Source organism: Oreochromis aureus, linkage group 6 (assembly GCF_013358895.1).
Source record: "Oreochromis aureus strain Israel breed Guangdong linkage group 6, ZZ_aureus, whole genome shotgun sequence".
NCBI lineage: Eukaryota > Metazoa > Chordata > Actinopteri > Cichliformes > Cichlidae > Oreochromis > Oreochromis aureus.
In genome coordinates, this window is record NC_052947.1 from 30,133,881 (window position 1) to 30,278,059 (window position 144,179).

Below are 144,179 nucleotides of genomic sequence, written 5' to 3' on the forward strand. Positions count from 1 at the left end.
GAATCACGCAGCAACAGCAAATGAGCACAAACACACCTCAAAGTTACACAAGAACTGCATGAAGAGCAAAGATGGCTAATTGCTGACTTTTGTGGACTTTTCCTTGCAGCACCTGACCTTAGCTACACTGAACAGCTCAAACTGGGTTGCCAGATTTTCCACAAAGTCTTGGAATCCTGTCTGCACCACTTCATATTTGGAGCAGACCCAAAACAAAGATGCCCTCACATTTTTGAGATACTAATAATTTTAATTTGTATTTTTTTTTTTTTTTAAAGTTCTATGAAAGCTGATGGCCTTTGTTGTATTTTTTGCTTTATAATTCACTCAGTATTTTCAATGGCTGCCTGGTCTGGACTGCAGACAGGCCAGATTAGCACTAGGACTCTTTTTTTTTCCCACTGAGACATGCTGTAGTGTTTCTGGATCTTGTTTATATCTGTTTTTTTTTTCTTTGAATCGTAAAGTTTTACAAGGTTTTTCTATAGAAACACATCTGGGTTTAATGCAGTGCTGCCCGAGGGCTTGAAGATGAGTGCCATTCGATACTGTTTTTGGGCCTCATCTCGATTGGATTCATTTAACAATATTATGTACTGTAGATATGAAATTCCCATGTCCCTACCTGGATGGTATTATTATTATTAAGATAGACTGCAGAAGCCCCAACTTTTGTTTCTTTGTCTCTTTATTTAGGCAGGGAACCTTACAACATGAGCCTTATAGAAACTTATCTGTATTAGTTTTGTTAGGAAAAGGTCAGTTTACTTCAGCCCTGTGGTTGTATGTCTGTATGTGGTTGTAGGCCTCAGTAACTGTTCAAATAGATATTTTACAAATAAGCCATCCATTAATAAAACCACAAAACTAAGAGTAAAGATAGCTGGATTTGATTTTTGGTCTTCTGTATACTGGCACACTGTGACACTGTCATAACTGAATGGGATAAATGAATGATACAAAGCCATTATTAGTCTGTGGAGTGAAATATGCTATTATAATATCAGAATGTAAAGTAATAATGTATTTTTTATGTCTATCATATTATGTATTACATTAGTTCCCATTTAATCACTTATTTGACTCCTTAATTCAGGTACTGTGCATTCATGTGACATTTGGTTGCATCATGTGTTTTTGTTAAAGTTTGTTTATTAACACCTTTGCCTTAAATTCACTTGAGGTTTAATGTGATATCAGACATGACTACGAGGTGTAAACTTGTCCCTCTGGCACACAACACACCCGACAACTTTGACGTGTGTTTTTCTTTGTTGGAGCCGATGAGGAAACAATGGCTTGTGTCTCATACATAAAGGGAAAAATACAGTTTCATGTACTTTTGATACTCTCCTAGTACTAATTTCTAAAATATGTCTAACGTCGTATCAAATACTTAAATTAAATAACTTACCATATTGAACCTTTCACTGCTGCAGACTCGTTTATTTTTTGTAGCCATCATAGTTTACAGTGAAAGTGCATTTATGGATGTTTAAGCAAGATTCTTGTCACAGGTTGTTTTCATTACTATTTTAGTGTTTACATACACTGACACTTCTATTATTGCATTTCTTCTCTGTCTAATACATCCTTTAAATACATAATCCTTTAAAGAAAGTCTGTCTTAAAAGACAGATGAGAAAAACAATGTTTTCTTATTATGCACCTTGGACATGGAATAAATTATAGAACCTAGATTTAAACATCTATCTATTGGTCAATTTGAAAGCATCATAAGGAATGCAGTGAAAGAGTGAATGTTTTTCTTGAGAAACCACAAATGCTTAATATTATGGTTATGTGTGTATAGTGTATTATGTTGTACATCTTATATTTTAGGGCAGCATGGTGGTGCAGTGGTTAGCACTGTTGCCTCACAGGACAATGCTCCTAAGTTTAAATCCAGGGCCTTTCTGTGTAGATGTTCTCCCTCTGTTTGCGTGGGTTCTCTGCAGATTCTCTCTGGTTCCTCCGGGTTCCTCCCACAGTCCAAAGACATGCAGTTAGTGGGGATAGGTTAACTGGTGGTTTTGCCCATAGGTATAAATGTGAGCGTGAATGATGGTTTTCTGTCTCTCTGTGATGGCCCTGCATCAGCCTGGTGACCTGTCCAGGTTGTCTCGCCCTATGGTAGCTGGGATAGGCTCCTGCCGGGGGTGTCAGCAGCTAAATCGCTTTAACATACCATTAAAAATGTCATGTTATGCTAATTATGGGGTTACAGGACTTTTAAAGAGCTTTGCAGGGGACAAGAGATTAGAAAGAATCTACTGACCTGGTTCATTTTTGAGTTGATCAATGAGCTGTCCCTGTAAATTAAAATAAATTAAAAGCACACATTTTGGGGGATAAATTTACGCTAAGTTTCATGTTTTCAGTAAACATGATTAGACATTAAACATGTGCCTTATATGACTGTTTTAAAGCACACTGAGTGACTGCATATGGTTTTAAGAACTCTCAATAAAGTTGTGCTTTGCCTAACAGCACCAAGCCTTTGCTTAGAAATGATTAATTTGCTGTTACAGCTTTTATGAATTTTCCACATCTGCATGAAAACTGAAAATGGTTCAAACAACATAAGGCGAACTGTAATTGAATTTGTTTTACTTCTTTAGACTTTAGCCTTCTTTGATCTCATTTGAAACAGTAAGTGAGTTATTATCTGATTCAACAACATTTTATCAGACTGACATAGAGCTGTGATGTCTTGAAAAAAAAAAGTACCTCGATGCCCCAGTGCTTTGAAAAATATTTCCGTTGTTAAAAACTAGTGTGTTCTCACAAAGAAGTATATTCTTAAATGGTCAGTTCAGCCTAAAGAAATATGCGGTTTAATTAATAACTTAAAATTTTACAGAAGAATAGCTTAAAAGGACAGCTATGATGTGCATCATTTTTTAAAAGTCTGGTAAAATAAAGTAAATCTGTAAGATTAATTTGAGGATGATAAATTGTTGTTCAAAAGTGAACAACTGCTGTATGAACTATTGTTCCAAAAGAGATTTTACATCTTGCTGAATTTTACAGTTTAGAGCAAAGACTTCGGTTCCATCAGTCAGATCATTTCTGTCACTGAAGTGATGCTGCCATCTGTTGATAATGAACACTAACTGTCTCAGTAATACATCATACTGTACTTACTGAGTGGTTAAACTGCTGGGGCTCATTTTGTTTGATTTATCGATGCTTAAAAAAAAAAAGAACAAACAGTCTTTGTCTCATTGGTCTTTGCCTCTACTTTACTGTGAGGTGACGACTCTGTCACTAGATGGCCCTGTTGGTAAATGATCTGTAACCAAACTGCTCTGATCTATTAACTTAACAGTTTACTGCACTGTCCTTCCCGAGATTACTTCTTGCAAATCATACTGAACATACTTTTTTTTTCTCTTGTAAGAACATAAAATGTAAACTAAGTTGTAGTAATGTCATTATTGGTCAGTTTGACAACTTAGACAACCTAATAAACTTTTTCCTGAAATATTTCCCCTAAAATCTTCTTAAACATGCACATATCTGTTGGAAGAACAGAAAACATGATGTTGGTCTTACTAGCTTTTATACGTTTGCACGATTGCATTTTAAATCATGGCACTTTTTTGTTGTTCTTTTGTTTTCGCTCCCTCTTTTTTACAATATATTACAATATATTATTATTATATATCCTGAGAATAGGTTTGCAGTATCTCCTGATCATAGACTATTAAACTATTTGTTATTATTTTATAATAACCTTTTGAATATGGAAATAATTACATTTATAGTCTGTTCATGGAAAAAAAGGGTAAAAAATAAAATATTTGAAAATATTTAAAAAAAATATTTTCACTCACAAATTATTTATTTATCATTAATTTTTCCTGTATCAACAATACTGACACTCTAAACAGATTACACTTTCTATTTCAATATAACAAAATGTCTTAAATGTGAAATGTCTTCTTTTCTAAACAATGATAAAGAAGCACCAACTTAACAGTCCTGTTACTGTTGTTTAGGCATTTAACTAACACTGTTATTCATAGTTATGTGTTGGCTGTTACAAAAGTCCCCATCTCCATCTAAAAGTAACACTAGCTTATGGTGCAGTGAAGTAAGTAAGATTTTGCTACAGGACAGGAAGTGACTGCAGAGGAGGAACCATAGTTTAAGCAGTAGAGAGACAGATTGGCTATTTTAAGACAGCAAGGACAGATTTAACGGTTCTGTGGGAAGGCAGCGATGTCTCTTTCGGAAGGTGAGTTTTCAGTGAAGGGCGGACATCAGCAGTCAGGGTGGAGAAAACTAAAGTGTGCATAGCACTGAAAATTGTGTCTGCATGTTAATAATTAAAAATTTATATATACCGATATACATGCTGCGTGCAGTTTTAATGGCTGTGAGAATTCATTGGAAAAAGAAACACTGGTGAACACCAACATCACTACTTTTTAAAATTCCAACCATCAGTAATAAGTTTGCCAACTTATTGCGCTTTCTTTCCCAATATTTTTTTTCTTAGTTTCCTCTTAAAAATCTTTATATGCCTGCCGAATGTAAGGATTTACTAATGATTCATTTTAACTTTTGTATTTCTTCTTGTTACGCTTGATTTTTGTTTGTATTGTTTTTGTTTGTTTTTGCACCTCAGCCAAATTTGACAGTTTAAAACTCAGCATCCAGTTCCAGTTCTAAAAGTCAGAAACTCCTGCTAACATTATGTGAAAACTTGCATGATTAGTATTAATTCTAGTTTTTGTTATCCACTCTAGTTGTAAAACAGACTTAATTTTAAAGTAGGATATATTGCTGATTTTCAACTTAAGATTTGTTATAATAAAAACTAACAAATGAAAACTACTGATTTTGCTACATTGTAAAATTTCTTTTTTATTGAAATTCTTTGATCATTTACATCAACTAAGTCATACAATTTTATTTTGTTTGATATTGTCTCTTCTTCTCTCTTTGAACTACAAATGTTAAATCAGTTTGCCAGCTGGAGCCACTTTAAATCTGATCACTTGTGTCAATGGAGAACTATAGAATTTTTTTTACTACTTTTAAAAAAATTAAATTTCTACACACCAATGACTGTATACAAACAGAGCCACATTAACATGCCTGGTTTGTCACATTTTTCCTCCATACACTTTATCCTAATTGATTCTCATTTTAATTATGTTGACCCAGACTCTGTGAATCTTCTACACTGACAACAAAACCAGCGTAGGCCGGCAGTCTGCCTCTCACACTGTGAGGATGACACCTCCGTCTCCTCATAGAGGAACTAGTCCAGGATCCACTTTGATGTCCCTCTGCCTGAAAGGAAAGGTCAAAATAATAAATGTAGACCCAATTGATGGGTTGGCAGGGGGGCATGGGGGTTCAGCACTCATTTTTGGACGAGTGCTCCCTTTAAGAGGTAATGAATTCATACAGTCAGACATAGCCAAAGAAGAAAACAGCATGGGTCCCCTTTCCATGAAAAGGTTGATCTAAATTTTCAGACAAGCATGGCTTCTTCTTCCCACTAATATATTACTTTCTTATTTCGCTCTCATCACATGCACATGTATGATTAAATACTTTTAATATCTCTTTTACTTCCCCTCAACACAAACCTCTGCATAAATTTCACCTTTTTTTCCGCTTAACTTTACTGAGAGTTACTGACAGAATTAAACTAGGTGACCAAGCACCAATCAAAAAAAACAAAAAACAAAACTCAGTAAGCACCTCTAAATGACTCTCCCTCACGGTAATACACATTTGATTCAAGAGTTTATAAAAAGAAATTAACAACAAAAAAAGAAAAGAAAAAGAAATAAGCTAAAGCTTAAATATGCCTTTGAAGACTCGGCAGGTCACCTGGGTCATGGGATATGTGTTAGTAGGTCAGAGACAACTGGGCTATGTCTGCAGGTCTTTAACCTTTTGCCCATCATTACTAAGTTATGTTTTCAAGACCTTTACTTCCAATTCTTTTGAAGATCAAAGATGCTATAAAGTTTAGGCCCAGTTACAGGTATGTAGATGAAATAATACATTTAGCTAAACATATACCTCAGTTTAAAAATACTCACATGAAAGTAAAATCACTCAATTAATATGGAGGTAAAATGTACTAAAATATCAACAATAAAACTGGTTTTGCACAATGTTCCCTTTTACAGTTCGTATTTTAAATATGAACTGCTTTATAGGGTTCTTTTTAAATGTGTAATTATATTTAAGTTGGTTTAAGTAGGTTTTTTTTCCAGTGTAAAATCTTAATCTGTCTGAATCCCACTATGTAGCACTTTATAAGCACTTAGTTTGAAACAAACTTATTTAAGTTGTGAGAAGATGTAAGGCGTATTAATGTCTTTATCAGCAATTCTAACTCCTCTAGTGGACACCTCACATAGCACGTGTCAGCTTGTAAAGCACTTTACACTTATTAAAAATGCTAAATAACGAGACTTGAAGTAAAGCACACCTTAAACGGAAATTATAGGTGTCAAGTAGCTTAAATGTAGTCAAGTAAAAAGTGCAAGATCCTTCAAAAGGAGCACAAAACTGCACTGAGGTCCAACACTTGTGTTAATGTACGCAAACCTGGAAACCAAGATGAAGTAATGGTCTCTCCGTCTTTCCATTCAGAGACAAACCAGACGCTTTCGATCACAAACACTCTCATATGAATATGTGGCTCACACACGTACATCAGCTGAAGTCCTCGTGAGCCGCGCTCAGACGCGCATTGAACTGCCAGTTTCTGCTGGAGGACGGAGCCGCTCCAGGCTGAATTACATGCGCAGTCCTGCCGAGAATCTCACATCACCACGGCAACCTGCGTTCACACCGAGTCCCCCTCAGCATCGGTGAGCTCCGATCCCATCCACAGGCAACCGGAGAGCCCGCAAGACCACCGTAAGTTTTTATTCCTCCTTCTGCTTCAGTGTTTCTGACGGTGCAGCGGCTTATTTGTGTTTATTAGACGGACGTGAATGCGGTTTAAGAACAGCCTGATCGGCTGCGGGTTATGTAGCTGGGGGATGATTATTTAATATCGATTAGATATGCGTTGCCCAATTAAGTGATTTAGTGCAGGTAGCTTATATTGGGGGGTTTCATCCTCTTTGGGGAATGAATGGACAACAATAAAACCTTGATTTCAGTGCTCCATGGGACTGTATGTGTTACTGACATGCGTTGCAATTTTCCCTATACCTCCATATTATATAAGAGGCTGCACTTAAATTCTGTGATTGTCCTCGTCTCCTATGGGTATTAATTAAGTCTGCAGTTCATTAAAAACAATAATGTAGAAAATAAACAGTGGAAGAACGATATATAAGAATATAAGTTTGCAATATTTGTTTAAATAGTCCAATAATTCAAAACACAACTGCACAGAAATGTGTTTTATCAATCCATATTTCTGGTCTCTGATTATTGCATACACAGCCTGTGTATCTTGCAGCAGCAGTCTTCAATGCAGTAAGTTTAGATATGCATGACCAGTGAACCCTGAAGAACTTGACAGGCGCAGGTAGCAAACACTCTGCTACCTATTCATAGCACAGCATGTATTCACCTTTAGACAGCTTCAAGTCTCCTTCAGTGTGTCAGATATGGATGATGGATAGAACTGTGAAGCAATTATTAATCTTTTACAGTATAATTGTATGTATGATTGAAACGAGTCGTGCTTGTGAATTTGTAGGATGTCATTTGCAGCTCCTTCAATTTCTGGACTCCTTTCCTGTCAGGGTGTGGGAACACTGAATGTTTGACAGCAGCACTCGACTCATTTGTTAATCACAGATTCAGGATGAATCATCGCACCCGCACTTCACTCCAACCATGGGGAGGAAAAATGGCGGTCAGCGCAGATGACCACATTATAACCACCCACTCATCAAGAAATATGTGTTGTAGTCTTGAGTAATACCCTAGAGTCAGTCAAGATCTTACCTAAAAAGGGATTTTAAATGTCCAAATGTTTTTTGTTTTGTTTTCAAAAATACTGAGAATGTTTAGTAGAAGACTATCACATAGTTAAAAATATTTTCACATGCATTTTCCACTTGATGACGGACTAGAGGCTTTAGTAAATGATCCTCCATCCCCTTCATCAAAAACACATTTCCTGAGCACCGGGGATTTCTCCAGCAGCATACAAACTCTAGCTCTTTGCCTCCTGGTGTGTATCATCATTGTGAGTCACTGGCATCAGTGGGCCAGTGGCGTCCTTTGCTGGGGGAAGGTGTTGTGTTGCAATGCGTGAATGAGATAAGTGGCTCTTCACCTCTTCCCTCCACATTTAGCTCATCGTCAGAGGAGAAAAAGAAATCAGACAGTTATCTGAGCAGAGTAGCACTGAGAGAATAAAGTTTGTATATGTTGGCTATAAACATTAAAAGTGAGAGGCTGGAGGAAGAGATGGATAGATAGTAGATTCATAGATACAGAGTAATAATGAAATATGTTTACTCCAGACTGTTGGGCTGGATAAACAGGAAACAGAGTCGGTTTCTCTGAGTTACTTAAATACTGTATGTCCTCGAGCTATTACCGCACTGATCAGCCCCAACATTCAAACCTAATATTGTGTCTAGCACCAGGACATTAGCAGCAGATCCTTTGGGTCCCATGAGTTACTGAGTGTGACTTCCGTTGATGAGGTTTATTTTGGCACACCCCGCAGGTGCTTTGACGAGATTGTGAGACTTATGAGTCTTTGATGAGTTTCTCATCAAAGACTCAAACTGAGCAGATTTTACAGTGTGGCATGCTGGGGAAGGTTGCTGCCATTGGGGAGTGTGCTTTATCTACAACAATGCGTTGGTGGGTGGTATGTGCCAAAGTAACATGCCCATAAATGCCAGGAACTAAGGTTTCCATGCAACAATGGACTGTAACAATATGATCAAAGTCATTCGTGTCGTGTGTCGACAGTTTTAAAAGGCAGTTAGTCAAGAAATAGCCTGAAATCTGCTAAATTGCTTTCTGTTAAGTGTTATAATATGATTCCAGGACTATACTATGAACATTTAGTTAAGTAGACAGCTGGGTAGCTTAGCGTAAAGAGTAAAAATGTCTAGACTGTTCCCCGCCAAGAAATAGTCATTTAAAACATTTAATACATGTATACATAGTGTTAGCCAGAATAACTTCTAAACAAACACTGGTTGTTAGTCTGTGCATGTCAGAAACCTATGCTCACAATAACAGTGTTTTTAAAATTTATCAAATGCATTATTCACTGTTTTAGCAAGAATTTAGCATGCATTTAATATTAAACACAAAGTGCAGCTTTGCATTATGGCAATATCATTGATTTTGTTAGTTTTTAATTTAGTCATAAAACTTAGAAGTGGCCTGAACGTGGCCACTTCAAATTAAAGATCTCGCCAAAGATTACATGTTTTTATGAGGCAGATGTGATGGCAGTGCATCCGATAGCTGTTTTGACAAAGTCAGTGGGATATATTATGTTTATATTTATAAAATAATGTCACTCGGTACAGTCATTGTTGCTGTAATTTGCTTTGAGCAAAAGTGGTAGACCAATACACATTTCCTTATCTTCAGCTGTGCTGCTAAAATGACTCAAAACTAATTTTCATGCTTGTTTCTTCTTTTGATGCAGCGTATATTTCTCTTATCCTGGCCCATTAATCCTCATCAGACTGTTATCTTCTCACTTCCTCTTGTGTCCTGGCAGGTTCCTCAAGCAGCTCTATCACATTTGGTTACAAAAACACTCAGTCTGACTAAATCTGTCCCTGATTCCGAGATCCGTCCGGTCATTTTCAGACAGACGAGCAGCTATGGTGAAGCTGGGCAGCAATCTGTCCGATAAGCTGGAGAAGCAGCCATCTGCGGACGATGGCTTTGATAACATCCCCCTCATCACACCCCTGGAGGTCAACCAGCTCCAGCAGCCTTTTGCAGAAAAGGTAAATTTGTACTCCTCCTTGTTCTTTTTCTGTGCCTGCCCACTTCTGTTTTCTAAAATACTGTTTCCAAGTTAAACACTGGGTGCAACAGAACTATGCATTACAGCATTACACAAATACCCAACAGATTACGACAAACAATATTTAAATTCATGTGGGCATACTTACACGTCCTCACTTAAACCCCAACACCGAGAGTGCTGTATTTACCTCTCCTTGCCTACCATCCCAGGTTAAAACCTTGGCACCAGCCCACGCATTGCAAGCGCCTCTTTGAATACATAACACAAGAAGAAAGCTCTCAGAATCATATTTTGTTCGATAATGCTCTTAGCAGCACAGGATGTTCTACAGGCTCAGTAGACGGTGGTGAAACATTAACATAAAAACACTTTGTAGTTCCCAAATGTGTTTTTAACGTATCATTAAAACGATCTGCTTTTGCAAATGATGCTTTTATTTTTTACACAACCATCATGGTGTTCAGTGGTAGCAGCATTGCCGAACCTGTGCTGAAAACTGAGGGCATCCTCGATCAACCATAATGGATTAATAGGAATTCCGAGCTTTTTCCAGGAAACTCGCAGTGACAGTGCATTCCCTCTGCTGCAGGTCATTGTGAAAACGTCAACACAGTACCAGCTGCAGCAGAAGAAGAAGAACAAGCTGTATTTTCCCAACATTAAGAAGCTGAATATCAACCTTTACAGTGATGTCTCTGAGAAGGCCAAGGTAAAGGGTGAAAATCTTCACACATGTATATTCACTATAAATCTGTGTTGTGTTTCTGTTAAGTTCAGCGCGTAGTGCTTGATGGACTTTGCATTTGTTTTAATAAACACTAGCACTGTTTTGAATCCATCTCATGTGCAATGGCCTGCTCCTGGAAATCCTCATTAGAGCATTTCATGTGTATTAATGCCTGGCTGAAAGTAGTCCCCAGCAAATGCACTGTATTGATTGCTAAAAAGCGTAGAGCCGAGCTCTGTAATTAAGCTGTTCATTCTATTTGAAACGGCTCAAGAACTCCATAACAGATTGTAATATGTTGCCTCATTCATTTAATATGAAAGTTGCTCGTGGTGTTTTCTCAAAGAAAAGTTAAATAATCATATCGCTAATCATATCAACAACCTATTATATCATGAAAACAGGAGTTGTAAGGCTCGTCTGGCTCCTCTGCTTTCAGAAATGTTTGAATAGGAAACTGTGAAAGAATGACTTTAATTATCGTTTGATTTATTGCCAAAATAATGTGTTCATGTTCTCAGTAACTAATTTAGAGTGTTTTTCAATGCAGCATGATGTTTCTTTTGGAAATTATATTTACAATAAGCAGGATTTACTATTCTTCCAATTGATAGGTCGCAGCTGTATGATCATGCATAGCATCCTCGAGTTCTCAATTAGATCCACTCCTTTGCTCATCATGTTCGGTTATAAAAAAACAAAAAACTAAATGGCAATGGTAAAAATGCTGAAGTGAAGGCTTCAACATGGTAGTCCAATAGATAATTTCTCAGTGGGAGCTGTCACCATCTTCACATATAGCCTGTGTCAGGAGCTAAAGCACCTGGTGGCTAAAGGCCATAGACATAGGAGGAATCCAATTTGACGCTATATAAATAAAATTGAATTGAAGTGAAAAGTATTGTCTTACATTCTGTATAACTGTGTGTTTTCCCTCAGATCACAGGTCTGATCCTCATTACTCTGGCCTTTCTGACCAGCCTGCTCCTTCTGCTCATGTACAAAGCCATGTGGTACGACCAACTTACCTGCCCAGAGGGTTTCATCTTGAAGGTGGGCAGCGTATCCATGTGTGCACAGCGAGCTTCTTTATTTTACAAACACCACGCTTAGCATAAACATATGTCTCGTAACCATGTGTCTGCACACATGCCCACACAAAGTCAGATCCTTCCACTGATTTACATTCATTTTCTAACTATGACTAAATTTTAAATTATAGCTTCAACCTACAAAGTAAAAATTTACGTTATGAAATATTTTAAAACTTTCATTTCTCAGAAGGTTGGCAGGTCCTCATGACATGACTGTTTAAACAGATTTATGTCCCCACAACATAAGTAATACTGTCTCACACAAACACACAGATGTAAAAATACTGATTTTTTTTTTTATATGATTCAAGGAAACACAGGAAAGCAAATTATCGGAGATAGTCTATTATCTTCTTGCAGCATAGCAGAGATCAGCTGAAGAAGGTCATAGTCTCATCTTTCTATATCACAAACTTATTACTGTCTTAGTAGTCTGTGTGGAGTACTTCGACAGTCTACAGTGCAGCTTGTCTGGTGTTTTCTTCTCCACACACTCTCATTTCAGTCACTTCAGGACTAACACAAACTCATTGTCTGAAAACGACACCTTGGAGGCATCGTGCACCAAATCAGCACAACCGCGAATGTTAGTTAAAGGGCCTGTCTCCCAGTGGAAAATGAGAGAGTGGGGTAGATAGAGAGAGAGTGGGGGAAGGAAGGGAAGGGAGTGACAGCCTACTTTCTGGTCAGGCAGAGATTGGGATGCCCGCTTGTGAATTCTAGGGGTCTTTAATTAGAGCTGAGCGTGACTAAACTGTGATTAAAGGCTTAACGGTGAGGGGGGGAAGCAAGGAAGGGAAGGGGGGGATGGGAGGAGGACCTTCCGGCAAGGCTTTTGAAGTTTTTGCCGGTTACAGTTGCTTTTAGCATTTTTTTCCCCTGCTAATGTGTTGTTAGAGACATAAAAAGAGGATGGAAGGTGGAGGGTGGTGTAGTCACTGCTGTGCTTTTCAGAGGCTTGACTCCTTGCTTTTAGGGAAGGTCAGGTAGTGGATCCTCCTTAAGGGAAAGACTTGCAAGGTCAGGGCTACTTACATGGGCCCTTTTCAAAACACAACCATAATAGGACGGGCATTCAGTGTCTTGTTTTAATTCACCCACATAATTTCATATGTATCTTTAATTCTATTAGGTAAACGTGAGTTTAAGGATGTTCTGAAGGATGCTTTAGCCTCAAGTGAAGGCTTATTGGGGATATGAATCTTTAATTATGTTTGTGCACCAAGCATTTAAACACCCTCAACTGTATTACATTTCTGTCTGTAAAATTTCTTCACACTCTGATGCTTCCTTGTATGTTTAAGAGCCTCAATTATCCTCTGGAGTACCTTTTACGTATATTGTTTTCTTAGCCTCTGAAACAGCATTTGAAAATAATCTGAATGTGGTTTATAGCATGTGGATGTAATACAACTTCCTGAACAGGACTGAAACATGGTTTTACACTTTAACTCTTTCCAGCCCCACCTAATGTATGTGAAATGCAAATGTTCCACTCAGCAGTTTGATGTGCATTGCGTGTGAAAACAGGCAACATTCGACCCAGTTATTAGTTAGTTAGTTAGTCTTAGTTATTGTCTCAAGCTTCAGAAGCTTCTTCCAAAAGTGCAAAGGCAAACAGCAACCTATGACAGTAGCTGCTGGTTTACGTTTTTCAATACATTTTTGTAAGTTGTTCTTGTAGACAACCAGAATACTCAAAGCAGCTGCACGCATGATTGAAAATGAAACAACAAGGTGAAACATTCAGAAGAGCACGGATATAAATCAGAATACAATTAAACATTATTTTAGTTAAACACCTCTATAACAGACACAGAAAACTATCAGTCATAATTGTATATTTAATATCTAACTAATATGATGCAAATGAATGGTTGCCTTCATCTCCATGGACTGTACTTTCCTAGTCATAAAACAGATTGCTTCCTATTGGACCAGGTGGAGGAAATCTGCAGTTTATCTTGTTCTATGATGATGATGTCAAATCAGTGTGTGAGTAATACTGAAAACACCAAAGCTGTTTGTATACTTCTGTCTAACAGCAGAAGCACTGCACCCCTGCAGCTCTGGAGATGTACTACACAGAGCAGCAGGAGCAGGAGCCAGGTGTGCACGGCGGCACCAACGCCGGACTGTACGCTGCTCTCAGCCACCTAAACCAGGTCAAGAGGAGCGGACCTGAGCTGCCATCGCCATGGTTACCAGTCATCAGCGCTCTGAAGGAGGCTGAGGTGACCAAACCAGGCAGCGAACCGCTGAAAGGAGTGCTGGAAGCAGATGAGTGAAGAATGTGTTAGGGGAGAAAATGACGATGAGGGGCATGGTGGATGTTATCTTACTTTATTTTTCGTCTGTGTGTGCGCGTTTGGATTTTTTTTTTCTTCCCTCAGACAGCTCACTGAATCACTCGCTTATACTGGTGCTCCAATGTAAAGGCATGCGTGCGTGTGGTGAGTTCTTGTGGTTAAAGGCAGGAATGTGCATGACTTTTACAGCGTTACTGAGTCATGACTAAAGTCTGGATCCGGCGTGTGTGTCCGCACTCATGTAAATACTGTTCACTGTTCATGCTTACATTAGTATGAGCCCATGTGTGCATGTTTGCATTCATGTGCGGTGTATGTATGCATATACTGGGTTATATGTGTACTCATCTGAGTGAGTTGGAGGTGAGAGAAGAGAAGCAAGGCGAGAACTTGCAGTGAGAAGTGAGGATAAGTTTTTAATGAGTTTCCCCTCATCGCGCTGCCTTGTTATCTTGCCTCGTCTTCTGATTTAGTCTTAGAGCAGAATGTATGAAGTCATTATTGAATGTGCACATAATTTGACTATTAAGACATTTTCCATTTTACTGAATTTAGCTGACCCCACATCTTATTATGTCTAGACTTTTAATTCCAGTTGTGTAAGGTTAAAGCCAAATTCAGATTTTGGGAAACAGTTTTGTCATAATGGGTTATTGGCTTTGTAATTAATTTCCAGAAAAGTTAACTTAATCAGTATTAATTAAATACAAAACACAATTAAGTATGCATCACTTAAACACGCTTGAGTATTTTATGAATCCACTCCTCATTTGATGACTCCTGTTATGTCACATTATGATGTGAGCTACTTTCTGTAATGATAGATACAGCTTAAGAGCCTTTAATGTATTATTACAAACAAAACCTGTACTGTATGTTCATGTAGCTACGCTTATTGTGAACAGTAGCCAATTACATTCTGTTCTGTTTTTGTTCTTGTTTAACTTATGTTGCTATAAGTATTATGTAAAAGCCTTTATGGTGAACACAGGGTTAACTTATCATGATCCTGATGTATGAATAAGCTGCTCTAATCATACAGTAGATATAATAAGTGCTAATTATGTGTTAAAAGCTTCTATGTTTTTTAAATGTATTTAATTAACAAATAATATATCTGTACAGTATTTAATGTGTCTTGACTCAAAGGTTTAGTTTGGAAAATTGCCGATGTCAGAAGTATGAAGAATTTCTCTTGACTTTTCTTTTTGTCTCATTCGTTTTTTTTCCCTTTTTTTTCAAATGGCATTAATCTTATTTTGGAACAGAACTTTTCATGTGAGTCGGATGAATGTGAGATCACAGCACAGCTTGTTTCCAGTGGTTTAACTGCCAAACATTTACATCAGGCACATCTGTTCTGATGTCACCGACTGAACAGAAATAAATGTCTGAAGTGTTGAGTTCTCTCACTCAGAACCGGCAATGATGATTTAGAGTCATTGCTACTAATGACCTGAATTAATAACTTGCCATCACTGATGATATTTTAATCATTAGGTGTTTCTGTCCTCCGCAGTAAAAGTTGTCCTTGTCAGAGCTTTCAAACATCGTCTTCCCTTATGGTTAATTTAATTATCTAATTCTGTATAAAACAGTTTTACCAACAATAAGTTAACATGCACTCACTGGCCACATTCTTACGTACACCTGTTCAACTGCTCGTTAGCACAAATATTTAATCAGTCAATCACGTGGCAGCAAAGCATGTAGACATGTAGACATGCTCCAGACGACCTGCCAAAGTTCAAACTGAGCTTCAGAATGGGGAAGAAAGTTAGATTATTTTAAACATGGCATGTTTGGCTGGTCTGAGTATTTCAGAAACTGTTGATCTACTGGGATTTTCCCACATAACCATCTCAAGGTTTTATGGTTGGAAAAAAGAGAAATATCCAACGAGCATCAGTTCTCTGGGTAAAAATGACTTGTTGATGCTACAGCAACTCAAATATCCACTTGTTGCAAATGAAATATGCAGACGAGCATCTCTGAATGTACAACACATCAAAACATGAAGCAGATGGGCTTCACCAGCAGAAGAGCACACTGGGTGCCATTCCTATCAGCTAAGAACAGGAAACTGAGGTTGCAGTTCATGCTGACTCACCAAACTTGGACAACAGAAGAAAAATGTTGCCGTTGATGAGTCTAAATTTTGGCTGTGACATTTGGTTGGTAGGGTCAGAATTTGATGAGAACAACATGAAAGCATGGATCCATCCTGCCTTATATCAGTGGTCAGTGTAATGATGTGAATACTTTAGGTCACTTAGTAGCGACTGTGGATTGTTTAAATGTGGAGTAACTGTGTGACACAATCATGTCTATAATATCTCTAATGAATGTTTCCACTGTACTATGTACAGGTGTGCATAGTACAGTGGCTGGTGAGTGTATTTCAGTGGATGTAATGCAATCATTTTAGTGCACAAAACCAAAGATAGTAATTAGGCGCTATTAAGATATCAGATTTATTTTGGAAATGGTAATTGGTTTTTTTTTCCGTTTCTCCTTTAATTTTATGCTTTGGTAGCCACACACTGTGGTGTTGACTAGTAACCTATAATTACTTTCTTTTTTTTTACTACTAGTATTTTTTCATCCACATATTGTATAAAGTGTAACACAGTTACTGGATTATTTTTCATATTTTATTATTAACATGAAATCAATATGATATTCTATCTCACTTATTAACACAAGGATGTCCAAACAGAACTTGCAGTAGGCCAGCAACTTCAAACTTAGTTAAATGTACGGTTACGCTGTAACCTTGGTTCTCCGAGTTAGAGACCATCTCTCCTCTCTGTTACATATGTAACGAAGTAAGTCTCCATGCGATGGAAAACTTTATTGACTGGAAAACATCAAACATTTTTCATGTCACACAATGACAGGATAATTTAGTTCTACTAGATATTTGAGGGACTATATTATACTTGATATATGCCTCTTTAAAAAAAGGTATTATTTTTTTGTTATTGAGTACAAAACTTTTGATCTTTTAAAATATGTATGTTAAATATATGACACCTCTGGAGCTCACCTAGTAACCGCAGTATAAGGTCTGCTCCTGCAGCATGTGAGCCCCACTCTCTTTGTGGTGTCATTCCCCGTCTCGCTCCACATTCCTTATGGCATATATATGAAACTGAAAATATAATGAAAAAAATATATATATCAAGTATATGATGACAATAGAATACACAGAATCTTACCAGATGTGATAGTCAGCAGAAGTTTCTCACTGACTTTCACTAGTACAAACTAGATAAATAAAACAGGGCCTCAAGTGACACAAATGTTATAAATATTCTTTAAGTAATCATTTTTTTTTTTTTTTTTAATTTTGCTTCATTTTATCAAGCTAATGAATCACTAAACAGGTTTTATAGTGAGTTTGTTTCTGAAAATAAATCAGAGACAGCTTGTAATTGTTCCTTCAGTTATTCTTGACTAACTTTTGTGACACATTTTACTTATAAAACATGCATATAGCCAAGTATATTTTAAATACAGAACTGCTCTTTGTGATTAACTATTTCTGCAAAGACACTTTAAGTGCTTTCCACACATTCCTGCTTTTTGAGCTACATAGGAAAAAGGGGTCAGTGCATATTTTTTAATAGAAAAAAAAAATCTAATCTTGAATTACCGGCAGAAAAAAAATGTTCGGCTCCGTTTACACTCTGTTGCTCAAAGATGATCAGTATGCATAGAATTCAAAATATGACTCTTTCCATCTCCTCAAACTTTAGTTTAGCAATTCAAAGCCAAGCCACATCCTCTTATTCTCTCTCTTTGCTGGGTTCACTGCTGTGAGCCTGTCTGCATCTCATTTACACTCACATATTTTCACACCATTGCTGTAAACCCAGGGATGTGTGGCTCAGAGACTTGAAGGTGTGTGTGTGTGTGTGTGTGTGTGTGTGTGTGTGTGTGTGAATATGAAACCATTAACCTAAAGTTATGTGTTTGATAAAGTTTATGTGTGACTTGTGTCTGTTAGAGTATGTTTAAGCCTTCATGTATTGTGTGTGTGTGTGTGTGTGTGTGTGTGTGTGTGTGTGTGTGTGAGAGAGAGAGAGAGAGAGACGCTGTGCCTAGGTTGTTAATTAAATCTACATTACACCCTGTTTAGCCTTTAGGGTCCTTTTTTTTCTCCTCCTCACTGTTGTTGTTGAGTGACATACTTTGAGATGCTGTTGGCCCAAAGCATGGAATTAAATAAAGTGCTAAAAAATATTTATTGGTGCATTTACAGGTCCCATGCTTGGTCAAGGCATAGCATGTTGTGCCAAAAGGGCTTAGATTCAGGGCCCGAGGAAAATCACGTAAAATCAGCCGAGTAGTCACGTAAAGGCGGCCAAGCCCATTTTTCCTGCTTTACAGCATCAACAGATCTGAACAGTAAAATAGCAGGTTGGCTTTTTAATTTGTTCTGACCGCTTGGAGTCCCCCCACCCTTCCCCTGCGTTCCCAATGAAGATCGTGAGGGAGGCTATGCCAAGAGTTATTTAGCTGTTAGCGTCGCACCAGAACTGCATTTCTCTGAGTTCTGATGTCACTGATGTAAGTACTTTCTTCCTTGTTTGTGTGCCTCTCAGGCTGCAGTGTCAGCTTTTCAAGAAGAAAGAGTAAACAAAGGTAGGTGTGGCTCCAAAAGACACAGAGAAGGAGTAACATCTACTGATCAGTCATTACTTAAAAACCTGTTATTGTTGTTGGTCCTCCTCGTGTTGCTATAATACCACCAATCAATCTGGGCATGGATATGGGAAATCTGGCAACCCATCCAACAAGATAGGGGCTATACACAGACAGACAGGGCCCATTTGGGTCACTCCACTGCATCCAGAGGATGATCGATCAGATTTGGATCTGGGGCGTTTCAAAACAACACCTTGTTTTCCTCAAGCCGACCCTGAGCAGTTCTGTGTTTTTGTGCATGTCTTAGGGTGCATTATCCCTCTCAAGGGAAAGGCATGTGGACTGGCAATTTTCTAGTTTTATTGAGCACTCAAAGCACTTTACACCACAAGCCACACTCACCCATTTACACACACATTCATGAAGGGGGCATCCCAGGGCAACAGCAATGTTAAGACAGAAACGTATGGAAAAGTAAAATCCCCACCAGGACCTAAGGATTCCCAGCAGAGCTTTGCTTAATAAAGAGATGATCAGTATTATTTATGTAACCTATCAATTTTACCTGTTGTGTCTCGATGTACACTGAGCAGCAATACTTTAGTTGTCAGTTTTTTGATAACATGATGCAGGTACAGGTGAGGTTCTGCTGTGACCTTGAGTTTTCGCCAAGGCAGCCAGCGGAGATTCAGAAGGAGTCCAAGTGAAAAAAAGAGCCTTGCTCTGCTTCAAAGGTGCTGATTGGTTGATTTGGTTCATTCAGACATCATGTTTTTAGCTCACTCTTCATGTTAAGCAACGCCAACCAGTTGTTTACTATATACATGCACAAATCTGCCAATCTTTTGCTTTATGAAAAGAAACTATTAATCTGATTTCAAACTGATTAAGTGCTCTTAAATATGAGCAATCATGGTCTCTTAATAGAAATAGACATCAGCAGGAAGCATAAAGAATTTCAGACATGTGGATATAGAAATACTTCAAGCAAACTGTAAGTTTTAGTTGGGAAAATTGTGGTTTTGTCTACATTTTTCATTTCATGTAAATGTTTAATGGCATGCAACTTGTAAAAAAACAACAACAAAAAACTAGTGCTGTCAGCGTTAATCTCGTTAAAATTACGTTAATGCCATAACCGCATTAACGCGGCAAATCTCTGTTAGCGAGTTACCGCACATCGCCCCGCGCGTGGGGCTGCAGGGCGTCAACATGTTAACGAGCTAACCGCGTTAACAAACATGTTCTGATTTTGTTTTGTTTGAACTGTTCTTATGCTGCTTCTTATACGTTATTTAATATATTCTGTCTGCTAACAACATACTTTCATTCCTCCATTATTTATACATGCAATAAATACATACAATAAGTAAAAATATTTCAGTCTATTGTTGATTTCCCATTTTATTTTAATCAATAATAAATAAGATAAAATAAAGCTGACTGTGGCTCAGGCGGTAGCGCAGTTCATCTACCAGCAGGAAGTTGTTGGTTTACATACCAAAGTATTCTTGGGCAAGATACTGAACTCCAATTTGCTCCTGATGTGTTCACTGGAGTGTGAATGTTAGATACAAAGCATTAGAAGTGCATGGTTGAATGTTTGTGTCTGAATGGGTGAATGAGGCTGGTTGTATAAAGTGCTCTGAGTGCTCAAGCAGTAGTAGAGTAGAAAAGCGCTATTTAAGAACCAGTTCATTTACCATTTAACAAAACACATCAAAAGGGAAATCCTTGTCTCTACCTGCTCAAACACGTGACTAATCATGTGACCACTTTTGTATGTTTTGTTGCAAGTGGAGTGTCTCTCTTCCTGTTCACAGTCAGCAAAGAACTTATTTTGTCCATTAGCTGGCTCCTTAAAGCATTTTAACTCTTAGAAGTTGGACGACGGGGCAAATGAGGATGACAAAACAAGACAGCAAAGAAAATGAAGGACAAATAGAAGAAAAGAGAAAGAGCAGATGAGAGGCGGCCAGGCCTGGGAAGTGTAGGTGGGGGGTGAGGGTTTGAGCAGAAGAAGAGGAGGCGGTAGAGGCCAAGAGGCATGGAGGAGGTAGTGGTGGAGGAGGAGGGTGAATCCAAGCTGACCCCTGTGTCTGTGTGTGTTGTTGTGTGTCTCAGTGGGTTTCCTCTGCCCTGGCGCCAGCTGGAAATGCCTCCACTAAGCAGAGGCAGTACACACATCATCCTCCATTCACCCCCATTCAGCCCCCTTTGATGAGAGTAACACTATACATGCTCAGCGAGCCTCACAGATCCTATCAAGCTGCTGTTTAAAGGGCATGAGCTAGAGCCGAGGCAGCTGATCATAACTTATCGAGCGCTCGAATGCACTGTCATCCAGTTTCGTTGTCCCGCAGAGATAATAAAAGCAAGGACGATTGAGTAGGTTTTGTAATTGGAGTGATGTACTTACAGTGGTAGAGGTTTCATGAGGTACGCTGCCACCTAGGGGTCATCTCCCATTGTTGCAAGGAGGGATGTTCTTTCTGCGTATTTTGAACCACTAGCTTGATAAGCAGAATCAAGATGGTTTATGTTTGCCTAAAAGTGTTTGAAATCACAAAAAAAAGATGTTTTATTGCCCTTCTTTGTTTTTCACTTTACAAGTGTAATTATGCCTTTTGAACCATAACTTGAATACCTGCTATCAGATTAGGAACAGTTGCCCTTTTAAAGTTAATCCTCATGATGGTCTTTTTAAAATGACTCAATAGCCATGAAATTAGTCATTAGTTTTGTTTTCCTGCCGTGATGTTGCCCTCATGCAATGAAGACCTCGCCAGTAAACAATTATCCGACCTACACAGCGAGGTAAAGGCCCAAAGCTGCAGCCCAGACATGCCGTGAGGAAGAAAAACAACCGGCTTTGCTTAACTTAGCTTTAGTTTGCTTTGTTCTGGCCATTAAGGAGCTGAAATATTGTCATTACTCATAGACCAAATCATTTTACGACATCCTGTAATTAAGCTTTAAGCTAATAGGTTAATGAGACAAACGAAGTTTGAATGCTTAAAGTTGGTTTCTATTAGTGATGCCATTGCAGGGTGAAGCACAATGCTGCATGCTTTGCACACTCACACACGCGCACACATACATACACATGCATGCAACACAAACAGAGAACAGGCTGGTTTGATTTAGGTTTTGTGGTCCCCTCCTGGTTTAGCCTCAGACAGGACCAGAGACCAGTGAACTCCAGTTCAGCCTGAGCCTGGCCGTCTCTGCTAAGCTTCAAGTTGAAACCCTCCAAATTGGGTTTAATCTGTGTTTTGCTTTGCCAATTATCGACCCGCAGAGTTGCATGGCAAATGGGGATGAATGAGCTTTAGATGGGCCTGGTTGAGAGGAAGGTCACAATGTGATTAATGGTGATCTGTTGAATGCATGACTCGGCCCGCTAGCTCTCGTACAGGATGAGTTATCGGCAAACGAACATCTGCAGGACAAATGTAAAGTGTGATGAGGCAGAAATATCATTTGAGTCTTACAGAAATGTGTAGAAAACTGTTCCTAAAAGCCAGAGTGTCTTTACATTTGTTTTTCAATCAAGGTATGCAGACAAGATCTGGTTTCATCTATTACCAGAGCTGTGCCATCAGTTTTATGAAGATTTATATGCTGTCTGTGTTTGCTATTTATTATAATCAACGGTATTCATGTCACGTTCAAATCATAGTAAGACACTCAGAAAAGCAACATGACATCATTTGCACAACTCTGGATACTTTGAATCATTTTTACTATTGCTCCCAATGGGCATCCACAGATTTTGCAGGTGGAAACAGTCTTATTTTGGCGTAAGACTTCAACATAAAGTCTAAATTACACACTTGAGCCTGATGTACTACAACACCGATAGAAGAGTCGAACATCTGCAGACTGAAAACCCATCTGATCCTTGTGGCTCTTTTGTGTCTGTACTTGAGTGGTTTTAATGTCTCTGTGTCACCCGATCTTTGTTTTATGTGTGTTCCTGAATAATGGTCGGCTATCCTGACATGACTGAGCAGGAAAATCTCCATAGTGGGCTGTTTTTATTATCTACATTTCTTGATTGTTAGAAGAAAAAAAAAATACAAATTCTCCTCTGTTAGGTCACATCACAGGATTTTTATTACTTTAATTGAGGAACCAACTGAATTTATTCTCAATTGATTCTAACTTGAGTGAAAAGCGGAAATGTCATTATTCCTTCAAACCAATTTTATGTCCAGTGTTATCCTTGTAAAGACACCAGAGAGGACATTAAATGTAAATTGTAGTGCTGTAAATGTAATTCTACAAATAAAGATTATGTCACATTATTGAGGCAGTAAAGTTATTCTAGCAGTTGCTGATTAACTGTTTGTGGTGCACTAATTAGTTTTACTTTAAGAGGCTTGCCTTTTTTTCTTCTTTTGCCTTTGTGATGTTATGAGTAACAAACACTTCCATCTCAGTCTGTTACTGCTGTCTTAGTTTGCGGTATTCCTGTCTGTCTGTCTGTGGGATTCTCCAATTCTTTATTCCAGGATGTTCTCACTGACCTTTCTCTCCCTCTGGGTGTCTTCATCTTTTTTCTCTGCTGGTGTCAGTGTTGACACACAAAGCATATTTGGGATTCCATCATTTAATTAAAGGAACACAAAGTTCATATTGAATTACTCATTGCACTTCACCGTGCCAGAACTCTCAGTGTTGATTCTTTTTTGTTTGTCCTTTAAAGCACACAAAACAGTTAATAAAATAGAAATAGCATTTTTCCCTGTAACTTTGTGCAGTACTTACTTTCTGCCTTGAGTGTCCACAGTGTCAGTGTGAAATCTCTTCAGTGTGTAGTGCCCTCTGGCAAAAAATGACTTTGGGACTCGTAGAAATTGTATCAATATGCCTGTTTGTGCTGGAGAAAAGCGATCCCTGAGATTTTAGTGTGCATGCTGTTATCATTTAGGAGCAAGTGAATAACAACATGATTTTGGATCCAGTGTCACTTATTCTGCTTTGTCATCACTTCACTGTCATGTTTTAAAGCTCTGCCCACAAAGGGAAAACAACTGGTTTCCCACAATCCTTCTTCAATGCAAAACTGTTGTGTTAGATTAAATAGTCACTGACAAATAATGTAAAATCAATACAGTATGAATAAATTAGTACTTTGATGAGAGATGAAACTGCCACCAATGCCCTTTCTTGCAACTTTAAGAACAGCCTCTTCCCTCTGTTTCATATGCCTCTCCACTGCCTTTCACCACATGCAGCTTGGTAATTTTTATGTTATCCTGCTCGCAGGCACAACCAAACAATCAAAAACAAAACCTGTGCAAGTCAAGATATTCATAAGCAAACTGAATTACAGCTCACTGTTGCTGTTGTTCTCCCATCAACTAATTTCCAAGGGTTTTTCTTCATGACCCTAAAACCAAGAGTAGTTTTGAAAGACAGAATATTGTTTGCCAGGTCCAGACCACTGAACAGGGGTGTGGCTACATATTCTGGGACCCCTGACAACATCTCACAACCCCCAACAAGTTTCTAATCCCTGACATGTTCCAGGGAGCCGGTCCAGCCTCTGGGTTTCCCGAAAAGGGTGTCACAGCCCAAGAACCATCGCTTATCCTCCCAAACCAAATGAATTTATTCAACATTTTTGTATCAATGTTTGAGCAGCCACTAAGAAACATCTCTGTTCTGCTTAGGAATGTCAAATATTTTAATTTTTTGTGGGGTAGAAACGCACAAGACAGTAATCTGTCCTGATGTGTTAGTGGGATATCAGAATTTACCGCAAGCTGAGCTTTGTCCAAAATCACCCACTGCAAAGTATTTTCATCAACATGTGAGAAGCAGTCCTCATCTTTAAAATTATGTCATTTTCTCCAATGAATTTTAAGCCTCTGAAAATGGGGAACTGTGTATAAAAATGGCTGTAATTTTTAAGCAGTTGATGCAAAAGTTTGTTAAAATCCCTCAAACTAAAGCTGAAAGTCATCACTTTAATTTGATTTAAAACCTTTGTGGTTGTGCACAGAGGCAAAAATACAAAATTGTGCCATTGCCCAACAAATAAGGTCCTAACTGTTTGCAAGTAAATTAACAAAAAGAGTGCAGTGTTGTGCAGATTATACTCACTGCATTTGCAATTTGACCTCTGCTGTGGTTCACTGCAACAAACGCTCTACTAGGAGGGATGTGTGTCCTCCAATATATTTCATGATTATGGTAATTGGTAAATTGCTAAATGGTAATTAGCAAAAAAAAGAAAGAAAAAAAGCTTTTGGTGTACTTGTTGCACGGGGAATTCTTCACTTTACTGCAATAATGTTCATTTATTTGTTGTCTAATTCTATTTTCATAATCCTCTAATTACTTAGGTCACTGTAGTGTTGGGTGTGTACCAGTTGTATGAGACATAAAGGTCTTTTCAACGGCGGTGTGGCAGGTGGATCCACTGCACTACTCCCAAATTCAAAGGTACAACCAAACCTCAGTGACGCAGCATCTGCACTTCTGCTCTACAATGTCATAATCATTTAGGGCCTCAGTTAACAGGCAGCAATGACATGGATTTTTACAGGATTAGCTTTGATTGTCACTGATGACAGATTCCCCAAAATCCCTCAGTGGGGCAACTCAGGGCCACTTACACAGTGGTTCAACTGTCAGCAAACCCCACTGAGATCCACTTAAAGCTGATACAGAGCTCACTCACACTGCACAACACAATCCTGCTTTTTTGTTGTTAGGCAACCACGGTTTCACCAGAGGCTTATCTCGCTGCCTGTGGATGATGTATCATTATTGTCCCTTATAAAGGGAATGGAAATGTCACTGTCAATTTGAGGTGATGTTTCAGGCTCCTGTTACATGGTTTACTATGGAAGCCAAATGTGAGACAATTAAACGTTGAAAAACCTTATTGATATTTACTGAGTAGGATTTTTAGAGCAAAGGGGTTATTAAAAGAATCTCCCTGTAACCTCATTATGTTTAAAAAAAAAAAAAAAAAGATGTCATGTCATGTGCTCATTGCCTCACAGTGGCCTAATTCTTGACATGTTTTCACCCCTCACTTCATTTGACAGTGGTCATAACTGCAGAGAAAACAAAGAAATACTTTGAGGAAACACCATAAATTTGGAAAGGATGATGAACAACTGTCAACAAATAATGACAGTCGCTATTAAAAACCGAAGCGACCCTCTCGCCACAAGCCTCTCTGGAGGGGGACGAGGAAGCCAAGAATAAATTGCCTGTCTGTAGTCATTTGAATGCAACATTTAGCTGTGATTTATGTGAAGGCAGAAAGGCATTATGAGAAAACATTTTCCAAGTGCAACAGCTTGCAGCAATTTACATTATATGGGGGGAAAACCGCTGAAACAAATATTTGACTGGCCTCCTATAATGAAATGGATATATTTATACACACTGAATTGAGTCAAAGGCTCTGTAACGAACGCACGGCTTCACCAAAGGACCTCTCTGCGTTCTTGTAGTAAACATTTTACTGATGCTTCAGGGGCCTCCAATGAAAGTTATTAGAGCCATAATTCTTCCAGCGGGCCAAGAGATACAACGATAATCCACATGAAGAGAGAGAAGATATGCTAGAGGGACTCTATTTGTATCAGGGACAGAAAGAGATTCAGAGATTTACAAATTCAATTTAAATGACCTTTAAGCTGAAATACATTTTCTTTGCTCTTCCAGTTACTGCACTGACTGTGCAACTCTTTGATGGCCCACATTTCCTCTTCTGCAAACAGAAACGTTTGTTTATTTGCAGCCTGCTCAACTTCAATAAAATCTTTTGCATACAATTAAAGCCATGATACATAAATGTGACGGGTAAATTAAACGCTGATCCTGGTAGTGTGTTTAAAGCTGAGTTAGTCAACTTTTTATATTAACTTTGTAACAAATAAAAGGTAATGAACCAATAGAAACGGAGCACTCAGCTTTGAGCTTCCCCTTATGTTTCAGAGCATTTTAGTATCTTTTAGTGCATTGTTTTGGTTTTGTGACTTGCAGCTTTGAGTTTTTCTGTTTAAACAACACAAGCAAGCATCTATTTTCAAGATAAAAGTTCATTATTATTATCATATCTGAAATGATCAATGTAATGGTCTCTGAATTCACATGTAGGTGGATTGGAGGAGCAGAAAAGCACAGGACTTTTGATTAAGCCACTGGAATTGGGCAGTCTTGTGGGACAGCTGTTTATTTTTTGCTTTTGCTTGCGGTTTACTTTCAGTTTATTCACTGTTTGGTTAGGTTCTGGCATTTAAAAAAAAAAGCCTTGGTTAGAGTTAGAAAAAGTCAGGATTTATGTTAAACGAACACATTAGAGAGCTCCACTTTCATGGTTGCTCCACCACCCAAAAGCAACAACACCAGTGCACATTTTGCATGCACTTGTGTTCCCTATAGGTTGCATTAACACTGAGTTTTCTGAGGGAGGAGCACCTAGAAAAAAACATTTATATGTCCTACCTGCCCTGCATCAAACACCAGACAATATAATCAGAACGTTTTGGAGTAGATAGAGGACAGAGAGTCAGTATCCTACTGAAACTCGCTGGGACTTTTGCATATAATACTACTCATCAACACATTATGACGGGACTGAAAGTGGACAATTTCATCTTGTTGTGTTTGGAGCATGTTATGCTTTCCTCCGAAATCCAGTAAAAGCTACAAAAATCTCCTAATTCACCTTTAAAGTTGATTACTTGGCATGGGACTTGTTTTTCCCTCATATTAAAAGGAAGAGTTAAAAAAAAAGAGTCTTTAAAGGTGGAGAATAAAATTTATAGGACATGCATTTTAACTAATTAGTGTTAAACTAAAATAGGAACAATTAAATAATTAAACATTATTTCTTGGGCATGTTCAACATTTTTCTCTCTAAATTATTCCTGCTGCCTCCCTGTTTCAGAGCAAGAAAGTAAACCACAGTAAGTGTTACCAGTAAACTTGTGTCATTTTTTTTAAATTGGCGAGATGATGTGTTACAGATGGTTAAGACTGATAAACAACTATCTTGTCTGTACAGCATGAATGAAGCCACACACACACACATACTTGAAACACATTTGTTTGCAAGCATGCAGAACCTCAACACTCCTCGTGCACAGGCGAGAAGACGAACAGAACACTCTAATTAATATGTCACACAAAAAATATTTTAATGACTTACAAATGGGGGTGACTGCACGCTGCCCTGTGCCATTTATTTACAGTGAGGCTGAGACTTACTGGCATGAGGCAGCACATACAGCAAATTCTTAGACGTCTAAATTAGAGGGGGCCTGAAGTGTCGCGGCTTCAGATACATGTGTGTAACCCCTGTGGTCTCCAAGCCCCCTCCTTCCAATCTGTGTCTTCCCTAATCAGTGCCAAATGGAGACTTCTTTTTTTCCTCTCTTACCCTGCTTGCAAGACTGAAGCAGCCATACAGAGAGGGGAAGGAAGTCATTGAATTCAATGAGAGCCTTCCATTTTTAGTTTTTACCGTCCTCCCCCTCACCTTCCACATAAATGCAGCAACTCTCACAATTACCAACGCTTTCATGTGTCTCAGTGAGCAGTTAGTGGGGAAGGAGGACCGTCTCCTTATAACTGAGTGGCATTTGTTTAGGAGCTGTGGGGTGCTAAATTCTGAATGCAGCAAAAAACAAGACGCTCTATGTTTTCTTGTTTTTCCTAATAAAGTGATTATTAAAAAAAAAGGAACTTCAAAAGTAAACTAGACTAGTACACCTTTGCCCATATCAGGGGCAAAAGGCTCTTAGGTGCTCTTTAAAGTGAACATGTTGAACGGATGGACCGAGCAGCCATTACTGTACTTTTAATCTCATTTGCACCTAATGCCACAGTAAAAGAATTCCACACTTCACCCAGCATATGCTAGTGATTATTAATTAGTGTTTTGCCTGAATTTTAATAAGAGGGAGAACCAGTAAAAACCCTCACCCTCATACCCAAGGCAAATGCCTACAATTAAAGTTTACTATGTGTTTGTTTTTCAATAGTTTTTTTTCCTTCCTTTTTTTATGCTCGGCTGATGCAACAGTTTGGCAGACATACGCGCGGAGCAGCTAAAGTTTCTCACAGAGCTGCAACGAGCCCGAACAGAGAAGAGTGATGTTCAAAGGAGCATGTGAGTCGGTCGAGGTGAAGAGGAGGATGTGACAGGCATGTCAGCACGTGGCAAATGTTATCTTAAATTGCAGCCAAAAACATGAGTTCGACAACAACAAAACAGCAGCAACAAATAATTTGCTTCAGATTTAAACTAATAAATCTCATGGAAGCACAAATATCTTAAGTAATCCATCCATCTGTTCATGTGTTTATGATATACTGTATAAATTATAGCACAATTTTAAGTGCAATGTGTTAAAAGATATCTTTTTAAGGAAAGACAAGTGCTTATTTTGGATCATAAATTGCTTCTTTAAAACCTTTTTTAGTGTGACCCTTCAAGGTTACCTACATGATAGAATCCATATAGTAAAACTACTAAAGTCTAACTTATTGTCATCATCACATATTGACTGTGTAGCTAAAGCTGTCATAGAGCTTTATTTTCCTGAATCTGTTTAAAAACATCATTGTTCAATCTTTCCTAATTACAGTTAACGCACACAGACTATAGTTTACCTTAATCCCTTTGACTTAATCCCACACACCATCTTACTGCCACAGATACTCACTAGAGCATTAAATGTGTATTCATCCACAGCTGAAATAAGTCCCCTCCCCCAAGTTTAACCTGTGAATAAAGTTTGATTAAAACAGTTAAAGAAATTATTAAAGACAGAACATTTGCATTGGTCACAAGTTCTAGTTTAACTGATATTAAGAAGAATTTGCTGCTACATGTTAGTTATTTGTATTTTGTATGTTGATTGTTGTTGTGAGGCACTTTGTGATGCTTATTTAAAAAGGTACTATATACGTTTATTTATTTTGCCAAAATTTTACCTCTCAGGCCCAATATTTGCATATGTTTCTGTTTACCCTGTCGAGGAGAGTCCTGCTGGAAACACTGAAGCTTTTGTTGTGTTGCGGTCTCATCCTGGTTGATAGAGCAAACAGGGGGGTACCTCCTTTCATCTCCAGGGGAAATGCAGTCATTCAGCTGATCAACAGAAAGATGTGTAACTCTCCAAAGCGACACTCTGCTCACCCGTATGGTGTCTATGTGCATGCGTGACTTTGTGTGTGTGCATGTGTGATAGCGTGTGGGGGTATTACTACCATGGCACTGTCATTTGGCCCTGCTGACATGGCAGAAACCTGTCTGGGTCACAGAGTCAGCTGGCACCAGCGCTAATGGGCCTGGCCTCTGTGTGCATGTGTGTGTGAATGTGGACACATGAAGGTCTTGTGTGCGTGCATGCATGTGTGTGTGTGTGTGTCCCAAACTCTGCTCTCCATCGACAATGAGCCGCGTTCTGAAACATGGAGCCGCGTGATGACAGGCCGATCGGCAGGAGACAATGCGCTGTAATTTGTGAGGGGCCTTGCCGCGAGAGGAATGATGGGTAATTAAGAGGAAGACACTGAGAGACACGGTGGGGGCTCGGTTACAGGCAACAGGCCATTGGCTGTGTGTACTGACAAGCCAACAAACCCATCTCTGGTTCTCCAATAACACGCTGGTCTCCAGCTCTGTTTCACACACACACACTGGTCTGCTTACCCTGCTGCCCCAACTACAAACCACATAGTGATAATTTTGTTGTGAGAACATTGTGTCTTTAAAAAAACCCGACATGTTAACTAGTTCAATGTTGTTGCCACAATATTCTCATATTTTTCATGTTTTGATGCATGCTCAATCCAAGTTAGGAAATTCCAGAAAGTTGATTGTGTTCATCTGGACGTTTCAGTAGGAGAAACGTTACATCACTCATCCAAGTGACTTCTACAGTCTCAGAGACTGATGAGTGACGAAACGATTGAAACGTCCAGATGAACACAATCAACTTTTTGGAATATTTTTTCATTATCAGTTATGTTACTTTCTGGCATTTTGAAGCTGTAAGGTTAGAATTATTGACATGTTTATTTATTTTTTTATTTTTGTTTTTCCAGCCATATTTAGAAGAGAGTAAGAGGGGCATCCCATGCAGCTCAGTTAGCAGGTTGGTATCTAGTTTGCTAATTTGTGCTAATGGGCCGTACCTCACAGCGGACCATATTTGTCAGATATTGTTGGATAAAAAAGTGACTTGCATTGGTGGAGCCTCGACAAAATCCAAATGAGTGAGTTATTTAAAAAAATCACCACCTTTATAGTTATTATAAATGAGGAAATTATCTATAGATAACTAAACTATTTGCTGGAGAAGGCTGTAAATTTGTTATTTTGTTTGCTGAGATTTTAATACCTTTGCTATGTCCACATTTTAACATAAAGACCAGGTAGGAAAAGTAAAGCTTCGCTTGTTGTAATGGCAAGCAGAGAGCAGCTCCTCTGGCTGCAAAAAGACTTTCAGTTGTATATAAGTCCTCTGCTCCTCACCTCTGTGACCTCAGTAAACACTTTACTGAGTTTATGGGATCAGCCACTTAGTTTCAGGTCATACAAAACAAAACTTGAAGATCATTTCGTAAATTATGGTCGGAAAGGATGATAAACCATTTTGTCAGTCATGAGTCATTAAGCCACTGACTGCAGTATCTTCTTCTTGTGCAGTCATATCTACCCCACACTCATGAACAACGTTAATTTTGACGGTAAATTTGGATTTAGTCTTAGTCATACTGGGAAAAAAAAATGTTTTTTAGCTGTAGTCATAAAGAGAGTTGCTCCACACAGTTTACGGTCTTATTTTCCTTGATGTCAAATGTGAAAGGTGTCAATATTTCTACTCCCAAGCCTTCAGTCTCATCTTCATGAGAAACAGGGAACATGGGAGATCTTGCTCCTGTTTGTCAGGGGAAGATGAAACGTGTATCTAACTTTACTGCACAAGGAAATTAACCTCTCAATAGGTAACTTCCAAACTCATCCCGCATTTAACACAACTTAATTAGTCCTGATCGGATCTGATCTTCCCAGAACATTTTCATCTTGTTTTTATTTGTTGATGAAAGTGTCAGTACATAGTGTTCTTCATAGTGTTCGTCCTTTAGGTTTTATTTAGTTATTATCTTGTTTTCGTTAAAAAACAACAACAAAATTATCAGTCCACCAATTAACACTGCTCATGATGTTTGGCTTCAAAAAGCTAAGATCACGTTGGTGGGGCTTCACAATGGGATGTCACATAACAATGGGTGATGTCATGTCATTCATCTTTATATATAGTCTTTGCTTTATGGTCAACCTCAATCAGCCACTGGAGTAACATATGATATGACAAGATAAAATAAGCCAAATTGTAGGCTCTGGAATAGATGCTGCTTCCAAAAATAAAAGTGCAATTTATTTTATAACTGTTGAAAATAGATTTAAATATTTTTTCATATTCAAGTTTCTTTATCTGCATCAGTTTTTGTTCGAACTGAACTGTATTATTTTCTCTTAGATTGCTTTATTAATTTTCCCCACTCTTTAAAGCTGCAAGGTATATTTAATGTTTTCTTTTCAAACTGTGAATAAACTTGAACCCTAATTAGCTGAATTTACTGTACTTATGTGCAAAAAACTACACATTTTCTTCTTTCTTTAAAATGAGGCTTTTGTGAGGAATTTGATGAAGATGATAACAGCAGAGGCACTCATGTGCATGCGCTCTATGTTTGTAACATAAAAAGACAAACAGCAACATTTCTACATTTACTGGCTACTTTATTAAGTATACCTTGTCATATATCTAATCTAACAATCACACGGCAGCAGCTCATTGCGCTTGCATAAAGATTGCTCAAGACATCCTCCAGAAGTACAAAGTGAGCAATAGGAATGGGAAAGAAAGGTGGCTTAAGTGACTTTGAAGGTGGCATGGTTGTTGGTGCCAAATGGGCTGTGTATTTCCGAAACTGCTGATCTACTAGGAATTTGCCCCACAATGATCTCTAGAGTGTACAGAGAAAATAACCAATTCCCCTTCTGAAAATGTGTTATTGATGCCAGAGGTCTGAGGAGAAAGGCCAGACTTCATCAAGCTGGTATGAACAAGAGAGTAACTCGAATTGGTGGGTACAGCAGCAGAAGACCACCAGGTGCATTTACTGCCAGCTGAAAATATGAAACTGAGGCAACAAATTACATGGGCTCACCAACTGATTGAGACTAATGAAGTGAAAAAACAGTATAGAAGGTGTGTTTAGAAACTCACCATTTAATCAGAAACCCAGTTTACCTAAAACCATGCAGAAGAAACAAAATATTAATGAAAATCAAATAAGGGAGTCATTTTTGCTATACTGATTTATCATTATTATCTTAAATTACGCCCCTTTCTGTTGTAGGAAATAGACATTACAGTTTTTCTCAAATGCTAAAACACATTTCACAAACGTTCCCACCATGTTCCCCAATGTCTAAACACAACACCCTTTTCTAAAGCTACATAAACACAACCACACCTTCCCACTGCAAAACTCAAACTTTCACACCAAAAGAGCAGCTCGAAGCTTTCAAAAATGTAAACACTATACACATCATTACACACTACAGCAAAATAATTGAAAACACAATGCTCAATTTGTGAGAAGGTTCTTTGTTTCATAACTGCCAATGCATATTTTTCGAAACTATACGGTAACGGATCGTCGTAGATCTCTGCAGAGGATTAGGCATTTAGATTTGTGAGTTTCATATGAAGAGTATAAATCTATAGAAAATCCTGCATGTACGTACACTACTGTAACACAACTCAATGCAAAAACAGAATCTATTGCACACAACAGTACTCTTGAAAACATGATCAGGGTGTGAAGTTTTTTCATTTACTTTATTCACACCACACACACACTACAATCACTGTGCGGCATCATGTCGCTGAGCTGCATCGGGCCACATCACCTCATCCACATCGCAGGCTATATTGTCTCTCGCCAGGCACCGCGGAAAACGCCCCTGGAATGGCGAATCCATCCTTGGAAGGCCTCCGCTGGGATGTCAACACAGGCCAGCTCCATTGCCCTTAGGAGGTTCTCTCTTGTGTATGGTTGTCTGTCATAAACCTTCCATCTCCACGATGAGAAGAACTCCTCTATAGGGTTCAGGAAAGGGGAGTGGGGTGGCAGACAGATGTTTAAAAAGTGGTCACTGTTGGTGGTGAAGCACTCTCTGACTTGGTTTGTTCTGTGGAAGCGGACATTGTCCCAAATGATCACATAAAGGTGATGTGCGGGCCCAGGATGGTGTTGTTGGTGGTCCAGGAGGATGTCTTTTAGCTCCTCTAGGAAGGTGAGGAGATGTTGGGTGTTGTGAGACCCAAGGACAGCATGCCGGTGGACAAGCCCCTCCAAACCCATGGCCGCACAAAGAGTAATATTACCCCCCCCGTTGGCCAGGGACCTCAGTGATGGCTCTTTGGCCAATGATGTTACGGCCTCCTTGCCTTCGTTTCTGCAGGTTGAAGCCAGCCTCATCCAGGAAGAGGTACTCATGAGGTCTGGCCATCGCGTCCAACTGTAATATCCTCTGTGAAAATGTGAAAGTGCACAGGTGTTCAGAACAACAGTCAATCAGGTAGCACAGTATTGTCCAGAAGTAATGTAGGCCACTGAGCAACACAGTATGTCCACTAACTGTACTGTGAACATGGATGTATACTTACTTGCACATACTCGTAACGTAGGTCTTTGTGTCGCGCAGAGTTGCGCTCAAAGGGAACCCTATAGACCTGTTTCATCCGCGTCTTTTGGCGCCGGAGAACTCGGTCTATTGTGGCCAAGCTGACATCGTCAATGCTCTCAAAGTTGACATTATCGGCAATGACTTTGTCTCTGATCTCCCGGAGTCTGATGAGGTTGTTCCCACAAACCATATCCACAATGAGGGTTTCTTGTGCCGCTGTAAATATGGCAACCCTCCCACCTCTATGTGGCATTCTTTCAACTCTAAAGAAAGAAACATGTGTTGTCAATTGATATGTGTTACAATACAGTCACAACTGATTTGAAACCAATAGACTACTTTCACAGGTTTGTAAAACTGTATTGTGACAAAGAAAGCAATAGAGTACAATACCTGTTGTGTTGTCTGAATGCCCTGATAATGGTGGCCATGGTGAACCTACTCAGGTTTGGACGGACTCTTAGTCCTGCTTCAGCCATTGTCATGCCATGGACAATGACATGGTCAATGACTGTTACTCACATCTCGTCCGTAATGATGGTGCGAGGTTGTCTTGCTCTCCCTCCTGGACCTTCTCCTCTCCCATGTTGGCCTCCTCCTCTTCCTCGTTGACCTGCTCCTCTTCCTCCTCTCATTTGAACTCCTCTTCCTCGTTGGCCTGCTTCTCTTCTTCCAGGGCCAGCTCTTCTCCCTCCTCTGCATCGAATTCCTCTTCCCCTGACTCTGCCTTCATCCATTGTGTTTGTTTGGAATCTTCAGCAAACCGTGCACTCTGAACTTGCTTTTATACATATGGTCACAGCATTAGCAACAAGTGTCTTCAATTTTGAGTCGTTGTGTGTAATGAATGACGCCAGGTGTGTTCATTGTGTTCAAATATTGCTGACTGTGGCAAGCATGTTGCATCACATGAGCTTTCATTTGAGAATATGAGCAGAGTTCTTTTGCAACTTGTGTTTTAGCAAGGCAAAATGTGGTTAGATTTATGACAACGGAGGATTGTGTTCTGTGAATTGTGTCTTCATGTGACATGTGTTTATGATATTGGTAAATGATGGCTAGATTTAGTAAATGTGTTTAGACAACTGGTCATTTGGTTTAGAGGTTTGACGTTTGTGTTTTAGCATTTGAGAAAAACTGTAATAAGGACTGTCTTTCACTAGATGAAATTTTCTCAAAATCATGAAAAAGCAGTCTGAAACTTCAAAAGATGACCAGAATGATTTGTGACAACCCTCAGCTCTGCAGTGTTGTGGGCCTAAATCAAAGAACATTGTTTCTGTGTAAGATCTACTGCAACTTAAGTAGAAAGAAACTTAACACCATAATGACATACAAAATTATATCATTGCAAGCCTTTTTTTTAACATTGTCAGTGACAGCAACAGTCAAAAGTGCATTTTCCTTTGAAAGCAAACATCTTAAATCAAATATACATTTTTACCTTCTGCTTTTTATCTTAAAGTATCTCCAAAACATATCTCAAGACTGCAGCTCTTGCAGAATAAAAGACTGTGGTTGAAATCCAATACATATGAAAAGAAGCATTTAGCTGTCCAGAAAATCTCAAACATTTTCTCTTTCCTTCGCATTTCTTCTCTTCCTCTGCAAACCTTTTCATCTCATGGAGGTTTCACCGCATTACTACAGAGACCTTAAACCGCAAGACCAAATCCTCAAGGTACACATTGCATAGACTCTGTTCCCACAGACCTTAAAGACCCATATCAGCACATGTCTGCACATCTCTCCCTTACATCTCCCTTGCAGCCTGTAAATCACCGCTCTTGGCCCCATTAAATAAATGTGCTGGAGTCGCTAACTAATTGATAGCGTTACAATCTGAACTTGTTCATAGTGGCACTAAATTGAAAACACAAGGGGAGGAAGACAGGGGGATGCTGGTAGTAAAGGGAGGGAGGAAAGGCTTGTGAGGAGAGAGAAAAGAGTACAGCGGAAATATCAACAAGGGACAGAAAGGGTTTATATGAGGAGAAGAAAGAAAATAGGCGGTTAACAAATATGTTGAAGGCAGAACGGTAGGGAGGAAGAAGACATGAAAGAGAGAGAAGAAAAGATGAATAGCTATAGAGATGGAGGACAAGAGAAAGACATCAGGAAGATATGTGGAAAATATTTATAGGTGGTTTAGATTATGTCCATGTTAAGCTGTTGAAATCAGACAAAGCAGGAACTTAGTTTCATGTCATCTATCCATTACATTATAAACAACACTGGGTAAGGACTCAGCAGTAAAGGTTGCTAAGTTTTTATCTCTTAATCTCTGCATCATTGTTCTGTTATTTTAATTATGAGGCTTTTGCTTGTCATGTCATCCCATTTCTTTCAAATTGTTTGTTACTTTCTTAATTGGAGCTACGCGTAAAAAGATTAAGTGAGGGATTGTATGTCTGACGCTATTAGCCGTTTCTGGGTCCAAACTCCTCTTCAGTTTCCAAACTCAAACACTGTGGCTTCACTGAGACTAAAACATTGTCTAAATTCTTTCATCTTAAATAAAATGAAAGTGTGGCTGCACTACCAGGTGTAAGAATAAAGTTTAACATCCAGGCATCAATGAAAAACAGGATTTATTAGGTTTAACAGAGTTAAAAGTTAGCAGGGAGTTAGCTCGCTAGTTTCCACCTAAAGATGATACCTTGTTCTGACTGAGGGATTTCTGAAAAAGTAAAATATACAGCTCCATCACTTTGGACATAAATGATAATAGAAAACTAAGCAGCAGCAATGTTTGTAGGGTTACTGAAGTTGGGCTAGCTGGTATATAATGGTGTGCTATGTGGTGGCTAGCTACAAAACTACAGTTAGGATAATATAAACACATTAGCAAAGTGAAGCTGGAGGATAGACGCTAACTTTTTTCCCCTCAATAAAAGTTAACGTGAGTGTCCCTGATGGGCAGAAACAAATGCATTCGTATGGCAGGAAAAAGATGCTGAAAATTTACCAAACTTAGGTCAGCAGAACAACTGAGATAATCTGTCTACAATACGAGGTTAGTCATTACCTATACTGCTGCATGGTTTGGATTACTCGCTATTAAAAATTCCTTATCCTCAGCTTAATGTACCGATTCAAATCTTTGTTAGCCTCAAAATGATTCTTTTTCAAATATTTGGTGTTTTTCAAATATTTGGTGTCTGGAAACTGCTGTACTTACATCGTAAGGTTTTTAAAACTGGGCTTTAAAACGTGCATAGTGAATAGTGAACGTGAATAGTGCTAAAAATCCAGAGAGGCCGAAAGTGATCACTGATTATTTTTAGGGGCTTGTTCAGATTAAATAGAACTAAACACAGCAGGCTTATAACGCAGTGTAATTAGGACCTGGAAGCAGGGTTCATACGTTATCGCTTAACAATCGCAAACAACTGACAAGTATTTGAGTTAAAAATGCGTTGTGAAACTGAGTGTAGTTTAAGATTACACTCAGTGTTTTTGATTGAAAATATATAATCAACTATTATTACTGTTGTTGTTATTATTTGTATTATTATTTAGAAAATCGTGCTGTTACATAGTAAATAGAAGTAGTACAGTAAAAGTGTTTTCTGTTTTAGGGAGATGCGTTTGTCTTCAGCAGCTCAGATGTTGATTCTGGGATTTTTGTTTTATAAATCAATAAAAAATGCTAAATGTTGGCTGAACTGCAATAAAAATGTCTGGGACGTCTGACACAAGGATGTCAAATCACTATAAATTCAGTATAATCTGAATTTATATTGAAAAAATATTCATCTTGATGATACAAACACAGAAAATAACATTATAAAGTTCAGCAGTTAGACAGAAAACCTCAACCTGTTTAAAGCCTGAATTTCCGAGTTCAGTCAGAATGTTTTTTGCTTCCTCAAGTCAGACTTTCAACTCAGAAAGCTGGAGCGGCTCCACCAACCCTACAGTGCATCTAAACATGAGCAAAACTGTAAAATTTATCATCTCTACTGCCACTGTTGTGTATTTAAAAAAGAGAACTACACAGAGCATTGACCAGGCTCTGCATGTGAATGTGCTGCAGCAGTGCTTTTGAGTCCAAATCCTGTTTTTCCTTACTTTCCTGAGTTAAAAACTAGAACGCACTCAAGTCAGGAATGACGTCACTCACGCGTTCCGACATCCGACTTCCAAGGTATCTGGAATGTGGCATATGTCCGCCTTTTATAGTTCATAAACATGTTAATTTCTGGGCTTTTTAACATGGGGGTCCATGGGGATTTCCTTTCCAGATAGCAAAGTGGCTCAGGACCGGATCCACCCTGGATATACTACTGGCTCCATAACAGATTCGCAAACTGGGTTCAGTCTACTTGCATGGTAAAATGGATCAGGAATGAATTAGGATCACAGATCTGGGAAAGATCAGGACTGGATCCGATTTGGATAGCTGACAATAACAACAGCAGCAGCTGGTTATAAGCTAACATTCTGTGTGCTAATGCTAGGTTTGAGCAGCCTAAATATCGCACTCTCCCTCTGATAAGCAGTTTGATTACATTCCAATATTTAATGATAATTTATTCACTAAGTGTCTGTCCAATAATGATAGATCCACTTAAAAGAAAGTTCTACTGATAGAAGCGAACAGCAGTAATACAGCAGTGCCTGCTGGCAGAAATGTTCAGGATATCTTCAACACCTCACCTCTATATCGCTGTCATCAGACAGAAGTGAGCTTCACTGACTCATCTACTCAAATCGGACTCCTTTCACAACATTTTTTTGTATAACTGTCACAGTCATTCATGATTGTGATGATCATGTGATCATGTGGCGGTGGTGTTTGGTAACCACACAAACTACATGTAGCTGGCGTTCTAGACCAAAAAACAAGAAAACACCAACATTAATTAGTTTTCTTTATTTACTATTGATTTATTTCCTTCATAGCAGAGGTTCATTGCTGTTCTAGTTCATTGGCCTGCACCCAAATTTCAGATCCTACTGAATGAAAAATGGATAAAACATAGATATCTCATTTTGGGTTATCTTTAATTGTTTAAACTTTAAAAGCTGGACAATATTTTAGAGGACACAGTGAGAAAAGGAGAGAAAGACAGAGTTGGATGTGAAGAAGCAGAGGGAGCAAAGGTAGTCAGGAGGAGGGGGTGTTGTCTTTGATCTCAGTGCATGTCTGCCATGCTATTTTCCTTCAAGGCTTCCTGGTAAGTTTCAGTAGACACCAGCGGGTCCACTCTCAGGAATCGGACACTAATGGATCAGTTAAAGGGGCCTATGCTTTATGGCCAGGCTAAGTGTTATCATCTGGGGTTAAAGACACTGACCACAGAGCAAACTTCTGCCTGATAGCCACTCCTCTGGGGGATTACAGTAGGCTCTTTGCCAGAGTAAAGGTCTAACTGAGAGAAAGTGCTTCTCATTCTTGTTTTGTTTTGGTTTATTTATCTCACTTGGATCTCTCCCTTCATCTCATTCTCTTACCACTCTCCTCCTCTTGTTTCTTTTTACTTTTAGCTTGTTCTTTCCGCAGACACACATCAGGGAATACCTCTGTAAAGCCCCCTGAATGCTATTTGAAACCATTTGTCAGCTGTGCAAGACAGAAAGCTGACGATGGATTCCAGAGGTTGAGGTGACCCCTCTCATACAGCAGTTTATCCGTGGGACCTGTCAGGGCCGACTGGTTCAAATATGATCCAGGGCTCGTCAGATAAGGATCACAAAGACGGAGACATGCCTCCTAAAGTGATCATTCTCCGCCTGTGTTTTTGTTTAGTGATCGAGCCAAGAGGTGGATTGACAGTCGATACACTCGCTCTAATTGAATGTGATAGCTTCAGTCATTAAGTTAATTGGCAGCTGGTTTTGATCACGACCTGTCACACTCACTGAAAGATTTTATGGCTTAATTTTTGTAGCCAATTGGAAAAGTTCAATCTTGCAACAAATACCACATCCACCAGGGAAGACCATACCTTTCACTTGGGTCTTTTCATCATTTAGTGTTAATAGCATGTGTTGTGCCAAAGTGTCACTACCAAAGCAAAGGTGAAGACGATTTCAAATTTTTATTAACTGCTGAAATTTTCAGATATATTCCATATGTTGCACTGGTTAACTGTTTCTAAATAAAATGCAGTTAATGCTTTTTTTTAAATCAAAAATATTACAAGACAGTGCAAAACCCTGTACTCAGCAGGTCTGATGACATTTGTCTCATTGTCAGTAAGCACCATGAAAAACCAAAGCCGTGAATGAAGTGGTTTTTATAGTCGCCTTTCTCATATATCTTAGGCATCCTTTTGATATAGAAAAGGATGATAGAAAGATAGAATATAGAAAGAATGAGTAGGAGCATTTTTAACAATGAAAAACAAAATATGCCATTCTTAACATGCAACCTTTAAGTGAGCGAGCTGCATCATTTATGACCGCAGTCATATATTTATATGCGCTACTGTGACATTTTTAATCATAAAAATGTTTCCTACTATTAATTTGTCAAACTACTTCTTCAAGATTTGGCCCATTGGTGCGCCAACGATAATGGAAAGTTATATAGGGTCATTTATTACCCCAGAAATATGTGTGTGCTTTTATTAAAATGAGGCTTTGATTTTTTATTTATTTATTTTTTTTGCAGTTTCACACTTCTAATCACTACATTGTAAAATTCTGCAGTATACCATGGCTAACATGATAAATATTGTACATACTGCTGATGCTGATTTCTGAGAACAGTTGGTAGCTTTAAGAAAGAGGTACAGTTTTGGGCAATACATGGCTGAAACTGTCCAAATTGCCCTTATTGCATGAAAATTAATTAAAAAAAAATGTATTTGATTATAGAATATCTGTCATAGATAAAGGGACAACACAGGTATGATATACACAGTTTTATCTGTGCTTGATTATGGTGACATTATTTATACGCTGTATCTCACTGCACCACAGGCGATTGTTTTCTTACTCACCACTTTATCACCATTGTCCTCCTTAGCTAACAGAAGAGAGCAGCATTGTATGCTCTTCATTTTCAAGGCTCTACCTCAAAGACTGCCTGCTTATCTCTTCTCTTTTACTCAATTTAAACACAGTACTTACAATATAAGGTCATAGGACTTTTTAACAATACCTGTTAAAGGAATGGTAATTATATAGAGCTTTTATGCTCTGAGCACTCTTTTTACTACAAGCCTCATTCACCCTCTTCATTACACGGACATTCACTCAAGGATGTTTTTCTGTATCTAAACACTTTTTTTAACATTCACTCACACACTCAGACTCTGATGGATGCACTGGGGGCAACTCGGGATTCAGTATCTTGCCAAGGATGCTTTGGCATGCAGACTAGAATTGCCGGGGAGTCGATCCGTCAACCCTGCGATGGGTTGACGACTCGCTCTACCTCCTAGTTTCCCCCTAGATTCAAATACTTAGTTTCTTAAAATGGAACAAAATACAAAAACTACTACTAGTAACTACTATCTGTAATTACTCTTGTACATAATTTTCTTAATTTATGAACATGTATAATGTGTCCTTATGTGTCTATCCGAATGTTTGTTTACACAGGTCTCTATTGAAAAAGATTTTTTTTTATTGTTTAAATAAAGGATTAAATAAAAATAATATAGTTATTTGAAAAATAGCATGCATATCATAAACATAAACATCCCAGTCATTTATTTTGATCACTAAAATAGCTTTGTCACGCGAGGGTTAATAAAGGAGCAAGGCAATGGTTTCCCTCATTACACTCAAAGGTCTCCTACAGTGGTTTACTCATACATGGTTTACGACTGAAGTAAACACATACGAAAGATGCAAAAGGGGCCAGTTTCATGAGCAAATCTGTTAGATCATGTCTTTCAAGACCTACAGCAGCCCTTAAATGAAACATACGTATTTTTTTTTTTTTTATATACACAGTTTCTTAAATAAGGCTTGTTTTGTACTTTAAAACTTATTAACAGTCAACTTCAACTAATTCTTCAGGAAAACAATCTGATAGATGTTTATAGAAAAAGAAAACAATAGACAGAATTTAATTTTGCAGTGGTGGGAGCATAACCAGCTAAATTTCATTACCTTCTGTTGCACAAAGGTGACAGAAGAAAGCTCAACAAGACAAAACTTGGACAATCTCGACAGTTTCATACGGCACCACAAGAGGTAAGTAAAAAAACACAACAACAAAAAAAACCAAGCTCATATGCACACTGTCATTTTGGTGAACCAACCAAAGTGAGTTTTCCCAAGATTTTTCTGAGGTGAGATACAGTAACACTTATGCTGGCTTGACTCTACCACCGTTTCTGTCGAGTCTGTCAGTCAAAGAGTGACAGACTCGACATGAAAAGGTCCTGTGCATACATCAAAACATCCAAGTCAAGGAGAAGTGGGGACCCGTTGTAAAATAGCCAATAACACATGTTTCAAATTGGCCATTGGTTATAGATTGGTTTACAAGGCTGGCTGGTTATCGGCCCAGTGGCGTTTCCCTGTGTTGATAAAGCACCAGGGAGTTGTGGGTCAATTAGTTTGCCAAAGCAGAAATTCCTGCAGAAAGCCAATTAAAGTTGTTGGCCTGTAGTCATGAAGCACACTCTTCCTGTTGACGACTCACACAGTTATTCTGAGCCCCTGGCAGCTCCACGCTCTGCCAGTGTAAAACTTTATACTAAGTCCAGTACCATTAAGACAGCGCTTCAGGAGATCTCTATAGTTAGCTGAAATTACTTTGATAAAGTTAAAGCATGTGTGTTTGCAAGAGACTTCCATACAATGCAAATGAGTGATTGAGTTGTTTTATTCTGTTCCTTTAAGTCACTGGAAGGGTATACATAAAGATAAACACAGCATATAAAGAAATAAACAAAATCAAATAGGGTTACAAGAAGTTCAGCTGTTCAAAGGAGCATTTTGTAGACAGATGATTGGAGTGGAGGCCAAAGTGCTGCAAAGGATGACAGGAGATGATTGCAGGGAATCAGTTTTCCACTCTGCTCAGTCTGTCTTTGTCACAATCTCCTCTGAGAGCAAACCTATCTTCTGCAATGAGGAGGATAAACTTTTTAATCTTCTTCCCTTTGCTTCTGAGTGAAAAAGTGCTCTCTGTCACAAGCTTTTAATATGAAGTCTTTTGTTCGCATACAGGCTGTTGTTTTGGTGACGTGACGCAAGTGGAGCATAACCGTAAACACTGGTTCGTTGTCGGTGGAGGTTTGGAGATCACCAAAGCCTCCACTGATGGAGCGTCTCTGTGAAGGGCAGGAAGGTCATCGGCTGAGTCATAAGCTGAGTGAAACTGAGAGAGGATATTACTAAGTAGCGCCGAGCTCTTGTTCTGTAATTCTTCTTTTATTACTAACAAAAGCATGCAAAAAAAACCCCCAACCAACACCTGTATAGCTGCTTTTGTTTACTGTGAGGTCCACATTAAATCAGAAAGTGTAAAACTTCAAAGGTGAATCATATAATTGGATCAGATTTAGTCACGCACCTATGAGGGGGATGTCAGTCTGTGTGTCTTATGTGGGCCCAACATAAAAGAGAGTTGGGTCCTAGGATTTCTATCATCCCTGCAGCTACATACATAACCAATTTATGATTACTTATAAAAAGTCTATAGACATCAGCTGATCCACGCCGACAGGCACAAGAAGTGGCAACCCGGGAGAATACCCCTTTAAAACCCAATTATCCCGTGGAGCCGGTGTCGTTTCAAAGGCCAACAGTAGAAGATTCTGGCCCCCGATAAGGGACACATGTGTTCCATCACACTTAATTGAAGCAGGGTTTCCTGAAAAAGAAACAACCCTGGAGCAATATGACAAAACAAACAGATTTAAGGACATAACAACTGTATTTGTAATAGGAACGTTTTTCATGGTGCATGGAAATTGCTGTTGTGGGGGATATTTCTTTTTCAGAAAGACATTTTCTCATAGTCTAGCATAGCATGTTGAATGTGTGCGAGAGCTTTTCTTTTCTTTTCTTTTTTTTTCTTTCACTGGACATCATTCTGTCTTGGAGAGCACACCATGACGATAGGTTTCCAAACCTTCCCAAATTTGATTACAGGTCTGCAAAAACCTCAAACAATGCCGTGGCAAGCATGTCACTTACGGTCACAAGCCAAAGTCCTTCTCTGTTTTATTTTTCCTTCTCTTTCCCTTCTTTTCATCCTTATGATCTGAAGTTAAGAATAAAGGCACAAGTCATGTGTTTTAACAGGAAACACGCACAACAAATTTACGGTAAAGAAAAAAAACTGCATTGGAAAAAAAACTTGGATTCTGATTTATGTGTAGTGTGCATTGGAAACGCAGAATATGGTGGCTTTCATTTTGGAATGAAATTGTTAAAGTACCATTAGCACGTCTTGATTTGGAAATTTTAATCATTTTTTCATCTTAAAAGTTGGTCAAACTCTTCAAAGTCTGTTGCTCCCGGTGTATTCACATCATCTCTAGGATGTACTTTGCATTTACAATTTCTCATTTACAGGAATAATATTTCCTCTCTGGCACTGGCCTCATTTTTGGAATCTGTCCCTTTACGTTTAAATCATGTGAACATTAAAGTCTTTCCTTGACTTACAAGACATGACATCTCTGGAAACATACAACCTAGGTCAAAGATGGAGCTCATTAAAAGATTGCACACGACCACAAATTCACTGAGAGAAAAGGGGACGAAGAGAAAAAAAAATGTTTAGTTAAGTCAGACTTCAGTCATTGGGGGGGGGGCTGCTGTAACTGGCTGCTGGAGATGAGAGACAAAGACAGTTTTGTGCAGACCGCTCATTGAGGCTCTCCTGTCTTACTCAGTTTATCACAGAAAAATTGTGTTTGTTATCGACAATGGCTTTTAACAAGCACCACAAGCAATGAGGGGATATGACTATGAGGAGATAAAACCTCACAATAATGCACACTGTACTTTCCTCCCTCTGATGTTAAATTGAGACCACATTTTTAAAAAGGTCACATATAATTAAAAGCTGGTGGAGCTATTTGATCATAAACTGTTTTTCCCCTGTTCTCATTTTTTAATCAGCAAATCATTCTTTTCCCCTCATGGCTCAGGTATTTGTACTCAACCTTCAATTACTATTAAACAAACTAATCTAAACCACTCATAATACACGCAATTCAGCAAATGAGCAGCACCTACAGAGTACAAAGAAATCTCAAATTGAGTTGCTCAGTCTTCAGAGCATCTATAGCCAACACTCAGCCGGGCATAATTACAGCTAACTATTTGTCTCATTAACTGCAGTTTGTATCCCATTAAACCAAGCCAGGGAGACACTTAATGACCCCACAGACAAGCAAATTACAGAGTTATTATTGCAAACTTTAATTAGTCTTTACTAGCTGCCTTCAGATTTAGATTTTGTTATTTTTAAGTCGTACTTTTCCAAAGAAATCCATTAGACAGAGGTATAGCTTCACGAGACAATTTTACACATCCCATAACTGCTCAATAATCCCGTTCACTTCATTTGGAGAGCTTTTAGACCTCTGCTGAATTGCCCAACATCATGATGCAATTTGGGGTTTTTAATCGCCGTTTTAGCAGTTACAGCGTGGCTGTCCGATTTCCTGCAACAAAAGTGTGTAGTGCCATTAGTGCGAGTAATTCCACACAGCAGGCTTCCAGTTGTGGATGTGATCGGACCTGAAGAAAACAACATGCTTCACAATGGAAAACCTGAGCTAATGTCTTCGATCGTCCCAACTTTATTGTGTTTTTTCTGGGGCAATTACACTTTTTAGACATTACGAGGGAGAAGTACCCACAGATGGGATATAATCCATTGGCTCTGTTGTTCAGTATGTTTATGCAAACTTGCTCTGTTTTCAGGTGTGTTTAGTGTTACACCATGTCATACTGAATACCGTGTCCCTTAAGATTTTCTAAATGGGGCTGGTAGAGCGCTGGAAAGTTATTGCAAGGTCAGTGGTGAGTCATGGACCTGATGGCAGGCCACTGGGGAGTGTGGTGTAGTGCTGGGATGGTTTGCTACTGTGTCATTGTTACATTAAGAGATGTCAGGGTCAGACTTTTTAAGTACTTCCACAAAGAATCCCCTTTTCTCTCTGGGCCGGCCAGCACAAGTCATCTTGTGGGCAACCACGCACCTATAGTTAAGTGTATTTTTACATATACCAAGTGCCATATGTCTGACGACATGGAGGCTAACCTCTCCATTGCGGCCCACTCCAAAATGTCAGTCCAGTGCAGAAGTCAAACAAGCAAAGCCACGCAGCAGGTCAGATATTGAAAATTGTGCACTTATAGAGGGAAAAGCAAAACAGAGAGACTCCTTGTACTGTTTAAAACTTTGTCTTATATAAACGCAGCCAGAGCTGGGGTGATATCTGATAAAATAGATCAAAATTACATTATTGGCTTTTATAGCCCACTGAAAACATAGCCCAAAGGTATGCTATTTGGCAGAGAGCAGCTCGTAATATGTCTAAGAATTGTTACCATCTGGCTTGACTGCAGGGAATGCTTCTCTCTTAAAAACCTCAAAGTCAAAATGATACAAGTAAAACGCAGCATTCATAACCAGGTTGGCTTTTTATGGATGCCTGTCCACATTGATTTGGCTCCACACTGTCTTGAAGATAACTTGCGCTATTTAGAAGTAATCATTTTTCTTTCTAAAAGTAGGCCTCGTCATATCGCTATAACGGTACAGAGTCCAGATAGAGTGTAAGATTTGAAACATGCAATTCCTGCATTAAAGAGGGATTGTTCTTTGTGAAATTTGTTATTTTTGTGCTAAAAAGTGATTGCCAGTAATCCTTTTAGTTACAGCCTGCATGGATGATAAGGAAGAAAACAGAGCACCATTATCAGTTTTGGGTCTGTCTTCATCGGTGAAACCTCGTGAAAAACACAAACTTGGAGTACTATATGCCTCCGCCTGGGCAGGAAATGTTGTCCTCTGACATTTTAACCCTTTTTTTCTGAACTACACCCTTCTAATTGCACTCCTGTACACAGTTTCAGTCCTCCCATTACCTTATTATGAGATTACAATGTCAATGTGGTCAGAACTGTGACAATTACAGTAAGTGGTGGAGTAATTTTCAGCGTTAAATGGGGTCTTTGTACTGCGTTGCCGCATATTCCCGCGGCCTATCGTGGGTTGAAAGGAGGCGAGTCAAATACATTCTCATGTCTACAATGAGGTGAGCAGGTACACAGATGCATGTGTATGAGCACAGGGTCATATAGGTTATTGATTTATATTAGCAAATGCACATGCACTCACAAGCTTCTGTGGACCAGGAATGTGTGTATATGTGTGTGTGTGCGCGTGAGGCCAGTGGCATATGAAACATGAATCCCTGTTTAGCAGTGTGAGCCATGGGGGAGACTGAAGGGGGAGGCTGTTTTCTCAATGCCTCCTTGACCTGTCACTAGTGATGATGTGTGTATGTATATGCATGTGCATGTGAGTGTGTGAGAATCCAGCAGACATCTACAGGGGACAGCCACCCCTTCCACCCCCTCCATCTCCTCCCCCGCTGCCGATATCCTCTCATGCCGCCACCACCACCACCACCACCCCTCCCTCCCCACCTCTCTGCCTCCTCTCCTCCCCTCTCCTGGCGCCCTGGTATGAGAGAGAAAGCTGTTGTTAATAAAAAGTTTTCAAAGAATGGGATGAAAAGGGAGGTGAAATTGAGCGGCCCAGGCCGTATTATTTCTTCTCCGTATGGGAGCTGGCCTCTCGCGGTCTCTTCGACGCTCTCGGACCAGGAGGGGGTCGCTAGCTCGGTGACCATTACTGCCCCGGGGCCAAAGCAAATGATTTGCCTCTTTGAGGCTTCAAAGGGGAGCAATTACACTTAAGTAACCAAATGAATAGATAGCCCAGCTTGGCAGCAGTTTGGAGGAAACAGTGGAGCCCTTTGAGGGAAGAGGCACCACACCTTAGGAGTAATATGTAACAGCTCGCATCTCAGGGAGAAAAAAGAGAAGAGGAAAATAAACAAGTGAATATTCTGCCACTGAAATCTGAAGAAAAAAGGTGCTGAAACCTGCCCAAACCAAAACAACAACATCATTTAGAGTGGTTCACCAATCCAGCCGATAGCTCTTAAAGTAATTGTTGCCTTACAGAAATAGAGACCCAACCACTGGCCACTTTGGCTAGCATATCACATAAACACATACTGTATGCAGCATCATAATGTGGCAAATTTGGGAGAAATTAGATACAAAATTGTTATTTTTTCCTTCAAATATGCTGCGCTGCATTTCCATTCATTTGTTTTAGAGCGTTGTTTATCTGAAGTAAGCCTCAGAAAAAGGTCCACTCTCTGTGCCACCAAAACAGCGTTTGTTTGCGTGATGCTTATGTTTGTTTTTTTCTTGGATGTTGTAATTGCCATTTACAGAAAATTTCAAAAAGACCTACGTCCAAATGTGCTTGAGAAGACGATACTAAAACAAGATATAAATCACCCTGGCGTTACACAATGAGCAACATTAATTGCAATCTTGAGAACCATGAATTGCAGTTATGTGAGGGGCACACACATAAAGTCAGCCTCTCCCCACTGATAAAAGGCTTGAAAAAGGCCCTATTGAGTGAAGTGGAGACTGGGAGTTTGGTAGGGGAGCTCACCTGTGGAGAGGAGTCTATAGCTGCATAGAAGGCCCAACAGCTGCCAGGGTTGTAAGTCTAGGCACCTAGCAGAGCTGCAGAATGGGAAATGCAAGAAGCTCTTTCAATCCACTGCCACTTAGTAACAGAAGGCATGTGCCAAACTTGCAGAATGAGAATGAAAACTCCCCCTTCGGAGTTCACTAAATATCAGCAGCGACTCTCTTTTTATCCCCTCCCCTTCTCTCCCCCTCCTTTCTTTTTCTTTTCTCCTTCTACTTTAGTCTATTATAATTCCTCCATAAAAGAACAATGGTTGACTGAAAGACCCCAAACCACAGAGATATACCAACAATCGGCAGGGAGAAGGAAAAAGGGGGGACTCGGCTGAAGTGTGGAAGCCATCAATTACTGAGGGCCTAAAGTTAACATCCCAGCAGGATATGTGCATTAGAATGCAGCTACGGGCAGCAGATGCCTAGCGGAGCGGTCAAAAGAGCATCTCGAGCTCATAAGAGGACATATGCAATGTGAGAGACTCGCCTCTGCTGCCTTGCCTTGGAATCTACAAAAGAATAGAAAATTAAATTGAATGATGATTGTAGTAGTGGCTCAAAAGGAGCCATTGTGAAGAACTAAATGGAATTATAGGTTTGAAATGTGACGAACAACTGACATCTCACATAATAGATGCCATTACACATGGCTGTGGTGCAGTCTCAATAAATCTCACAGATCGGCAGTGAGATTGTATGTGATTGCATTTGAGATTCACAACTGCGGGATTCAACAAGTGGCCCTGTGAGCTCCAGTTGGGTCAAAAACGCACTGTGATTCCTCCATATGCACTGCCCTAACAGGATTTTCCCCTCTCACCACATCTCTCCATTCTGGCTACTCAGCAAGACTCAGCCCTCCAGGCTTCCTTGCACTGCTAATTTACACTAGCCTGCAGGCTACCTTCACAGCCAGGACAGTGCAATTGTATTTTCAGGCTCATTAAGCAATAGCACAAAAAGGGGGAGCGCTTACCCCCCCATCTACTTTCTCGTCCATGGTCTGTTCAGCGGGTGAAAAGGGGGTGAACAGAAGTGATAAAAGGTGGGATAAAGAAATGACCGGGGCAGTTAATTATAGTTGTGAGACTCTATCAGGTTTACTGATGTTTACTACATGAGTGCGTTTGGGAGTTAAGTGGAGGAGGATGAGAAGAAGAAGGAGAGCGTGCACAGTTGCTGCTCTCAGTCTTCTGAGAACCAATCCGGCTGCTGGGTAGCAGCCCTATTCACGACCGAGGCATGCTTATTTATTTGAAAGAGACCCCGCTTTTTAAACTTCCCACCCTCTCCTTTGTTCGACTTCTCATGGGGAGGACTTTGAAATTGTAATCGCAGGATATTCAAACACACATATTTGTTCTGACCTTTGGTGCCTGCAATAACATTATTACTATGAAACAAGCCTTGCCAGCTTGGATCTACAGTGCATGAAACCGCTTTTGACTGCAAAATCTTTGACTTACAATTAGATTAAAAGCAAGATTAGCTAGTAAAGAAAAGCTAGTGATAGACATTTTAAATAAAATAATGAATGGGGGCATTTTTAAATCAGCTACATTTACATGAATTTCACATCAATTATGGGGGATGGTTCATTTAAAAACATACACTGACAGGGGAAAAAAATCTAAAGATTCTCACCTGGAAGCAATTGTCAAAAAGAAAATGTGACTGTGATTTAGCTTTGTGAGAAAAAAAAATGTCATCCTTTTTGACATGAATTGTTTTGAACACTTACTGTTTTATTGCTGTGATTATGATTATTTTCCAGTTCAACGAAATGTTATACATACAAATTGTTCCTAATTTACTATAATTGGACCATATGAGTACTGTAAATGTACCTGCATTCAGCCATAAGGATTGAATAATCCTCTCAGTTACACTTCGTGGAAATAATTTGAAAGGAATTATTGATATTTCATCTTGCCCCGCTTAAATATCAGCCGAAGCTTTTTTATTACGTAAAACAGAAAATATAATATCTACCAAATTGCTGTAATTTATACAATAGTTACTGGTTTTGGCCTCTCTGGGATTTGAAGCCAGCAGTAAAAGAGAAAATTGATGCTGCTGCCTTAGTTTTTTTTCTTCTTCTTCTTCAGATATACTGCATCACAGCTTTGGCTGCTAAGAGCATATGAGATTGTGGTGACATTCTTCGGTTTGTGAATGAGACCGCAGAGTAGCCACACAAAGTTCCTCGTCCCCAGTGCTCAACCTAACTCGCCCACTTGCATTGTCTCTAGACTTTCCTCAAGAATGTGGATTTCTATGGCCGATGGAAAGCCAGACGAAATTGCCAATTGCATTGTCACCTCTTGAGGTTTTTCTCCTTAACAATCTCTATTGGCAAGAGAGCTCAGGAGGAACCCTCTCAAAGAACACAACTGTTTTTGAAGACACTCGAGCGAGTGGTAAGCAGTGCTAGAGATGCTGCTTAAAAATCTAGCCTGTATCAGCTCATGAGCAAGCATTAATTTAAACGCTGAGTTCAAAATGCAAAATCCCATACCCACTGATGTATGAAATAAACCCTGCTGTTATTTGGTTTGAGTCAAAAAGAGCAGCTATAACACCGCAGGGCACTCCGTCCCCTGATTGCTTTTTTACAGTCCAAAAAAGAAGCCATGATGGAGGCAATTTGCTTCCTTTCCTTTAGCACGGCAAGAATATTTCTCTCATTACCCGACATTCAAACACAGGGCACTCTGATGCCACAAAAGGAAGTGGCTTTGGCAGAAAATGTCAAACTAGCGTTTAAGTGCAGGATTGAAGCCAGTCTGATGTGGACTGGATCAACTTGTTAAGTCAAATTAAAGGTCAAAGATATTTTCCGCAGCACGGAGCAACACAAATAACTGCTTTTTAAACTGCTGTTAAACAGAGAGTGCTGTGCTGGTTGCCGTATGTGAGGAAGCTGAACGGATTAAAGTGTTTGCAGAGGTAGAAATTTTTAAATAATAAATAGTTACCTCTTGGTTTCATGGAGAAATGATGACTACATCATTACGAAGAATGTTCCGTTTGATTACATGAAGAGGGTGGCTTTGTTAAACTTCGGCTCAGTATTCCGGTTTTCTTCAGCTAATTTCAGACAAGAAAAGCCAGAGAAAGCAAGATTGACGTGTTGGGATGTTGCTGAGAGTAACATGCTCCCATGTCTCCATCTGCTCCACACGCTGTCATGTCAGCAAAGTGTCCATCTCGCTGAGGCCTGTAGCTACAGGTCTTTGTGCCACTGTTGACACATCTCACAAGGATTGGGTTCCACGGCTCGCTCGCTCCTCATAAATGATCTGTTTGTTAGAAGGCCTCGCTACAGTGGGGAATAGACATATTATTGATGGAAGACAGATATCAACTCAACAGGAATAACACAGAATCTGAGTCCATAGGTTTTTGCACACTTCGATGTGTCTGCATATGTAAAAAAAAGATGTTGAAAAAAAAGAAAAAGAAAACTGGTTTATTGGGCTCTATGATTAAAAAAAAAGAAAGTTTGACATGAGAGTGACCTTAAAGGTCTACAGCCTTAAACTGTTTTCTCACATAGTTCATTGTGCCACCACCACTTTATGAACTGGATAAATGGTTTCATCTACGCATGAGAGTGTTGGAAACGGCCCCCCTGCACATACATGTGAAAAAGTATTCATTTCTGGTGCCAGTTGAGGGGAAAGTGCTTCCCATCGTGCTCGCATCGACCTTGAAGAACAGATCTGCTTTCAAACTCACTAACACCTTCTGACACAGTTCACTCGCCTGCATGCTGTTACAGAAATGTCTTTTGAGGTAGGGGAGAGGGGGCCCGAAGCTAAATACACTGCACCAAACACCAGGGGAGGAGAGGTAAGTGTACTTCTCGTGTAGATTTATCTTTGGATGTACCTGTATCAGATGAATCAGCCTGTGCACTCCACGGCCCAACTCTCATCCCCTTCTTGCACGACAGTATGGAGATGAGACAGAGGGAAGGGGTACACATTTAAACACAAACCAGCTGGGTGACAAGAGGCCACGGTGTGTGAGGAGACAGAGGACTAGTTTTGTCAGATAGGAAATGAAGGAGCAGACTCGACATCAGGATTTACTCAAGTTGAATGATCAAGCAGGAGTTGTGCCTCTTACCTGTAGAGAGGTAAATTCTTACACCTGAGGGTGTTCAGGGGGTCAGCCATCAGTGATCTCAATCAAGATTTTTGTCAATCGAATAATGGTTCTCCGTTGACTTTTTAAAGAAATGGCTGCTAATCCTGTGAATTGTAGTTAAAGTCAGATGCTGAATCCTATGTGAGCTTCAGCTGTGATACACGGATATGTACAGGGCAGGTCAAGTCGGTTTACATACCACTGTCATCCAGTTAAGCAACTAGCCTCGGAGGGGGGCTATTAAAGTAATTTGGGGGAGTAAAAGAGGATGGGGAAGTGGAGGGCTTAAGTTCTTGGACTGACCACTAGCTCAGTCCATCTTCACACTAATCCTCTTCTTGTGTATTTGATAGCATTGCTGACTGTGTGAGTTCTCAGTGGGGTCTTGTGTTGGCTTGGAGGCCGCAGTGTGCTGCTGACATGTTTAATGTGACATCAGCTTGGACATGTCAGCGGAGAAGAATTTAGATGTTAATCTTTATTAAATTTAAGGGATTTATACTGTAGTTATTGTTGTGAGCGACAAATCAAACCATGAGGTGTCACGCTTCAAGTATTTCCATATTTATTCAGCTTCTACCTCACTACACATTTACTGTGCTTTTTAATCTATTTATTTATTCTATTTTATTCTATTTAAAGCACCCCACTCAAAAAAGGATTTATGACAAAACAGTTATAAACTCTGTGATGAACAGAATTAACTTTATCAACTACAACGGTAAAAACTTCCAAGCTAAGAATACTCATTCAGTATCATGGGTATGTTTCTCATTTTATGAACATTTTCACATTAATAATAGTTTCAAAAGGTTTCTTTCTTTTTTAATTTATTTTTTGCTGTAGATTTTTTTTCTCATAACAAAATATGTCCAGATGACTGGAAAAATGAACCCAGACGTGAAACAGTTAACTGTCAGCGCCTGTTTCCACCCAGCTCCATGCACTGGACTATGAAATATTCGGAGGACAATTGGTTAAGTGGAGTTAACCGTTGCCTTTTCTCCCCGAGGTATCTTCCTTTTTGATCCTGCCGAGTCTGGCGCCTTGCAAAACACAACTTGTCTGGCTTATTAAATAGTATGACCTGGAGAAAGAAAACGCCTGTTGCTTCTCAACCGAGGCTATTGTTAAGGAGAAGAGCTCCTGACAGGCCTTAAATTGCTGCAATGCTGTGTGACCAACACTCATACCTAATCAATTTCTATCCTGGCTCCGCACTCTTCCTGATTGGAATTTCTTTTAAGCTGCTTCACTTATTTTTATTTCTATAATGTACATTTATACGGGCAGGTTATTCATTGACAAATGGATTTGCTTTTATGATATTTAATTTTGGACGCGAAATATATTTTAATGTCTTTGATAAAAGTATGACTTTTATCGACACGTAACTCATTAGCCCCTGCTCAGCTTTACAGTAAGAGAGTAATTAAATTAACACTACCGATGGAAGTGCTCTGCTAATGGATGTAAATGGTCAAGAGAGTCCTCCCCACTGGTTAATTGCACTAAAATTGGTCTAAGCTACTTTGTGAGAGCCATCAATAGTCCCGCACCGCATGGGGTCTGTATGATTAACGTCTCCTTCCTTTCAAAGCCTTCTTGATGTTCTCTTGGAAGGCTACAGGCCAATCAAAACCACACTCTGAGACGTCACGAGGCCAACTTGACGAGATGATTGGTGGAAGCAGGGAGGGGGGACAGCCCCTGTCCTTTTATAGACGACCCCGTCCAGCGCGTAAAAAGCTACTGGGCACCGCTGACAGCGAAAAGACGCACATTGGACACCGTACCCCTCAGCCACGTAATTCCTCTAAACGGGCCGCACGGAGGTGCATGGCCCCATCCCCTTGTATCATGATGAATCCTGTGCAGGGGTCGCCGTCCCAAGATGCCAAACAGCTTCATCAAAAAGAGGAGACGGATACAGAGAGCGAGGAACTGCAACCCAAAGACATGACAACCGAGAAAGGATACAAACTCCAGCGGAGCAGCCTCCCGTTTAGCGTTGAGTCATTGATTTCCAAGAAGACCACCTGTCGGACTTCTTACTCGTCCTCAGATTTAGCTCTGGTCCTTCCGAAGCCCGTGGCTGGGCAAGGCGAACATCTATCTCCAAGGACTTTTTACGCGGAGAGGAAGATATCGGCTGAGAGCTCGCAGGGTGTTTCCAGTAGCTCCAGCGAAGACAGTCCACAGTTTTGTGAGAAAGATCAGAGCACTTGGTTCCAGACGTCCTCCTTTTCTACACCTCCCCGTAAGTCCGTCCCTCCACTGTTATCAGAAACAAAAATAAACTGCATTTATCCACCTCTCTATAGGAGCTGCATAACAAGTTTAACTGTGAGACGCCTTTTTGTTTCCTAGACACGCATGATGCGTAAATACTCTTTTTATTTGGTCATTTATTAGGTAAATAAATGCATAACAATGCAAATATGTTTTGCATCTGAGCTCATGAAACACTCGCTTCTCTGCTGCACTGACCCTTTACCATTTTATGCCATATATGTCTTGTTATCTGTAACATAAATAAATAAATAAAACAACTTTTAAACATTTAAAAAGTCATAAATGAAAGCAGAAAATCTGAGTATGTGTGTGAGTATAAGCCTTTGATTCCACAGAGGTGTGACAGTGTGATGCAGGTTATTTTGTCAACAACAATATACTGCAGTGTATTTATCAGTGTGTGTGTGTAAGCTGCGTTATGCTGGTGTTTGTATCCAGTGGCGAGGGCTCTTACGTTAACCTGCTGTGACAATCCCGCTTCAGTTAAACTCTGATTTAATCTAACCTCAGCTTTTTCTCTTTGCAATTTCTTTGTGACAGGAAGCTCAAGTCCAACTCAGTGTACTTTAAGGAAGCATAAAAACAACAGGAAACCTCGCACGCCCTTTACTACCTCCCAGCTCCTGGCGCTGGAGCGCAAGTTTCGCCAGAAGCAGTACCTCTCCATCGCAGAGCGAGCCGAGTTCTCCAACTCTCTCAACCTGACGGAGACTCAGGTCAAAATCTGGTTTCAGAACAGGAGGGCCAAAGCCAAGAGACTTCAGGAGGCCGAGCTGGAAAAGTTTAAGTTAGCCTCCAAGCCCGTCCTGCCCGCATTCGCGCTGCCTTTCCCCCTCGGAGCGCAAATGAGCTCTCCATCCTGGGGCCCTTCAAACGCCTTCCCGAGGCCCAGTCTGCCTGTGCCAGGACTGTTCAGTGGACCCGTCACTTATGGGATGTACTATTTGTCTTAATATTCCTGTCTGTGCGTAAGATGTGTGTGTGCGCGCGCGTTTGTCCGCTCTTGGCCACGGCACACTTAAAAATGAGCCCACATCTCGGATAAGCATTGTTTTACTATTCGCAATTTGGAGTTTAGACTATTTTTTTTTCCAAACTCCAAAACCGAAGAAAAATACAACGTGTGGCGAATATCGGTGTATAAACGTGTGCGTAATCGTTCCGAGTGCGCTCACTTGCTCTCATTTTGTGTCCACTTCTGAGAACCGTGGATTCTCGGCCTTAATTTTCTTAAGCAAAACTCCATAAGCAGATGTAATCTACTCACACCGTAGATGACATGCCTTAAATATCTCATTCCAGCCTGTCCTCCGTGCTCTCCAGTAGCAACTGGGCAATTAAATGTGTCCGGATCTAAAGGCAATAATCCTCTAAAGCTGGGGGACATTATTAAAAGCAACAGAAAAGTACTTAATTGGTGTCAGTGCCTTAAGACCCCGAAGTGTACTCTCTTTATCATCACTTGAATTCCTCATTCAAGATATGAATATTTTTTCTGTTATCGGGTAGCGTTGTCCATTTTTGCTGTGTTAATATCTGTATTTCTTGTCACGATTTCTATCATTCTTTTAAAGAACGGAGACAGAATTATATTTTAGGAAAAAAATACATGTATTAGTTTTTTTAACCTTCACAACGTGGCCTTTATGGGAGTGATATTAGATTTACTTTGATGAATTTTTGCTGTAAATGTATATAAAATTTGTAGTGTTCTTAAAAGTCCTGCAGTCTCGCTTAATGGGCAGGAGAAGTGGTATTTATTGAATATCTTTGTATCTGTACTGTGTACATACATGAGTCTATCTAAATGTGCAGTAACTTGTAAAAACTGATTTTTAGTAAATAAACATTATCCAAGAATTGAAAGTGCTTGACTCACGTTTTTTTTCTGTTAATATCGCCATTAACCTCTGGAGCCTCCGAGTGTTCTGCGGATTTTTGCTGTGCAGTACCGCGGAAAAGCTTTGTTAGTTAAACGTTTTTCAAATTTGATTTAGATATTCTATTATGTGACTTAAAAGTGTGCAAAACGTTTACCTGACAACCTCATCGCATTCACACGCATTCAGTTATCTGATTTGGGAATTACCACAGAACTGTTTGATTTTCAGTGCAGATCCACTTACTTTTACTGTGCTACATTGTGCACCTTTCGTAATTTATAAATAAAGAGCATAGCGTATTGTTTTGTTTTGTTTTATTTCCTTATTTACATTTTAAAGCGAAAACAGTTTGGTCTGTAAATCCTAAAAAGATTATTTAAATCTCAGTTTGTCGTGATGATACAGTTTATTGGAGATAGTACACTTTTATTTTACTTTTAAATATAAAAAACACGTTTTTTCCCCAAGACCGCAAATGATGCGGTATCACGGTGAGTATGTAAACGTGCCAAAGTCACACGATTCGCATACTTCAAGTTTTTAAGTGGATTTTTAAGTATAAAGGAAACTTTTCATCTTTGCTGCGCACATAAAGTAACCAAGTGACATTCATCTGTCTATGATAGAAACCTACAGGTTGCACCAATTGCGCCACGTTTCTGGGAAAATCTCACATTTTTAATGATGGCTTTGGTTTTGGAATTGATGCATTTTATTGTTTCCATTTATTGCCTGGTTACACTTGTGGGACACTGGTAAACTCTTAAGGCCAATATAATTACCTAGAATAAAGAGTTAATAGACACATTTCCCCTATAATTGATTCAAACCCTCAAAAGTTCCCGTTTTTCTTCAGTTTTTAATTTGTTCTTGTTAATCTGCCTCCAATTAAATTAGCTAGACCCTCCTTTTTTCTTTTTTCTTTTCTTTTTTTTTTTTACAAAAAAGAAAAAGAAACAAGAGACTTAGAGTTAGTGAGATTTAGGGTTTATTTATTTAATAATTGCTCACTGTTAAAGCCCACAGTCCCAAAGTTGGCTTACAGAAGCTGGATCGCATAATTGCGAAAGTTTTCAAAGGAAAAAAAAGGAAAGAAAAAGGAACGCGTGAACGCAGGCTGTGATTTCTCAGCCTGTCCAGCAGAGGGCGGTGACGCCAATTTGCGGCTCAAGGCGCTGATGAAGAAGGCTCTTCCGTTGGTCCGTCCTGTCACAGACAACACTGCAGCGAGGTGAGTACAGAGCAGGGGTGACTGATTGAAAGAATATCTGATAATAATTTCTTAAATAATGGTTAGTTGGGATCATGCATGTGTCGGTGGATGGAAGATGGAAAAGTAGCCTGACCGGCCACATTCGTATTTTGTCAAAGTCCCGGCGTCATAGACGGAGTCCTCTGACCTTGGCTAGCAAGCTAACAGAGTTAGCTACCTTTGGCCGGTTTACAGGGTTTAAATTGAGCAAAATGTCACAGACGGTGCCACTGCAACTATCTTTAAAAAATATAAAACGCGCTACGAATAACTTGGGTGTATTTCATCAAGACACAACAATTATTTAGCTTCAACAGGCTTCATATTGTCTGACCGTGACCCAGAGGTCCAGGAGAAACTCTGGACCTCTGGGTCCAGCGAAATGAGGACATTGAGTTGAAGTACTTTATTTACATCTCGGCGTACATAAACTTGAAAGTGAACATGTAATATATATTTACTGTGTCTGAAAGTTATTTCATTTAACAACGAAGGATACTCCTCATCTTTCAGTTTCATGTAAAAGCAGATGTCTTTCCATATGCTGCAATCACTAGACAGTCAATTTTATATTTTACATTTTCCATTCAATCGGCTTTTATTCACTGAATGCCACGCACAGTATGCAAGCATAAATTAAGGAAACATGAAAATAATTGTATACCGGTTCGCTCCTTAATCATATACATTCATACTTTATTTTTTGAGCGACGAATATGCCTTTCACTTGTCCTTATGTTTAACCTACGTGATGCAAATGTATCTGAAAATTTTAGGCTTACATATTTAAGTTTATTCTGACTTTAGTCTAACGAATTAGTGAATCTTAAATACCTGGGGTCAACCAACCAAAGCAACAGACAGTGTGCAGGGTTGGTGGTAATGTTTGACAGAAGGAGTGAAAGGCAAGGTTCTCAGATGATTTTTCTGTATGATGCTTGCGTAAGTTTTGAAATCCAGTAGTAAAATAAAAGTAGTCTTCTCATTGTGGTGCCTCAAACCATTCATGAAGGTATCCTCCTCATCAACAGATGATTTTACTGTTTTCTGTTTGTTTCTCAACACCAAACTAAATATTGACCAAAACACATGTTGACAAGATTTGTCTAGATGATTGTCGACATTTTAATTCAATACTTAAAAAAATAATAATAATAATAAAATAATATGTGTTAATAAATGTGTCCTTTCTGATTTCAGACAGTCAAGATGGCAGGCCGTCGTGTAGCCCTGAAGGCCATTGACTGGGTGGCATTTGCCGAGCGAGTTCCACCCAACCAGCGTGGCATGTTCAATGCACTGAAGACTCGCAGTGATGGCATCTCTGCCAAGTATGATATACACCTCTCATTATGTTATACATCATCATCTCCAGTGTGTGGAAATTAGGGCTGCAGCTATCAATTATTTTAGTAATCGACTGATCTGTCGATTACCCAATCAAGTAAACTCTCGATAATCAGATTAAGTTAACAGGTCATCTGTATGTTTTAATTCAACTTCTGGAGGATTACTGGAGATTTTTCCCAGTGTAAAACAAACGTATGTGGATTAGAGCTGCCACGATTAGTCGACTAGTCACGATTACGTCGACTATCAAAATCGTCGACGACTGATTTAATAGTCGACGCGTCGTTTGAAGCTTTGTAAGATCACAAAAGACGCAGGAATAAGTAGTAGGATTTAAAAGTGTAATAACGGACTGAAACAGAAGATGGCAGCAGTGCATGTAAAGGATGCCAGCTGCCGTTAAACCCCGAAGAAGAAGAAGCTGTGTCCCAGAATTCATAGTGCGGCCCAGCGCAGTTGTCAACAATGGCGGCAGCTAGTTAGTTTTAATATTACTCTTATTATTCTTTCTGGGTCACAAAATAAACGTTTAACATATTTTCAAGCTGTACGTTTTACGTCCAATCGATGCATGATCTGATTAGTCGACTAATCGCAAAAATAATCGGTGACTAGTCGACTATCAAAATAATCGTTTGTGGCAGCCCTAATGTGGATGGAGCTTTTCTTCACATCAGAGTGTGTTGATCACATGCTTTGATGAAGCACTCCTGCTAGGTTTTCCCGGTAAAGGATTTAAGGGTGATTACAGGAACTGGGCAGATCTTTTGGATGTTATAAAACATGTTTTCTTTCACTAAACCTGAGCTCACCGTGATGGTAACAGCTCCGCCTCTTTGTGGTGCGTAAACACACTCTGGCTCCACGTTAAACTGGGCCAGCATCGTCATCACTGCTGCCATTGTGTTATCAGTGTTTTTGTTTAAAACTGGGCTTAATGTTGTCAAACCTTTTATTCACATGCTGCTTCTGAATATGTTTTTAGTGGCAAATGTGCATCACTTTTCCATGGCGACAGTAGCGCGCTACAGAGTGTTAAACGAAGCATCGAATGTTTGTCGAGAAAGTTTTATAATTGAATCAATCAATCGTTGTAGCCTTAGTAGAAATAAATTTGTTAGCTTTGGTCAAAGTCAGTGCTTTATTGTGGGAAGATATTTTCTGCTTTCAAAAGAACGCAGCAAATGGTGCAAATGGTAGATATTTATCTTAATTATTGCTGCTTGAAGGGCTCATCTTGTAAACATTGTACGCTACTGATGCTGCAAGGATCAGTAGTACAAAACAACTGACTGTAGTACACTAGGAGGTATTATTTAAACTGCAATGTTTCCTGCATAATTACATTCTATTTGTGGTAGTAGAGAGGGCCAAGTGTGTGTTTGTGGGAGGCTTAAGGAGTTGGAATGTGTTGGAACAAGAAACTCTTTTTAAGACATGGCTTAATGATATGGAGAACAGCAATAACAGTGACTGGGTCACCCAGCCAGTGGAAAACAGATTGATCAAGTTGAATCTGCCCATTATAAGACATGTCATCTTGTATAACCTGCAGACTAAGGCCTGGGTAAATAATTTAGTTTTAATCTCAGTTATTATTTTGGTTTCCAGTGATTATAAAAACATCAGAGAAAAAGAAAGCATCGCCTTAGTAACTGCATGACGTCAAGTTAATGAATAAATTTATGTTAGAGATTTAATAGAAAATTATGCGGCTGTCACATTATTCTTTGCAGACTTTAATTTATCCCATCGTTATCATAATGAATTTATCCCATGTTATCATAATTAAAGTGTGCGGTTGCATTAATTTGTCTCCTAGAAGCATCATCACTGAATTTTACATTTGTATCAACTTGTGAACAGTTCTGTTGTCCATTTTATTTGCTCTTTGCATCTTAAATATCATCTACTTGGTTTTCTCTTTTGCTTTTCTCCTCCCTACCAGGCTAGCCTCCCTGCCAGAAAAGCCTGTGGCTATTGACTGGAACTTCTACAGGAGTGCAGTGGCCAAAGCCGGGATGGTTGATGAGTTTGAGAAAAAGGTGAGCTTTTCTCAGCAGGTTATTAGTCAAATAGAGCATGTGTGGAATGCCATTTTAAAAAATGTTGTTAGTGGCATTTTTAATGTTGTGTCTAGCAGTTCTGAAAATTTTCCACATAATTAAAATTGTGTTTTCATTTTATGAAAGAATGTACAGTGGCTGTACAATCAAATTAGTTTTCACACAACTCCATGTATCCCTGTGAAAAATTAAGTACACCCTTACAACTTCCATTGAAATTAAGAGAGTAATTGGCAGTCAGGTGCTGCTAATTCAAAATTCAAGATTTACTTTCACTCAGCATTACCTCAAATTCAATTCAATTCAGTTTTATTTATATAGCGCCAAATCATAACAACAGTCGCCTCAAGGCGCTTTAACCTCAAAGACACAATGCAGAACAAAATTACGTAGCACCAACTCACATAAAGACATAAAAAAACATCAGCACAAAGTTTAAAAAGAGGCAAGTATAATAAATAAATAAATAAATATAAAGTCAGTGGTACATATTTAAAAACAATAATAAAATAAATATTCAGTTATTGCACAGGAGAAATTTTGATTGTACTGAAAATATTTTGTTGACAAATTTATAGAGTATAATCAAATGCGCTTGATTAACCAATCATTAACAAGTGTGAACACCTCTATTGAGATTTCTCATACATCATGCGCAGTCATTTTCCCAGTGACAGCAGTCAACTTCCAGCAACCACTTATACCTGGTAGGGCACTGGTGCTTGCCAAATGGTCAGCAGACCAGTCTTTAGATCTGTGTGATTGGAGCCTTATTTACTGGACTCTGCATTGTCACAAGTTAAGTCACATGGTTGGTGGCCACATATCTCCAAAACCTCAATAAAAGCAGAAGTTTGAACAGTTTTAAAACTTCAGTGTCATATTAACACAATCATACTATCTTCCCAGGAGTGGACCAGGAAATTCACTCTATGTTCAGACTGTGCAGTGCTTAGAGAAACCGCAAAAAGCCCAACAGCTACATGTCAGACTCTACAGGCCTCAGTTAGCATGTTTACATGTTAAAGTTCATGACAGTACAGTTAGAAAAAGACCAAAAAACTATGGTTTATTTGGAAAGGCTGCCAGGAGAAAAACTCTTCTCTCTGAAAAGAACAGCTCAGTTTGGAAAGTTGCATCGTAACAAACCACATGACTCCTGTCTTTACACAGAGGAAACCAAAGTGGAGATGTTTGGCCATAATTTACAGTTCCACATTTACCAAAAACAAAACACAGCACATCAACACAAATGCCTCATACCAACTGTGGAGGGCTAATGATATGGACTTGCTTTGGTGCCACAGGATCTGGATGTCTTACAGTCATCGAGTGTTTACCAAAGTATTCTGGAGTCAAACATGAGGCCATGTGAAAAAAATCAAGGCTTTGGAGTGACCCAGTCAAAGTACAGACCTCAAAATGATCAAAATGCTGTCAGTGGGACATTAAGAGAATTGTGCATTAACAAATGTAAAATGATTACTTCAGCTTATTACTAATAAGGTGGCTCTACAGGCTATTCAATCAATAGTGTACTTAGTTTTTCACAGCATAGAGTATTTTGAAAACTTTCTTTTACATAAAACTGAGTTAACAGATCACGAAAACGAGTCAGGACCCACTACTTTTAGAAAGTGTTTTTTTGTTTTGTTTTGTTTTGTGTGTTATTAAATTCTGTCTTTTACATCTCAGTGGTGACACTTTTATTCTTCCTTCACACAGTTTAAAGCGCTGCAGATTCCTGAGCCCACTGACACACAGACAAGCACCATCAATGCGCAGGAGGCTGAGGCTGTAAGTGGCTGCATCAAACAAATTAATGTATTTGCATGTTTAGCTTGAAAGTAAGAACATTTTTATCTTGAAACTGTAATGATGAAACAAGAATTGGCAGCCATACCATGTGTATATCTTTTAATAATAAGAATTGTAAATGTGCAAAGAATTTTCGAAAGGTCACAAAATTGTTTAAACACAAATTGACATTTAAAACAGAGGGAGCTGCATCCCAAATCTCTTCTTCTTTTTGCTCTTTCAAATTCATAATTTCACTCATCTCTAACAGAACAAAAGTGCACAAGCCTACACTGAAGGATCCAAGGCCCGCATTGCTCAGTATGAAGAAGAGGTGAGACAGTAGTTGGCTTATTTGCTGAAATGCACCATGAGTGTGTTATGGTGTTTAAAAACTTCTTTTCTGCTTTGTGTGTTTTCAGTTGGCTAAATTTAAGAACATGATCCCCTTCGATCAGATGACCATCGAGGACCTCAACAGTGTCTTCCCCGAGACAAAGTTGGACAAGGTCAAACACCCGTACTGGCCCCATAAGCCCATTGCAGAACTGTAATTTCATTACTTGACACTGACCTCACAATAAAGATTATGTATTCTAAGGAAGAACCTTTGCTGTCTTCATTGTTTTATTAGTGTGTGGAAAAAAGATGTGAATTTTGTCTCTCTTAAAGTAGCACTTTGTTAAATTGCAGGTACTTCCCACGAGGGGGCAACATTGCTTCAGTTTTACTTGCAGTACAAGGTATTGGGTGAAAATAACTGCCGTCTTGTTTCGACATGAGGTACTATATTGTAATGTCAAAACAGAGAGCGATTTCCCGAAAATGACATATGGCTGATGACAGATTTAAACGTAATGGAAGTGACGTGGACATGTGAGGAACTAATTGAGGTTTGATTGTTTTATTAACACTTGTATCATTCTTAACGGTGTAGCGGTATCCCGCGGTAAAGGCCAGTGATCGTTAACTTATTGTCAATCACTCCAAATATTATCCAATCACGGGTCTCCTGGTTAGTTATTCTAAATTCTCATTGGACACAGAATTTCTATTTACATAAATGTGGGCGGGAGATCTGGGACAGCGCCCAGTCTTGTATTTTAATTGGGCCGACTTGACAACATCTCCAATCTTGATTGGTCGGAGGTCTAGTGGACGTAAAAGAGGAGGGGCTACGTTGAGGATGATTTCCGTTGTGTTTCACTTGACTGTACGTGACGATTGACCGGAGTGTATCAGCTTAGGTAAATCCTTTTATACTTATATTATTTAAAGAGATGAGTTTGGTATATGTATTAGTAGACGACTGTATAATTTTACTTAATGATAGTAGTGAAAACCAGAGATAGCTCTTCAACTGTGTCAGTAATGTTAACATTATAGCTCTGTCTCATTGCTCTTTTGGAGGTCAGAAAAAGACGAACTGTAAATCCAAGCCCGTTATCGTATTTACGGTGGTTAGAAGTTATTGCACCCCCAAGTCATTAATGATGGCCGGAGAAAACCAGCAACGACAGCTAGCTAACATTATCCCGTGACAATAATCTGTCAGGTGCCCTCTGCCTTGAAGGTAGCAAAGATTTTTCTACTTTCAGCTTATTGGCTGTGTCCTAATACTTAGCAATATCATAATAAACGTTTCTCCAAGTTGAAAGAACTAAATGAGGCCTAACTATAATCTAATCTGTGTAGCCACTGTCGTCTTCGGGATTGGTTTCATGCTTCATGTGAATGTTTGCTAGCTAACGGTACACTACTGCGACAAAAAAATAAAATAAAAACACCATCTTCTGGTGTGTACTAGCTACCTAAATGTCGTACAAGCTTACTGTAAAAACTCCACTTTTTTGTAATGTACTGAAGGTGAATCCTCACCACCATGGTCTGTTTACAACGCAACCAAACAACCAGAGTCAGCAAACCAGCGCCGCTTCGGGCGCAAATTATGGAGAGCAGTTTTAGCTGGATGGAAACACGAGCTAATGTCATCCTCACACAGTGGGCAGTGATGTAGTCAGAAGACGCCCCCTGAAGAGCAGGAGTGTAATTTAATATCATATTGATGTTTACAGGCTCTGGACAGAGCACAATAAGGCTAATGTGAACATAAAGCCGCGCAGCTGATGAACAGTTTTTGAACAAAATTCACAGTCACGTGTAACTTTCCTGCACCTGGTTAGCATGTCCACAGTTTAACAGAAAACCTCCTAATTATATTAAATACAATTTAACCATTAAGATACATAGTGATAGTGCAGTCCATTTTGGAATCTTTTTATCATGTGTCAGAGTTTCCAACCATACACATCACAAGACCTTGAAAGCCCAAACTCTTGTTATTGTTACCATGAATCCCATGGTATAGTCGGTACTCTGTTAACAGTTAGTCCAGGTCAGACCGTGTATGGTGGGTTAAACACTGGCTTCATTGTTCCTAGAGAACAATAGGAGTAGAGCTGCATGGAGAGGGGCACTGCTTGGAGGCTAGAGGCTGGATACTATCTCCTTTGGGTCTACCATCCTGTACTCTTCTTAAAGGTGCTATTGCCACACTTAAAACTATGCTGAGTGAAATGTCAAGTGTAACTCTAAGTTTCAGTTTTTATTTTGTATGGATTTACGCAAGGTTTGATGCACTGGTTGCTTCAACAGAGGCAGAAAAAAGATTTTGCAACACATGGGACTACTTTATCAGTCCATTCTTAGCTCGCCTATTTGTCCTTTCTTTCATTAGGCCAGGTTACCATGGCATCCTTTGTTGTGTTCCTCCAGTTCTTGAGTAGTTGTTTTCAGTATGGAGGGCACGTGGGGGTGTGCTTGGTCTGCAGCAAGGTTTTGGTGGCTGGTATATGTCAAAGTAACATCCAGATAAATGTCAGGACCCAAGATTTGTGCCTTATGGTAGGAAATGCTAAAGATGTTCCTATGTGGTGTTGTAGCTCTGTGGGTCCTTTGCAGCAGCATCCTGCTCTGTGGTTTTGTTTATGATGCACAGGGTTACTTCATGTAACACAACACTCCACTCTGTTTTTCACAGATTGAATTTCATCCATGCATCCAGCCCCCCCCCTCTCTCTCTCTCTCTCTCTCTCTCTCTCTCTCTGTCACCAATCACACAGGAGAAAGCTGCTGCTGATTGTAGTTTATGTTGTATACATCCTGTCTAAACTTTTAGGCAATTGCTGGTAACATCGAAACATGCTGTGTGTTGCGCAAATTTTAACAGTCTGTATTTGTAGAAAAATATAATCCAAACTCAGTTTAAAGGTGTGTTGAGTGTCTAATTTATTTATTTTTTCAAGTAGGAATCCAAAACAAACAAACAAAAAAACCCAGTCATTCTCAGTTAGGATGATTTACTAATGCTAGCGTTTCAATATAAACAAAATGTGTTGCAGCTCTTTATTATTATGGAAAATAATAAAAGGCTTTGGTATTTCAAAATTGTTTTTATAGTCCTGAATCAGTCACATTAAAAATTATCAATATATTTTATAATTTGTTAAGATATAAAGATATTTTCTTTTTCGTTTTCTCAAAACTTCCAATAACTTCCACTGTCCAATAACCAAGGATTTTATAAAACAGAAAAAAGGGTCAGCATTGTTATTGTAATGTCTTTTCTTAGCCATAAGATGCTTGCTTCTTTATAGGCATCTTCCTCTTTGTGCAGCAGCCTAATTTGTATGCCCTTAGCAAACATAGAATCTGCTTGTTTAACCTCCAGCATCACTTTCTGCTCGAGGCTTTAGAGTTAGAGTGGGTAATCGGTTGACCTCAGTCAGCTTTGCTATTTATTTGTCTGTAGACAGTGAGGCTTGTTGTTTTTGCTATAGAATAAATGCCTGTGTCAGCTGAATCTGTCTGTACTCTGGCAGACGTGGGCAGTTAGGTGGTATGTGCCTGGATAAACTTGTACATCTCTTACTGCTCAGTGTGTATCTCTCTGGGGAGGTAAAATACTACAGTGTACAATGGCAGTGGTTAAAGGAAAATTATATGTGCAAAAGAATAAAAAGAAAACAACAAAAGCCTCTACACTTATGCAGTCACTTGTAAACACACAAAAACTAAGATACAAACCCAGCAAACGTCTTGATGCATTCTCAATCATCCAGGAAAGTAAATCTCCAAAAGTTGAATCTGTTCATCTGGACGTAGCGTTTTGTGGGAGAAAGCGTTTAAATCACTCATCCAAGTGACTTCTTCAGTCTCAGCTGACTGCAGGTTTCCCCAAACCTTATAAACAGTACATTTGCATAATGACTGAAACCAGTCCACTGAAGGAACAATGGGCTGTGAGGTCAGTTCCTTAATCATATTATGCAAATTCCCATGACCATTGATCAACAATCACTGACCAAAACCCACTGATCAAAGAACACTGATCAATGGCCATGAGTACCATTCACAGAGAGTTGGGGAATGGCTGCAATCACAGCACTGTAAGATGGCGAAAGATGTACCCTTAGGCCCCCTCCTCGATTCAGAGATGGTCTTTCCCTTTTCACGTAAATGGCCTCCTTGACTCCGCGCTCAAACCAGCGTTCTTCCCTGTCCAGGATGTGTACCTAAGGGCCTAAGGGTACATCTTTCGCCATCTTACAATGCTGTGATTGCAGCCATTCCCCAACTCTCTGTGAATGGTACTCATGGCCATTGATCAGTGTTCTTTGATCAGTGGGTTTTGGTCAGTGATTGTTGATCAATGGTCATGGGAATTTGCACAATTATGATTAAGGAACTGACCTCACAGCCCATTGTTCCTTCAGTGGGCTGGTTTCAGTCATTATGCAAATGTACTGTTTATAAGGTTTGGGGAAACCTGCAGTCAGCTGAGACTGAAGAAGTCACTTGGATGAGTGACGAAACGTTTCTCCCACAAAACGCTACGTCCAGATGAACAGATTCAACTTTTGGAGAAACCCAACAAACACAAAGCTGTTGTCAACCAGCCTTTCTGCCTTTTTGATTTTTTTTTTTTTTTTAATTTCATCATCGTGTAATGTCCCATTAAAAATGGCACAAATTTAGTGGAACAACAAGAAAATCATTCCTATTTGGATGAATGGGAAAGGATAAAAAGGTGAAAAGGGGGGAATGAGTTACTACCTGTGTAGTCGTTTATCTGTTATCTAGCAAGCCTGCCGTGTTTCTGTGTAACTAAGACAAAGGCCTGGACCAGTGATCTCAGCAATATGCTGTTGTAGGATGCAAATTTTTGGATCCCTTTTCTTCTGTGCAGTTGAAGCGATTTTTCAAGAATAGATGCAGTTAGACAGCTAATCCATAAACTTTAGTTAGGGACTGAGAAATCTTCTTCACTTATGCAACTGTGTGTGCTAACAACTTCTTTGTCTTTGAACTACATTTGCTCGTTCTGCCCCACTATTTTTTTTTTTTCTGCAGCTGTGAACTATTTAATTTGTTTGTGTGGATGCACGTCCAAAGTAACACTCATACTCCTGATAGTGCAAACTGTGTTTTTCTCACTCAGCTGGGCAGCATAGACTACCAAACTGTAACATGTCAAAGAATGCTTTATGTTGAGTTTCAACAAGTTACATTAAACTGGTATTCTCCATGAATGCCAGTTTAATGTCAGGAAAAACTTTGCTTTGCTAAACATGTTGGCTCATGAATGATCATCCTCCTTAGATCAGCCTAAGAGATATTTTTGACTTGTGTTAGCAGGAAAAATCACAGGCATGACAATGAGCCAACATGCACAAGAGCATTCCCCTGACAATTAAGCAGCTAAATAGAATTTGCCTCTCCATAATTTTAAAGTTTGTATCTGTGTTTTTCATACCGTGCCATGTCAAAATAGCTTTCTGTTGAGTATGCTTATCTATCTTTGTTCTCAGTGGCTGTTGATGGACCATCCCTATGAAGAAACAGGGTTACAATGGGACAGAGTACCTCCGAACAAGAGGGTCAAGGTCACAGCCAAGAGGTTGGTTTTGACTACAGTATTTATTTGTATACGTGTCCTTGTTTCAGCGGATGGACAGTCTTTCACAATCCTAATGTGGAAACAGGCTTCAAGGTCATTAACATAAGCCACAGCAATCTGCCAGTAGAAAACGGTGTGCTGGTGACTTGTATTAGCACATAACTTTGTGCTTACAAAAATATGAAAAGCTGACTTTTAGGTTTTAGAAAGAGACCTTGAAACAGGTGTCCATTTAAAACTTGTCGTCGTCCTCAGCACCTCAGCAAACGAGCAAATTACATTACTTATCTTTTTTTTTTTTTTTTTTTTTTTTATCACAGCACTGCATTTTTCCATGAATATAGTGTTTCGGAAAGGTTTGCAGTTATGATATAACTACATTGCATTTAAAGCGGAAGCATAAATCCACTTCTAGAAATATTTTGAACCTCTATTCAGAACAGCATTACTTGTGTAGTTAAACATGAATTTATGTTTACTTGCTGAGTAAACTTAGTGCATTTAAAAACAAAGGCACGTACGTTTGCTTTCGTCCTTGCAATAATATGGTTGACATTTCTTGCTTTGTAAGAGAGGGTGTAACTGAACCACTTTTGTCCATGAATGCACCATCCATTTATACTGCAGCTTCTGTCCTACTGACATCACTTTTGACTGGGGAAATTTTGCTGACTTTTACCTCATGTATAATGAGCTGAAAAGGTTACTTTTCATGTTCTACTTCTCTCTACTTCTGATTTTAAAGTTAAAACTTCCCAGTTAGTGCAGAATTTGAGCTTTCATTTGAAACAAAGTTAGCTTTAGAGTGTGTAGACTACGTTTACATCACTAGAGGCATCTGCTTGTCCACCACTATCATGTCTGGTTGGTTAGCCATCACCAGTTTGTCTGTCTGTATCTGGAAATCTCACAGGACTTTAGCTCGGTCATTCTTGACCACCCTAGCGGTGCACAATTTGAGCTTTCATTTGAAACAAAGTTAGCTTTAGAGTGTGTAGACTAAGCCACTCTTTTTCTATTTTTTTAAAGCTGGATATGGTTTTTCATGCATGCACAGTGACAGATCTGTCCTGGTTGTCATTTTGAGACAAATGCACATGCATGTACACTTTCCACACTCAACTCACTGATTTCTAAACTATATTTTGAACTCTTATTCTAAGTCTGCAGGTGTAGTGCATTTTCATGTGCACATGCTGTCCATGCACTTACCGTCTCTAATTTCCACTATCAAAGTGACGTGTCCAGCTTAAGACATTTACTGCTTAATAACCCTTAGCTAAACATACAGTAATCAATAATGACTGATAACGGACATGCAGTCTTACTGTCTGGCTGTCAGCTAAAGCACCTATTACACTTACTCTTGCAATATGGTATCTGATGGATTGTTAGTGTCACACACACATAAAGAAGCCTATCTTGGCCACAAGATCTTTGCACTCTTTTCAAACTCTTTGAACTGACAGTCTTTATTTAAAAAGTAAGTGCTGAGTTTGATATTACTTAATTGAAGTAATAAAGATTTCCTTAGTTGGAAGAAAAGCCAAAATATATTGCCTGGGAGCCCAGTAATTTTATATCTGAAATCCCGAGTCTATTAATAGTATCAAGAACTGTGAAACTCTGTGTGGTAATCAGATTGTAACCGTGTGAAACATGGTAAGGGCAAAGTGTGAAGAGGATCAGATGAGTTACTGCATTCTCATCTCCTTTGACTGTTGTTTCATGTGCATTAGACAGTCCTTCCGCAAGGGCAAATTCCGCATTCTCACATTCCAGTGCCTGCAGGCCCGGGCTTCGTACTAGGAGATGATTTAAAAAAATAAAAATCCCATCTCGGCACTTGGTTATGGCGTTCCATGTATGCCCTGCCTGCTAGCATCTTGCACCCTGCTGTTATATGCTGGATTGTAAGGGGCATCTTTACACAGCCCGCACCTGGGGTCTTACCTGGTGTGATAGACCCCAGCCTTTATGGAGCTTGTCCTCAGAGCTTGTTCCTGTGCTGCCATGATTAGTGCCTCCGTGCTGTCTTTCAGTCTAGCTCTGTCCAGCCACTGGTAGGATTTCTGGATGCCAGCCACTTCCTCTATCTGCTGGTGGTACATACCATCCAGGGGCCCATCCTTCCATCATGGTTCTTGTCCTTGCTCCTCTTCTTTCTTGTGTTTCTGCTGACTGAGGTATTTACTAAGCAGGCAGTCATCATGGATGTTTGTTGTCTCAACCCGGATAGTGGTCCTGAAGCTCACTAGTCCCCAGCCTTTTTTTTTTTTTTTTTTTTTTTTTTGCTTAGCATAAAGTCGCAGGGTGCTGGATTTGGGGTGAAACCCTCCATGCATGCTAATGAGCTTCCTTATCTTGATGGCCATGGCTTCCGTCTCCTCCTTTGGCCAGCTTAGTATCCCAACAGGGTATCTAATCTCTCGCAGGGTGTAGGTATTGATTGCCTGGATCGTCTTCTTCCCATTCAGCTGACTCCTCAGGACTTGCCTTACTCTCTGCAAGTATTTTTTTTTAGTTGTGGTTTTCCTATCATCCTTCTCATGGCTTCCATTTGCCTGTGGGATTCCCAGGTACTTGTAGCTGTCCTCATTGTCTGCAATGCTGCTTTCTGGTTGTGAAATCCCTTCAGTTCTGACTACCTTCCCTCTCTTTGTCACCATCCAACTACACTTCCAGTCTGAATGACATTCCAGTATCATTGCTGTAAATCCTAGTGGTGTGGATAAGTGAATCAATATCTCATTCACTCTTGGCATGCAGTTTAATGTCATCAATGTAGGTAAGGAGGAGGTGGCTGACAATTGCTCCGTTCCGTGGTCGGTATCCATAGACTCTTAGTGACCTGTTGATCTTGTACAGCTCTAGGTTTCCAGGATCCAGGTGTGGGGCATTGAGTCATAGGCCTTCATGTAGTCAATCCAGGTGGTGCACAGGTTGGTCAGTCTGTCTTGCGATTGCTCTTTCTACCAGTAGCTGCTGTTTCGCCCCTCTGCTAGTCTTGCCAATTCCTTTCTGTGCCCATCTCATATATTTAGCCATATGCCTGTTCATATTAGCCACTATGATGCCTTAAAGGAGCTTCCATGTGGTACTGAGGCAGGTTATTGGCCGGTAGTTGGTTGGGACCGATATCTAAAATATTTTTTATTTTGTTTTGTTTGTCTTTTGTGATTAACTCTACTGTTTGTATCTTCTCTTGTTACATTAGGACGGGTTTGATAACATCAAGACTTTTGTGGAGGAGGAACTACAAACGAACATGGTGAGCATCCAGTTTGATTTCATGTCTTAGTAAGTCTCATTCAGCAGCCAATTTGTCACACAGGTAAGGGAACTGTAGATTTGTACACTTTGAAATAAATTGAAACAGAAACTACCTAATACATCTCAAGTGGGTGTAACCATGTTTACTGCTGGTAATATATGATAACAATGAACAAATGATGAAAAACTGAAAATAAAATTATTTGTTTTTAATGGCCTCAACTTAGTTTTTTTTCTTTTTAGAAAACACACATACTTTACCCAAGTAATATTTTAGTTAATGTCTTTAATACTATTAAGTACTACTATAGTACTATAGTAGTATTATAGTACTCCTTTTAGGCATCATATTATAGTACGATTATAGTACTATTTTATTACTTGTCATTCTGTTGTTTTTATGGAAACCGGGACCGTGGATACGTAATTTCGTTCCACCTCATGGAAACATGCGATGAGAATGACAATAAAACTTCCTTGAATCCTTGAATCCTTAATATTAAAATATCCAAGTAAATAAATGCTTTACTGTTGTAAATACTATAATGTATGCCACTGACGTTCTCCCTCTTTGGTTCCTTTTTATTCAGATGGTGGGGATGGTAATTGGTGCAGGTATCGCCATAGTCCTCATCGCCATCCTGATCTTTTTCATCTTGCGGAGGATCAAGCTTCGAAGTCAGTAGTTGCTGAAATGCATTTCTCACTATACATCTAAAACACATAAGGATAGTCATGAAGTCAGTAGTGTTTATACCTGTGGTAATGTCATTTGTTATGTTTAACAGACTTAGAAGCTCAGGAGGCTCCCAAATACCGCTTCCGCAAGAGAGACAAAGTGATGTTCTATGGGCGAAAGATCATGCGTAAAGTGAGTCAGCCTGTGTAAAAGCTCTAGCTGGCTCTCACACACAGAAATATGTCATTCTTGTAGTGTTTCAGTGTATAGTACATAATAAAAAAAGGGCAGAGTAATATTTAAACAAAACTATGTTTCATCAGGTCTCCCAGTCTACCTCGTCCCTTGTGGGTACATCCTCTTCTTCACGGCCACGCCTAAAGAAGAAGCAGAAGATGCTCAACATTGCCAAAAAGTACATCTGAAAGCTAACTCTCACCAAGCATACGCTATTTTGACTGTACTAACATTCTTTATGTAGCAGTTGCTTTCCTCTTATTTCCTGCTTATTATCTTCCTGCATGTGACTTGTGTAGGATCCTGCGCTTTAAGAAGGAGGTTCCCACCCTTCAGGCTAAGGAGCCCCCTCCCTCAGTGCTGGAGGCAGACCTCACTGAATTTGATGTGGCCAATTCCCACCTCCCCTCTGAGGTGCTCTACATGCTTAAAAATGTCCGGTAGGTTTAATGTCTGTGTGATTGTGTTCTGTAGTCCAGAGTACATAGATCGAGGTGCTTGGTCCTCCCTAAGCACAGTTTTGCTGGAGGTTTCTTCCTGTTAAAGGGGAGCTTTTCCTTCCCACTGTCACATAGTACTTGCTAATAGGGGGTTGCTTAATTTGATTTGTTGGGGTTTTCTTCAGAATACTATAGGATCTTTACATTACTATAAAAAGCACTTTGAGGCAACTGTTGTTGTACCTGCTGTTATTGAACCATCAACTGATAAATTCTCATGTCACATACTGTATTATAATATTTAATTCACCTCTGCATATTTTTTTTTAACTCTGTGCAAAGTGCTTTGTAACTTGCTTTGATAAACACTGCATCACTGAAGGTATTGATAATATTATAGATCCAAAACTAAACAGAAAGACCACTTTAATTATCCTTTGTGCAAACCAAGTGTTTGCAACTGTTTGCGTTGAGTGTAACTCCTAACCCCCAAGCTTCCCTTTTGTCCTTTCATACAGGGTGCTGGGTCACTTTGAGAAGCCACTCTTCTTGGAGTTGTGCAAACACATGGTGTTTTTGCAGTTCCAACAAGGGGAGTATGTCTTCAGGCCAGGCCAGCCTGACAGCAGCATCTATGTTGTTCAGGATGGAAAACTAGAATTGTGCCTTACTGGAACGGTATGCAGGCTCTGTGTCCCTTTAATCATGTTTACCTCTGAGTTTTATGCAATAAACTGTTGTTTTTAATTATGACTATAGTTTAATGTATGTTTTGTAAGTTTGCACAAAGACTTTGTGCAAACGTACGCAAGCAGCAAAGTGGTTTACCAAGGCGCTTACCCACAAGAGCACTGGCTTTAAAAAATTTGTAGCTAATCATGTCTTCTTTAGCCAGTGTTAGTGTTTGGATATATTTACCAAGTTTTAAGTCCTGAGGGAGATGTTAGTACAGGCATTATCTATATTGATACTTGATTGTGTATATCTATATATATATATTGATTGTGTGAATCTTTATGTACACACTCAAGTTGAACTTGAGTATAAGTTCTTAGAAAACAACTCGGTTGTGTACATGGATATGAATGCGTTACTCCTGTCTTCCAGGATGGCAAAGAAAATGTGGTGAAAGAGGTTTACCCAGGAGACAGTGTGCATAGTCTCCTGAGCATTCTGGATGTCATCACAGTAGGTCACACCTACTTCTTACCTCACATAAAGGCTTTGTGCCACACCTACTTATACAGGCCCTCCCGGTTCTCAAAACAGTCATTTACACAGCACTAAATAAGATAACATGACTTTGTGTCATTGTGTTGGCCCACACCTACATACTACAGCACATTCACCTGCTGACTCACTTAACCTTTTCTCACTGGGATTACACAACACTCTTAATTAATTATTTGGTTGAAACCCAGCATTCATTTTTTATTTTTCATTCATTTCTAAATCTGTGTTAATTGAAATTAAGTATTTTTTTTGGGTCATTACATATAAAAAACAAATAAACTGCTAATTAGAAACATACCACCTGTAGAGCTTCTGTAAATACAGGTAGACTGAGAAAATTTAAAGTATTCTTTTGGATATTTGTGTGCAGGGCCACCAGAAGCCTTATAGAACAGTGTCAGCACGGGCTGCAGAGGTTTCCACTGTTCTCCGTTTGCCTGTAGAAGCCTTCCTGTCTATATTTGAGAAATATCCCGAGAGTCTAGTGCGAGTAGTACAGGTGAGTTGTAATAAAGTTGATTATTCCTCAGTGTTCTTGTGGGGTTTTTTGCCCAATATTTATTCTTTGTTTCACTTTGTAGATGTGCTTAAAATTACAGTCGTATTTATGGATTCGTTTTCCACACCCTGTATTCTTGGCTCGACATCTGTAAACTAATTGTTTTCCTTTCATGCTTGAAATGACCGGCTTTCTGTTCTGTCATTTCAGATTATCATGGTTCGTCTCCAAAGAGTAACAGTGCTAGCCCTGCACAACTATCTGGGGCTGACCAATGAGCTCTTCAGTCATGTGAGTTCATCTTATCAAGGCACCAGTTTGAAAGAAAGTCTTAAACTGATTAATTGCCTTAAAAAAAACCCAAAAAAACCCCCAATTATGTTCATCAAAGAGTTCAGAATGGTGTTAGTCCTGAGATCAAATGTAAGCCAATATAAATATTTAAGACGAGGAGTAATGTGCTAAGAAGGCTTTGATGTTGAAAATGGAGCTAGACTTTAAACTGCCTTTCTTTAGCGGGACTTTACAAACCACAGTGTTCAGTGAATTGGGAGAAATGCCTGAAGAAAGTGAGCCACTGACAGTTTTGAGCACGTCAATTAACGATCATCAGAAGCTGGTTGGCAGGATATCACAGCAGAAGTCAGATGAAATAAAATGCTTCACTAAATTCTATTTTAATTAGAAATTAGTTTAATTAGTCTGTGTAGGACAGTTAATTTGAATTGCTTGTATGTGGCTGTAGCTGTGATCTGGTGGTGTGCAATATGGTGTGGGTATCAGGAGTACAGATATATTCAGAAAAGCTAAAATTCTTGTGTGTGTTTGCCCATTCAAATGCTTTTAAATGGTCCACAGAATTCCTGTAATATGATAGTTATCACTCAACCAGTAAAGTTACCGGTAACATAGATTCACAAGTGCTGTAACCCTTGTGACCTGGACCTCATCCTCATGCACATCCTGCTGTTATCATGATTTCAGTGCCTAAATACTAATATCATGCTGTACTTTCCACCTTGTGAACACACACTCAAATGAACCGTCTACCTCACTCTCATCCATACACTACTTATACTTGTTTTTACAGGAAATGCATCCCTCACGTCTGCCACCGCAGTCACCCCACCCTACTCGCACCAGTCCTGTACGCCATGGCAAACGCTTTGGCAGCCTGACGGTACCTGAGGAGCACCGAGAAGCAGCTGCCATGGCAATACAGCTTAAGTAACTCCCAGTGTTAGAAAGCCTGACGGGTTGCTTTACCTGAGGAGCACCGAGAAGCAGCTGTTAAAGGTGAAACTCCAGGTAGGGTGTCAGCATACAGATTAAGTAACTCTGACCAAATAGGTTTCTTATCACCAGTGTTAGAAATAGGTTTCTAATCTTGCTTTGCAACGCTGCATGTTGAGGTGTACAGGGTTGAACTTTGTCATCTGTTCAAAGCTTCATATGAAGGGTTAGTATGGGTGGCTGAAACAGACAGCAATGAAAATTCATAAATTTTTTATATTGTCTTTTTAGGCAAGGTTTGAAAAAATGTGCTTGAATTTCAGATGTGTGTGTCTTGGTAAAAATGCTTTGAAATGTCATCAGAGGTGTAAATATTATCATTCACTACAAAATAACTATCTGACCAAATAGGTTTCTTATCAGATAGATTAAATTTAATTTAGTGAGTCGCAACCGATTAAACTTGATCTCCTCTCCTTTTGGCACCATTTTTCTGGGCGTGGGTGTTTAAAAACAAACATCTGTCTCTTATTGTTGTAAAGTGTTATCTGTTTAAATTTTTTGGTGCAGTTTTCTTGTTTTGTACATGAATATCTCTAACAAGTTGATTTGTTCTTTGCACATCTTAATTTTTAAGAGAAATGCGTTTTTGAGTTTGCAAACCACATGGAAACATACATTGTTTTTCTGGCAATGTGCTGGAAAAGCTTGAAAATGGACCTTAAAAGTGCTTGAATTTGACCCTGAAAAATGCGTATGAAACCTGCATGTGTCTTCTCCGGTGCTATTTTCTTTGGGGTGACTTAGAAATGCTGCAAATTGTATTTATTTTTCACAACAGGAGAACAAGGGAAGGATGGAACAGTGCCAACTCTTAGCAGGACAATCTCAATGCCTGTGGACATTGCTGGTGAGGGATCTTTCTCTTGTATTGACAGATTATGTTGGCTTACTGTTCTTTAGTTTTGCTGATAGTCAGACACTTTCTTCCAGTGCAGTCTGATATTTTAAACATGTTTTAATGTAGAATGATTACTGAGAAGCCAGCAGAGAATGGTTAGCTAAAGTGTTACACTGATACCACAAACTGTTCAGCTCATCCATCTACAATATGCTATGTACACCTAATGTATACTGGTCATATTAAAAAGTTTGCCTATTGCCCACTTTAACATATATGACCAGTTGTTAATGTTACTGTTTTAGAAACGCTTGTATTTGTAAGAAATGTATTTTAACAGTGCAGGTAAAGAAGCAGGCAAAACCTTTAAAAAATGACAATATATTTTGCCCTTTGCTTGCACCATCACAATTTCGTTTTTTCTTTTTAAACATAGATCAACCTAAGAATAATTAAACCATTTAAATGTTGACCTTTTATACAGGTGTACAGAAAAGTCTAAGATCAGACTTTGACATGGCGTATGAAAGAGGACGGATTTCTGTCTCGGCAGAGGAAAGCAACACTCCACCCACTTATACTCGGGTCAGTACACTGCAGACTCGCATCACAAAAATGAGAAAAGATATAAACCCTCCTTATACGTATACATTACATTGGTTAATTACTTAAAGAATGACAGAAGTATTTCAGAATGGATAATAGTATAGGCCACAGTTAATGAATAACAAAGAAGTAATTTAGTATATGATTCATAAGCCAAAAATATTTAAAGATAAGTTAAGCTAAATACAAAATATTTGAGAAAGTGTGGAAAAAGAGTAGTCCTGTATATCTCTCTGATAATGTTTTTTTAGAGTTAGAATTCCTGCTTTTAACAGCAGGAACACCTATTATAAATTGGCAAAGTATGCATATTACATTATAATTATTCTATTACATTATTACAGTCCATATCACAGGAACAGCGTGAGAGGAGGGTGACAGTAGATGAAGTTCCTTCAGGAATCTATCTGTATCCAGAGGAAGAGCCAGTTGTGGACAGTATTTTTACACCTGTGTCAAATCGATCCAGTGCCGCTCTCTTTGAGGAAGGTCAGAAGGAGGTCCTAAAGCTTATGAGGATTGAGGTTCGTTTTACTTTTTTTGATTGTTCAAGGATAGTATTTTTCTGTTGTTCTATGCCGGGTTAAACAATGGCTATGTTCACACTGCAGGTCTTAATGCTCAATTCCGATTTTTTGGTCAAATCCGATTTTTTTGTCTGCTTGTTCACACTACACATAAAATGCAACATCAAACGCTCTCCAGTGTGAACGCTCAAAGCGGCCCGCATGCGCAAAAGAAGATGTCACACACAACTCGCTCTGTTTAGACCCAGAGCAAACAATATTGTTTGACTGATTGCCCTTAATATAAAGACTTCGGACTTTATGTTTCCCAATTTTTGCTTTAAGTTGTTTTGTTATTTACATAATAATGCAAATAACCTAATAATGATCCTTTTTGCTGTTTTAGAGGAGCGGTGCTTCAAAGGATAGTTGCAGATTTCTGTCAGAATCTGCAGAAAATACAGTAAAAATAAAATGTTCACATTTCTCCAACGTGGTCTTCCCAACAGTTTCACCGGATGGCCAGGAAGCGTTCGCGATGTCCTATCGGGCGCTTCTCCGGCGCTGATAATTGGCATCTGTCTTGTGTCAGTGACGTAAAAGACGGATTTAATGCGACTTGACCGTTCACACAGCAGTCGCTTTCTAAATCATCGGATATGTATCGGATTCAGTACCACATACGAAAGTGACCCAGATCGGATTTGAAATTATCGGATTTGTGCCGTTCACACTGTCATACCGTGATCGGATATGAGTCGCATAGGGTCAAAAAAATCGGATTTGATGCGCTTTCGCCTGCAGTGTGAACGTAGCCATAGACTCCTACAGGCTGTGATCATAATACGATGAACAATTTGTTTTGACAAATAATGCAAGCAAATAGGTTTCCTTATGATTGACTGTTGCTTTAGAAAATCCAAAGTTACTGAGTCTGTGGTGACAAAAAATAAACGCAGGAGTTCAGTGGTGCTTTAGGGGGTTGTGTAATTCATTTGATGCAATTTGTGCCTCTGTGCAGGTGTTGCTACATTGAAACTTTCAAAATAAATTTGTGTAACTAGATCAAAGTGTGAATGAAGGAATAGATCATTGCCTGCAGCACGATCTTCCTCCAAGGCTCAACAAAGTGGAATAAAAGCATTTCATCCACTGCCTTTTTCCACTTAGCTTTATCGTTTGTCACTGCTCAATATATTTTTGACTTTTGCTTTCTGCCTTTTGTTATGCAGGACCCATCTCTGTTAAACGGCAGAGTGACTCTGCACCATGCAAAAGCAGGAGCGGTGTTAGCAAGACAGGGAGATCAGGTATTTTACACATTCTGAAACCCTATGACCTTTTGAAAACTTACAAGTTACTAGATAAGATAAGATGTAGTAAAGAAAGAAACTAAATTACTGCAGCAGTAAAAGTTATTTTTGTCTTTGTATTTTTTCCCCCTTCCTCCTTTTTTCACTTCAAAAGGACGTGAGTTTGCACTTTGTCCTGTCTGGTTGTCTGCACGTCTACCAGCGGATGATCGGCAAGCAGGAGGATGTCTGTCTGTTTGTCACCCATCCAGGAGAGATGGTGGGCCAGCTTGCTGTACTCACTGGAGAACCCCTTATATTTACCATCAAGGCTGTGCGAGACTGTACTTATTTGAAGATCTCAAAGTCCGAGTTCTATGAGTGAGTCTTACGGCTTTAGTGTGGATAAACCTTTAAGTGCAAGAGATGCAAATAAGTTTAGGTCACTTTCACTTATATCTAAGGTTATTATAAATTAAATTAAACTTAAAAACTACATTTTTAGAAAAAAAATTGAAACCATCTGAAACACATAAAAACTAATTAAAATACAATAAAAATATGCAATGAATACCCTTAGTTTTAGCATCTGTTACTTTTGTAAAATTTGTTATCACAACTTGCCCGATGGACGTGTTAATTGACAATTTGACTGTGATTCACCTGCTTTCAAAAACGTCTGCGTTTTTTCTTCTTCTTTTCTTTTTTTTTATTATTATAATACATGTGCTGATTTTCCTAAATCTTGCCTCTAACATATGTGCTCCATACAATAATAATTAAAAACACTAAAACAACTGAAACTAATAAACAATAAACTAAAACTAAGCATTTTCAAACAGTAAAAACTAGACTGAAATGAGCAAACCCACTTTGGAAGCTGGAGGTAAAAACAAAAATAAACATGCATACACATTTACACAAAGCTTGTATCACCTGAATAAATAAGAAAAAGTCAGCTTTTGAAATTCATACATATTTCCAGAGAATATGAAAGCTTAAAATATAAAAAAGTAAACTTTTAGTATTCTTTTCTAAAGTAATCTCTGGTTTTGAGTTATCTCTCTCTACTTTTGACCATATTCCAGTGTGAATTATTCAGTATTTGTTCTCACTCTTTCTGTTATATGCTTCCCCCTGCAGGATCATGAGGGAGCAGCCCAGCGTGGTGCTGAGTGCAGCCCACACGGTTGCAATCCGGATGTCTCCTTTTGTCAGGCAGATGGACTTTGCCATTGATTGGATGGCTGTAGAAGCCGGCAGAGCCCTCTACAGGTACTCTGCTCTCATCTTTACTTAGACAAAGAAATAAAAACAAAATTTGCATCTATGTGAAAACAATGCTTGGTGATCCTGTTACATTTCTTATTATTCAGTCATAATTATAATGGTAAATGTAAAATATGCTTCTTTTTTTTGTAATCTACGCATCAACAGACAGGATGACAAGTCAGACTGCACCTACATTGTTCTGAATGGACGTCTGCGTTCAGTCATCCGCAAGGCGAATGGCAAGAAAGAACTGGTGGGGGAATATGGTAGAGGAGAACTCATTGGAGTGGTGAGAACAAGGCATTTTTGTCTCATCCTACCCATGTGTGAATAGATACTAGTTATCAAAATAAGCTCAAAACTATTAAGTTAAAAACAGCTGTGGTCCTGAGCTAGGATTGGGACTAGAGCAGTGTGCTGCATTTTTCCACATCTGGAAAATTTCGATTAGATTTCTTCTAATTTCTTTTTTTTTTTTTAAGTTTTAAGTGAGGGACTAATCCAATCTAACTATGTATCAGGTGGAGGCGCTGACCAAACAGCCAAGAGCCACAACGGTCCATGCTGTGAGAGACACTGAGCTGGTTAAACTGCCCGAGGGAACCCTTAACAACATCAAGCGACGCTATCCACAGGTCTGTGACTTTGTCCTTGAAGTGCTGTTAAGTGGCTATGTACTATGTAATAACCTAGTTTCTTTTCAATTTTCTCTACTTTTGTGTTTAGGTGGTGACAAGGTTGATCCACTTGTTGGGTCAGAAGATTTTGGGAAATCTGCAGCAGGGTCGTGGGCCATTCTCTGGTAAGTCCAGTAAATTGAGCAGAAGAAAAAGAAAAAAAAAAGATCAGTCGACCAGATTCAATGAAATGAGCATGCGCTAATGAGCAAGGTTGAGAACTAATGCAGAACCACATGAGACCATTATTCACTTTATTCAAAAATTAAATGGTATTCTAAATATTGCTGATGTTGCAGAGACACACACATATATACTACTGTTATTATTGCACGTTATCCCTGGCACATGTGGCTGCACATACAGATTTAGTTTGTCATACTAGTTTGATTAGTGTGGCTAAAGTTAGCAGTGTTATATTCTTTTCAGGGTAACGCCCCCACGCCTGTGCAGGATGGCGTTGTGCGTCACTCTGGTCATGTAGTTGAATGCTAATTTACCTTGACATAGTCTAGTTCATTTTGTAGATTCAAGTATTGACTAGTGAGGGCAGTAACACACACATGCGTGCTTCCTCACCAGCCAGCTGTGCTTTTACAGCCTTCACACTTTCTCATTCACTCCATTTGTTCACTGTTTCAATCATTTAGGTTCAGCCCTCAGTCTTCCCAGTATGACAACAAGTGCTGATGTCACCAACCCGGCAAGCAACCTCTCCACTGTCGCAGTGCTGCCCGTTTGTGATGAAGTGCCAATCAATGCATTCAACCTAGAGCTCAGCCATGCGCTTAGTGCCATTGGTAAACCCACGCATTTCAATTTTGTTCATAAAAATCTTTTATTTAGTGAGATTGCTTGACTTCTATGTAGCTGTGTATTTAAATTAAAGCAGGTCGGCAAACAAACGCACAAGTTCTTTACTTTTTTGTGATACACTATTTGTTTGACTCTTGTAGGGCCTACATTACTTTTAACCAGTGACATAATTAGAGAACGTCTGGGTGCTTCGGCTTTGGACAGGTCAGTCTGATAATCAAAGAATCTTGTCTTTATCACAAACCCTTTTTTCTTGTTGCTTGGGCTTTACTTGAATTTACGCATTTAGCTTGTGTGTTATTTTTTTCTTACTTGTTAAGATGTTACCAAGTTTTGTATTTTTATAGAGACAGGCATTGCAAATAAGTGCTATAAATGCTGTAGGCGTGGTTCGTGTTACATACTTATAATGTATTAAAATGTAAACAAATTACCTCTGCTACTTTTCATACCTCCAAGACGTTGTCTGTGTTGACTCAAAATGCTGTTCCATGCACTCATCTCTGCTTTTCTTCTCTATCCATCAGTATCCATGAGTATCGTCTCTCCGGCTGGCTGGCCCAGCAGGAGGACATCAATCGGATTGTCCTCTACCAGACGGACAACAGCATGACACCATGGACACAGCGCTGCATCCGACAGGCTGACTGCATCCTCATTGTTGGTCTTGGGGACCAGGAACCCACTCTAGGAGAAGTATGTGTGTGTGGATAAAGAGCTGGGAAGAGAAGAAATCTAATGGCAACAGATAAGCTTTAACTGTCTTGTCTTCCTTCAGTTGGAGCAGATGCTGGAAAACACAGCAGTGCGAGCTTTGAAACAGTTGATCCTTTTGCACAGAGAAGATGGACCTGGACCTTCCAGGACAGTCGAGTGGCTCAATATGCGCAGCTGGTGCTCAGGGCATCTTCACCTCAAGTGTCCCCGGAGGGTCTTCTCCAGACGAAGTCCCAGCAAACTGGTACAGAGTCAACTTTTTATAGGATTTTTAGATGCTTTCAGTTTATTTACATTTAGGGGTGGACAGAATGGCAGAGATATCAGTACCAGAATTTCTAGAAGGTACAATATTCTAGGAGAAAAACCATATTTTGAATATTGAGTATGCTCGATTGATATTGACTACAGTCCACATGGGTTAGAGGCTCACTGTTCAACATACCGGTAACAGTAATTGTAATATTTTGATAATATTGTTACACAAAATAAAATGTAACCCCTGTATTTAATTTTTTTGTGTTTTTCTTCCAATGCTTGTGCAGAGGGAGGTGTATGAGAAGGTATTTGAGAAAACGGCAGACAGACATAGTGACTTCTCTCGGCTGGCCCGAGTCCTCACTGGAAACAGCATTGCTCTCGTGCTTGGAGGTGGTGGTGCTAGGTGAGCAAAGTCGATGAGACTTTCTGCACCGATAAAGTTCACAAAAGTTCAGCAGTACTAAACTAATGTGCAGTTAATGTCTGTGTGATAATGTATGGAAGGATTTCTAATGTGGAAACACTATGCTATGCCTGTATACAGAGTAAAGCAGCATTAGGAAAATGTGTCTGTCTTTTAGTCTAAAAGCCATTTCAAATACTGATGTTGTAAATGTACTCGGCATCATGCGTACTTGCTTGTTTTCAGACAAATTGTCTCCCTCTTACAGAGGCTGCTCTCATGTGGGTGTAATTAAAGCTATGGAGGAAGCAGGGATTCCTATTGACATAGTGGGTGGGACCTCAATTGGCTCTTTCATCGGTGCCCTTTATGCAGAAGAAAGGAGTGCTGTTAGAACAAAACAGAGAGCAAGAGAGTGGTCTAAGGTAGAGTACACACATCTAGGACTATCAACGCAATCATTTTTTTGGTCATATATGATGACAATTTAGTTTTTCCCAAAAATCTGACAAACATCTACTAATTCCCTGCAATTCCTTGTTTAACAGGCAATGAATTCAGTGTTTAAAACAGTTCTGGATCTTACCTATCCCATCACCTCCATGTTCTCTGGCTCTGCCTTTAACACCAGCATCTATAAAGTGTTTCAGGACAAGCAAATAGAGGTGAGACTGTGGTACAAAATGTTTTTTTTCCCCATTGCAACAACCTTGCCATAAGACAAGAGGGTTTTGTTTTTTTCTATCATTAACTTTGAAATAAAATGTTTTCCCAGGACCTGTGGCTGCCGTACTTCAACGTCACCACTGACATCACGGCCTCAGCTATGCGTGTTCATCAGGATGGTAAGTGAGCGCTGTTCTGACCGCAGGGGTCGTTACCCCTGTAGCATTTTATTAGCTTAAAATTAAGTCAAGATTACTACAGTGCATTTGTATTTCACATTATGTTTACATGGAGTACATTTACTAGGATTTAAGAATAGTTTACATTCATGCATACATGTAAGTGGAAATGAACAGTTGCTTCTTTTTAAATTTAACCCAACTTAATCCATTTTTACTACCGTGAATGACAGAAAACTAATGTGTGAAATTGGTTTCATATGTAATTAAATGGTTGCAGCAGTCAGTCAGAAATAATATGGTACAGTGATCAAAGCTCTTATCCAAGTGAATATACTGGCATGTTGTTCTACTCAGTCAAGTGTCACGAGGTACTAAAGGGATTATAATGTCTCTTATTCTCTAGATGGCAAGTCTGTAAATGTTGTACGTGTAGGCTTAAGCTGAAGCCATAAACAAGCATTTAGCTGGCTAATGCATTATGAGAGTGGCAGGATTGCATGTTCTCAGAAGTCTCAGAAGTAAGGTTGGAGGTGGGTGTACACCAAACTAAACTGAACTGGTGTGTTTGCAATCTCCACGTAGACAAATACTAATATAGTGGATATATGTGTAGGTGGCAAGTTGTATATTTGATTAAAGGGGAGGGGGTATGATGCTTCCTTGTACCTTCTGTCATATACAGGGCCATAATTTCCAATAATGAGGTCAGTACATGTAAAAGTCATCCCTGTGAGCCACTTCTTCTTTTGAGCTGTAAATTATGCAAAACTACTAGAATAGCATCCAAGAATAAAAGCGTGCAGCTGGAAATGGGCAAAACACAGGCCCGCTTTTACTGTGTCCACTACCCGTGGGAGGATACTTAAAGTCATTCTGAAAGCAGGTTTAACTTCCTCATATCAAAAATATATGAGACAGGGAGAAATACTAGATTGGATAATTACAAATGTTTGAATATGTGATTACAGTGCAGTTATCAAAGGTACATGTAGCCTTTCATTTGCAAAGCCATTTATTTGTTCCTACAAAAAAACATGCCAGTTTCAACCTTGTTTGGAGTTTGCCTCCATTAAAGTGTTAGTATGTACAAAAGAAAGGACGTATGTTTTCGTGCTTGTCTGTGTATTTGCTGAGATGTGTGTTCTTTTTGACTTGCTTAAAAATGCACCATCACTAACAATAGCCAAAATGGATCTCTGCAATCTAAAACGACTGTTTGTGGAAAAAAACAACCCTCAAATCCAGTTTACCATTTTCTGTGTAGTGCTCGTTTCTAATATTCAGTCTTGTACATTAAATGAAGTTATTGTAATCTTTGATGTAAATTCAGTGTTTTGAATTATTAACTGGCTGATTGCTGGATTTGAGGAGTTCATAAGCTTTCAGGTCTCAGTCCTGCAGCTAAGCACGCTGAATGCTTATGTTTGCATCTTGGCATGTGGATGAACTAACTGCTAGAGCTACGCCTTCTTACTTGGTTTCATTGTTGCCCTCTTTTGCCTCTTATCATGTGCCTACTTAAATTTCATTCTTTCTTTCTTCCTCTCTCTTTCGCTCTCTCTCCCTCTCTCTCTTCTATATCTGGATTTTCCTTTCTTACTATCGCCATGTGCTAATGGAAAAAAAAAAACCTGTAGCTTTTTCATTGTTTAGTGTCCATCCAATTTATGTTTAAAACTCCCCAAATTCACTTTATATATAACTTTATGTCTGGTCTTTCTGAGCATGGAGAGACATTACAGATATGCTCATTTATAGTTTACAACAAAGACAAAATAACCTGTGTAGTCACCTCAGAATACTAAATCTTCTCCCATGTCAACATGTAGGATCCAGAACACTTTACCATTTACCCCGTTGTCTTTTAGTGGTTTCCATCCCGTGTTGCATCCGTCACTCCTTCATCTCCATTCTGTGCTTTCTCTAGTTTTGGGTTTTTTTGGTTTGCTTTTGTCCAGCATTTCTAGCTTGGTGCTATTGTGAATATGTCACTTTGAGTCACTGAAAGGAAATAATAACTGTCATTTTGATGGTTGTTGTAAGGCAGAGAGTTTAGATTACTTACTTTGGTTTTTATCCAGTGACGAACACAGCCAAGGCACAAATTTAAGAATGATATGAAGCTAAATAGAAATTGCAAATCTTTTACAGAAAATTTACCTAGGATTTTATTCCCCTTTTTATATTTTTTAGAAACTTTAGTTGGAGGCCTAAGGCTCTCTGTCTGTCTCTCTTTCCTTGTTTCTGTCTGTTCATCTCATGTCTCTTACAGTTATCCCTTGTCTCCTTGTCTTTATCGCACCTTGCTGGATGAACCAGTCATCTAACAGTGCTAATACTATTTCTCTGACATGCTTAATGAACACATCAGATAGCATCACTGTTCTTTATTTTCTTTTCAAATTTGTACTTTGATTCTTTGTTCTTTCTCCTTCATTTTCTTTCATTTACATCACCATTGGCTTTTAATATTTATCCTAAAAATAAACTGTTCATGTCAGATCATATTCTGTTCCTTGAATTAAATTTTACTTCACAAATATTTTGATATCCTGTTAGTATTCTGAACAAAGCTCTGAGCTAACCTCTTTTCCCTCAAATAGTTACATTTAAAAGGTTATAGAGTACTCCTGCAGTTTAGCTCTCTATATAAAAGTTGGATCATATTAGAATTTGCAATATTTACTTAAAATCACAGGCATATAAAAGTAATTTTGATGAGATTATACTCCCATTTCTCTTTTTAGCTACTTGCGGCTACTTACAGTTTCCTCACTATCTTGCAGGCATTTCCTTCTCCATGTTCCTCACTCTCTCTCTCTCTATTCTTCTCCTTTCTTTCTTTTACTGTCCTTCACATTTCTTTTACCCCATCTGTGATGTGGAGTCCGGCCCATATTTGATGTGTTGCTCCTTCTCCATCTCCATTTCCTGACAGGTTGTGTCTGGCGCTATGTTAGAGCCAGCGCCTCCTACACCCCCTATTTACCTCCCCTGTGCGACCCCAAGGATGGCCACTTGCTTGTGGATGGTTGCTATGTTAACAATGTCCCAGGTCAGATTTTAAACACCCGCTCACCAAAACCTCCCCCCTCCCGCCTCCATCCCCAAATCGACAATCAACCACCCGGCTACCCTCCTCTTCTTTCGTCTCCCTCCCAAGTTCTCAATGTAACTAACCCCACCTTGACTTGGTGGATATTGGGAGCCCATGGTTTGGAAGGAAAGACTACATCCTACATATAACTTAAAGCCCAGAGTGCATCATACCGTCTCTCCCATTGACTTTGTTATTCACACAGAGAACACGTTTTATCCATTTAGCTTAGTGCCACCTAAAAAAAAAAAAAAAATCACGAAACCCACTGAACTCCACTGTGTTTATTCGATCTCAGGATTTCTCCATGCATGTTTGGATATCTGTCGGTCATAGAGAGATGCATGATCATCAGGCTTCCTCTGAACACATCTATTTGCTGAAACTCACACTTCTCCTATGACATTAAGGTTGAGGCATGTCTTCATGCACCACTGCACTTGGCTTTTTTTCTTTCTTCTTTGTCATTTTCAATTGAAGTCAACCTCAATTAATTTAGATGTTGGCAGATTTATCAGCTCGAGATCAAGCATAGAGAACAGACAGTATTCAGTGTTGAACTGACGAGATGGTGAAGGGCTGCAATCTACATGAGATGTTGACATCACATTTAAATCACTGTGTGTTCCAATTCACCTAAATGTGTATGTCAAATGGACTGAAATGCAATTTGATTCCCTGCTTCTATTTTATTTCAGTCATCTCTGCCTACAAGAGCATGTTCAATCTCTCCTATCCAGCTGTTGTCCTCTCCCCTGGCTTTGCTTGCTTTTTTATGCATGCCAGTATGTTAGTTAAAGCCATCCCATCTATATATCTTTCATAAATATATAGTGATGGCAAATATCATCATTATTATTATTATTATTGTTATTATTACTAGAAAATATGTGTTCTGGATCCTGCTGTTGCACATTGTACCTCGTATATGCACTCAACGAAGCCCTTAAAATGATAAACAATCAACAGGGAGGGAAATCTGCAGGTGGTGTTTTTTCTGAAGTCACATTTCAGTAATGTAATTCTGTTCAAGCATTCACATATTCTCTATGCATAGTAGCACCCCTCACTTTTCTCTGTGGTGCTCCTTATCCTTCCAACCCATGCAGCACTTTGTCTGCTCCTGCCCTCTGCTGATACTGAGCTGTACTGCAGGACAGAGTAGGCTGATTGCTTCCCTGTAATATTCACTGTGAAAAATCTCCAAACATTGTCACATCAACATCTACTACTGCTCCGTCCCTACACACAGCTGGCAGTAGAAGTAAAATTGGATCCTACTGCTTTGGTTTAATTATTAACTTTGCAATACGTCTGTAGATTTTGGGGAACTTATAAAGGAGGATCATATGCAGTGAATCACTGTTTTTGGGACATAGTTTGGAGATGAAACAACCTTGATTCTCTGTGATGGTTGCCATTTACTTTTTTACCTTTTGCACAAGCCACACAGGATCTATGTGCAAGGTAATGAGGTTTGCAGTGGTTTACAGCAGAGTTTAAAGGTAGGCAGAACGACAGTCCTAGCCTTTGCAGGGATCGACTACTTTCTTTTGTCCGACCTCGCTCTGGTGTTTGGATTGCGGTCTGTGTCGACACTAATCTGAAACGTATAGCAAACATTATTGAGATGTTATCCCCCCCTTCCTCCTCCCTCCTTCCCTCCTTGGTGTGCCAGGCTCACTGTGGCGCTATGTACGGGCGAGCATGACCCTCTCAGGGTACCTGCCGCCTCTCTGCGACCCCAAAGATGGCAACTTGCTAATGGATGGTGGCTACATCAACAACCTGCCAGGCAAGTATCGGTGGTAACCCCCTGCTCCCCACCTCACCCCACCCCGAACCAATCCAGTCCTTAATTTCTATCCAACTCCTGTCTCCCAGAGGAGGGGGAAGGTGGAATGGTGATGGGGGATGCTTTGAATGGTGGTTTTTAGGTTAGCAATATTAAGAGGTTGTGTTTTTAAGTAAGTGGATGAATGCTTAATGTTAATGGAGGAAAGTCCTGTGGTATTGCTGAGCTTTCCCCATCTGAATATCAAGCCGGTTCAAATTTATATCATGAGAAAATTCAAATCAGTGGATTGAACTGAAAAGCCCAGATTAAAGCAAACTATACTTTAGATCAATCGCTGAAGTAACCTGGTTTGCCAGATGGGGGAAGAAACACAACATTTAAAGTTTATTTAAATTTTATATAAAGACGAGGCTTTTTCTACCACTAGGAAATATTGCATTAAACAGTGGGAATGTATTTGTATGTGAAGCAGCCTGGTGTCAGATAGGGATAGAATTATAAATGTTCCTCTTCTGACATCAAAACCGCCATGCATAAGACGCCAGTCTGCTTTGAGTTTACATCCTGATTCTTCTCATGTTGAAACTGTACTTATTTTCTATGATTGGCAATAATAATTTTAATTGGCTTGCAGCAAAATTGTAATTGGCATTATAATCATTTAAGTGTTCCACACATTTTCCCCAAAATTCACTACTTCAGGCAAGTTTACATTAAAACAAACCAAAAAAAGCTGCCTGGTGAGGTTTCTGTTTAAGCTGTAAGAATAAAACGCAAGGTTTTTTATCATGTGCTTTCAACAAGAGGAAAAATCAGTGGTGTGTGTTCAGACTCAGGGGAACTGCTTTTTTTTTTTGTCTGCAGACTAGTAAATAGATGATCGTTGCTTGAAAGCAACTGCACAGAGCCAAAGGTACATATTCCTGAAATGTTTGTGCAATGAAAAACATAATTGAGATGCATACTACTTGGAGCTTTCATTTTTGATGTGGCGGTGAAAATTCCCCTGAGTCTGGGTCGATGTATTTATAATAAAAAATATCCTCTGTACTGAAGAAACAGAACCATATTTCACAATGAGACTGGCCTATTGCAGTTTTCTGCTCTGCATTTAAATCATTTCTCGTTGTGTCCCAGCTGATGCTTTGTGAAATATGGTGCTGCCTGGGCCTAAAAGATTGATCCAGTGGAAGGGAACTTTGTCAAATTAACATCCTGTGTTTGTTTCACTCTGCCTTCTCCCTCTGTGTAGCTGCTTTTAAAGTTGTTCTTGGGATGCTGGATCAGTGTTTGGATCAGGCTTGTGGGTTGTCTTCCACAGACTCAACACCACAAAAATGCTTACTATTGCAAAGCTCCTTTTAATAAGGGGATAAAAAAGGCCCTGTGCTATTTGGCCAAGAAATATGTATAGTTTACATATATACATCTCATTAATTGGCTGTAAATTCTCTGAAGTGAGCTTAAAACTTTTATGTCTTAAAAGTTTTGTGTTTTTGTGGTGTACGTCTGTTAGAACACTGTGCCTTTAAAAATGAAGGTTTCTGGAGGCAAACCTGAAACAAACTTATTAACACCGTATTTATTGTCTTATCATCTCTGCTGCCGGATTTTGTGACGCTATGGTCGTTCGTCTGCGTGATTGTGTGCTTGTGTGTGAAAAAACTGGTGTTAAACGTCTAACAGCGGACATTGCGAGGAACACGGGTGCCAGAACAGTCATTGCCATCGACGTGGGTAGTCAAGATGAGACTGACTTGTGTAACTATGGCGATTGCCTGTCGGGCTGGTGGTTGCTGTGGAAACGGATCAATCCCTGGGCAGAGAAAGTAAAGGTACTGGATGCAGGAGTTTTCCTGGCTTAGATTGGGCTAACATAAATGTCTTTTGTAACTGAGTAAGTGGAGTCCAACAATACTGGTTACAAATGTTTCTATTTGGCTCGAGCTAAAACTTTCTTAGAGGGTGCCAAAATTTTTCTATGAAAAACTTTTCTGGGAAAAAGCCTTTTATGGGTTGGCAGTATGAGGCAGTGGTACCTTTTGAGTCCATCTGATCAATGTGTAGCATATCCAATTCTGCGATGGGATCAGCAGATTCATCTTTATTTATTTATTGTGAAATCTGGTAGTGTGTTGTCTGAATAAGATCTATGATACTCCCTTCTGTAGGTGCCGGACATGGCAGAGATCCAGTCACGGTTGGCCTATGTGTCATGCGTGCGACAGTTAGAAGTGGTTAAGAAGAGTGCCTACTGTGAGTACATCAGACCACCCATTGACCGCTTCAAGACCATGGACTTTGGCAAGTTTGATGAGATCTATGTGAGTTACTTACCCAGTATGGGGTTTTTAATTGCACAAAAATACAGTTTATTTGTGTGAACCTGAAATCAGGCTACTTCCAAAATGGGTGTAATCTCTTTGAAGGGTGGGAATCTGAAAAGCAAGTACAGTTGTGTAAACCCGTAGTCTCATATTATGGATCAGCTTTAAAATTCATGTGTTTATCATCTGATTGTTGGGCAAAAAAGGGAGAAGTACTATTTGTTTCCCAGTATAAACAGAAACCAATCTGGGCTTCTTTGAAAATGGAATTGACAGCTAATTTTTTAAATATTTTTTTTAAGTAAAGCTACAAGCTTTAGATAGCTTTTCTTATATTGCAATATACTATCACAGCTTTAATTAGTCAAGTGTTGGTTTAACATCCCATAGTGCAAATATAAATGTTGATTATTACTCTAAATACACCACAGGATCCATCAGTGTTTCAGTCTGAATTTAAATCAGTTGCTCTGTTTCTAAACACTCATAGCTTTCATTTGAACTACTGTGTATTGCAGGATGTGGGCTATCAGCACGGCAAGTTAGTGTTCACTGGCTGGGCTCGGGGTGACATCATTGAGAACATGCTGAAGGACCATCGTTCAGCCGACTACAATGACAGCAAGAGAACCGATGTGAGAAGGGCACATACGCACACTTAAACTATTAATCCTATCTTATATGGCGGCTATAACTCGTGTCTTTAAAGGTGAACCTGCGAGTTCCATATGTAATACTAATAATAACATGTTGTCCATTAGTCCTACACGTGTCCAGGAGCTGACTTCACTGATCTTGCAGAGATTGTATCGAGGATAGAGCCAGTCCAAAGCTACCTTGCTGCAGAAGGTAAATAATTACTAATTAAATTGTCTAGAAATAGTTGCTCTTAATGTTTTGTTGGAATATATTTTCCTTCTGATTTAGAACAGTAAAGATAAAGCTTACAGCAGTGTCGATGTATCATTCTCCTTGACCACGTACAATTCAATAAGTGTAATAAATAAGGAATTGTATCCTTGTCTCTTTTCTTGACATATAATAGGGGATGTTCCTGATATTTTATGAGTGCCACCTTAAATGGATGGGTCAGTCTCAATAAATTCTTTCTATAATATCTCCTCTAAATCTTTCTGATCAGCGGAGGAGTCAGACTGTCTGACAGAATATGAGGAAGATGGAATGGACACGGTAAGAGAGGAAGAAGGGGAGGAAGAGGAGGATGAAGCAGAGTACCCTGAAGACCACTCCCCTGGGGAGTGGGGACAGAATGGAGTTTTTCAGACGGTAACACTACAGTTTTAATTCTCTGAGCTCCAGCAACCATTCTTTGCTCCAATGAAACGATAATATCTTATCCTATTGGATGAAAAGCTCTCCAGCAAATCTTCAGACCCTTAAAATGCTTTAATGTTTATTACACTCCACATAACAAATAATGCAATGAAACATACAGTCACCATACGCTTTATTATGTAAAACATGCTAGTACCAAGGTTCTGGAAACCCTCCTCAGACATTTTATATGTTTGATATCTTGTGTCCAAGATGTGATTTTGTCAGGGGAGAAATGGAGGATCTCTTGGCATTAGATTTAAGTTGCACCAAATGGTTAAAACACTGTCTTCTCTACAGGATGAGGAGAAATCTGTGAGGCAACGTCGGAAACTTGCCAGTGACTCCAACACCTCTGAAGTCTCTGACTGCTGACAGTCGGCCACAAAGGAGTAGGAGGATAAGACCAAGGGTCCACAAAGTGTTAGAGATGTGGGCGTCACACTCAGCCCTTGCATCTACTAAAAACTCACAAAGTTTTCTTTCTGGAGCATAGCCACTTATTGTCTAAACTGCTGAATCGTCTTTGCATCAAGTGACTTTCTCCTGATTTATGCGGTTTAAGAACAGGCTTTGAAAATTTACCCCACCCAGAATCTGTCTCTTCAGACACGTCAACTTTACCGTAATTCCAACCATAACAAAAACTGAGACTCTAAACTTCCATTTCAGCAACTGAAATCACCTGCATGTTCCTTCTGTTTCTCTAAATCTTTATGTACATCTTTAATATCAGCACACCTTCTCTGCACTGTGTCATTGATGATTTGAAATATTACATAGTCCTCAGTTCTCATGTGTGCTTGTTCAGATGAGTGTGTGTGGGTTACCTGTGTGTTGGAGTGACTGGTACTGATGTGTAAAGCTGTGAATTGTGGAAATGGTAACTGGGCACTAAAAAGAAAAGTAAGGAGCATAGACAGAGCTGTAATTACTAATAATGTAATTATGTTAAGATTATCCTAGATGCCATGTAGAAAGTCAGTTAGGGAATGCTACAGGAAGAATGGCAAATTGTTATCACCAAAGTAGAGTGGTTGAATGAGCAGAAATATTTGTGAATTAATGCATTGGACGAGTTTCAAAAATAAATTATTGAGTTAAAGGTGGGTGGATGATGGAACATGGAGTGTGTGGTGAAAGTTAGGGATGAATGTGAGTGGACAACATTTTGTCTGCGTGCTAAAAATTGGCCGTGTGAGATGATGCCAGATAAAGACGATGCCTTTTCTACCAGAGTTCAACACACTTAAAATGAGGATGACTGTGGAGCTCTGCTCACGCAAGGTCACACGCACAGTACTCAGGGTTCCTGCGTATGACTTGACATTTATACCAATAGTGTCCTCTGGCGATAACAAGGTATACATGTGAGTGCATTGCAAATTGTCGAGTAATGATAATCTCCAAAACGAGCCAACGTTGTCTATAAAACCCTGAAAAAAAATCAACAGATTGTATGTGGATAATACGCAGAAATCCCGAGTAATCCTAAACCTCTAATGCACAGAAGTTCACCTAATATAATATTTAATTCATATGGACCTCTTGTAGAAACTGTAACAAGATTATATTAAAATACACACAATGTTAATATTAATATATGTATATGAGGTGAGAATTTGTAAGTTGATGCTTTGCTGCAAACCAAGGGAACTTACACCGAAAAAAAGGGGGTTTGTTCTTGTAACATCAGTTCAGTTATTATGGACAGTTGCCAGACTTGTTTTTGTTTTCTTTTATTTATACATGTTAACTAATTCATTTTTAAACTTGGAGACAGGATCGTATGTTGTTTTAATGAACTTGGCTTGAGCTCTTTGCACTGAAATGTTTGAGTTTATTCCTTTTCTCCGAAGATGGTTGTTTTAATGATTGCCCTGAAACTTGAGATGCCAAGGGAATCTAAGGTATAAAAAGAGGTTAATATTTAATATGCATATTGAAAAATAAATATAATATGCATCCAATTATGTGTAACCTGTATTGTTTTTGTCTATCAAACTGTTTTTACTTGTCTCACATCTGTCTACTAGCTGTGATTTTCAGCTTATTTTAAAAGGATACTGATTTTGGGCTACACCAGAAGTTTATTTGCAGCAAATATGTGAAGTTTATTTGCAGCAAATATGTTTGGTTGCTTCATCAGGTAGAGGAGCATTTCATGATAAAACTGGCAGATCTGTAGTATCCTATTGTTTTTTGTTTTTTCTTTAAAATGTTTTTAAGTAAAGTGAGTAAATATTAACAAAAAGGTTAATCAGACAAAAAAGGACGAATGAAAGTCCATTTATTATAGTTTGTAATGTGGAGCTTTCGTATTATAATACTTTTTTCTTATAATAACTTTAAACAACCGTATTTTTCCAACGTATGCTGAAAGAATTCCTTTAACTTAATGTTAAGTGACATGAACAAAGTCACAGGTCAAGATTAGCTGAAGACAGTCTTGCTCGACAACACATGCAGGTAAGTTTCTTCCCTGCAGTTCACTTTTTTTTGTTTGCTTGTTTTGTTAAAAATTTGACAAATTTTAGGAAAAGTCTCCAAACTTTCGTGTAAAATTTGGATATGTACGAGTCAAGATTAGGGAGCAAGAGATAATAACAGCATGAAACTACTGATGACAATCAGTGTTGTTTTTTGGCTTTTCTGTGTTGAAAACTAAGGAAAGTTAACAACCTGTTGATAAGTCCATGAAGCTATAAACTCTTTGAATCTACTTAAAATACTACCAGTTATAGCTTCTTAGCTTAGTACAATCTAAGGATATTTACCACTTTGTACAAGCGCCATGGTACAAATAAAAACTAAATTCTGAAAATGTTCATAAATTTAAAAGCGCATTGTTGCAAAAATGTATCTAAACAGTCTAAAGACTGTTATCATTAAATATTTATTTTAATATTTTAATTATACACTAACTTATTACTGTTCCAGTAGTTCAGTTGGATGCAATTTTGTGCAATCTTGTATCTAGCTGTAACTTTTAAATGATTTTAACCATGGATTAAATTTATGCATATTTTCTTGAATAAATTCTTAATTGTTTGCTTAATAAAACAAAAAAGCAGCCAGTTTGCATCTAGAAAGTGCTATTAAAATAATAGCCATGTATTCCTAAGTTTAATTATTCATTACCCACTTAATTGTTATAGTTTTACTTCTATAAACTGTGGGGGAGATTAAATTAATTAGCTACTGAGGGTATTTTATATTCTTATCACTGGTTGTGTAAGTCCTTTAACTGCAGTCGTGAAATAAATGTAGGAAGTTCAAGTACAGTATTTCCTTCTGTTGTAGTGGAGCAGAAGTAGAAAATCAAGTAAAGTAAAACTACCTCAAACTTTGTGCTTGAGTGGTTTGTATTTGTTACCCCTGGTAACTGTAGAGAGTAAAATTGGAACAAAGTGCTGAATCAACAACCAAACTGCCACCATGATAATAAAATAAATACTTTGGTTAATATTAAATGCAAACCAATTTAAAACATTTGATCCACAGTGACCTGTAAATTATGCCCCTTTTTATGTGCTGTAAACGACTATCAGTCCTAAGATAAAGATGGAGCACCTTCCAACTTTTTCTAATCACTATCAGTAGTAAGTGGGAGCTGTTTCCATTTGACCCATATTCTGAATGGTCATGTAATGGGGGTTATCTGTATGAATGTTCCCCTTTAATGTAATAGATGTACACTCAGTAAATCTTTCTGCAATTATACTATATATCAAAATAAATAAAAGTATTAAAAAAAACCCAGACAAGAGTAGTTTAAATTAAGATTCTGACCTGTTCTCTTTAATGTGCCTTGAAGTGACTGTTGTTGTGATTTGGCACTATATATAAAAATATTTTTAAAAATTACATTTAACACTTTTTACAGATCTCACTGTTTGTGAACATAATCTATAAGCGGATTCCCCAGACATCTTTCTCATTTATTTTTCAACAGGCATTTAAAGATCATTTAATCATGCTGTTATATTAATGCTACTTGTTATTTATATGAAATTTAGCGCTGACAGTAACGCATACAATGTATTTAATAGCTTCTGCTTTTTCACCCATTTCTCTTGGTAAAGTATTTGATAATCCTTCTTTATTTACCACTAGGCATTCTGCTAATTTCAGAGACAATTGTGTAAAGACAGATTTATATATATATGTTGAACATGCATATGCTGATATACATTTTTTTTCAACTCTTTCCACCGGAAATTGGCCTTGTGTGAACTGTAATGCCCTGATTAAAGGGGGTCATTTATCACACTCACTCACAGGTAAAAATAAATAAATATTAATAACAAGTAAAAAAATATATTTATTAAAGTGACATTGTGGATTTTGTTATGTAGAAAAGAATAAGAAGAAGGTGACAGAATTTCTGAACATTAGAGGAATATCTGAAATAATGACATTTTTAATCCGCTACAGTTGGGCCACTGAAAAGTGGTGGCGATCATATTTGTTTTTATACAAATACTCTGATAACCTGTATGCACTGACACAACACATAAAGTAAACAATACTTTTTGTATTTTGGTTAATGATTGTTGCCACTTGTGGTATTCAAAACCTAGAATGTCAGTGGGCAGATCACCTCAGCAGGATTGATAGCCTATCATGCTTTTAGAGTATGCAAGTTAAAAACGTTAGTTTTTAATGCCAATGAGACCTTTGGTCTGTACTGACTGATGCTTTTAAGTGAGTCAATTGTTTAATTTTTAGTTCCCCCAGTAGAAGTGCAAAACCAAAGGATCCTGAAGAACTCGCCACAGTGTGACATTCAGATATGCGTTTGTCATCAAGGCTGAGAAATAAGCAGGTGGAGTTATTTAGTATAACATGGGAATATTTACATCTGCAGTTAAAAGATTGGATCGATTTAGCCCATTAACTAATGATTTACAGGTAAATGTGTTTTTGAGAAAGGCACTAAATCTGCAGGTTTGAATAGCACAAACTGTAAGAAGAATTTTGAAGAGGACATCTCCACATGCAACGCAAAATAATTATAGGTTAAGGATTCATTGTTTGCAATAACCTTCAAAAAGGGCTATACTATTAATGTTCATTTTTATAATAATTAATTTTTATCTTTCAGATTAAGGACCTTTTCTTTAATACTATAATGACATTCTATACACGCCTTTTTTGCAAAAGATATGTAAATTTAAGATGAAATATAAGGAGTATTAGAATAGCCTAATTGCATTTTATTTTCAGGACAAGTCATGAGCTTTATGCTTCAACATAAAAACAGCCATGTCTTATAAACTGTAAAGTACTCCCTGTTAATTATTTAGTGAAGTAGATAGTCCAGAAAATGCACAAGGACATCACTTGACGTCACATGATGTGGGCACTGCCTCCTGTTAGCAGATTTATATGGAAGTGTTTCCTGAACCAGAGCGCTCACAGATTCTCCTGGTCTGGCGACTCTGCAACTTTCTCACCATGAACTTCATCAGTGTGCTGTCCTGCCTGAGCCTCTTGCTGGCAGTGGGTGTCGCTCAATACCCCAAACCCTGTGGTGAGTATGGATTTAGATGAACAAGATTCTCAAACTGATGTCTATATCTGTGTTAAGAGACCTGCTAAACGTGCCTGAAACAGAAATATGAAAAAACTGAATTCATAATGTTAGAAAAGTTATTTTTACTCAGAGACACAGACATATTTTTTTAATCCATCTTAAAAACCAGTTAAAATTAAGTTATAGTCAAACTAGGCTGCCAAGATTAATTTGTATAGTATGCTAAGGTTCTCCAATGAGTATATTTATGTATTCAAATTTAGATTGTTATAACAAATGAAGCTTATGACTTTGACTTTCTGTTCCACAGTTGTTCCAGAGCTGCTGAGTGGAGGGCTCACTGTGGTGAGTTCACTGACGTGCGCCGCAGATAATCTTTATGAACTTACTGTATATCCCTATTGCTCTGATCAGTGTTAAGCAATCTTCTCTTGTGTTTTATGCCAACTGAACCCTTTTCTGTTGGATGTAATATTTCCTCACATAATAGTATGATTATGCAGCAACAGAGCAGTTTTTTGTGCCTTAATATGTACGGATTAGGTTTTAACAGAGATGGAAAGTAATGAAGTCCAGATACTTCATTACTGTACTTAATTAGAATTTTCAGGTGTCTTTACTTTTCTTTAGTATTTCTTTTTCTGACAACTTTTTATTTTTATTCCCTACATTTTAACAAATATCTGTACTTTCTAGTCCACGCATTTTCAAAACAAGCTTGTTACACTGGGTTTGTCGCATACTTGGTTTGCCTAACCCGCACTTCAGCATCTAGCCTAGCCATCGGCTCAACAAACACATGAGTGTGTGTGCAGTTTGTCGCACAGTGTGTTGCTAGCTATATTCATATTGGTACCACGATATTGTAGTGGTATTTGATAAACTGGAAATACAAAGTTTACATGTAAGTCCTCACTTTTTTAAAATCAAATATTGGGTCTGTACGTGTGGCATTATGTTTTTACATATTGTGAAACATGCTGCAAAACAAACTGAGGTAGACTGAATGTGTTATTTAAAGGTTTCATAAAAATACTCAGCAGTTTAGAGATGAATTTGAAGTTAAGCTTTTCATGGCTGTATACTGTATAATATGAAGACAGCATAAACAGTGTACTGCTGATATATTGTTGAATTCAGCTGTGTAGATCCACAAAGACCAGCAGGTCAGCTGATCAATAAGCTGAAGTTGAAGTACTTCAACTTTTACTGAAATATTTTTTAACACTAGTACCTGGGTTTTAGACATTAACTAGAGACAAATTCAGGAAAATATGTTTGAGACATTCACTTTCTCACATGCTCACAGCATAAGCCTCACAAGATGATATCATTTGCTTTAGATTAGTTCTCACAACAATCATATAAACTTTTAAACTAAAGACATAGCAGATTAAATATAATTTAATGACCATTAACTAATGTTTAGGTCATGCATAAAATTGGCTTTTATCTCTCCTTTTCAGATGACTGGCGATGGACTCATCTCCTCAACGGGATTAATAACCTATGATGCTTTGGGACAGAGGATGCGAGTTAAAAACTTTGGAATTGGTGACAATCAGGACTTTGCTCTGGATCAGCTGATGCTTTTTAGCGAGGTAGTAAAGCCTCATTAAACTGTTGATGTTTTGTGGGGTTTTTCCTTCGTAATGATCCCTCCCCCTTCAAAAAGGTTCTAAATATCATTCACACACATAAACGGAATTCCGATCATTAGAATTACAAAGAAAAAAAAAAAACTTAGTGTGACATTTAAAAAAATAAAATGAAAGTATAAAATGACAAAAACACACTGATATTTATGCAAACATATTATAAGACAGTGCTGGCTACAATGCTACAGTGGCAGCATGCAAGCCAAGATGTGAACAGGCAAAGAGCATTCACTCTCCTTGTTCATCCTTTCAGGGGGTCTATTACGAGTCCAACTGGAAAACACTCTCTTGCAAGAAGATGAAGCTGGATTCCTCCTTCATTCCCATGCAAGTTCCCTCTGATGCTAAACTGATGGGTCAGGTGTTCATGGGCTCCTCCTCCTCTTGGGGAATGGGTGTGCTAACCAACACCTGGTATGGAAGTCTTCCAGAAAATGGTAATAAGAAGCAAAAATAAATGTGTTCTATACTAATTCTAAGGCTGAAAGGCTATGAATACTACCACTAGTGCTATGTGCTATTTTCATTATTTTGGAAGACAAATTTTAATTTATTTGTGTGTAAATGTACATACTGATTGGCAATTTCAAGTAGCCATTGTAGTAAGGGATTGGCAGTATGTTACATAAACCTTTCTATCCTACAAGTTGTTAGGTTAAGCCAATGTACTACTAAATGACCAAATTATCTTTGGCTGTGCATGCATGTCGAGCATAGTGACAAGAAGCGTAAATTCCTATTTAGGACAAAATAAAAAGAAATAGTAGTGAATTTAGTAAATGTAAAATAATACTTAAAAAAAAAAAAAAAATTATGCCACTCAGGTAGCCTGTTTACATATAACTTATACTTTATGTTTTCAGGCATTTATTCAACTGTCTTTACTGAGATCGGCTGCATCCCTGTGTCCTTCACAAGCTATACTCCACAGTCTGGGTGGCTCACTGTCAGGTAACTGAAAGAGAGTCTGTCTCGAATGTAAAGGGAAGTTATGTAGGCAGACTCAGCAAAAAATACCGAGTTATGAGAAAAGGGTAGCTTAGATAAGATTTACAGTATTCTACATGACATATGAAACTTAGACATAAATGAAACTCCACAAATTAATATATACTAACCAACATGACAGGCAACTTACACAGCACGCCTCTCCCCATCTGAAGTCTTCACAGCCAATTAGTCTAGATATACCAATAGCTGGTAAGCCAGTAAATCTAAAAAGCAACATGAACATCTGAGAAACACATAACACTTAGTAATCTATCACTAGCTCATTTTCAATGCTAAATGGTTCCCTATAAATAAAGAATTAAAAATTCAATAATAATTCAAATATTCTTAACAAATCTATTTTAAAAAAGCATTCCTACAAAAAGAACCCCTCCCCCCCAACTTGGTTTAGCCCAGTGATGTCAACCATGACATCACCAGCACTATAAAAGTAACAAGATACTTGACCTGCATGGATCCTGGGGAAAAAGAATAAATAAATAAAAATTAAACATTATAAAAGACACTTGAAAATGTATGCGTGTGTATTTCCTTTAACTTGATCAACTGTTTTGATGTTAACCACAAATTTAAAACACACACACACAAAACCAGAATAGTAAGTGGAGCAATTACCTTAGGATTGGCAAATTACAGCAAATAAGCACAAGCAGACAAAACAATATAATGTTGTGTGTAAAATTAACACGCATAAGACGAACGGTGAGTATTAAAGTGTGCAAAGGCTCCACCCACTTTGTCTCAGTAATATAAAACTAAAACAGACAATATCTAATGATATTAAAAATAACTTCAGCAACCATTTTAGATTTGAGAGCGATTTTTTTTTTTTTTTTTTTTTTTTTTTTTACAGTATGTCTAACAATATAATGCAAACACATATCATATTATTCTATTATACAATAGAAAACAGAATCATATATATGAGAACCTTTTTTGGATTTTTGGCCCTGAACCATGCAAAAGTTAAGACACTGAAGTGTTATGATGTTCTATTCTCTGCTTTCCATCTGTAGATTTTGAATTTGATGTTGGTAACCTAGTCATACACGTAAACTTTTATTTTTTTTTTTTTTAAATTTCAGCACCTTCAACTGGGTAATTGGCACCTCAAACCCTATGGACTACTTGCCTCCTGATTTCTGTGCCAACTCTGAACTAGAGGAAACAGAAACACCACATAATTTCTTCACTGTCATGGAGTCTCTGGCCATGAAGAGCAAGAGAGTAGAGTAAACATCTTGAGCATCTTGAGCAAGATAATTACAGATAATTACAAATACTGGCCCTCAGCAGAAATCCAAATTTGACCTGAATCATCATCATGTCATCATCATGTCATGTTAAAGTTACATTAACATGACATCCAGCAGAGTTTTCATCTGCAATTCACAGACCTTACCTTTGGATTGCAGGTAGAAAAGTGTAAATAAAAAATCTATATTATTAGAGTGAGAACTACAGACACGCAGTCAACACTACATAAAGGAGACCTTCAAATAACAGATTTCAGATTTGCTTTGTCTTCTGTCTTTATTCATCACATCAGTAAAATTATTTGCAATTAAATGCTTGTGTGGAAAATGTCAATATAATAAATAAAGTAAAAAAAAAAACAACAAGAAAAAAAAAACCCCAAACACGATAGAAAGACAAAGTTTCAAGTTTATTTTTACACAACTGAAAATAAAACGTCAATGCTGTTTTTTATACTGAGACCTAAATCATACCTGTGCAAATTGAATTATTGATGTGTAATTAAGCCACGTATGAAATTCGGCAAGTGTGCACATATTCACTGTGTCTGCCATTGTGATCAGCTGATTTTGACAAAAATACATGAATTTTTCTGTGCAACTCATGTTTTGCTAGGAATGGAAAAAATAGTTATAGTAAATGTTATTGCTGATAAATACACAATATAAATAGCATTAGTACATTTTTAATTAATTTTCGTTTTTTAACTTTTAAGTTAACTCAATTGATCATCTCACAGTCAAAGTTTGTATCATTTTAAAATAATTTCGGAGATAGTTTTGATTTATCTTGAATATCTTGTATTTAAAACACTGCCAGAGAAAATCAGGAAGAGGGCAATTACTGTAATCAAATCGATTTAGCTCTTGAATGTAAAACCAAGGATGTGATGCATAATAAGAGTTCTCAAAATTTTGATGACTGAGTGCTAGTTTTGCTAACTTTGCACACATTCAACACTTTTTATCCCTCTCAGATATGCAGTCATTTCAGTTAGTATGGCAGCAACTCTACATGTTGGTTTAACATCTAAATCCTCGTGATCCTCATCATTTTTCCTTAAAAACAGCAATGGGCACCGGGCCCTGATGGGTATCCCATTGAGTTTTATAAAAAATTTTCTGACAAGCTAATAACAATTTTACTTGACTTCTTTAATGATTCTTTGTCTCGTGGGTCACTTCCACAGACAATGACTGAAGCATCTATTTTCCTCTTGCTGAAATCAGGTAAAGATAGCACAGAACCTGGTTCATACCGTCCCATTTCACTCCTAAACTGTGATGTAAAAATCTTGGCAAAGGCTCTTGCCCTACGCCTAGAAACCACAATCCACGACATAATATCTGCTGACCAAACTGGCTTTATCCCAGGCCGTCACTCATTTACGAATGTTCGTCGGCTCCTAAATCTTATCCACTCTCCTGCATCCAGAGTGGTGCCTGAGGTGGTTATCGCGTTGGATGCAGAGAAAGCATTTGATAGGGTGGAATGGGGTTATTTATTCGCTTGTTTAAAAAAATTTGGTTACGGCCCCAACTTCATTTCATGGATAACACTTTTATATACATCACCCAAAGCCTCTATAATCATAAATGGTCAATGTTCACATTATTTTAAGTTGACAAGGGGTACCCGTCAGGGCTGCCCAATCAGTCCATTGTTATTTGCCCTGGCCATAGAGCCCCTCTCTATTACACTCAAAACCTCGCAATCAATTGCAGGTATCCATAGGATGGATAAAGAGCATAGTGTGTCCCTTTATGCAGATGATCTGTTAATATATGTATCTGATCCTGTTTCATGTGTCCCCTATATTATCCACACCCTAAGCAGCTTTGGCTCCTTTTCTGGGACTGAACTTCAGTAAAAGCGAATGCTATCCTGTTAATGATCTGGCTCTTCAAATACAGAGCAGTGCTATACCTTTCAAAATAGCCAAAAACGGCTTTAAATATCTAGGCATAAATATAACAAGAGATTTGCATAATCTCTATGAAAAAAAATTTCTGTCCATTACTTGAAAAGGTCAAATCAGACTTAAAGAAATGGAAGCCACTTCATTTATCGTTGGCAGGGAAGGTAAATTGTATAAAAATGAATATACTCCCCAAGTTTCTTTTTCTTTTTCAGTGTATCCCACTTTACCTTCCAAAATCATTTTTTAAATCTGTTGATAAAGCTCTGATCTCATTTATATGGGACGGGAAAAAACCTAGAATACGCCTCGATCTATTACAGAGGCCTAAAAATCTAGGTGGCTTAGCCCTTCCAAATTTTCGCCATTATTATTGGGCCTCAAATGTTCAAAAAATCATATACTGGCTCAATACCCCTGATGAAGACTGGTGCCAAATTGAAGCAGCGTCTTGCATCTCCACTTCTCTTAGAGCCTTGGTCACCTCCAGCCTTCCAATTTCCTCACGGCAGCACACCACCAGTCCTATAGTTATCAACACCCTCAAAATATGGGCTCAATTCCGAAAGAACTTTGGGTTTGAAAATCTTCTCCATTTAACCCCTATACACAATAATCTTCTTTTCCTTCCCGCCAGATTAGACTCTGAATTTGCTCTGTGGCAGAGACAAGGCCTCCATAAATTTTCTGACATGTATATAGACGGTGTCTTGGCAAGTTTTCAGGATTTGTCACACAAATTTGACCTCCCTCGGTCCAGCTTATTTAGATACTTTCAAGTTCGCCACTTCCTTCAGCATTATAACCCCAACTTTCCAAATATAACACCATTTACTGGTGTTGATGATCTGTTGAAGCTCACATTTAAGCCTAAAGGTCTTATCTCAAGAATTAATAATTGTATAGCCTCCTTTAAGAATATAACAATGGCAAAGATCAGAGCAGACTGGGAGAATGAGCTGGGGGTGGACTTAGAGGAGGAGACCTGGGAGAGCGCTCTGTTAAGAGTAAACAACAGAACTTTTGTGCTAAATTAAACATCATACAGTTCAAGATTTTACACCGCATTCATTACTCCAAGGCAAGACTGGCCAGAATATTTCCAAACATAGATGCAAGCTGTGAGAGATGTAGAAATCCCCTCCAGATTTAACACACATGTTTTGGTCATGTCCTACTTTAAAAGCCTACTGGTCAACAATTTTCAATAGTTTGTCCGAAGCATTGAATGTTGAGCTTCAACCCAATGCAGTTATGGGTATATTTGGTGTCACAGATAGAGGACATAGAACATTAAGGAAGAGTCATAAAAACATAATCACTTTTACTACATTGCTTGCACGCAGAAGGATATTGTTGCATTGAAGTCAAAAAACCACCCAAAAGCGGCTTTGTGGTTCAGTGACCTGACACAATTTATACAGCTGGAAAAGTTAAAATACGCTCTCAAGGGGTCAAGGAGAGATTTTTTGTTGTTTGGGATACATTCCTAAAACATTTAGAGAAAATTAAAATCATACCCACCTGAAAGAGGCTTGACAGCTGCCGAAAATCCTTTTTTTTGTGTGTGTGATTGGGATTAATTTTGTGCAAAATATCGCCCTTTAAGTGTACATCTTCAAATATGGTGAATTTCCTTGTACCTCATTTAAATTCACTTTATTTATTAATTAATGTATTTATTTTTATTTATTTATTTTTATTTTTTTATTTTATTTTATTTTATTTTTTTTATTTTATTTTATTTTTTTTTTCTCTTTGGGTCGGTGTCCATTATGTTTTTGAGGTGGGATAAATATATATAAAAAAGGAGCACTGTGGCCTTGCTATATGTATATCTTTCTACAACATTGTTGATGCTCAATAAAAAAATAAATAAAAAAAAACAAAAAAAAAACAGCAATGGGTAACCTTATATTGCATTAAAAGTGATATAAGACTTTATATACAAGTAATATACAAGTCGGAATTCTTTCCATTATATAGAAAATCATGACTATGCCTGTTTCTCCTGCAACTCTGAGTTTCTGTGGTTACAATACCCTAAATATTAACATGAGAAAAACAAAAGAAAACCAGGCTCTCATGCTTTGGTTGTAACAGCTGTGCTTTCACTTTCTATATCAAAGCCTTTTTTACTATGTGAAAAGGTGCTATAATATACAGTAGATTAAGGCTTTTTCTACAATTCATTACTAACACTGGACCATAAAAATCATGGGAAGCCCACACAGACCTCCCATTCATTTTATATACATTGTTTATTCTTTCATTTACTTTGTACTACAATTGCACATCTGCTATAGTATGGCAACATCTTTAACATAGTAAAGAATTAGTCTGTGACAGTTTGGATTAACATGACTCACCAGTGATTATACACTGTATTAGCAAAAGTATTTACTCACCCATCAAATCATTGAATTCAGGCCTTCCAATCACTTCCATGACCAAAGGTGAATACAATCAAGCACCTAGGCATGCAGACTGCTTCTACAAACACTTGTAAAAGAATAGTTTGCTCTCAGGAGTTCAGTGAATTTAAGCTAGTGCTGTGATGGGATGCCACCTGTGCAGTAAGTCTACTCATTAGATTTCCTCACGACCATAGTCAACTGTCAGTTGTATTACAACAAATTGGAGGTAGTTAGGAACGACTGCAACTAAACCACGAAATGGCCACGTAAATTAAAGAGTTGGATCAGTGCATGTTGAGGTGTACAATGCACAAAGATCACCAACTTTCTGAAAAGTCAGTAGCTAAAGGCCACTTAGTTCCAGTAAATGACTTCTTGACCTTTACCTCTTAATTCTTCAGTATATCGCACTGCTCGAGAGCAGGTGAGATAGTAGGATCCAAAAGCTGGGAGAGCAACCCCTGTGCTGATGGAGCCGATAGTACCTAGACATCTGAGACAGGTGAAGAAAACCTCGGGATGGAGAGGGTACCCAGCAGAGACAAAGATACCAGTCCACTAGAAGTTTACCCCCACAAAACCAGTGACAAAGCAGCCATGCAGATGCAATGAGCTCAAGTGGCCTAAGGCAAATTACTGGGTGGCATGGCAGAACCTTGACACTGACTTGAACAACAGATCACTTTAGAATGACAGCAGGCTGTTGGTATGTTTATTCCCAAAGAACAGAGCTTTGATACCATCACCCAGTTCAGAAGCATCGCTTTGCCGAATGTAGAGAGAAAGCTCTTCTCTCCGTTCTGGCAAGGAGATTGACCAACTTCCTCTTGTTTTGATTTTAGTACCCGATCCCAATCAGAGAGGAGTGCTCTCTAATTTTTCTGAGAGAGAAGAGTGATTTGCATGTATGGCGTATGGCTTAGTACCACACAGGATGATAGACTTTGGATTAGAGTTCTTCTGTGTCCGGGGTACTGTGCAAAACATGATTGTCAGATACTTCAGCAACCTGCACATATGCACAACCTGCCTCTGAAAGGCTTCAGGACAGGATGGAAACAACTAGAATTAGGAGTAGCTATGGGATGCACCATCTCCCCCATCCTATTCATGATAGCCTTCAAGGTAATCCTCAGAGGTTACATGAATACAGAATATCTCCTCTACCTCTCTCTCTCACACGGCAGAGCACACAACTCCCAACGAACTCCCAAACTTCTACCGGACACAATCACCGGATTGGCCGGACCCACCGGTGCTTTTGTACATGTTAATTAAATTAAAGAAAAGAATCATGGACACTTTAAAGTGTAAATAAGAAGGCTATGACTCCAACAACACACATCATAAACATTACTTAAATTTATATGGATTCAACTCTTTCATTTTAACCATAAATAATAAACGTTACAATAAACATACACATTTTAAACTGTTTCTTGTTGTGTTTTAACTGTTATTAATGTACATTTTTAACCATTCTAACACATAATGAACTTTTTTTATTAAAAGAAACTAGAGCTGGGCGATAAATCGATAACGATATAACGATATGTATTGCGAAATAACTTTTTCTCGATAGAAAAATTAAACTATTGCGATAGGCCTCATCTCTCTTGTCGTCTTAAAAAAAAAAAAGAACAGCCAATCCAAATTAAGTAGCGCAGAGCCGAACCAATCACAGCCGCAGCGTCACGTCACGTGACTTGTTACGTGCAGCACAAGCGCCAAGGCGCGCACTTGTGTATTGTTTTTGCAGCCGTGCAGCCCGGGTAATGAAGGAAATGAGTTTGCCGACTAGAGAAAATCAACCGAGAGCGTGGCGAAGGTTACCGAAGAAAAACAGATGATGGTTCCAATGCCGGAGAGCTTGTCAAACGGAAGGGCCATAGAAGTTCCGTGGTGTGAAGGTATTTCGGCTATTTCAAGTCTGACAAAAACAGAGTAGCGCGCACTGTAAATTGTGCGAAAGCAAGTCTGAAATACAATAAAGCGGTGCATGCTCAATCTCTGACTGAAAGCGCTAATTCGTCATTCGCTTTTGTCAGACTAAAGTAACTGTTAAAACTGTTTGAAAAGCTAAGCTATACAACAAGGAGAGATTAAGAATTTCCTTTTAGTTCTCAGTTTATTTGATATTGACAAAAGTTAGTCAATCGTGATATGAAAAAATCTTATATCGCCCAGCTCTACTTGTCACATTATTTTACCAAAAGACAAAGTGTCATATGATTTAAAGTATTTATTATTGTATATTTAACTTTCTTATTATATCAACTGATTAACCAAAAAGTTAAAGGGATAAAAACAGTGTGTGTGTACTGATGATCAAATCTGAGATAAAATATAATACTTTTTATTAAGTCAGTGTTAACTGTATTTTCTTCTGTTAGTATCATTCAATAGCACAAAGCGCTGGTAGGAAGGAAGTGATCATCAATTTCTATCACTTTGTCAAAGGCTGAGCGTAGGTGTCATCCCGAGACTGTCCCAGTGGAAAATCTTCTGTGGGCAAATCATCGGAACCGGCAGGGCCTTCTCGTAAGGCCCTAGTGAGTCTCCTCCCACTCGGAGTCGGTGTCGGACAACCCCGCATCACCGCTGAGGGCCATGCAGACACTACACACTGCTAAATATCGTGATCGGAACCCCACATACTGCCCCAGAAGTTTATTAAATCCCACCCAACTGCTGCAACCTCTGCTAGAACCAGGAAATCTGTCAAGACTGGTTGGGGTTAGGGCAACAGATGCAAGTCTTCAGAGCAGTGGCAGTGTGACTTTCTTTGTATATACCTGAACCTGATTTACCTTTTAATTTTCTTACTTGTCAAAATGCATCGTGGGTAAAATACAATCCTTGAAATAGTAATAACACAGTATCCTCAGCAAAGATGAATTAAACAAGTTTTATTTTAATGAAAGTTTACTTCAAGTCTTCAGATTTTTACTGTTTTTATTTGATTACTTTAAAGAATATGATTACCTTAAAATAATCAACTAAAGACAGTTTTGATGGAGCTCCTGACCCAGCCCAAGCTCTCTATGAAGACGAGGAAAAACTCCCCTGGGGGGGCCAGATTGACGGAAGAAACCTCGGGAAAGCCCATTCAAAGAGAGATCCCCTTTCCTGGGATGGCTGGGGGGGTTACAGGAATTCCAAAACACCAAAGTTTAAAATAGGGCAATTAAAAAATTATTTCCTGTCAAACAGAAAACAAGAAAGTTACCTCATATATCACACATACATGATTACGCCTGAATTGCGTGTGTTTGTGTGTGTGTGTGATGGGTTTATCTCAGCCAAGCGTGATGCTGAGGTCCTCCAACGTCGGCCGCATCTCTGGGACTCTGGTTAAACACGCGTCCAAGAAATCCCGGCAGCCTGGAAAGAAAGGAAAGAGAAAAACATGAAGATGATCGTTCCAGTGGTCCAAGCCATCAGTCAATCTTGAAGTGTGACGTTTTCTTACGTTTAGACAGACGGCTTTTGAATTTCAGGCGCTTTTGAGGAAGCTCGTGGTGTTAAAGTCCCCCACATGAAGCGCTTCAGACAGAACCACTCCCATTTGCCATACCGTGGTGGGTCCACACCTGTAGCAACTGCGCCTGTACCACTCGGGAGGGGAGTAAATGTCTGTACCTAATAAACAGACACAATTGCAATTTCGTCTAAAACAAAAGGTGAAAATTGTTACATCTGTGAAGAGCAAGAGCAGAATATGTTACCATAAAAGACGCTGGTACAGCGACCGCTCCTTAACAAAGCAGCTCAGTCCAAAGTCGATGATACTAACACGCGGTACATCTGAGCCGGTCTCAATTAGAATGTTCTCACTCTTGATGTCCCGGTGAAAGATGTGTTTATCCTCCAGGTGCTTCGCAGCATCAACCAGCTGCTTCAGAATGACCTGAAACGATGAAAAGACAATAATCAATCAATGGGTTAATGTTTCTCTAATACTCTGTGCTTTGATTGAATGATGTACAGTCTAAGGCTCTTCTAAGGCAAGTCAACTTGCCTTGGCCTTGGCCTCTGGTAAAATCCTCCATTTTCTTCTATGTATTTATCCAGGTCCACAGCGGGACAGGTCTCTCCATCACCAGGATCAGCTCTCTGCCAAAGTCAAACCACTCCAGCAGAGACACTGGGGCTGATGTTCCCACTGATCCATCTGCTTCAGCTGCAAGCTTCAGCATGATGGCAACTTCCACTGACAGATGCTTCCCGCTTTCATCCTGAAATATTTCGACAAAGTGGATGATGAGGAACGGACGCTCCACAGGTGAACGCTGCATGCAATCCACTAATGTAAAAAAACAATTCAAGTGTTGCACATTTACCGTCACTTTGCAGTACACTTTCCCTTTGGGATGTGTTTGATGGCCACCTAAAAGACACAGGGCATTGATCAGCATTTCCTCAGTATGACATAATTAAAGGTGTAAAACAGCACACGTCTCAGCTTACGATATTATCCCTTATCTGCGTTACTGCCTGTCTTACTACCACCATCTGAACACTTACTGAAAATGATCTTTTATGCGGTAGCCAGCAAACACTGCTCCGCAGCCTCCTTCTCCAAGCCGGTGCTCCTCCACGTATCTCGCTTGAAGTCACCTAAACAGACAAACAAATTGGGTTTTACTACAGCTGTCACACAAATTACTCTCTGTTGTACCCTAAATGTTCATTTTGGTCTTCACCTGAATATAAAAGCCAAGCTGCTTGCTACTTACGTTTCTGTTCGGCCACTGACTTTTTGGCAACATTTTTGGTTTTGTCCTGGTCCACGTTCTTCTTCTTAGGTGGGTCCCTCCTGTCTCCCGCAGCTTTCCTTTTGCCAGCGTTTTGGTTTTTACTGCAGCTCTCTGAAATGTCTATGCTGCAGTCTGCAGATGTGGAAAACACCAAAAGCACATCAGCTTATTAGATAATAGACACAAATATCACCCAAACACTAATATCTTAAACCCAGCAACCAGCTGTACACTTAATCTACCCTCACTCAACTAATTAGCCTACCTTTACCAGTGTCCAACCAGGAAGATGCTTGCCCCTTGTCACCGCTCATATGGTCAAGAAGTTTACACTTTTTTGCTGTATTGGTTGTCCCCGCTTCATCTTGTTGGACCTTGCGCTTGACTCCTTTGATCACATGAGCATCTGAGCTGGTGGAAGGACCAGCCTGCTCACTGACCCTCCTTCTTTTTATGGGGGTCTTCTTTTCAGGACTGGCCTTTCTTTTTGTCATTCTGGTCTTACAATCTATAAACAACCACAACACATTAGTGAAAAAGAGCGTTCGACGTCAGGACTGGAAGCATTTTGATGCCATTGAATTTTAAATTAGTATTGCTTAAAATATAATAACAAGTTTATGCTTTTGATAAAAAACAGACCAACATGAGTCCATACTAGGTCTATTAAGTCTTAGATACTGATGACACTTGTTGCTCTGTTTTCACTGTTCAGTCCAAGAATAAACTTGTCACATTATTTTACCAAAAGACAAAGTGCCCCAGTACCTTTCTTTGATTAGACATGTTGCATTTACGCTAGTTTCAATCAAACATAGGATTTAAATCCTCTAAAAATGAATCATTTTATACACAGAGTGTCAACATTTTTAGAAATGTAGATTCTGTTATTTGGGGATTTGAGCTAGATTTTCCGTTTTTTACTTACTTTGATCTCCTGGATCTTTCTTATCTGCCTCAGTCGTAACTTTTCTTGTTTCCTTTTTCATCTTAATGTTTTGAGAACTTTTAAAATAGAAAATGTCACCTTAATGTGCAAATAGTCCTTCAAATGTCTGGATGCTTGACTTTTCTAACTGTGAGTGAGCTTTAAAAGCAAACTTCGGAGACTATGGCAACACAACATTAGAACCTTGCCTTTCAGCGACATCACTGACTACCAGTAAAAGTGTTCCAATTAGTTTAAAGAAAAACACTCTGGCAGACAAAGCCATAATATTTCATATATTTCAGTAATTTCACATTAAACTTTCTTTCATTATTTGTATAAAGACTTGAATTGTGGATGCTACTTCTAGCAAGACTTCTAGTTTACCAAACACTAATAAACACAGTGACAGCTACATTGTCATATGATTTAAAGTATTTATTATTGTATATTTAACTTTCTTATTATATCAACTGATTAACCAAAAAGTTAAAGGGATAAAAACAGTGTGTGTGTACTGATGATCAAATCTGAGATAAAATATAATACTTTTTTTATTAAGTCAGTGTTAACTGTATTTTTTCTGTTAGTATCATTCAATAGCACAAAGCGCGGGTAGGAAGGAAGTGATCATCAATTTCTATCACTTTGTCAAAGGCTGAGCGTAGGGTGTCATCCCGAGACTGTCCCAGTGGACAATCTTCTGTGGGGCAAATCATTGGAACCAGCAGGGCCTTCTCATAAGGCCCTAGTGCAGGGGTCGGCAACCCAGGGCTCGAGCCGCATGCGGCTCTTTAGTCCTTATTTTATGGCTCCGGTGGTTTGGGAAAATAGAAGAAGTATTTAGCTGAAGTGCATTTTATTTGTGTTTAGTTCTTTTTTTAACTTGTAGTTCTAAATTGGAAGATTATTGTGATTTTGAAATACAAAATAAAATGATATCTTATTATTTTTTCATCGCTCCAAATAAGCGTCACACTCATGGAAGCCGGTATTCCCTCCGAAACGCCGTGCATTTATCGAGACTTTCAACCCCAGATAGGCCAATTATGGATCTTCGGATCCACATTATGTCGGCAGCTGTTCTCCACCGTGAACTATGTTAAAACGAACAACGCCCCGCCTCACAGATGACAGCTTACAGTCCTGCATAAAGATGAAAGCCCCGATTTGCAGACGCTGTGCGCCGAGGTTCGGGACCAGAAGTCTCATTGTAAACACATCACGGCAGACCCGACGATGTTTGCATGGACATGCTTTTCAGCATCTCTTTATTGACCACTTTTCACACACGGTTGCTGTACGCGCGCAGCCGGGCTGTAGCTTTTCAGCTCACAGCCCGACATACCAACAACAGCAGAGAGAGCACAGACTTTAAGGCGGCGAGGCGCGATTGCGGTGCCGCTCAGGTGCGTCCGACTCCCCTGCAGCGGCACTGCAGACCACGCCCGCCACACACATTAACAAGGTAAAATAGATATTTAGGCAGAATTTTGCAAATATCTATTTTTTTTTTTAAATTTTATTTTAGTGGCATAGTGCTTTTTTTCCAATTACTTTTTAAAAGTCAGGTCAAGGCTCCAAAAGCCCACAGGCGATATAAAGGTGGCGGCTCACAACAGTTTTTGTTTGCTACATGGATCATTTTAGTTCAGCTGGGTGTCTTTCCTTTTGTTATATTTCTTTAAGAGTTCAAAATGTGTTGATTACATAAATAAAATGTAATTTTCTCCGTAGCACTTCATGGATTTCATAAGCAGCACACCTTAGTTTCTCTGTAGATTCTTTTAAAAAGCAGTTAAAAACCTTTCTGTTCAAACAAGCCTTTTGTTGATCTATGTATTTTATATTCTTTACATTAGTTACATTTGATCTTTTACATTGTGTATAATGTCTACTGATTGTATTGTTTATTTTAATATTTGTGTACAGCGCTTTGTGACTGCCTGTCTGTGAAAAGCGCTTAATAAATAAACTTTACTTACTTACTTTAGTTGTCCGCACAAAGCACAAAAAAACAATATATACAGTGTTATCTTCATTTTAGATTTCAAAAAGTATTTGCGGCTCCCAGTGTTTTCTTTTGCGTGGAAACCGGGTCCAAGTGGCTCTTTGGGTGTTAAAGGTTGCAGACCCCTGCCCTAGTGAGTCTCCTCCCACTCGGAGTCGGTGTTGGACAGCCCCGCATCACCGCTGAGCGTCACGCAGACACTACACACTGCTAAATATCGTGATCGGAACCCCACATACTGCCCCAGAAGTTTATTAAATCCCACCCAACTGCTGCAACCTCTGCTAGAACCAGGAAATCTGTCAAGACTGGTTGGGGGTTAGGGCAACAGATGCAAGTCTTCAGAGCAGTGGCAGTGTGACTTTCTTTGTATATACCTGAACCTGATTTACCTTTTAATTTTCTTACTTGTCAAAATGCATCGTGGGTAAAATACAATCCTTGAAATAGTAATAACACAGTATCCTCAGCAAAGATGAATTAAACAAGTTTTATTTTAATGAAAGTTTACTTCAAGTCTTCAGATTTTTACTGTTTTTTATTTGATTACTTTAAAGAATATGATTACCTTAAAATAATCAACTAAAGACAGTTTTGATGGAGCTCCTGACCCAGCCCAAGCTCTCTATGAAGACGAGGAAAAACTCCCCTGGGGGGGCCAGATTGACGGGAAGAAACCTCAGGAAAGCCCATTCATGTTCCTTAAGTACATCTGCCCTGTTGAACTTATTATGGGAAATAAATATTTTAATTAAAACAAGCTGCTAATTATTTCACATTTTACTTGTGAGCAACGGCACATTTAAATCTTACAAATATAGTTATTTGGCTTATATCGTGATATATATCGTTATCGCCTGAAATGAAAAAAACATATCGTGATATGAAAAAATCTTATACCGCCCAGCTCTAAAAGAAACCCACATTCACTTATCAAAATAAAGAAACTATTTTGAGCAAGGGTTACACACACAACCCACTATCATGGCAAAACGTGTAACAGAGATGCTATTTGCCTCAGTTTGCATCTACAAAGCATAAAAATGTACACGTGTGCAGAAGTTGCAGTAAAAGCAGAGGGAGATATTTTATTTCAAGCCAAAATAAAAATAATAATTTGAAAGCATTTAAACAGACATTACTAACACATTTACATGTAAATACGTATTAGCCACGTAGCTTAATCGTTTCTGGCGATTAAGGGCCCTGAAATGGATTTTATACGTTCTTTGCTCACCAACGACTTCTTGGCTTTAAATACATTATCGCCCCCTGCTGGTAATGCAACTTCTGCATGCGTGTTTATTTCAAAGTGTGACATGGACACAGTGGACTGGCGTGCCTATTACGCTTTTTGCCATGATATGAGGTTGGCAAACAATTGTAGTGCCCACAAAGCAATAATCATAACCGCTAATTAGGGGTTATATATTTACAAATCACTGTTAAAATGTCCTTGTCATTAAAATGCAAATGCGTACTTTGTACTCTTCTATGTTTTATCCATTTTCTGTCTTATATTATTATGTTATTTTATTTTTAAAACCAAATAAACTCCAGCTCCAAATATGTACAATGTTATTCAGTGCTTTTAAATGATTTTATTGAAGAGATGGACAGACAGAAAACAAAAAAGCCAAAGAGCCTAAAGGTGTTACAGGAAACTCTCATTTTCTTCGCTCTGTGTTCAAAATTCCCTCCAAAACATTAGATTTTACTTTAAGCATGCATTACCACAGCACAAGATTTATAAGCTTCAACAAATAGGCATGAGTGAAATGTCAAAATGGCTTTCACATGCATTCCTGTGAGCTGTTGTGTTATCTGGTCACTAAATGGTAGTAAAGCATCTTGTAAATCAGGTTCATCTTTTTGTTTTCTCTAAATTTGTTGATGATTACTGGATAACATGTGTGTAATTTTGCCCTGTTGCCTGTTGCATAGGGGGCGTCTATGATTATACTGATGAAGCACTCCAGATGTTTACAGATCTCTCTTGGTCTTCATGGCCAGAGACTGCAAGGCAGTGAAGACATTGTGTGGTGTCTCTGTTTCCTCCAGTTTAGAGCTGGTACAGATGATGGGGGGAAAGAAGTCCATGGGGTTTGAGATCCCTAATACCCAGTTGAAGGTGCTGCAATAGGAAAAAAGTCTATATGATGTTTGACTTGTCAAGATTTCAACACAAAATGAATACGCTGGTATGTACAAGTACAATAGGACAGCTTGATTACAGGAACAGATGAAGCTGACCTAGATGGTATAGAGTTCTGTAAAATGTTCTCACATCATGTTCTCAAAATGTGGTAGGAGGCTAGAAATAGTGTGTCTAAAATGAGGTGCTGAGGTTTGCTAGTCTAAGTTCTTACTTGATAGTGGTCTGTCCAGACTGTGGAGTATATCCAGTGAAGGTCACGGGGATACAACCGATCTCAGTAAAGAGAGACGTGTAAAAACCTAAAGACATTAGTTACATGTGAGGTTACTACAATAACTGTGTGACAGGTGACACAAACACAAACAGAAAAACATGATGAAACATGATGTCACTATATGAAATATTTAGAAAATGTTAAAAAAAAGAAGCATTTCTTTCTTTGTGAAGCTGAGGATTTTATTAACACTACAAATGTAGTCAAAGTCTGAAAAACAAGACACATGTCAGGGACATAACTATGATGTTGAAAAACATGTCTGAGTTCATACTTTGTGTCGTGCCTTCATTAGGTGAATATTTTTCTATGTAGATGGCTGAATTTTTGCAGCAACTTTTTGCCTTTTTTCACAGCTGAGTCAAAGATATTTTTTCATCCGGTGTGCAATGTTTTTACTTACTGTTCTCTGAAAGCTTTCCACTCCAGGTGTTGGTCAGTATTCCCATCCCCCAAGCAGATGAGGACCCCACAATTGCCTGACCTACTAGTGTAGCATCAGAGGGCACTTGCATGGGAATGAAGGAGGCATCCAGAGGCAACTTCTTGCAGGACAGCTTGCTCCAGTCGATTTCATAATAGACTTTCTGAAAGTATCAACCAAGGGAAAATGAGTCCTCTCCTTTCTTTTCCTCCTTTCTTTGTTTTTGTCTGTCATCTTTGCTAACCCTGCTGTGTAGCTGATACCGTCATTATCAATAAAGAATGTGTTTTCATGTATTTGTAAAGTAGGTCAAACAAAAGGCAATTTGCTTATTATAGAATGAATAGTTGTAAAAATACATTTTAGTTGTTAAGAGATTTTTTCAAACATCAGAAAAAGAAAATTCAGATTTATCTGCAGATTATTTTATATTTTGTTATTTGTAATAGTTACTGTTCATTGATGGCTACAGGAAAATCATCAGCAGTTGACATATCGACTTGAAGACAGCAAGTATGTATAAATGTAGAAATTATTAGTCATTTGTAGACTTATCTTCATAGTTTTGTGGAAAACTGAACACGTGAAATGAAAAAAAAAAGTCTTAACTTGCTTGTGTTTATTTATAACTGAATGATTTCTTAAAAATAGCCAAATAAATAAAAATCAAACATCTTGTGCTAGTATGTAAACCATCCAGCACAGGGTTTACATTTGAATAGTGTAGTGCAAGTGTTGAAATGAATCATCAGCAATATTGTTCATTGTTTGTACCCAATGTTGGATTTTAGAGTTTTCTTAGTGAAGAAAAGTAATTGAATAATAATATTATATGGGGCTACTTTATGTTAGTTGAAACTAAACTAGTAATTAAGCAGAAAAGAAACGAGCATATTTACTTTTAGGACAAAAAGAAGTACCTGGCTGAAAAGCATAAGCTGATCGAGAGTAGAGGTCTGATTGCCGACAATTCCAACATTTCTAACCCGCATCCTCTGTCCATAAGCATCATAGCTTATTGTTCCTGTTGACGACATGTATCCATTGGCACCCATCTGGAAACAAGACGTGAGGGAAAAGTTAGCATCACTTGGCTAGCAATTAAAGCAATTATTGTCTTAATATGTAAGGTTCTGAACAGTGAACTCACCACGTTGATGCCTCCAGTCATCAATGGGGGGACAGCTGTTGACGAAATAATCAAAGTGACTAAATATTAAGTGTGATTTAAAATACAATTCATATTTGGTCATTTCAAAACCACAGCTTACCTTATGATTTACTAACTAGCTTTCATGTAAAGTTAAAACAAATATTATGTCATAAATTACATGCGTTTCCAATTTTAAAATTGGGTTATTTTTAATTCTTGCCTGAAACACACAACTTACCACATGGCTGGGGATACTGGGCAACAGCAGCTGCCAGCAGCACGCTGAGGCAGGACAGCAAACTGATGAGGTTCATAGTGAGACGATAGAGGAGCAGTTTAGGGAGCCAGACAAGGAACTGTGAGTGCTCTGGTTCAGGGAACGCCACACATCTCTATTTATACCTGCTCAAAGCTGGCAGCTCTCATTACACCTTGTTCATCCCACTTTTGCATGTTTTCAGGACTGCCCCCTTAGAAGCAATTATGACCAATTTATTAACAAACCTTCTTTGTGTGACACATGATAAGATTATACCACGCATCACATGCTTGATTTTATGTGCAAGTTCAGTAGATATTTTGAAGGTTTATTATTTTGTTATTTTGAAGATATTACGGTTGCCCTTTACTCTTTTTTATTAAAAAAAAAAAAAGCCCTGTTGCACATGTCCGTTTTACAGACATGATTTTTTTTTTTTATCCTAATGATCCAACTGCATGCAATGCAGGAATACTGTACCCAGTTTAACTAAAAGTTACATTAATATCTTGTATTTCTGAATTATTTGAATTACTGTACACATGTTTCTAGTTTCCTTTGTTAGTGAGTGCTGACTCCAAGAACCCAGACATTTCTGACTTTCTTCTCTACTATCTTTTGTCTTGATTTAACAGCCTTGAAGTACTTGAATTAGTTTACTGGATTTCATTCATATAATTTCCTGAATTATATAGTTTTCACATTTCCTATGAAAACTTTTTTTGGGTTTTTTTCTCTTTTTTTGTTTTGTTTTGCAAACATGCTTAAACAAGTAAAATGAAGCTGACAGTGATCATGTAGAGGAAGCATAGTCATGTAAGTGAACACACCAGATTCTTTACACAACTAGCCACCCAAATGTTTGAAACGTTTTGCATTTTTTAGCAAAGTTGGATATTTTCATAGTATTAAATACACACTGAATGAAATAGGATAAGCAATTAAGCCAAACCCCGTTTTTTTATGCATAATTGATTCTCACAATACTGCATACAAAAGATGCAAAATGTGTAAATAAGTCATAGTCCAAGTAAGTCTTATAAGGCATCAAATACATATCACTGAACCAAAGTGTTTGTACTAACCCATATGGAAAAGAAATAGTAAAAACTTATAAAAGACTTGCATAAGATGTGGCCTACTTCATATAGTGAATCATATAAGGCTTATATGATTTACTCATGAAAGTGGCCACTTTCTCATTACTTTCATATATTGTTTTAGTAAGTATCCAAAACATACAAGTTTCATTTATACAATTTTTCAAGGGATCTTATATCTGTTTTCACTCTTGTATGCTTTTCATACAAGTTTCACACAAGACAGATACAAACTTTATAAGATTTATATATATCTTTTCAATATGGGAATGTGCTAACTGTGTAATCCGTATGAAAAAGAAATTAATATTGTTACTTTATCATATGGATAACATAGTTTGCATATTTTACCTAAATTTATAGCACGTGCGTCTTAAGTACATATGCGGTGTTGGCAACGGGTAAATTATAGCAATAGTCTGTCATAAATTAATTCAGTCAAGGTCATAAAAATAAAATAAAAAAATTGATGAGGTTTAGTACACACTATCATTTAGAATGTAGAGCTACTACTGTTAATAGAACTGTACAGTGCACAGAGGTGTTTTTATGCGCTATATACAAAACAGCCGTGTACTTGAATCTCCAAGAGAAAAATTTGTTTAACTTGAGTAAACAGTTTGTACCCTAATCGAAATTTTATTTCCAAAAAGGAAAATACAAACTGTAATGTAGAGATCTTCTACCATTCAATGAGCCATAAGACAGTAAGAGTCCACATTAATGCATAACCAAAGAGTATTTTTAAGTGTTTCCATGAGATCACAAAGAATGGTGATGCGTGTACGTGATATGAATGTTCAGAGTGCAGGTCTTTTCCAATGGAAACATCTGCACTACAACACTAATCATAACCATAAAACTTTGTTCATAGTCAGGTCCTCTGTTTTTATCTCGGGACAAAATATCTCAACAACTACCAGTGTCATTAGAAAGTAGTGGTAGTAAGGGCTTTTACTCAAGCCATGTGTATTTTTAGAAATTCAATCCTTTTTTTTTGTCTTTGTTTTTACACTAGTTTATTAAATCTTAGAGGGAAATATTGTATGGTGAAATTAATTTAAAAAATAATTACCTAGATGTTAAACCTTTTTAAACACAGAGTACATGAAGAATTTGAAATTAAACATTAGATAACAAAATCACTTAAACTAAGTCATCAAAGACCAAATAATGACAATTAAAAGAAGTTTATTTAACTGGTTCAGTAATCAGTCCAAACCTGTAGCCTTTGATATGGAATTTCCTTGAGATAGATTGATAAACACGACACCTGACTCAGAGGATTATTATGATCTTTATCAATGTTCATTTACAGTTATTTCCAGGAAGATATACCTAGCACATAGAGGTTTATCAGACTGATACCTTTCCCTTTTATCCATGTGATATAATGGAAGAACACATAAAGGCTTCATGTGAAGACTATTAACTGTGCAGTCATATGAAATCTTTTTTTTCATTATGCTATAAATTAAGATAATGATGGACACATTAACAGAAATAATATATCAATATGTTTTGGTTGCACATTGTGAATACTTGTTTTCATGTTCATATTCATATGTTCATACGGACAATAATAATAAAAAAGTTTGGACCAGTGTTGTTGACTGAGTTCACTTTTCCTAATTATAATTGCCTGCATGTAACAGATTTAGGGGGCATCGGTAAATTACAGTTACAAAAACAATTTGAAGTAATAATTAGTAAGTAATAATTTTATATCAAGACTGCAAGCCTGTAGAAATTGGGGATTAATGAATAAATATAGTTCGGCACCTACAGGTGGATGCCGGGGTGATGGATGGGTTGAAAAACGGCAAGCAGTGATGCAGGGTGGAAGCAGCAGTGACATATCAGTTGGAAGGCTTAAATAGCCCACCAAATTCTGAGTTTGTGTTTTATGTATCAGCAAAGGAGAGTGACGAATATAACATGAATGGGACAGCACAGCATGAGTCGTGGCATAATGTACGCTTATAATAGCCGGCTCTTGTCAGCTGTCCAGAGATGAGAGGGTTGCATGCTGACAATAAGTAACTGCAACAGTATCAGAAAAATTAAGCATGTTTATGCATGTTTTGGTGTGTTAGACTTCAACTTAGGAAGTAAGGCTTAGTGTGACAAGAGGATGCCATTTTACTAAGATGCTGCTGGTGTTGTGTCTGTCCTTTGCATTCATATTTCTTCGATGAAATGGACACCATCTCTGAAAAAACACATGTATGATCCTTCATATTTTGAGTCTGGAGGTGATGACCTTAGTTTCAATGTCCCTCTACTGCAAGCAAATACCTACAACTTCTCTTCTCCTCCACCTTGGTATATTACATACACTACCATTCAAATGCCTCTGCTCCTGAGAATAAATTGATCTGAGTCACCAGTTTCACAAATCACAAGTTAACAGCAACTCAGCTTAGAGCCCAGATAAATACCACACAGAGTTCCAGTAGCAGACACATCTCTGCATCAGCTGTTCAGAGGAGACTGTGCGAATCAGGCTTTTATGATCAAGTAGCTGCTAAGAAACCATGACTAAGGAAAAGCAACAAGCAGAAGAGATTTCTTTGGGCCAAGAAACACAAGGAATGGAGATTAGACGAGTGAAAATCTGTGCTTTGGTCTGATGAGTCCAAATTTGAGATCTTTGGTTCCACCCGCCATGTCTTTGTGCAACCATGGTTCCCACCATGACGAATGGAGGAGGAGGTGTGATGGTGTGCTGGTGCTTTGCTGGTGACACTTATGGGGAGTGTTTAAAAACTGAAGACACATTGAACCAGCATGGCTACCACTGCATCCTGCAGCAACATGCCATCCCATCAGGTTTGGGTTCAGTTGAACTGTCATGTATTTTTCAACAGGACAATGACCCCAAACAAACCTCCAGGCTGTGTAAGGGCTATTTGACCAAGAGGGATGATGGAGTGATGGAGTGCTCCGCCAGATGGCTGGCCTCCACAGTCACCTGATCTAAACCCAACTGAGATGGTTTGGGATAAGATGGACCGCAGAGTGAAGGCAAAAGGGCCAACAAGTGCTCAGCATCTGTGGGAACTCCTTGAGGACTGTTGGAAAACCATTTCAGGTGACTGCCTCCTGAAGCTCATCGAGAGAATCCCAAGAGTGTCCAAAGCAGTAATCAAACCAAAGGGTGGCTATTTTGAAGAATCTAAAATATAAAACATGTTTTGAGTTAGTTAACACTTTTTAGTTTACTACATAATTCCATATGTGTTCATTTATAGTTCTGATGCCTTCAGTGAGGATTTACAATGTAAATAGTCATGAAAATAAAGAAAAAGCATTAAATGAGAAAAACTTTTGTCTGGTAGTGTATGTGGCCAGTCTATAGCCACACACACCATTAGTTGGAAGGGAGAGGTCCCTCCTGGTCACAGTATTTCAATGTGGTGGGTGAACATGGCTGCTTCCACAAACTGCAAACCCATACAATAATTGAAAGTTTAAGAGAATGCATCAGTTTGTTGGAAGATGTAATTATATATTACTCAGTTTATTTGTGTGCATATTATACTTTTTTCTATTGAATAATCTCAAAAAATTATTGATTGTACCTTTAATGCAAGTAAACATTTAAGTATATGAAGAGTTTACATACATTTCAGAATATAAAAAAAATTGTGCACAAGCTTTTAAAACATTTAGATCAGTGCACAGTATTAAGGATGCATTACTGGTATTTCTTTTGGCAGCAGTATTTGATTAAGTAATTTCCAATACTGTCTCCATGTTGTTAAAATATAATTAAGTGCAGATTATTTGCTGCAACAAATTTTAAAGGCTTTATTTATATGTAAAAGTTCTCTAAATTCTGTACAAGAATGCTTTCAGGCCTTTGACGTATTTTGATTTGATTCTTTAGGCTGGTCAGAGAAAGCGAGTGGTCGGTAACTTTTTCAATTTGAACATTGGACCAATGGTTTTTTATTGAATAAAGGAAAATTAAATTACAAGGTGCAGCATCTAAAGGTCAACTCAGACTAAAGGGCAAACATAAAATCTAGATATCTTCAGATGATCTGCTGAACTTTGTGCTACACCATAAAATTAAGCATGTGATTGATTTATTATCTTATCTTATCACATGTGAACCAAGCTCTTACATATCGAGAGCTGTTAATTATTTGGCCATATATGACATTAAGGAAAAAAAAGCACATGTGGGACTGAACAAGTGGCATTGGGGCAGCCAGCTGTGAGCAGGTATAAATAGAGATGTGTGGCTTTCCCTGAACCAGAGCACTTACAGGTTCTCCTTGTTCTGCTCCTCAAGCTTCTCACCATGAACTTCATCAGTGTGCTGTCCTGCCTCAGCTTGCTGCTGGCAGCTGCTGTTGCCCAGTACCCCAAACCCTGTGGTGAGTATGGTAGTGGATACATTAGTAAGTTTTTTAAAAAGTGATGTTAAGAAAAGTGAAGCAAAATTTTATTAGTACTGTAGAGATGAGAAAACTTCAAAATTTCACATTATTGAAAATAGAAATTTGAAAAATGCCACATAGGTACTTTCATTTATAAATTACTTCACAAAAAACAAAACAAAAAAAACAAAACAGATTATTATTTCAATTTTCTATTCCACAGTTGTCCCCCTGCTGTTGACTGGAAGCTTCAGTATGGTGAGTTCACTAACAGGAGTTTGTATACTCATAATCTTTCCTTAAACCTGGTTGGATTCCTGTCAAGTAATCAGTCTTTTTCTGCACCTACTAATCATACTCCTTCATTTTCAGTCTGCTGGCAACGGTTTCATCTCTGCATCTGGATCAGTGACCTACAGTGCTTTGGGGGAACAAATGCGGCTTAGAAGTATTGGAGTTGCTGCGGGTCAGACCTTCATTGTGGACCAAGTGATGCTTTTCAATGAGGTAATAAGCCCTTTTTTCTACTTCTTTAAATGTATATACACTGTTTGATGAAAACGAAATAAAACTTAAAATATATCGAATATTCTTGGATCCAACAAATAGTCTTAATTTCCTGCTGGTACTAACTGACTTCACTAACTAAAGTTTCAGTAAATATTGCTGTTTCTCAGTTAGTAAAATGCATGTTTAGCTAAATTATGTGATAAAGATAATAATGACTATAGCACTTTTTAAAATTCACAACAGAAGTAAAAATAAATAAATAAGTGAGTACACCACTACTCTTTCAAATATGCTGTATTCACAAGACACAGCAGGCTAAAATTATAAAGACAAATATGTAAATGAAAGTAGAGCATTCACCTTCTTTAATTACCATTTCAGAAAGTCTATTATGAAATCGACTGGAGCAAGGAGTCCTGCAAGAAGTTTCCCCTAAATACAGAATTCATCCCCATGCAAGTGCCTGCTAATGCTAAACTGATGGGACAGTCATTCTTGGGGTCCTCCTCCTCTTGGGGAATGGGTGTGCTAACCAACACGTGGTATGGAAAGCTTTCGGAAAACGGTAAGAGGGAACTTTTTCCTATAACCAAATAAATCCCATTTTACTTTTGCTAAAATATAAACAGACTGTTTTCTTTATGTAAAATACACTGAGCCAGTTCGCAAGATATGTGTCTCAAATGTGTCTATATTCTGTTTTTGTCTGATATCCCTGAAATGTGCGGTAATGCAGCTTCAAATTTTTTCCATAATTGTCTGTTTTGTACTGCTCAGTTAATCTGTTTATTGTAAGAACTATAGTTCTTACTTAAGCTTCCTGTTTTCAGGCCATTACACAACTGCCTTCACTGAGGTCGGCTGCATTCCCATTTTCTTTAGCGGCTACACTCCAGAGACTGGGTGGATCACCTACGAGTAAGATCTGAAACTAGACTCTAACTCCTTAACATTACCATTAAGAACATTTAAATGAAACTAAATGTTGGCAAAAGGTCTTGTGCCAACATTATTATAACGTGTATAATATATTTTATAATATAATATACTTCATTCTTTATTTTACAAAGATAGTGTCTAAATGCAAATATGAAATATAAAATAGAATTCAGTTCATTTATTGAGAACATCCCGTGTTCTTAAGTTTGTTACATAATAATTACAGGTTATGATCAGATTTTCTGATATCTTTTGAAACTTTACTTATTCTCAAGAAATGGAAATAAAAAAGTGAGCACTTCACAAACCAAATTTCAAACCCAGTGTTTAACCCTTTAAAACCTGAACCATGAAATAACTGCCAGTTTTTTTTTTATACTTGAGTGTTTGTTGAACCTTTAGGCAAATTTTAATCTGCATATATATGAGTTTTGCATCACATTTGCTACATAAACCATATTTTTGTAATTTAGTCATTAAAAATGTGTCATGCAATTTATATCATTTTTTGAGGGTAAAAAAAAGTCACGCTGATGATGTAGAAGTGTCAAAAACTCACAAAAACACATGTATCAAATACTATACACTGGGCTTTAAAAGGTTAAGTAGCTTGTCAGTGCAGAAATAACTGAACTGAAAGTATTTGAAGTGGTACATGCTCTGCTATGCTATTTAGGTCATCTTAAACGGATCCTGTGTGCAATATGTACTGTTATCCTTGTTCATCCTGTGACATTTTGATTCTGTCACTTAACGGCATTCTTTAATAATCAGAAATCAAAAATCTTAAAAACAAAACAAAACAACATTTTGTTTCTATTCCAGCACCTTCAACTGGATAATTGGTACTTCTAATCCCATGGACTTCATCCCGCCTGACTTCTGTGTTGCCTCTAAACTGGAGGAAACAAAGACACCACATAGCTTCTTCACTGCTGTGGAGTCTCTGGCCATGAAAACCAAGAGAGACAAATAAAGATTTGGATGTGAACCCAGATAATTACAAATGCTGTCCTACATAAGTTGCAGGGCTAAATATGACTCAAATTAACAAGTAATTATTATGAAATATGGAGCCAAGTGGAGTGCTTTGATTTCCAAAGTGTTTTTCACCTGCTGTGCAATATTCAGCCACCAGACAACAAAGAAAGAGTTTTACACTCAGTATCTTACTCAGTCAAGTCAGATAGTCAGATACCAATAGCTTGAGACTGCATGTTAGAAGGTGTATTAAAACACTAGATTCTGTCTAATCATCAGCAAAAAGATTCAGCAAAACAAATTAAAGAGGAGAACGACTTCCTGTGTTCTTTGTTTTGTTGTCATTTCAATAAAATCAATGAAAAGCACTAGACAATTCTGTACTTTTTTTGGATGATATAATAATACAGAAAAATCTAATTAGAAAAAGAGTACAGTTTCAAGTATCAATTGAAAAATCTGGGAATTTCTTTATTTTTAACTGTGAATTGAAGCTTATTTCAAAATAACAGAGAAAAAAGTGGAAGACGTATCAGTTTTAATAAATGAAAATTTTGGAAGTCACCATAAGAATGACATGTTTATCTTAGAAATGAACTCTTTTGTCAGTCTGATGATGTTTGAATGTGTCGACTTCATTTCTGAATCTTCACACTGACACTCTTATTATGTCAGCAGTATTAGAAATCCCATTGATTACAGTGCAAATCTGAATGCATGACATCCCATTAAAGGACAGACGCATTCCACATCATACCTCTGCATGTCTTTCTTGCAGTTTCTCTCCTCATTAAAGGATATGATTGTTTGAGAGAATGCCATAATCAGCAATAACCTGAGTTAAAGAAAGAAAATAAAATCCCAGGCTGTCAGCTCTACTCTTTGGCAATGACACACCCACGTGCAGTCAGTCTTACTGTCTGACTGTGCCCAAACTGGTAGTGTAGAATACTGAAGTATTTTGTAGTATTGAATGGTTTTAGATTTGCATTTGCACATTCCTGCTGTTCCTGTTTGATTACACCTAAGTAAAGACTTTAAAGGAATTAATTGGGTACGCACGAAAGATTAGTGTCACCATATCAGTATGAAACAACATGTAAAATATGGTTTTATGAAGAACAATAGGATGTCATGGTGAAGATGACCTTTGTGTGCATCAAAATCTGAACTGCAGAACAGATTGTCACTTTCAACATCTTACATAACTGTGTTTTCTTTTTATTTCCTTTGCATTTTAATTTACTTTTCATTTAGTTTGTTCAAAACATGGATAAACCAAACTGAACAATCAGACAAACAATTTAAGGAAGGAAACGTGTCAGGGCTCTGTTGTCAGCTGAACAATAATCTGCATTTAATATTATGATCACTTAAGTATATATTTGCATTTGTGTCAAAGACCATTTCTTTGCATTTCCATGTAATCACAAGAGTAAAAGTTATGTCACATTGATAAATAGAATAGAATAGAATAGAATGCCTTTATTGTCACTATACAGTTGTACAATGAGATACAGAGCATCTCCTACTCAGTGCAAACAGCCTGAGGGGGGGGGTTACAGTTCTGCAGCACTATATACATATGGGCAGTATTAACATAGGGAAAAAGATATATATATATATATAAAATGTACAAATATACAAGCCGGTTTTAAAAAAAGTAATATGTAATAAATAGTGTTGTGTATATACAGTTGGGTTATTGCACATAGAATTGGTATTGCACAGTGGTATAAACCTGCATCACTTGAATGTTCAGAGGGTTAGAGTTTTTTCTCTAATCTAAGTAACTGCCATTGAAAACTAATAAAGATCATAAAACTTTTATCACAGACTGCTCTATTTTTATCCTCTGACTGACAACTGTTTATAAACACACATACAGATAATCTATATGAAGCCACATATCAGAGGATCTGACCTAATAAAATGTGATACTGATCAGTGAAAGAGCCTTCCTGTATCAGCAGTGAAGCTCTGTGTTTATGTGCTTCTGCTGGCCCACATGCATCAACGTCTCTTTGAACGTCATATTGGGCGTTCCTGTGAACAGATAATAAATGAAAGAATGACATTAGGAATCAACTTCAGATCTTTTATCTGTCAAACGTTTTATTAAACATTGAGGGAACCAATCTCACATAGTCATAAAACATTTTAATAGTCAATTATCCAACTGCTTTTGAACCTCTGAAACGGTATACAAATTGTTGTAATTCTTAAACAGTTAATGCAAAACTTATTCTAAGTGTTACACAAATACATTGAACAAATTCAGAATGTGCAACAGGTGATTTGCATTAATGAAATCATTATACAATAAAAATATAAACAACTAAATTTTTATTCTAAATCCATCTTAATATTACACAAAATTTAAGTATAGCTTTTGGGTTATAGCTTAACCATTTTATGTTATGATGAACAGGAATTTTATTTCAGTAATATTTCTTTTTCCAATGCATTGTCAATGCAGTTAATCATGAATGACCATAACTGATGACAGAAGATTCTAACAATAGCTTCAAGAAAGTGAGTGTATAGTTTTTTCATATACAATGCAAATCAAACAATAATCAATGTGTATATTGGCACAAAATTAGTCATTTGGGGATAATGTAGGAAAATTTATTTTTAAAATGAGGCTGTTTGCACTGTTCTCCATCAAGCATCTTCTAAAAAAGTCAGGATGAATCTAAACTGGGTGCAAAAGAGCAGAAATGAAATGATAGTGTATATCATGAGTGGCAAATTTGTCACATACATGTTCATTTGCTTGTTTAAATTAGGAGGAATCTGGGGAACAGATTTTAAAATGGATCAGAACCTTCAGAAAATTATTTATTATTCAGAATACTTGTTGTGCTTAACGTCTCATGTAGAAAACTGCAGTACTAGTCGTTCTTCAGCAGATGGAGGCAGCATCCCTCGTCATCTCAGCAGATACTGCTTTCATTTATGTCTTTTCCAACTGAATGTGCTGTAGTGTATGTGCTTGAGTAATCTGCGTCGTAAACCTCAATTACCTTGTTAATAATTATTATATAAGGCGTTAATAAATGTTCCCAGGAACAACAGCCTAATGTTGCATGTGTTTACTGAGAGCCTTATTTCTACAATATATTCTGCATTCATATTTGAGTATGAATTATTCATTCAGTGTTTTATATCATAAATATTGTACATTCAAGTATTTTATGAGATGCATCTAAAAACTACAGATCAACTCTAGATGTAGACTGAAATTCTGGCGGTTTTTGAGAAATTTGTTTTTCTGAAGTTAATGGATCTTCCTCTGAATGAGTTCATTAGAGGGTCATGTCACACATTTTTTCAGTTGTGTGGTCTAGTATCATTGTATACGACACCTGTGCTGTATTATCAGTCATACAGTTTTATATACGCTACCAGTGCTTCACATGAGAAGTTGCATTTGTTGACAAGTACATCAATAAACTCTTTAGTCCTTTTGTCAAGGTTATCTGTGACGCATAATATAATATATGACTGGTACTCAAGGTAAATAGGTAAAGTGACACCAACACAATATCCACCGCTGATGAGTTTGTATCTCGCACATAAAAGGAATGTATCTTTTTAAAAGATATCTTTTCCTCTACTTTTCTTGAGTTATAGTATAATTCCTCTGTGTCCTCTCATAGTCATACCTGTCTACACAATGAACATCAATAATAACAGAATTTATTTTTATTATTAGAGGGTCGTCACACTTATTTTACCTCAGGGAATTGTGAGTCATCGTCTAATAATCAACACTATGTTGTTCAGAGGTAGCTGCCTAACCCCAATGTGAAAAATTAGCCATCTGTCCTTTGTGATTTAAGAGTTGACAACCTGCTATGGAAGCATTAGCAGGAAAAATAGCCCTGCAAGTCTGCCCAATTATCAGTCTAATGATTCTCTAAGCATGCTGCGACCTAGGCTGAGAAATGTGCAGGAGGCTCACTGTAAAGTACCTGTTGTGATAAAAAATTACATTTATTTTGTTTAATTTATTTATGTATTTATTTATTTTTTGGCCAGATTCACTTGAGCCTAAATGTTAACGTAGGAGGTGCTGTATGCAGATTTGTTAATTTTGTGCCTGATTGCCCGTCAGTCACAAAGTCACTGGAAAGTAGAGGCAATTTCAAACTCTGCTGCCTTAAAACTCTCAGCAGTGGCAAATGAAAAGGCCTAAATGAAATGGAAAAATAAAAAAGCTAAACACATTGAAATCACAAATACATTAAAGGTAAATATTTGATGTTCAACGTGTTTAACTCTACTATTCATCCTGCAGTGACAGTCACTTGGGCTGGCTGTCAAAAAATATGATCAAACCAAATAAAAATGTCGACAGGAACTGACCAAGCTGTGAAAAAAAGTGCTGAGGCACTATAGGAGCACATGTAATATTTCTGACAATCATTTGCAGCTGTGTCTGCCTGTGCTTCATGCTGTTTGCTCTGCCCTCTACCCTCCAGCAGTAGCCAGTCTAACATCAGAGAACCAGCTCCCAGCCTGACTGGTAGCATAATGACATTTGGCACAGAAGGTTATGTTTACCTTTGCCACTATTGTAGCTGTGTCACCCTGCTAATGATTGCTGATCAGCACTAAATTCAAAGCACAGCTGAGGCTGATTGGAATCTTTTTCAAGCATATCAAGTAAAACTGGCCAATTTTAACATTATGATAAATGATTATATTTGTGGATAAAAACACATACATTATATTCAAACACGTAATGTCTAACACAAGACATTTAGACTAATTGTCTTATTATCTTGTCTTTCAAATCAGGATGTCGTTATGTGTCGTTAAGCAGTTCCAGTGATTATAGGCTATCCCATCTGCAACTGATGCTTCATCACATATGTCCAGATACAAATTGCTGATCTAGTGCTGACTTATAGGGCAGCCAGTCTCTTTTCTCTGTTAGGATTTCATCTGTCTCAATGAGACAAATAAGTTAACACAGAGAAGAGCCAACCACTGGGTTTAGCTTTTGGTTTACTTTGGAATTACGGTATCCTGATAGCATCATTTTCTTCCCCTGGAGAATATTTGATCAGGCCTATATGTCATCTGTATGATGTGTACAGAGAAGCTCTTGCTGTTTTACGCCAACACCCACAGTGCACATACAAACATCTCCTTGGTGTATAATATTGCTTCCTGTTGGATGAGTTATCCGGGAGAATGAGCACATGTTGCACTATGATGGCTGTTTGTTTTTAAACTCAAAATGTGCCACGTTTTCCCTCTGACTCATATGCAAACACATGATATTTAATTATATGGCAGTAAAATTTCCATGCCTTTGGAAAATCACCTCACACTATCAAACACTCCCAGATGATCAAGTCACTGCATATTAAAATTGATTGCAGAGAAGCACATTAGTTTACAAGTTCTTACAGATTAACTTTTTTTTTTTTACAGCATGTACCAAAAAGAAAGAAAATAGATCAGTAAATAAATGTATGAACCCTCGTTCACCCCCCACACACGACAAATGGCTACAACACCTCTTTTATTACTACTCAGTGTACTTATTGAGTACTCATCCAGCCTGATCAAAGAGCCCTAATTACAGGCATTAGTGAGTGATGACTCCAGTGAGTGGGTACTACACATACAAATAAGACTCTGTGTGCGAGGTTATAGGTTTTAATGTGTGTCTATGAGAATTTGTGGGTGTGTGAGTGTGAACTGCAGTGTGCTTTATAGCTTGTGATGCAGCAGAACATTGTTAGTCATTCTCACCTCACTATTCAGTAGAGGTTGATGGACATCAGAGGGTCAGCCACCAATTATCCTCTTTACGCAAATGAGAGAGGCAGTTCCTCCTCTACATGCTTCTCTAGCTCTGCTCCTCTTTCTTTCTCTTTCTTTGTCATTAATCTTCTAGCTGCCTCCTCATGTGTTTATTTGCTAACTGTATGAGCAGCAATATACATTTTATTTAATAGTTAAGGAGATTTTTACTGACACACACAGTGTATTTTTTCTCCCAAAAAGCACAAGGCATTCATTCAACCTTTGTGGCTTATTTCTGATTACCACTCGTCTTTACATCTACATTTATTTGAAAAGTGGAAGGTGAAAAGCCATCTTTGCAGGTTACTATGAAATTGAATGGGCACTGTAACCAAAATGGTATACACCCTAAACTTTAGTTTAAAGTATATATCTACGTAAACCTAGCTACTCTTTCAAAAATACAAACATATGTTTTCGTGTTTTAATTCAAAGTGTCATTGATATTTTACTTTGGTCTCATCAGACGGTCACACTTGTCCACCTCAGCTACACAGACAAGTACCCAGATAAGTATTACTGGACAGGAATTCCTTCAAATTTAAAAACATGTTTATGGCATACTGTACATATCTACATGCAAATTACATTTCTCACATGGTTATGCTCCATTGTGTGTTGCATTTTGAGCTTACTTGAATGAAAGAGCCTCTGAACAATCAAAACGTATTGTTCCCTGATGCTGGAAAGGCATGGTGGTGCTGTGATTAGCAATGTCGCCTCACAGCAAGAAGGATCTGTGTTTGAATCTGCTGGTTGTCTAAGGCGATTGCAGAGGTACTGAAGAGGGAGATGCCTACTGTTTCGAATCAAAATTAAAGGGATTTTCTTTATAGATGTCTTTTATGTTGCTTTTTGAATTAACTCTCAATACTGCCTACATGTCAAGCAAAGTCAAATTTTCAGCATTTTTCTTTTTCAAATTTTTTTTTTTAAACAAAATAATCAAACTACTGTTTTTAAGCTAAATCATCTGCTGTGTGTTGCAAACAAGTAAAGATTAGGACAGTGTTGGACAATCAGGTCAGGACATTCTCCAGTTGCCTTTTCTCACATGTCTGCTTCAGATGTGTCCTCACTATTGGAAATACTACATTTGGATAGGCAAGGGATGGCAATTCCCACATGACACATTACCCTGACTTGATAATAGGGAGCTGGCTGGGTAAAGACGTTTTAATGTCTGATCCCAGCTGTGAGATGCTAACATTCTCACATAGCTGGGACGAGTAAGACAAGCTCAGGGCTACATTGTAAAAGTCACTTAACACTCTCCAAGAAAGCAAATACGCACATTCCCCGCAGTTGTTTAACTATAACTTTAAATGATTGTAAATCGGGGTTTCATGTCATCATCACTGGATAGATACAAGGGTTTTACAGTTCTATTAAATTCTTCTATTTGTTGTTTTCAATCCAAATTTTTCTCAAGTTCGTATTAGAGAAAACATTTAAAATTTGCAGTGTAAAATATGCAGACATGTTAACGACAACAACAATTTCACTTGTTTAGTCTGTTCTTTTAACGAAATAACAAACCCAGTGTTCCTCAGTGAGTTTGTGGTTGCCCATAAACAGGACTCTCTCTGCCCCCTCCATGCATGCGGTGGGGTTTTCTTTATGTCGACTTAACTTAATATGATGAGAAGGTAAGGACACGCTATTATATTTTAAAATACACTATAATTGTGAGTAAGTGCCTTCGAGTGCTAGTCCACTAAATGTTATGAAACTGTTTTTCAAAGTGAGAGAAAAAGCAGAAGTTAATTTGTGATAACGCGTTTTATGACTTTGCTGAGCGGGTCTGTGACACAATCTTGTTTAAACAGGCTCAACAATACAGGCAAAACATATGGCCATGAATATGTTTACATATATATATATATAGAAACAAGATCCCAGGCATATGCTACGACCTTTCTAAATACAATAATCTGGCGTCATAAAGAAAGAAAAGTCGTGTTGTTCAGTTTGCATGACATAAAGCCTTTGACAGGTTCCTGTGAAACAGATATTTAATGTGTAAGTTATATGCAGAACTAGTAATTGGATGTAAGGAGTAAAAGCCATAGCTGAAAAGGGCACAAATAGAGGAAACCATGCTGTAAATCTGTTTGAGATTTGCTGCAGTAAATAGAATTGATCTCACTGGCTGACACAGAATTGTCCAAAGAGTCCCCAGGAGTAAACATATTGTTCTCCTTTTTAACCATTATCCAGGAAAATCTCCACACATGTGTACCCCATCTGAGCTCATTGACTTCTCACAGAGGGTGACTTTTAGCACAAAGTTAAACAGGATTAAAAAAGCTTTTCCCAAAGTGTAGAATTAAATTCAGCCACTGGCAAAACCTGTTAAGAGAGGGTGTTAATCTTAGTACATACCTGTTTTGAGGTCTCTCTTCCAAAGTGAACATGTAAACAGAGAGGAGGTATTTGGTCTAAAGAAACTACAGTATGCCAGCTCTGCATACTAATAAGAAACTATATTGTAGTAATACAAATTATGTCACTGCAGCAGCAAAGCTTAGCACAGCTTTACTTTACTAAGGGTTGTCTAAGGCAGTGGTTCCCAAACTTTTTTTGCCAGGCCCCCCTTTTTTACAAGAAAAATGTTCGCGCCCCCACCACCTAACCCCCCGTCGCACAAACACATCCTCCAAACACACACACCCATATTTTGCTCCATTGCGGTTTATTTCACACCTCAAACATTTAGTAAACAATTAAGCAAATACAAGTAAACGGCAATAAATTACAGGTAGTAATAAAATATACTACTAACTCTTTTACGCTACGTCCACACCTACACGGGTATTTTTGAAAACTCAGCTGTTTCTATGCGTTTGGGCCTTTCGTCAACACGTAAACGGCGTTGCGATTGACCGAAAACGGAGATTATTTAAAACTCCTTTTTTGCGTTTACGTGTGGACGAGGATTACAGAGTTCGTCACGCAACGTCAAAGGTATGTGCCTCTTTTCACATCACGCTGTGCGCCACGTTATTGTTTACATGAGATGAATTGCAGAATGGCAGATAGAGACAAAATACTGTTAATCTGACTATCTTCAGGTTTTACACGCTTACATATACACACGCAGTTACTGTCCCTCCATTTAAAAAGGCAGAGGCGTCACGGTGTGATTATTTTACGTGTAGTTGTTTTTTTTTCCTGTGTAATAATATTCAACATTGTTATCAATACATTTTTCAAAAAATGCCTCTCTGTGCAAAATGGGTTTAAACACATAAACAGCTGTGGGATACTGTTAGTCCGTGATTTGAACCGGGGGGAACAAATTACGGCAGGATCAGCCTGATATTATTTGTATCCCACTGTAACTTTACTGCATAAAGAGCTAACATGTCCAAAATGTCAGGAGTAGTTAGTTATTACAAGAAGTGTTTGTGAACTAAAAATCAAGAATGTGGGATACAGTTTGTCCGTGATTTGGAGAGCCCAGCGCTGCTCCCGACACAGGGAAACTAATCTTGCAGGGGAGACCTACCTCGGCACTTGTGCAGGTGAAGCCAAAGGGAAGATATGCTTCACCATATTTTCTAGTCTTTGGCTTGGAAGGAAGTTGGTTTGGAAACATATTTGGCGATGCTTCATCTCCTGCTTTGCGTTTATGTGGAAGCCCCGTCAAAAACCTGTCCACAGTGTCCAAGCGCTCTTTTTTTTTTTTTTTTTCTTTTCATACCGCGCCCCCCCTGCAATGGCTCTGCGCCCCCCCTAGGGGGCGGGCCCCACACTTTGGGAACCTCTGGTCTAAGGGTTGCATGTTTGGCATGTTGTTGATATGTCTGTTGTTTTGTTGCTTATTAACTTTAAATAAATAGCTCTCACCTATTACAAAAGGTGTGTGTGAAAAAAATATGACTCTCCCCCTTGATTTTGTATCAGCAGTCAGCAGAACACGTATACTGTTACATCTCCGGTGCTGTCTTTCAATTTTAAAACAAATTATTTTAAAAAATGCACCATAAAATGCCATATTATTTTTTAAAAGCCTTTCTTTTATTTTAAAAACATATTGTTTTTGCCTTTCATGCTTATATTAGGCATGAACTCGTGAAGATATATTGACTTTATGAATTCCTTTGCATGTCATGGCTACAGCAAGAGCTTCTTGTGGGATCAAATATATTGTCTATTTGCTGACATATCCATGTCAATCAGCATATATAATCAAAACTAATCTGGAATTGAAAGTCAGGTTTTCTGAAAGGAATATAAATAGTGATGGCTGTTCCAGTTCATTTGTCCATTGGCCATTATCTGTTCCCTTGAGCTTCAAAGTTTGGCAATGGTACTTCCTCCTATGGGGTGGTGACAGAGACAGAGTTCTGTTCTGTGTTTATACACTACAAACTGATAGCCCAGAAGCTTTAAATGAAGAATTACTGTTGAGTTGTTTCCTGTATTCTCTTACAATAAGATACTGGGATTCCCATTTCATGGGTATCTGTCTTCCAGATTATATTAGTAGAAATATTGGATTGTTCACTGCATGCACTCACTTATTTGTTTGAAAGGGTCATAGAATTTCATCATGTTTGTGATTTATGTGTATTTTAATATATAGTATATTTACCTTTTTTATTTTATTTTTTTTTCACAATTCTTTATTTATTAATTGTATGATAATTAGCATCATGCACATTTTTTATTAAATAGATGTTATTGCATGAGTTTAAACTGATGATCATACATAACCCTTTTTTTAAACTTTCAGATGCATTCAAAAAAATTGTATGCTATTATTGTTTATTGGGACAATAAGGCCACACTCCAATAAACTCATTTATAATTACTCACAGCTTAGATGGATTTATCTTGCCTAACAAAAAATCAGTAAATAAGGGGAATAAACGGTTCTTTCATTCATGTACTGCATCTTCTCACTGTTTTCTGTACTAGTTTGGTCTGGTACCTGCACCTACCTTTCTGCCTATATGGGCTCTATAGTGGGTGTGGTTGCTAGCACTGTTGGCTCACAGAAAGATGATCCTGGATTCAAATCCAATCTGGGATCTTTCTGTGTGGAGTTCATATTTTCTCTTTAGGTACTTTTGCTTCCACCCACAATTACACAGAATTCTGTAATTCTGTAATGGGGTGAACTCAAACCAATAAGTAAATTCAAACTTGAAATGGAGAGGCTTTATGTGGAGGAATGGAGTCTTTAGTCAGGTAACCAAAAGTTAAACTGGCTGGTTGATGATGGTTTCTTTATTATCAACTGTTTTTCTACTTTGGCAATAAAAGTCAAGTAATAAGAAATATGTGTAAGTGTAAGAATCGAATTTAAAATCCTGCCTCTCACATTCAAGGTCTTGAATATTCAGGCTTCATCTTATCTTAATGACCTTATAGTACTGCATCACCCCGTTAGAGCACTTTGGTCTCAGACTGCAGGCTTTATTGTGGTTGGTAGAATATTTAAAGTAGCAAGGGAGGCAGAGCCTTCAACTTTCAGGCCCTTCTTCTGTGGAACCAGCTTCCAGTTCTGCTTCTGGAGGCAGACACCTTTTCTACTCTTAGCTGATTTCAGTTCACGTGTCCGAGGAGGAAAATAGCGACACAGTCTTGAGCATGGATATGGACTTTTATTTTTATTGCACAAATGGACCAGATAAATGGTAAAGTGGAAAACCGCATCCAGGACAGTTACTAAACTCTTACTAATTCCTGTCCATGTCCATGATGCATTGAGTGTTTTTTCTTCAGTCCCCTTTTTCACTCACTATGTGTTTATATACTCTGCATTTAATTATGAGATATCATTCATCTCTGGCTCTCTTCCACTCAAATAAACAAAAAAAAACTGAATCACCTTACAGCGTCTCTATTCTGTTTTTATGACATCATGAAACTAGCTCTTTTCTTAAAGGCTAAGTTTGTTATTTTATGAATAAGCACAATATTTAGAGAAAATTCTCTAATTAAGAGCCTCTCAAATGAGACTTAAAGCATTTCATTTCAGTCTAATCTGCCACTGACTATAAAACCATTCAATGAGATTTCCCTTGCATAAAGAATTCCATACAAGCATTTGAAAGCCACAATGTGGGAACAGATCATGTGGAGTTTGTGAGGCTGAACACTCCTTCACAACCTGCATTTGATTAAACCTGTTTATGGGCTGCTGGTACGACCTTGTCTCAGATGGACATGTCTCTACCTTCAGCAGTCACAAGCAAGGATACAGACATACAGTCTAATTGATTTGTGTGGTTTTTAAGTTTGAGCAGTGTTATCATCAGCTATAGGTACAAAAAGAGTGATATATGTGTAGTTACTGACACTCACACTTGTGTAGCACAAGTTGTGCTTATGTAAGTGTAAAAATTCACTACTGACATGAATACATAACCACACATGATGTATGCTTCAAAGTCTTTTTACCTTCACTGACCTAAACATTAAAAGTTTTGAAGTTTTTGACATTTGACGCACGCACTGATATTTAACCCTTAAATAAAGTCACACGTGAAAACAAATAAACTGTTTCAATTCTGAGGTTAAACATATCAGAATGTAGTAAAATAATCTGGTTCTTACCGGGTTCTAGGTAAATACCACCTTGGATGAACAACAGCACATGACAAATCACACTTTGTCATTATCTAATTGACAAAACTAAAGCAAAAACACAGAAGAAGAGCCTGAAAATCAAGTACAGCCCATGATTCAATAACTTACAGAAGCAGCTTTAGCAGAAATAGCTTGAAGTAGTCAATCACATTCTTTTTAGAGAGAAGAGGCTTTTTCATAGCAACCATTGCAAACAAGCCATGTTTCAGTCTGATTCTAACTGTAGTGTCATGAAATTTGACATTTAACATCAACTTTTCTACCAGAATGTTTGTGAATTTTTTCCCACTTGTGTATTATCTTTTACAGTGTAGAATGATGAACATCATTCAATAATGTTTTGAAATGGCTTCTCTAAGATCATTGCTGATGACTTTGCTCCTTGGCATTGTGTGAGCACACACCTGAATGCTCCACCCCAACAAACTGCCAAAACATCTCCTGTTATGGTGACGGCCACATTTGCTGCTTATAAAGTAATCATATGTATTTTAATAACTGCACCTAGCTGCGACTCACCCTTTGTATTGAAGCAAGTAAGGGTATGCTTAAACACTGCATCTGTATTTTAGGTATTTTTCTGTTGAGTAAAAGCTGGTGTGGCGTGATATGTCACCAAGCAGATGTCACAACATCATCTTAAAGTTTAAGATGATTGACTGTCAGTAAAGGTTTGAATTTCGCAATTTTTCCTAGATGAAGGAAACAAGACTGTGAAACCTTTAAGATATCAGTTTCAATATTCAGGTACTGATCAAAAGTGACACCAAGGTTTTTAGGAGATGATTTGATCATATTGGTGAGGGGGCCGATGTACTGACCAAAGCCCCTTTTCCATTAGTACCTAATTGGAATGACTCGCCCTGGCTCACCATGACTCAACTCAGATCGACTGGTTTTCCATTATAATCGAGTACCACCTAATGTGAGTGGTTGTCATTAAAACAATGTGGCCAAGCATCCAGTGATGTAATTAGTATTAGTAGATTTTTGTAGCCATTTCCCCCAATGGCCAGTTTCTAAAATGGCAACTTTGATTTTCTTGAATGAGAAGCTCTAATGACTCATCAAGTGACACCAATGACTAGCCAATCAGTGGCATGGAGTCTGAGGATGCCACATTTTAATACCTGGTCGATCGCTTTGGAACCCCGGCTTAGCAGGTACTATTTTTGTACCTGGTACCAGGTACTATGACCTAATGGAAACGCCTGAAAACCATTAAAGACTGTTTTGAATCGATCTGAGTGGGTACTAATGGAAAAGGGGCTATACTTCCTTAGAGAAACTGAATGGGCTGAACACTAGAACCTCAATTTTCTCAGAATTGAGATGGAGGAAATTTGAATACATCCAATTTGTAATGGCAGAGAAACATTGAAGCAGGAGAGGCTATTCAGGTTGTTGGACCTAACAGGAAAATAGAACTGTGTCATCTGCATAATAGGGATAGGAGATTCCATTAAAAAATATTAATTCTTTGGCCCAGGGGTAACATATATAAGGAAAACATAACTGGTCCAAGGATTTAACCCAGGGCACTCCATATATGAACGGTGCAGATGAGGACATACGTTGATTAATATGATTTCTGAAATATCTGTTTGATATTGATGGAAGAGGTACAGACTTGAGCTGTGACCTGATACTGTTGATCTTTCCAGTAAAGAAATCTAAAAGAATTTCAAACTCATTGGAAGGCATGGGAGTGATAGCAGACTAAGGAGAATTAAGAAGTTTGCCGATGGTGTCAAATAAAAACTTCGGACTATGTTTGTTATTGTTAATCAAACTTTAAAAAAAATTGTTCTCACATCTTTTATGAGTTGGTTGAGTATGACTAATAACTCCTTCATATGGATATTGGAGTGAACATGGAGATAAATTAGTCTTTTTCCATCTACATTTAGTTTTTCTGCCTTCTCTTCTTTGATGGCGGATATGATCAGTGATGCTATAATTGAAAGATACTAAGTCAAAGGGGTCAAAAGAACAAGCATCAAATGGGACACAAATTAAATAAACCTTATAAACCACTATTCCCCCACCATGGCCTGAGCACCTCGGAGAATTCAAGAACTTGGGCAAAGTTCTATGAAGAGGACGACAGTCATCTGGTTTGAGCCAAGTTTAGTGACAAAAAAAATATCAAAAGTTTGAGCTGTGACGAAATTGTTAAGTATGAATGGTTTATTAGATAAAGCTATGTTGTTAAAAAGCACAATAATTGCGGGAGAGACTGGTTCAAGACGAAGAGGCTTTGTCGCACAGTAATTAGATCACTGAGTCTGGGTGTACAAATATGGACAATATAAGATTTTTTCCGTTTATGCCTTATAATCACTGAAATTGGTAAAGATGACGTGGCCGATTTTAAAACTGAAAGTCTTTTTTAAGAAGTTCTCCGAGGCTGAACCAGAGGTATTGCTTTCTGGTGTCCAGTAGACTGTCCACAAGGTAAATAGTCTTGTTTGAGGGTCTCTGACTGACCATGTTTTAAGTCAATAGTGCCGACATGGATAACTATTGCCAAGGGTCTATGGTGGGTTTTCAACAGCTGAATAGTAATATCCTTCACACAGGTCCCCCGTACAGTGACTGGGGTATCACAAGAAGGGTCAGGTTGAGGAATGAAATTGGAGCAGCAACCCTGTTGGGCAGCAATCCCATCTTCAGTGCCTAAATGGTCTCCAGTTTCATCCAGCTGAGCGAGGGGCATCTCTCCAGCAGCCATGGAGGCAGAAGCATCATCCCACTCCAGAGCAGATAGTCCATTAGAACTTAAGTGGTCACTCAGGTGGTCCTGCACAGGAGATCATGGTATATTCACATTTTTCAGTTTTAAAAATGTGTTCATCAGCTGTTTAGCCTCTGGGTGTAGACGGAGTGGGTGTCTACTACGACCCTTGCTGCCCTTACCAGGGCCTACAACTCTGAGGTACAGGGCGTGGAGCAGACTTTGGACTTTGGCTTCACCATGAGGATGGGCCACATCTCATCAGCCAGAGCCAGGAGATCGGCTGAGATGACGAGCTCTCCTCCAGAGGTTATTGAACCAGACCAGGGGAGTCGGGAATCACAGCAAGCTGCTGGGACCAAGCACTGAGTGGTGGAGCAGCTCCCAATGTTGCCACAGCAGAGGACGTGTAGAGAAGCCAGGTGCTACACTTGTGTGGTGGTCACAGATGAAAACTCTATTATAAGCTCATTCTTCTTCCTAAGGTTCAGCTTCAGTCTCTGGATATCCTCTTGTAACTGTGAGTATGCTGGTTGAGCACAGACAGAGAGGATAAAAAACAAGGCTAGCCAGGCTAGCCTTGGTAGGAGATGAACCAAGTAAGCAAGCTTCAGGATGTGTTGGTCAGCAACGATTGCACCGTTAGAGTTGAAAAGAGTGTCAAGCAGAAATTACAATTTCAAAACTACTCAAGATTTAGTGAATCCAGAAAAAACTTTAGAAGCCATCAAGATACACGAGAGTGGTTTGAAATTGCTCTCATCTAAAACCTTGAAATTAAATAGGGTTTACCTTCTTTTTCATATGACTGTAGGTAACCGTAGTAGAGTCCTTTTTTGGCACTAATTTTAAAAGCGTACTCACATTCAACAACATACCCAGCACTACATACACATTTATTATGCACCGTCTTCAGGGCACTAGGTGCCAGAAGGTGCACAAAAACA

At 38.4% G+C, this 144,179-nt stretch overlaps 8 protein-coding genes across 12 annotated transcripts; 6 read left to right on the forward strand and 2 right to left on the reverse strand.

Moving 5' to 3' along the window:
* The first annotated feature begins 6,620 nt into the window (after positions 1–6,620).
* On the forward strand, positions 6,621–15,292 carry caly (calcyon neuron-specific vesicular protein). 3 transcript variants are annotated; one of them, XM_031727400.2, is made up of 5 exons: positions 6,621–6,900; positions 9,701–9,935; positions 10,548–10,667; positions 11,625–11,738; positions 13,825–15,292. In XM_031727400.2, exons 2-5 carry the CDS (start codon positions 9,807–9,809, stop codon positions 14,065–14,067), a joined length of 606 nt encoding a protein of 201 aa, XP_031583260.1. In that variant the 5' UTR covers positions 6,621–6,900; positions 9,701–9,806; the 3' UTR covers positions 14,068–15,292. The 3 variants fall into 3 exon arrangements, with proteins under 3 accessions (XP_031583260.1, XP_031583262.1, XP_031583261.1); XM_031727402.2 differs by having other exon boundaries at positions 9,773–9,935; XM_031727401.2 differs by having other exon boundaries at positions 9,793–9,935.
* Positions 15,293–55,095: 39,803 nt separating this feature from the next.
* Positions 55,096–57,471, forward strand: LOC116310574 (homeobox protein MSH-C-like). The gene is made up of 2 exons (XM_031727419.2): positions 55,096–55,583; positions 56,159–57,471. Exons 1-2 carry the CDS (start codon positions 55,163–55,165, stop codon positions 56,569–56,571), a joined length of 834 nt encoding a protein of 277 aa, XP_031583279.2. The 5' UTR covers positions 55,096–55,162; the 3' UTR covers positions 56,572–57,471.
* Positions 57,472–58,620: 1,149 nt separating this feature from the next.
* Positions 58,621–64,573, forward strand: LOC116310561 (ATP synthase subunit d, mitochondrial-like). The gene is made up of 6 exons (XM_031727403.2): positions 58,621–58,732; positions 59,954–60,084; positions 62,052–62,148; positions 63,895–63,966; positions 64,238–64,300; positions 64,389–64,573. The coding sequence occupies exons 2-6, from the start codon at positions 59,963–59,965 to the stop codon at positions 64,518–64,520; spliced, it is 486 nt and encodes a 161-aa protein (XP_031583263.1). The 5' UTR covers positions 58,621–58,732; positions 59,954–59,962; the 3' UTR covers positions 64,521–64,573.
* Positions 64,574–65,131: 558 nt separating this feature from the next.
* pnpla6 (patatin-like phospholipase domain containing 6) lies at positions 65,132–96,345 on the forward strand. Of its 3 annotated transcripts, none has more exons than XM_039613295.1 (37): positions 65,132–65,213; positions 69,837–69,925; positions 73,143–73,196; positions 73,789–73,876; positions 73,987–74,069; positions 74,201–74,292; positions 74,414–74,554; positions 75,073–75,232; positions 75,662–75,742; positions 76,158–76,286; positions 76,497–76,577; positions 77,377–77,475; positions 77,558–77,594; positions 78,361–78,429; positions 78,905–79,005; positions 79,371–79,550; positions 80,765–80,842; positions 81,000–81,205; positions 81,968–82,099; positions 82,262–82,385; positions 82,618–82,731; positions 82,823–82,898; positions 83,424–83,573; positions 83,730–83,793; positions 84,117–84,285; positions 84,368–84,550; positions 84,852–84,970; positions 85,239–85,395; positions 85,519–85,635; positions 85,746–85,815; positions 88,757–88,873; positions 92,400–92,548; positions 92,885–93,037; positions 93,559–93,675; positions 93,802–93,889; positions 94,182–94,327; positions 94,676–96,345. In XM_039613295.1, the coding sequence occupies exons 2-37, from the start codon at positions 69,878–69,880 to the stop codon at positions 94,748–94,750; spliced, it is 4,047 nt and encodes a 1,348-aa protein (XP_039469229.1). In that variant the 5' UTR covers positions 65,132–65,213; positions 69,837–69,877; the 3' UTR covers positions 94,751–96,345. The 3 variants fall into 3 exon arrangements, with proteins under 3 accessions (XP_039469229.1, XP_039469228.1, XP_039469230.1); XM_039613294.1 differs by lacking the exon at positions 88,757–88,873 and adding an exon at positions 90,594–90,710; XM_039613296.1 differs by lacking the exon at positions 88,757–88,873 and adding an exon at positions 90,594–90,710 and having other exon boundaries at positions 77,558–77,582.
* A 3,415-nt stretch (positions 96,346–99,760) lies between these two features.
* On the forward strand, positions 99,761–104,236 carry LOC116310562 (ependymin-like). Its single transcript, XM_031727404.2, has 6 exons — positions 99,761–99,911; positions 100,225–100,259; positions 101,381–101,515; positions 101,826–102,009; positions 102,436–102,523; positions 103,669–104,236. The coding sequence occupies exons 1-6, from the start codon at positions 99,767–99,769 to the stop codon at positions 103,817–103,819; spliced, it is 738 nt and encodes a 245-aa protein (XP_031583264.2). The 5' UTR covers positions 99,761–99,766; the 3' UTR covers positions 103,820–104,236.
* A 7,663-nt stretch (positions 104,237–111,899) lies between these two features.
* LOC120440648 lies at positions 111,900–114,035 on the reverse strand. The gene is made up of 7 exons (XM_039613509.1): positions 113,864–114,035; positions 113,201–113,443; positions 112,915–113,067; positions 112,736–112,795; positions 112,519–112,565; positions 112,279–112,413; positions 111,900–112,085 (listed from the first exon to the last, which is right to left on the reverse strand). Exons 1-7 carry the CDS (start codon positions 113,922–113,924, stop codon positions 111,900–111,902), a joined length of 885 nt encoding a protein of 294 aa, XP_039469443.1. The 5' UTR covers positions 113,925–114,035.
* Positions 114,036–116,942: 2,907 nt separating this feature from the next.
* Positions 116,943–119,759, reverse strand: LOC116310575 (ependymin-like). Its single transcript, XM_031727421.2, has 4 exons — positions 119,651–119,759; positions 118,710–118,893; positions 118,244–118,331; positions 116,943–118,008 (listed from the first exon to the last, which is right to left on the reverse strand). Exons 1-4 carry the CDS (start codon positions 119,720–119,722, stop codon positions 117,858–117,860), a joined length of 495 nt encoding a protein of 164 aa, XP_031583281.2. The 5' UTR covers positions 119,723–119,759; the 3' UTR covers positions 116,943–117,857.
* A 5,795-nt stretch (positions 119,760–125,554) lies between these two features.
* Positions 125,555–128,065, forward strand: LOC116310577 (ependymin-like). The gene is made up of 6 exons (XM_031727423.2): positions 125,555–125,630; positions 125,857–125,891; positions 126,006–126,140; positions 126,525–126,708; positions 126,974–127,061; positions 127,908–128,065. Exons 1-6 carry the CDS (start codon positions 125,555–125,557, stop codon positions 128,056–128,058), a joined length of 669 nt encoding a protein of 222 aa, XP_031583283.2. The 3' UTR covers positions 128,059–128,065.
* Positions 128,066–144,179: the final 16,114 nt, after the last annotated feature.

Excerpts from the sequence above, each read along its gene's own strand:
- caly (XM_031727400.2), top strand. The coding sequence starts at position 9,807 with ATGGTGAAGCTGGGCAGCAATCTGTCCGATAAGCTGGAGAAGCAGCCA. Across the intron at positions 9,936-10,547 it reads AGCAGCCTTTTGCAGAAAAG|GTCATTGTGAAAACGTCAAC; the intron begins GTAAATTTGTAC and ends CCTCTGCTGCAG. Across the intron at positions 11,739-13,824 it reads CAGAGGGTTTCATCTTGAAG|CAGAAGCACTGCACCCCTGC; the intron begins GTGGGCAGCGTA and ends TCTGTCTAACAG.
- LOC116310574 (XM_031727419.2), top strand. The coding sequence starts at position 55,163 with ATGGCCCCATCCCCTTGTATCATGATGAATCCTGTGCAGGGGTCGCCG. Across the intron at positions 55,584-56,158 it reads CTCCTTTTCTACACCTCCCC|GAAGCTCAAGTCCAACTCAG; the intron begins GTAAGTCCGTCC and ends TCTTTGTGACAG.
- LOC116310561 (XM_031727403.2), top strand. The coding sequence starts at position 59,963 with ATGGCAGGCCGTCGTGTAGCCCTGAAGGCCATTGACTGGGTGGCATTT. Across the intron at positions 60,085-62,051 it reads AGTGATGGCATCTCTGCCAA|GCTAGCCTCCCTGCCAGAAA; the intron begins GTATGATATACA and ends CCTCCCTACCAG. Across the intron at positions 62,149-63,894 it reads TTGATGAGTTTGAGAAAAAG|TTTAAAGCGCTGCAGATTCC; the intron begins GTGAGCTTTTCT and ends TCCTTCACACAG.
- pnpla6 (XM_039613295.1), top strand. The coding sequence starts at position 69,878 with ATGGGACAGAGTACCTCCGAACAAGAGGGTCAAGGTCACAGCCAAGAG. Across the intron at positions 75,233-75,661 it reads AATTGTGCCTTACTGGAACG|GATGGCAAAGAAAATGTGGT; the intron begins GTATGCAGGCTC and ends CCTGTCTTCCAG. Across the intron at positions 78,430-78,904 it reads AATGCCTGTGGACATTGCTG|GTGTACAGAAAAGTCTAAGA; the intron begins GTGAGGGATCTT and ends CCTTTTATACAG.
- LOC116310562 (XM_031727404.2), top strand. The coding sequence starts at position 99,767 with ATGGAAGTGTTTCCTGAACCAGAGCGCTCACAGATTCTCCTGGTCTGG. Across the intron at positions 101,516-101,825 it reads AGCTGATGCTTTTTAGCGAG|GGGGTCTATTACGAGTCCAA; the intron begins GTAGTAAAGCCT and ends TCATCCTTTCAG. Across the intron at positions 102,524-103,668 it reads TCTGGGTGGCTCACTGTCAG|CACCTTCAACTGGGTAATTG; the intron begins GTAACTGAAAGA and ends TTTAAATTTCAG.
- LOC120440648 (XM_039613509.1), bottom strand. The coding sequence starts at position 113,924 with ATGAAAAAGGAAACAAGAAAAGTTACGACTGAGGCAGATAAGAAAGAT. Across the intron at positions 113,444-113,863 it reads GAAAGATCCAGGAGATCAAA|ATTGTAAGACCAGAATGACA; the intron begins GTAAGTAAAAAA and ends GGTTGTTTATAG. Across the intron at positions 112,796-112,914 it reads GTCAGTGGCCGAACAGAAAC|GTGACTTCAAGCGAGATACG; the intron begins GTAAGTAGCAAG and ends TTGTCTGTTTAG.
- LOC116310575 (XM_031727421.2), bottom strand. The coding sequence starts at position 119,722 with ATGCGGGTTAGAAATGTTGGAATTGTCGGCAATCAGACCTCTACTCTC. Across the intron at positions 118,894-119,650 it reads AGCTTATGCTTTTCAGCCAG|AAAGTCTATTATGAAATCGA; the intron begins GTACTTCTTTTT and ends TGATACTTTCAG. Across the intron at positions 118,332-118,709 it reads TGGAAAGCTTTCAGAGAACA|GTTTTTACACGTCTCTCTTT; the intron begins GTAAGTAAAAAC and ends TAATGTCTTTAG.
- LOC116310577 (XM_031727423.2), top strand. The coding sequence starts at position 125,555 with ATGAACTTCATCAGTGTGCTGTCCTGCCTCAGCTTGCTGCTGGCAGCT. Across the intron at positions 125,631-125,856 it reads CCAGTACCCCAAACCCTGTG|TTGTCCCCCTGCTGTTGACT; the intron begins GTGAGTATGGTA and ends TCTATTCCACAG. Across the intron at positions 125,892-126,005 it reads TGACTGGAAGCTTCAGTATG|TCTGCTGGCAACGGTTTCAT; the intron begins GTGAGTTCACTA and ends CTTCATTTTCAG.